Source organism: Micropterus salmoides, unplaced genomic scaffold (assembly GCF_014851395.1).
Source record: "Micropterus salmoides isolate LMB-PRFRI ecotype aquatic unplaced genomic scaffold, ASM1485139v1 Ms_hic_scaffold_1, whole genome shotgun sequence".
NCBI classification, from domain to species: Eukaryota; Metazoa; Chordata; class Actinopteri; order Centrarchiformes; family Centrarchidae; genus Micropterus; species Micropterus salmoides.
In genome coordinates, this window is record NW_024040040.1 from 10,793,391 (window position 1) to 10,937,569 (window position 144,179).

The 144,179-nt window shown below is 39.6% G+C and overlaps 3 protein-coding genes across 6 annotated transcripts; 1 reads left to right on the forward strand and 2 right to left on the reverse strand.

Annotated features, from left to right (window-relative positions):
• Positions 1 to 9,598: 9,598 nt before the first annotated feature.
• Positions 9,599 to 47,633, reverse strand: LOC119915699 (gamma-aminobutyric acid receptor subunit gamma-3-like). Its single transcript, XM_038735379.1, has 4 exons — positions 47,242 to 47,633; positions 46,636 to 46,790; positions 9,829 to 9,896; positions 9,599 to 9,694 (listed from the first exon to the last, which is right to left on the reverse strand). Exons 1-4 carry the CDS (start codon positions 47,430 to 47,432, stop codon positions 9,599 to 9,601), a joined length of 510 nt encoding a protein of 169 aa, XP_038591307.1. The 5' UTR covers positions 47,433 to 47,633.
• A 1,604-nt stretch (positions 47,634 to 49,237) lies between these two features.
• Positions 49,238 to 78,605, reverse strand: LOC119902145 (gamma-aminobutyric acid receptor subunit alpha-5-like). Of its 2 annotated transcripts, none has more exons than XM_038718118.1 (10): positions 78,153 to 78,605; positions 77,531 to 77,612; positions 76,615 to 76,739; positions 74,937 to 75,004; positions 73,397 to 73,617; positions 68,420 to 68,502; positions 61,746 to 61,889; positions 55,636 to 55,788; positions 55,184 to 55,395; positions 49,238 to 53,703 (listed from the first exon to the last, which is right to left on the reverse strand). In XM_038718118.1, exons 2-10 carry the CDS (start codon positions 77,578 to 77,580, stop codon positions 53,404 to 53,406), a joined length of 1,356 nt encoding a protein of 451 aa, XP_038574046.1. In that variant the 5' UTR covers positions 77,581 to 77,612; positions 78,153 to 78,605; the 3' UTR covers positions 49,238 to 53,403. The 2 variants fall into 2 exon arrangements, with proteins under 2 accessions (XP_038574046.1, XP_038574055.1); XM_038718127.1 differs by lacking the exon at positions 78,153 to 78,605 and adding an exon at positions 77,902 to 78,003.
• Positions 78,606 to 79,248: 643 nt separating this feature from the next.
• Positions 79,249 to 117,843, forward strand: LOC119902131 (gamma-aminobutyric acid receptor subunit beta-3-like). 3 transcript variants are annotated; one of them, XM_038718108.1, is made up of 11 exons: positions 79,249 to 79,465; positions 79,815 to 79,862; positions 81,728 to 81,819; positions 81,962 to 82,029; positions 96,031 to 96,251; positions 100,075 to 100,157; positions 101,813 to 101,950; positions 107,071 to 107,223; positions 114,391 to 114,638; positions 115,210 to 115,278; positions 117,321 to 117,843. In XM_038718108.1, exons 3-11 carry the CDS (start codon positions 81,747 to 81,749, stop codon positions 117,690 to 117,692), a joined length of 1,425 nt encoding a protein of 474 aa, XP_038574036.1. In that variant the 5' UTR covers positions 79,249 to 79,465; positions 79,815 to 79,862; positions 81,728 to 81,746; the 3' UTR covers positions 117,693 to 117,843. The 3 variants fall into 3 exon arrangements, with proteins under 3 accessions (XP_038574036.1, XP_038574019.1, XP_038574030.1); XM_038718091.1 differs by lacking the exons at positions 79,249 to 79,465; positions 79,815 to 79,862 and adding an exon at positions 81,179 to 81,618; XM_038718102.1 differs by lacking the exons at positions 79,249 to 79,465; positions 79,815 to 79,862; positions 115,210 to 115,278 and adding an exon at positions 81,180 to 81,618 and having other exon boundaries at positions 117,321 to 117,692.
• Positions 117,844 to 144,179: the final 26,336 nt, after the last annotated feature.

Here is a 144,179-nt window from a genome sequence, read left to right on the forward strand (position 1 = left end):
AGAGGAAAAAGATATACTGTACAGGCTTTGCTACACACAATACTTGTTAGTAGGATCCAGTCATTGTTTTGGTATTTTCATGGGATTTGTTAAAGTTAGGAAAGGATCATCACACAGTGTTGCATCATAGATATTATTTGGTTGCCTTTGTAATATACACTGAAAAGTGTCAAAACCTTCATGGCAGTAGCTACCATTAAGTGCGTTTTCATTTACCTGTTTTCATGGGCATTTGCAATTTTAGCACACAAAAGTCTGAATAATAAAATAATAATAATAAAATAAAAATAATAACAATAAATAAATAATAATAATAAATAATAATAAAAATCTAAATATTGCAAAAATGTTTTCAGGCTAGGCTGAGGTGGAAAAGTTGATTCACGGATAAAAAAATGTGACAAAGTGCAATGGAAACAAACTTAGTGATTAAATCACCAACAGCCAGGCCAAGGATGGGTGAATATGAATCTGAATGCATTTTAAAATAAGATACCAAATACCTTAATTTTAGGTGTATCAAAATAACTACAAAATACGGCAACCACGACATGTACCAAATGAACTACTGTATTTTTCTTTTTCAGATACACTAAATATATTTTTCCATATTTTATTTGTATATTATTATTTTTATTAAATATATTTTATTTTATCTCAACAAGTCCCCACAAATTAGTAAATTAGAGTAGGCACCAATCAGAGGCAGTGTTTGTGTCATCACTTCTCACAAAGTATCTTACAGTATTTTTAAACAGAAAAATGCAAAACACAACTATATTCATGCAAAATACGAAGCCATTTTTATAAACCGTATCAAATACCGTAAAACTTCAAGTGATAGCCGCGTCTCAACTAGCCACCTGCCTCATTTACTGGCCAAGTGTGGGAACACATTTTGACAAATAGACGCAATATCATGTCTGGGGATGTGTGGATTTTAAGACTTAAGGCAGAGTTTACATTTTACAATTACTCATTGAAAATGAGTAGTTAGTTAAAGGTTCAGGATTTTTAGAGTTGGGCTGTATGAGGTATTTATACTTAGTGTAGTAGTCAGTGTTATTACCTGTACTAGATGGCGATCGGCGAGTTTGAAGAAACAGAGAGTTGTACCAGCAAGGAAGCTAAGCAATGTACAGCTGTGGAGTCAGCAGCAATATTTATTTTAGCCACCTAAAAGAAGTCCCACTGAAAAATATCAATGTCGGTTTACCTTTGAAACCACATTTTCTAGACTGTAGAATTTCAGTATTTAAGTGCTTAAGCGCAAAGGAGCAACTTAGCTTCCATGCTGGTACAACTCTCTGCTTCTACAGATGGGGGATACGCCAACAGCCGTCTGATGCAGATAATACACTGACTATGGATGACAACCTCATACAGCCCCCTTCAAAAATCCCGAACTATCCCTTTAATCACTGTCGAATTATTGACCAAAATCTTTGATAATTAATGAATATTTTAAGTAAATTATGAAGCAAACAAAACTTCCAATTATTCTCTAATTCTAGCTTCATTAGTGTTAGGATTTGCTATTTTTCTCTGCGTCACATCATCGTAAACTGTATATCGTTTGGCTTTGAGCTGTTAGCTGGAGAAAAAAAAACATTTGAAGACGTCCTCTTGGGGTCTGAGTGACTGTGATTTTCACTGTTTTCTGACATTATTGACTAAACAAATGAATGATCAAGTAAGTAATCAAGATGAATCGAAATAAGCATTATATGAAGTTCTAGAAATTACACACGGTAGCTTTTAAGGCTGATTCAGGTTCAATTCCTACTGTGACACATCAGACCTATCTGTCCCTGAGCAAGACACTTAACCCCTAGTAGCTGCAGAGGCATGCAACCTCTGACATATATAGCAATTGTAAGTCACTTTGGATGAACATGTCAGCTAAATGAGTAAATGTAATGTAATTTCAATTATATATTAATTTCTTTACATTTTACAGTATTTTGGTAAAAAAGAATACTTTTAGAAATGTTTTGTATTCCTCCACCAGCATTATATATCTGGCAGTGTGCAGAAAGAGTTTTAACAGCATTTAGTGAATCATTTTTTTAGATAGAACTGGATTTCCATGTCATACTTGTCTCAAGGCTTGAACATATATTTTAGCTTCTTCCATTTGGCTTCCACTCGGTTTCATGTCTATTTCATGGACAGAACAGGTGGTCCTAATAATTTCTATGCCTGGTTGATACATGCTGGCAGGCTCAACAGTGGAGCGGCAAATTCAAGACGCCGCCCACTCGCTGGCTCGAGCACAGACGGCAAGAACATAGTGTGTCGATGTCAAAGTGCATCCATCTTTGTCTGTCAATTTACCGTCTGTTATCTGACTCTCCCAGCACCAGCTATAAAAGCCCAGCACTTTCGCTTGACATTAATGCCGCTAATGCTTTTTAATCATTCAACCATTCAACACAGTATGTCCTAAATTACTATCAGCTTCATTTGGTATTGGATCATCCCAGCGAGTGCCCATTACCATTGGAGCAAATGAGGAAAGATAATGTGTTTTGTTCAAAGGCAGATGAGGAGCTTCCTGGAGTTTGGTTGCTGACGTCTGGAGACAGTGGCTGTGTGTGTATGATCGATATGGATCATGCATCTAATACACACTTAGGGATTTGACCTGGTTTTTCAGTTGGAAGTCACACACACACACACACACACACACTGGGATAGGCACCCATGAACTGTGCAGGGAATGAACACGCTAAATGACTGAGGTCTCAGGCCAAATGATGGATTGGATTCAAGCAAAGGGTAGTGCATTACAGAGTGAATGTGGAGCTTTGGAAAAAATAACACTCAGGCGAGACAGAGAGATAAAAGAGTTGTGACTTTGCACTAATTCAAGTCCAGTCAACCCCGGGGATTCACATTCCACTGACCAGCGTCCACCGGCCCTGACAGGGTGAAGCTAATCAGCGCTTACACAGAGGAAAATCACTGGGATGTCACAGTGGGATTCTGTTCTCCACTGAAACAGTTTGAGCTCCCACAGTGAGCCAAGTCAAGTCCAGCCGTGCCTCACTGACCTACTACAGGAGTTTTTAATCCCAACAACTATATTACACCACTGTGCGTGTGTGTACAGTTGTCCTATTTTGTAGAAGCTTCACTCTCTTCCTATCAAATTGTAACTCAATAACAAGCGAGTCCACATGATTTGTATAGATGGACATTTGCAGTACAAAAGTACAATGGAAAATTATGAGATTTTCTCGCTTAAAATAAATGCTAGAATAAACTAATTTGCATAGCTAGTTGAAGTTATAAATATAAACAAGGACATCTTGAAACAGCTCAACTCTATCAACAATTTATGAAGGTTTGAATTTAGAAATGGGGACTATGAAATCAAAGCTGCATTTCATCCCAAACCACATGAATCCAAGAGTTATGTTCCATAGGTGCTTTCCAGTTCTTGTAACGGATGCAGTATCTGTTGTGCCTACTTTTAATTCAGTGTTGCAACAGGCTTAGCACCAAGCAAATTTTATATTATATATTTTATAAATAAAAAGCAGCAATAAAAGTAAAGGTTTGAAAAAAAACTTTTATATCTTAACCTCAGCTAATCTGTGTGTAAAATCACAAAAACCACTGAAATCACTGAAAACTGTGTGTTTATGTAGGACACAAACACACAGCCAGAAGACAAATGAGAAATTTGTTTTCAGGGCTTTTAAACACACCTCATTTACAGATTTTAACTATCACTCCTCGAAATGCCTCCTTGGTGGAAGTCTGAGGGCATTTTCTAGTTAAGTATCTGGTATGTAGTTATCATTATGGATTTACCATGTTTTTCGGAGTCTGTTCACACTGATATAGGCTAAAATAACCATTAATTTTTTTGAAAGTGCAAATATTAAACAATAATATGCCAACTAAGCCTAAATACTTTTTTTTTATTTGAAAGTCTGACCGATGCAGTGTCCGCTTAGAAAAATGCTTGCCCTTGAACAGATGTAGCTGAGGATCCTTGCTTTACACCAAAATTGTGCTGTGGTGTCACAATCTTGGATGTAACAACCAAGAGCTCTGCTGATGTTATTATGACACATCTGCAACCTGGGCATTATTTTTTAATTCCAGCCTTTCATTAGAGCCGCACTTAAAATCAATCACCAAATATGCTTGTAAAGTGTTGTGAGGTGCTTCAAATCAAGTTTATTATTATTATTTATTTTAAAAAGTCAAATTAAAGTGCAAATTATAAATTGGTTTATAATTTGATGCTGCTTAAATTGCTTTCTATGAAAGAGCAATAACATACTTGAGATTCAGCTGTTGCTGAGGTTGTTCTTCTATGAAACTCTGTTTAAATTTGTGTCCTTGTTCCTGCACTACATCTCTGCCAAGTGCAATATACAGTGGCACTGTGGCACATTGCATACTTTTTACACAGCTTTCTGGCCAGTAAAAGGTAATCTGAGGTCTGCTCAGACTTCTCTTTTACATTTAGCCATGGGCGTCTGGTCCGTTTAGTTGATTTCTCTTCAAATAAACTCATGAAAGCTGTTACACTCTGGTGCAGACAGTGCTGCTTTTCGATGTAAGCTTCTCTGTGGCCTTAGTTTGTAATGAAAGCATTTTATCGGTTATATCTGCAGTGTCATTTGATTGATGTCTTTTGTAAGCAGCCATATAATGAACCTGCAGGAAGGAAGTCATCATGGTAAAATAAGCCCCTTTAGTGTTATCAAGAGCCTTTTATTTTCTTGCTGAATCACCCTGCAGGGGCTTCAGTTGGAGTAATGATCAGTTTGCTATGCATTTATCGTTTTATTGTTCAAATCACAACATAAAGGGAGGGATGAAATAAAAGCAACACCTGTGCAATGTATTGCAGTCCAATCCAATAGCACTGCAACCAATTGTCTTTGTCAAGATTATGTTGAGTTTCTTTAGGAAAATATTAGAGGCTGACATTTTTTCCGGGATGGGAGTTAATTTCCCTATTCATCACGGGACTTGAAAAAAGCTTAAACGGGAGCGGTTCTAATATCAATAAATGTAATTTTCTGATTTTTTTATTTATTTATTGGGAATGGGTTGGGATGGGAGTCATTCTTGTTGGATTGGGACTGGACAGGAACTTTCTTTTTAGTCTGTCATGGGATTAGGACTGGGCAGGAGTATTTTTGTGGGGATGGGAGTGAAAATCCACTCCCATGTCACCCTCTAGGATATATGTAGTGTGTGCGTTTCTCTTTTTTCAGACCTTTTTAAACTAGTGTATTGTCTGATGTATGACAAAATAAATTTTGTTTTGTCATTTAGTGTAGTTATAATCCTTAAAGGTTCAGTGTGGAATATTTAGGAGGATCTATTGACAGAAATGCAATATTATATACATAACTATGTTTTCAGTGGTGTATAAAGAAACAACATAACAAATCGTTTTTATTAGCTTAGAATGAGCCATTTCTATCTACATACACCACAGGTCCCCTTACTTAGTGTTTCTCAACAGGGGAGGTACTGCCCCCCAGGGGCGTTCCGAGGACGATGGGGGACGCTGGAAGCAATATTTTGGAAGGGGGGCGTTTGTTGGTTGGAAATTCTAAGATTCACAACAATACGAGTTGCAACTACTTGCAAAAAACTGTGGTCTGCAACATTAAAACCTGCCAGTTTAGTCCACTGCGACTGGGCGAGACTGTGTACTTTTTGTGGTGCAGCTTCGTGCTGCCTTCACGGGAATGAGAAGTCAGAGTATCATCTCTAAAATTTTACCCAGTGTTGTCTGAATCAGTAACATAATGCAGTATAGGGCATGCAGTATAGGGCATGTAGTAAAATATTATGAATTCTCTTTAAATAGGCTAATGACTTTTTTCTTTACATGTCAGAGAACTCAGATATATGGGAGAGATTCTGGATGTGCAGGAAGTTTTGAACATGAGCAGATAAGTGACGGTGTTTCCCATACATTTAATTGTGGCGGACCGCCACAACAGGTGGCGGCAGTTCAGTTTCTTGCACAAGGATACTTTGACATGCAACTTGAAGGAGCCAGGGATTGAACTGCCGACCTTTCTGATTAACGGGCAACCTGCTCTACCTCCTGAGCCACAGCCGCCCATGGCAAGTGTATAAGGAGCCTAGATAATAAGGAGAGCTACATTTATGTTAGACTACAGCTGGGTTTTTGAGGCTAGCATGCTGTATCGGCGCCACAGTTACACTGTCATTCTGTGGGAAACACTGAGTTATGATAAGATAAGTTATTAACAGATGAGCTAATAAAGTCCAGCCAATAACTGAATTAAAACGGATTAATTTATTACTGAGATGAAAAGGGGCCACAAACACATTTAAATAGGTTACTTCCCCACAAAAGAGGTGGTAAGACTTAATCATGTGTGTTGACTCAGCAGGGATGATATTAAATAAGTTGATCTACAGGAGAAAAACATTTAAAAGCAATCAGAATGCCTGAGAGCCTCACTAGATTCTATTATAATTATATATTTTGAAATGTCACATGAATTTTTTGACATTTCCACCATAAATTGGTGCAGAAAAGGCAGAAATTGGAGGAGAAATTTTCACCAGAATGCAGGAAATTAAGTGTTTAATGCTCAAAATATTCTGGGAGAGGACCCCCATACCCCCCAAATATTGAGTGCCCCAACCAAGAAAACAGTATCTGGTTTCACACACAGTTTCTGGGAGGAACATTCACTTATTAGTTAAATATAATTACTTTTCACATGGCTTTTTATTACCTTTTCCATGTTTTGTAATAACAATAGTAACAATAAAAAAAATCAACAATATTCAGGGGAAATAGCAAACATCTTTTTTGATGGGGAGCGTTAAAGGACCTGGATAATGGATAGGGGGCGCTGGCCCAAAAAAGGTTGAGAACCACTGCCTTACATGGAAGTTGCCATCTTGCACCACCAGGTTTTTACAGTAGCCCAAACAGACAAAGTGCTTTACAGAGTGTGTTTCCTCACTACGTTGAATACATACAAGGAAGAAGAAAAAGAAGAAGAAGCAGAAGAAAAAGAAAAAAGAGTAGTAGTTGTTGTCTGGTTTATTAGAAGTAAGAAGAGAAGAGAAATTTGAACAAATGAAGGACCACACGTATTAATTAGCAGAAGAGCCGACAACGGATACCATAGCTTCTCCCACGCACTTGCAAAGGGAGGGTTGAGCGGTACCTTTAAAGGGAGACTTAGTGATTCTGCAGAAGGATTGTTGATGTTTGAACTCAACTGCCAAACAATTATACCCCTCCCTTCAGTGCTCCCTCAGAGGCTCCGTCCCCCAAATTTCAAATCACAGAGGTTTCTCCGGTGTTGAAACGCCTTTGCCCTTGCTTTATTGTTTAAATTTCTTCTCGCTACATGCTCTTCAGACCTTTTCTTCTTTGGTTTACCGGCCATCTCTCCTTCTTCACAGTGTTGAATAGAACTGTCCCTCCCATGGCCCGCTTCCGCCATCACTTCTGTGCATGTGCACTTATGCCACCTGTTGCTGATTGGCTGGAACAATGTTGTGTGGCAATGTCAACACCACTTCTTTGTTCTTCCATTTACAGTGCCAGGGCCGTGTGGAAAAAATGTATTTTTTTTCAGGGCACACACAAAACACAAAAATGCCAGCAAAGTCTGAGGAACTATTTGCTGAACTTAATAAAAGTGTATTGGATTATGATCACTTACTATCCCCTAAGAGTTGTATAGAATTAAACCCCATCTGTGATATTATTTATGGTCTGCATTTTTCCTGCAATAGCCAATAGAGACTGCCTTAACACAAGAATTTCATTGTATGGGTTCCTTTGGTTCCTATACAGGCAAAATATGTGAACTTGTATTTACTTTCACTCATTACCTCTCTATATAGTGGTTTTTCATTAGTGGTGGGGTCTGCTCTTCCCACACTGGAGTCAAGTTTCCATTATATGCACAAGGGATTTAAAGGATTCAGGAAAATTTTAACTTGATTTCACCCTACTGTTCACTTTTGTGAACTTTCACTGTGTCAGAGCTGTATAAAGTTACTGCGAAAGCACAGGTATCCCAAATCACCCAGGACTGATATAATAAGGATTACTTTTAGTGTCAAACCATGGTTGACCATGGTTGGTATTCAGTTCAGTCAAGTAAAGTCTTCTTCATACAGCCCGATATCATATATTACAAATTTATCTCACGGGGTCCATCCTTGGACACTCATTTTGAATAAGAAAAATCTCTCACAAAATGGAAGAAAGCTCAGGAAGAGCAACAAAAGAGAGATCCCTCCAACAGATGTCATGTATGTCCCAGTTTGGTAACCTTCTCTCTCTTACTTTCACTCTCTCCATCATGTAAAGGGATTAATGATAGTTTAGGAAATTACAACCTATCCCAGCGTCTATGGTGACTACAAAGTTCCCCGTGTTTTACAAAGTGACTGTGCATCTTCTGTTGGCTCCTCAGTCAACAACTGCATCACAAATTGAATTTACACAATTGCACTCTGGGAGGAATCCAAAGTGTCCTCTGCTAAACGGCTGCATAGTAATGCTCTGGCATAAAATTAATTGGGTTAATTTGGGGCTACTGTTTCCTGTGGCACTCATTTAAATGTATTCCACTATACCAAACCTAACATGATAAACATGCTTGCTTCCTCACTTGCCAGTAGATATTACCTTGCATAATTTTTACTGATTGAATAAATACATTTCTGGCAAATAAAAGTAATAATAACATCAAATGCCAACGAAGAGCACAGTATAGCACATAAAGTACACAAATGACATTCAGTCCAGCACATTGGACCATGCGGTTATATCATTAGTTGGTAATTTGATTCTGAATGAGCAGATGCAATCTTAACTAATAAAAGTTTCAAGGTAGTGCTGACAGTAAAAAAGGCTAAATTGCTTTTATATCTAGAAATATTTTATGTTGCCAGGCAACAGTCTCAACTCAACATCTGGTGATCTGGTAAGTTCAGAGATAAAACATTTTCATTATCATGTCTAGCTCCTTAAATATTTGCAAGCAATACATTTAACATGTTATGAGATCGAATATTTAGGAAGAAAAATAAGTATCATATTTAAATGTATTGACAACAATTTAAAAAAGGCCTTTTGCATTATACATAATGAAAGGCTGCGTCCATTTAGTCTACTGCATTCCATTCAAGGCCAAACAACAGACTGCTTATGCTTTCAGTTATCTGAAAAGTATAGCTATTTTCTCATTACCGCTCATCAAGCTTTCAGTTTCAGCATTTCTTATGTTTTATGGCATCTGATAAAGCCTTTTATAATGAAATATGCATCGATTCATGTCCTGGTCTTTTTCAAAAAGACATTCTAATCAAACTTTATTCTGGGAAATGCCATGCTGGCGCAAAAAATCGAGTAACTAAATACAGCTAAAAAGCAGAAAAACTGAAAGAAAATAACACTTTTTTATGCCCGAGATTGAGAGGAGCCCCCCCCCACACACACACACACACACACACAGGGAAACTAACTACTGTCTGAATCAATAGCAGAGCGCTTTCATAGCAGAATCTCTATGACTCTACTGGGTTTTAAAACTCACTCATTTGCTTAATCCGAGCTGATCCACGGGATGTGCACAAAGCGTCCACACCTGTTTTTCCTGGCTTTCTTCAGCTCAAAAACAGCTGCGGTGGTCCACATGACCTCCAAATACAGCGTGAGAAATGGCAGCATTCATGTAAGATGATGCTAATGTCCAACGTTAGGCAAATGTGTGTGTGCGACTGGGGGAGAAAGGGAGAGAGAGAGAGAGAGAGAGAGAGAATATTTTAACTCACCATATCGATGGATGACACAGGCCCGATGCTGTTGACATATATGCCCACATTGATGACTGTTGGTTTCACTGCAAGAGGGGAAGAAGAGTGAGTGATGGTGGCTGCACACATTGTAGGTAGGACATGTGAGATTTATACATGCAGTCATTCTATTTGGTTTGTCATTTGTCAGCGTTTTCATCCTGCAGTTATGTGTCCATGCCAACATATCAAATCAATAATCAAGTTTAAAACAAAGGTTATCATCATTCAGTGTCACCATGACAAATAAAACGAGTCTATTTTCTTTTCAAGGAAGGCAGAGCCGGAGTGGAAAGATTTACTTTTGAAATCAGAAAGGCTCCACCCTGCTTCCTGGAGCAGTTAACTGTGTTACCATGACAGTTAATATCATTTTCAGTCAGTATGTAGGATCTTGGCTAATTTTGCTTGGCAATAACATTTGGGTTGGTTCTAAGAAGCAGAAATTGGAGCATCAGAAACGTGGAATGGTACCAGACCTAAATGCTGCAACTAAGTCTTTGTTTGTTTGTTTAATTACTGTAAGACAGAAAAAAAGGCAAATTGCATCTGACATGCAGTAAAGAAAAAGAAAAATGGTTGATGTTAGTGAACAAACTCCCATGAAAAATTTATAACGTGGGGTTTATGGATCATTCTGGCTGCATTTGTTTGTGTAAAGTCTATACAAATATTATGTTTTTCTTCATGAAACTCCATGTCCTTATATATTTCCTGTAAAGAGCACGTTACACAATACATTTTCTCGGAATTACACATGGTTTACCCAACCTACAAATTCACTGCATGTCCTTCATCTGGTGTTGACCAGTTCAATTAAACTTGAGACATTTAAAATATTGTTGCAGTTCCATGATGTTTGGCTGTGTTAGCAAAATTGTTAACTTGCTAGTTTTTGATCATAAGTAATGTAATCATAACAAATGTACAGCTGTCATATTATGCTGCTTTAATTTTTGTTTTTGTCACACAGCAAGCACCTCATCTAAATGTCTAAGTAACACACACAGACTCAAAGATGCACTCTAACCTGTTACGCAGTGTTTAACACGACATGGGGACTCCGTGGCTACATTATGACATTACCCAAGTAGCATAGCTCTTCGGTTGGCAATGTGTTGGTCGGTCTAACACTTTGGTTCAGACTGAAATTTCTCAGCAACTATTGGCTAGATTGCCAACACATTTTGTAGATATTCATTTCCCCCAGAGGATGAATTGTAATCACTTTAGTGATCCCTTAACATTTCCTGTGGCACTATCATCAGGTGAAAATATCAGTTTGTCCAATAGTGTGGTTTATGCCCAAATACCTGCTAAACTAATGACATTCCCATTAGCCTAAGCTTTACTTTGTGTTTACTTAAAAATAAACTAAAAACAGATAAAACAACAGTACATAAAATAGAAAACCATATGGCTAGTTAAAAGCTTGTCTTAAAAGATGTGTCTTTAGGTGTTTAGCATGATCACCTCCTGTCTTAAAATATGTTTTGGGAAATGTTAAAAGGTGAAGACCTCAGAGGGAGCTTGACCATGCAAGGCTCTAAGTAATTATTAAAATTTTAAAATGCACTCTAAAACCAATGGGAGGCCAATGAAGGGCCTTAAGCACATGCAAATGTAAGCAGGCAAAACCAGTGATGGTGACCGCGGTAAACATTGTTCCTGCTAAACATCAGCATAGTCATTTAGCACATATTAGCATGCTGACATTCGCATTTAGCTCAAAAGATCGCTGCTCTGTGAAGTACAGCCTCACAGAGAAGTTAGCGTGGCTGTAGACTCTTGGTCTTTGGTAGAAACAAAAATGTGCCCGTAAGTATGCTACACATGGACGGAGGAATAAGTGACCGGGAGCACTGTACGACATCGTATGTGTTACAATTCCACAAAAGGATGGTGTAAAAAATTTAGAGAAGCTGCTGGCCTGTTACAGCTGACAAAGAAAAGATGTGAACCTAACCTTTTAATGGGTGAAAAGGTGAAAACCAAACAAGGGTTGATCTTTTTCATTATATTAATAGATCCACTGACACAAGCTTTAAAAATATTTCCCACGCACCATATCTCTCTTTCACTCTTCACACCGCAGGACATTACGTGCCAAGCAAAAGTGAAAAGCTGCAGTTAGGCTACAGACAAGACACACATAAACATTCTGTTTCACCCACAAGCACAATGTTCCCCCTTTGGAGTGCTATCAAATACAACAACTGCAGTGTACATCAGTGTAAATGCAGGTTGAGTTGTTCTGGTTACAACACACATTACAAGGTTAAGCACTGTGTGAGAGCTCTTGTACCCTGTGAGATAGTTTAATAGTTGGTTTGTATTATTTTGCAGGACTGTGACCAGCAGATCGGACGTGTATGGAATCTTGCTGGGTTAAACGTTCTGCAGAGTGGTGTGTTGTCAAAAACTTCTGAAGGAGTCTTTTTGAAAAATGCCAAAAATAAGATAAATGAAGGGAGTTGTTTTGTACTCACACAGGAGATTTTACAGATCCATTCACAGCACTTGTGAACCTTTAAAGACTGGGAAAATCTATCTTTGCCTTATTTATCTATACTGTACAATATATAGATATATATATATATTTTTTTTTTTTTATTCTTTATTTTTACAGGCAAGTCATTAAGAACAAGTTCTTATTTACAATGGCGGCCTGACAAGTGGGGTAACCACTTAGGGAAAAGGAAAAGGGGCTGAAATAAATACAGTACATTAGAAATACATTCAGTTTTAGCAATTACATAAAATACAATTAAAAACACAACACAGTAGACAACACAAAAATTATTATGTAGAGAAGCAACTGCAAGTGTCCGTGAACAAAGACGATATAATAGTTTTAAAAGATGAAATTGAAATTAATGTATCCAGTTTAAGAAAACTTTGCAAAGCGTTCCAGTCACGAGCGGCAGCAGATTGGAAAAAAGCAAGACCAAAGGCAGAGTTGGTTTTGGGAATACTTAATTGACGACAAAGTGAGGACCGGGTGTTGTATGTGACAGGCTTTGGCTGCAACAGATGACCCAAGTAAGGAGGTGGGCGGCCGAGAAGGGTCTTGTAAATGAAAGTGAACTAGTGAATTTTACGGCGAGTCTGAAGGGAGGACCAGTTGACAGATAAATATAAAGCACAGTGGTGTGTATTAAAAGAAGCATTTGTGGCAAACCTGATAGCAGCTAACAGCTTTGATATGTGGATGGAGAAAGAAAGTGAAGTTTCCAACCAGATGCCCAAGTATTTATATGCAGTGACTTGTTCTAGAATAGCCCCCTTGCAAGTGGTCATTTTAAGGGCTGGAGGAGGCATAGTACCCTTACATATTATTAATATAATATTACGATTTCCGTGTTACACTGAAGCGTTGATGCTGCCTTGTCCTTTCCAGCACTGCCTCAATGTAGCACAAGATTGCAAAAAGCTTAAAAGCCCACAAAATTATGTTCAACTTTGCATGTTTATACTCCCTTTTTCCTTGAAGAAATGGTGCCTTGGAGCAGTGTGCTTAACCCTTGACCTTACCTAGTCAAGCTGCTCGTTATCCAGCAAGAAGAGTCTGATGTTTTACAGAGCAGCTTTCAGGTGTGAGCAACAGCACCACAGAAAAAAGAAAACAAGTTGCTTAAGGAGTAGACTTCAATTGGAATATACTAGTGTTATTAGTTGGTCATCTACAGGCAGTAGCACTATCAATTAAGAGCACTAAACTAGATGTGCCATCTGTTTTGCATGTAACAGAATCATGTTAGTTGTCACATTGGGGAAAGAGCTATTTAATGAATCCATGACCCATGTTACATTCATTTCAATTGTTCTTAACGGTTCATTGCCATTAAAGACTTTCTATATTGTTAAATCATCAGCATCTTCATAGTCATTTAGTGTGCTCTCGATGTTGATATGAATCACAGAATTGAAATGCACGCGGGTGTGTTTATGTGCGCACATCTGCGTGTTATGTCCCCAGGAACCTGATGTGCTGGGCCAGTGGAGGCCTGCTGGGAGGCGTTGATTCACTTCCAACAGCGTGTTCTGCTCCATCAACTGGACAATGAGGGACAACAATGCGGTCGCACTTCTGAAATTAGTTTCACAATTCTGAACTACAGTCAGAAATGTTCTCTGTGATCTTTAGGTTGAAATCTGCATTTGTTCAAAAATACATCATGTAGCATGAGACAACCTTACGTTAAAATGTTGCTTCTAGCAATTACAGTATCCAACACTTGGCACAATATACCAAACAAAGTGAATTACAAAAGTTCTGAACTGAAGCCACTCTGACAGGCAACACTAGGAAATACAAAACACTCTAAATACTCTGTAGACTAATCACAACATCAAGGCAAACTGATCACTGGTTCACAGCTGCCCTGGACTGTGGACACACAAACTATTTAAGGTGCAGCTGGGCTTAATTGGAGACTGCTGATTGGTAGATTCAGTCAGCTCATAGCCACCCCAATCAGTCAGGCAGTCTCATCTTCAGATGGACCAATCCTCGATGGGGATTCACACAGCTGGATTTGCATAACCAGCAGAATCACTAACAGGAACAGCACAATTAGTGGCAGCCAGTGGCGGCCATAGTATGTTATCTCAACATCTACAAGATGGATTGGTAGAAATATTGTACAGACATTCATGGTCCTTGTAGTAAAAACCTTAATGACATTGGTGATCCCCTCAGTTTTGACATATTTGGTTTTCAGTGAAATATTGTGAAAATTGTCATGAAATTTGAAACAGACATTAATATTCCCATCAATTGATGATTTGTAAACATTTTGCTGATTTATTTAACCTTCATTTTAAAAGGAAAATCCCATTGAGACAAAGTCTCTTTTGCAAGGGAGTCCTCTATATCACAAATATAAACTTTAAAAAAAAAATTCAACCATAAGTTGAAATGCAAAACACAAAATTAGAATACAGGACCATGCAAATTAACACAATTTGTAAAAAGTATTTACATAAGCATATTACAATGAGTTATAAATCTAAAAAACGAAAGTAAATGAAGAGACCAAATGTAGATATCTGACTACAATTGATAAAGAAAATTTATAACAAGTGCATGTGCCTGTACAGTTCAACAGATATAGGAAGGCAAAAGAACAAAAATGGCTTTCTAAGTGATGACCAAATTGTTATTTTGTTTAGCCATGAAACCAATTTGCAGCTCTATGCCTAACACCAATATTAAAAAAAATATATCCATCGGAGGCCTTTGCTATGTTTCCCTTTTTTTTTTACTACTATGTTTTCAATTGAAACGGGCCCTGCCCTCCAACGGACCCTGACTGACTTGCAACAAATTAACCCACTTTTAAAATAAACTATTTCACTCATTGTGCAGAGGACTGGTCACAGTAAGTAGGGGTTGCTCAGGGGGTTGTAGCACTCCCGAAATCCAGGCACTATCAAAAGCATCAATTGGAGAGAGAATGAGTAAGAGAGGGGGGAAGGGAGAGAAGGGAGGGGGATTGATCATGTGGATGAGTGTCGTACACAATTCTGTGATGTATGAGTGAAGTGTATGAACTACACTGAGTCCCTGACTAACAGACAGATTATATAGGCCACGCTCATCTCCTCTAAGAAGCTTTCTTAAAAACTATAATGACCTAGTGTCTCTCCCTCTTCATCTCCATGAAGTTCTCATGCATTAGTTCCTGTTGTTGACCGTAGTTGCTGTAGCTGCTTTGACATACATTAAGATGATGTTCAAGTTTGCTGTCTGCTGTAGGGTAAATTGTTATCGAATTGTTGTAAATTGTTAATAACTATTAGATGTAAGTTATCCTGGCCATTCAAATGAATACAAAAAACACGAATAGCATGAACTATTTAGTATGACATTATATAGACTGACCTTCTCTCTCTGCATCCCTGTGTAGGGGAGAGCAGGGTTGGTTGGCACACGTTTCACTGCATTTCTCTGGCATAAGTTAAGTTAGAATATTATAACCACCAGCAAATGTTAAAGGTTAAGGACTCAGCTATAAATAAATATAAATAAATATTTGACCATATATATTTTTTCAATAATTGACATTAATTTGTAAAAATCCATTTTCACTTTGATATTAAAGATTTTTTTTTTTGTTGCAAATTCTTGTCAAAAAAGCCAAATTATATTGACCATGATTTCATGTATAAAAGAAACAAAAGGGTGAAACATCCAAGTGGTGTGAATACTTTTTATAGGCATTGCATCTTCTCCTCTAGTGTCAAATTATTTATTTGCTTTATGACCAGATACCTGCCAAACGAATGACATTCCCATTAGCCTCATGTTTATCACTAATTGTGATGTAACACTGTAAACATTAAAGCTGGTAAACATTTGCTTGTTATTGTCTTATGAGCGTGTTAGCATGGTGACTTTAGCTTTTCGCTCAAAGCACCTAAATACAGCTACACAGAGCATGGCTGTAGACTCTTGCTGCGGTTCTTGGTTTGTCTTTTCTTCTACTTAGTACAATCAGTTGTTGGTTATTGTCACCCTGCCGGGGAGAGATTGGACTTGCCTACTCATGTTCTGTTGCCAGTCACTTCTTTTCACATGCCATGGAGGTTGGAGTACTTGTAACAACCTTTGATTAATCAGTGGGAGGCAATAATACAGCAACAAGGTGTGATCCCTCACTGGCTTCCCATCCGCAAACACTGCTACCTGGGTACACTGGAGCGCACCACCAAGCAGCTTCATTTTAAAGGGTTTCTTGTTGGCATCATTTTGGTCACTTACTAGCATCTCTAACCCCCTTTTATGTATTGTATGGCACCATTACAGCCCATCAAACCCAAATTTAGGCTCAGAGTCAAATCTTTATTGTCCATTTGGGGAAATTTGGCATTGAAGGCGTACAGGACAATACATAATCACAATGTACAAATTGTAGACTCATTCATTGTTCATTCAGGGTAACCAGAGGCTGGAGTGTATTTTTGCATGCATTGGGAAACCCCAGGACACAATGCCAGTCTATCGCCATCAGACAAAGACAGACAGAGATAAACAATAATCACACTTTTGGGCAATATACATTAGTGCAACGCAACTGCATGTCTTTGGATTATGGTGTACCTGGAGGAAACCTAGGTGACAGTGAGATTCACTGTCCCTCAGACCCATTTACAGTGGAGATGAAGAAAAGACCACACAAGTGGAAGCATGGGATGTAAAGCGGATCTGTTACAGCTTAGTTCTGCAGCGTTTGGAAACTGGGACAACCTGAAGGGAATTGTCCTTAATTTACACCAGCGGATAATCAAGGTAGACGATGACACTCTGACGATATGTTTCAGACAGACATTAGTCAGCGTGGTCTACTGAGTTACAGTAATGACTACTTCTTTTTTTCAGTTAGATTTATTTACCAGAAGGAAAAAACTACAGTCCGGTGTTTCCAGCCTCCCTTCAATCTTTTATTTCTTCCCCCTCTGGAAGTGTGTGTGAGTCTATAAAAGAAACACAACCATCACAAAAGCTGAGCCGACCTGACATATGTCCAAATAACGCATGGCAGATGATGACGCTGCTGTAAAAGAGAATATTCAGGACATATTTCCCCTTCTTCTTTACTGTTTATTTCTTGTTTTATACTTCTGTTTGGGAGCTTGTTTTGCTCTCTTTCATCTCTCAAAGAGAAAAATAAAGTTGAAAGGAAACCAACTTCTAATCAAAATGGGAAGATGCTAAAACAGCTACCTACCTATTTACCTATCGATCTGTCTATCAACCCAATTTTCCACTTTTAATGAAGAAACCATGATCCACAGAGGCCAGATGAATCCTTCTTCCCCCTCTTCATCTTGCTCATCCTACTCCTCCTCCTCGTCTTGCTTTTCAGAAAAGCATGACAGGCCCCATCTGTATTACCACATTACCCTGTGGGCCTCCATTAAGAATAAAGGGCTTTTATGCCTGCTTGGCCTGGCTGCCATGACAAATGCATTACGCATTGTCAGCCTTGGCAAACAGGCACACACACATTTGCAGACATACATATCCCAGCTGACCGTTCAACTCCCATATGTTCAGCGCCAATGGAACGCTCTACTGGGAGTACTGAATGCATCGGGAGGCTGTGTGAGGTTAGCCTCACATCTTTAGCTCACTTTCAAAATAAATGTGCTGTAAAATAGTTAATCACATCCTGTTTACTAAGTCATCATCTACAGTATGTTAGGCCTTCCAAAGTGACTCCACCAGTACAACATTGTTTAACAAGGACTTACAAGTGGACAGTGCTTGAAATATTTTGTGACCTACTCTGTCCCACAAAGCCAAAATGCAGTTTTACTATATAAAGGTATTAGGCCATTGAAATTTACTATTTCCACAAATGTAGCATGTTCAATTGTCAGCAAAACAGAGCTAAAAATGAAACCGTAGTAACTAGGCATAGGCTATACAGAGTTTCTAAATGTTTTTCTTTAAACAATATCCTTAATGTAACTTAACAAAGGATATGTAACTCAGTTGCGCAAATCAGAGTTAATTCATGCTCCATTGTTGAATTGGTGAACAAAACAAAATTGGCTGCTGAATTCATTCAAAATTGACCCAATATGGGGCTGGATTTAAACTGCAGATTGTATTTATTTCTGCGCAATATTTGGCTTCATTCATTTTACGCTATTTCTTCAATTCCCCTTTAAAGTCATAGATAATGGGTAGAGTTTTCAAATACAGTCTGCTAGTAACCACAGCCTCTGTTCAGTTATCCCTTTAAGTCTCAGTTATATGGGTCATATAGTAAAGGTCAGTTATGGATCCACAGAAGTGTAGTGTGCACACACTGTCATGGTTGGTCATTGTAATCCATTGTTTCATACTCTAGTGCACATGCCATCCTCAGCAATTACACATCATGTCATGCATGACATCTCTCTTCCCTTGTTAGTATGTGTAAAAGCCCACATTGCCTTTGGTTTGCTTGGAGAAGCTGTTACTGTTGCTGCCACAGTCCGTCAGTTGTGAGCATACAGTCTGTGTTACACATAGTGTTAGATCATAGAGTGAATGATTAAATTATTTTTTTTACATATACAGATTTTAGGAATCAAAGCTGACTCTTGAGATACTAAATGAAGTACACAACAATTATTCTTATCTAACGAGCTTTGACTACTTCTCTAGTACAGATTAATTAATAATTATTTATTTATTTATTTATTAACAGTATGCCAGCGCTAGTTACTTCCCTTCAAGTGTAAAAACAGTATGTTCCTTACAGAAATGTGAACATGCTGGACATTTGTTTATTTATTATTAGTATTTTAAGTACCCCTTATCATAAAAACAGAACATAGAGGTATTATTGCAAAAAATGTGTTTTGCACACTTTCAGAAAAAATAAGACCCCTCCTAAACTTCCTAAACTTTTGATTGTGTAGCTGCAGCAAGCCTGTAGTCATCAGTTAGTGTTTATTATTTATTTATTATAGTAATTTATAGCCTTGTCCATCATAACTAGGGATGGGGATCGAGACCTCAAAAGGACCCGGTTCCTAAAGTCCTCTCAGGGCTGCAGTAAACACAGCCAGTCGTTTCATTCAGACCGAATGCAATGATTGGCTGGGTGACTGTCACTCTCCCTCGCTGCCATGGCTACCAGCCCTGCTGCTACAGGAGCTGCCCCCGTGCGCGCACCCGGTCAGCTCGCTCAGACCTGACGAGCTTTTTCTGCGTGGCTTTTCAATGATAGTGACAGCTGAGGAACACCAAGGGGCTGACACAGCGTGGTGGCTTTATTTCTGCTGGACAGGTAATCTGGCTTTTATCATCATCGGTTTAGTTATTCACCATACAGGTTTATTGTTATACTATGTTTACACCTAACTTTAGTTATCTTTACCTTGTATCTAATCTGTTTGTGATTATCTTGTGTCTGCAGTTGATGTTTGACTGTATGTTACTTTTACAAATGTGGTGATGTCACATTAGCTTTGTGTTTGTAGTTATGAGAGAGACATTTCAATGTTTCAATGTTAGTAGACATAAACAATGACGGCTAAAGGTCCCCAAGTATCTGTGTTTCTGATAGATAAGCTACCTATAATATAGTTTGACATTGTTTGTAGCTAAACCTACTGTGTGAAAACCTTTTACTGTAATTGCTGCTGTTATGCCATTACTTATTTTACCAGAAGCAAAAATTCCTGTATGTTTTATTTATACTGTGTCCTCAGGTCACCTGCAGATTTGGAGTCTTCCAACACCCTGTACTTCTCACCAGTATACACTGATCGGACCATGCTGGCTGGCCTGGATTACAACCACCGTGTCCACAGTCCAGCCAGGAGAAAAGCTGATGACACAGTTCAGTATGTTGCATTATGAGTACTCTTGTGCATTTTACTCAATACATTTATAAGTGATGAATCAAAAAATATTAAACAGTATGAGGAATACAGATAAATGGTGCTGATTTATTGTTTTGATTGCATTTTATGTGGAAATGCCAACTGCTCTATAAGAGAACAATGTCAGGTATTACAAACTTTTAACTAAGCTGATCCTCCTTTCTGTATTATCAGGTACAGCAAGGTGTACAACAAAAAGTCCAGGAAGTGGATTGAAGGTGGAGAAGGACTACAGTTACATTGCAGACCTCCAGAGTGCCATCCTCCTCCTCCTCCTCCTCTGATGGTTGTCTACTACTGAGGGGAGATGCCTAGAAGCAGAACCAGGAGACCTGATGATCCCCGTCAACATGGGGTTCAGTCAGGTGTCCCTGCCCCAACTGTGTTGCTAGATGTAGCAAAATATAAAACAACAAGGTAATATGGTTGGTTTTGAAATGTGGTAATCATGTCAGAGAGGTGATTGTGATATATTTAATCATCTCCACAGCAGCGATATGATGCTACATGCAAAGTCTGATCTGTCTTCATAATCAGTCAGGACACCTCTGGACACACCTTGTCTTTCTTCCTGTACATACTTATTTTTAATGATGTTTAAAAATGATCTATTTGTGATAAAGGTTGTAGTTTTAGTAGTATTTTAATAACAATAAACAAGTGTTATACCACATTTCGATGTCATTATTGGAGGCATAAGACATAAATGTAGTTGCTTGATTATTTATGCTGCAAGTGTAAAGAAAAGGCATTTATCATGTTCAGTGTTTTATTTAAAAAAGAATGAAAATATTCTCCAGAACAGGGAAAAATATACTTTGTATTTTCTCTACCCTCCTGGGAATAAAACAAAAACAATGTACAGGTATTCGTCCACACATGGATGGAATTATTTGTGTGTCAGTTAGTGACATTACATCTTCCACCCTGCTAGGATTAAACCTCTGTATTGTCCTGGTGGATCAGGAGAACAGTTGTGTATCTTCCATAAACAGCAACTCAGTATCACGACTCTGTGTCTAAGTGCTCCACACTGCCACACTACAAACTGTCTGTATGCTGCCTAACTGAACTGTCTGTTACTCTGTCCTGGGTCTGGAAGATCAGCCATGTGTGGTGCATGGAAACACTGTAGTCTGGATGTTGTCCACAGTCCTCAGATTCTGGCCTGTAAAGGAATATATCGTTGTTAGAACCCCAAATTGGAAAGATCGGTGTAATTGGAAAGAACATTCATCAACATCATCAGATATTTTTATTGAATAGGGGTTTGTTGTTCTCTAACAGGACTTCTGTGTCCACGTTACACACCAGGTCCATGACACAGATGAGCCAATGGCTGAAGCAGAGCTGTAGTTAGTTGTTGTAATCAGTAAACAATAATAAAAAAGTAATAACAATAGTGAAGGATTACATTTATATAGCACTTTATTTTTGACACCAAAAGGGCTTAGGGGGAAACACCAGAGAAACTTTGAGACAAGTACAATGGGTGACAATAGACTAATATTAAAATATATATACCTGTTGATGTGACGTTGTTGGAGTGTGAAGCTCGACGCAGGTATGTGCTGCTCGGCTTGCACCTCATCCTCCCCGTCCTGCCTCTTCTTCCTCGGACCCTGGCAGCCCTCCCTCCTCTGCTTCCGGTCCTGTCCCGGTCCTGTGCTTGGCTCTGGAGCGCAATCCTCATCAGAGACAATAATGCTGTCACAGTGGAAGCTCTAACACGCAAAACAACGTACATGTTATGAGTCTAACACGAAATTCACGTTCGTGTAGTGTAACTGATGGAAACGGGAAAATGTGTATCAGCCTGTTTTTAGCTTTGCCCAATGATACCGCAGCTGTTCGCACAGCTACCTGATGCTAACAGTTAGCTAGCCAACTCGTTACTGAATCAAAGTCAGTCTTTTTAAACCTATCCAATAATAACATGCTAGCTTGATAGTGAGTACTAACAACCGGGTTAGTTATTTATTTTCATAACGATAAAGTTAAATGTTTTCTTACCCCTGATGTGAGCCGCTGCATCGCGCTGCTCTCCGCTCGTCACACTGTGCTCGTCCTCCAGCAGAGTCGGTAAGGCGCGTTCATGTGTTTTGGGGGCGTGGCTTTGAAAGGAGCCCAGAAGGGGAGTTTCTCTGCTGGATACTATCAAAAATCAGCAGTTTCTTGCTAGTTTCTCAAACTTACCTACCCTGCCTTTAATATGTACACTTCAATATATGTTTATTTATCGCAAGTGATATGTCATCTCAATATATAAGGTTATCGCACATTGAATATTTTCCTCATACCGTGCAAGCCTACCTCATGCCTGCATGTTGGGTCTGGTCTTACCAAATAACCATCACTAAATAATAGTAAAGTATCGATAGTGGTATCGATAAAGAATCAGATCGTTAAGCAGTCTCAATAAGGGTATCAATATCAATAAAAATTAACGATCCCCATCCCTAATCATAACAGAACTTAAAATATGAGCTCACAACAGCAATATTTGTGTCAGCCCTCTGGTGTCAGCCCCCTAGCGGTAATCACAAGTAGGCCATGCAGCCCTTTTCTGTAGGCTCCAAAACCTCCCTTTTGGCATTACAGATTGATTGAACGGTGTCAACACAACTGCAGAGTTGGCAGTGAGACGACGTTGGTTTCCTTTTCTCTTCAGTCTTTGAAAGGTAGAAAACATTACTGATTGATTTCAAAATTAATCACAATAAAGAGAAGAGCCCAATAGCTGACCTTAAAACTGTTTGATGTGGGCATCCAAGTTAAACATATGGAAGTTTCCAAATAGCAACAAAATTTCAATGTGTTTCTATGAATATGGCATTAAAGAAAAGGTAATCAGCCCCTGGTACCAAAGCTGAGTTATCATAAATATCACAGGTCTAGATGGGGTGAGGGGTTTTGCAGAGTGCCACCTAATCTTTATGTATGTGACTGCACCAGCTCCACTTAGGAGGAAACCTCCCTCTGCTGTCTTTTCCAGCAGTTCTCAGCCTGCATGGCGCTGCACCACCCATTGGCAAAATAACAAATTTCCTAGACACACACACACACACACACTTGGTAATTACTGAAAAATGTCAAAACTGTTGAGCAGTGCCAGAAAACACAAACAGAGAATAGGACTTGACTGATTTTGATAAGATGCTCTCAAAAACAAAGGTATAATAAAATCGATCCAATGAATTTGTTAGATTCTGGATATATTTACTTAACATTCGAGAAAAATGTCAGGGCACACCTCAGCTCACTCCATTTCACAAAGGTTTGATCATAACGGATGAAAACCACGACACAATTAAATAGATACAGAGATACAGACACTGAAAAATGAGGTGGGAAGACGCATTCCTCGGTTTTATATTTCCATCCAAAAACAGTTCATTTGTAGATTTGCAGTTAATAAAATCTACACCTCTATATTTAATATTTTTTAGCATGCTGGCATGGCATGAACAGCCAAGTTAAAACTTACATCAACAAGATATCAGGGGTTCAACACAAAGCTACTGTTTCTTTTATTTCCCAAAAATATCTGTATACTGATTTTAATAGTGTATGCCATGTTTTAACAAAGTATCTAAATTAATCAATTAGTAAAGCATCCATAGTGCAATTATTATTACTATTAAAATGCAACTAAGATAGAAAAATTAATACAAATATAAATAACAATGACTTTCTCCTCTATCATTTTCACTTGGCTCCAGTCTAATGACAAAAAATTTAGTTCTTTGGTTCATCCCACTGGGGTTTAATTCAACCAATGAAACTATTTCTGCCTCCAAGAAATGTTTAAATAACTAAAACTGCATACTGAATGTGGGGGGCAGAAGCCATCTGGTTCTCCCTAGCAGGAAGAAGCAAAGGCTAAAAATTATTTGCAAATGCTATTTGACCCATATCTTTACATTTCAGCAGCTACTCACTCCAAGGACAAGCTGCAGCAAGCCATCTGCACCGCTGAGAGGGACATTAGCTGCAATCACCCAACAACTGGGAAACTGTATTCCTTTGTACACAGGTGATGTTTATTGCTGAACTCTTCTGCCCAGAAAAGCTATATCATTTGACACCCTTTCTAAGAATAAGTTCATTTCTGAAAAGATGAAATGTGATGCTGCACAGCAAAAAGAAACCAGGAAATATTGTGATAGAGGGGCTCTGTTGTCTGTGCCTTAACCTGAACATACTAATACGTGTCATAACACTTTAATTAGGTAATAGTGCACAAACACAGCTTGACACATAATAGCAAAATCCCATGTATTTCAAAATGAAATCCTTAAGTGCTTTAAGGTGTGTGAACTTGTGATGAACATAGTTTGAAACAGTCAGAAAAACTTAAAGGAATAATTGTACATTTTGTAGTTTGCTTATTCGCTTTCTTGTTAGCTGAGAAGATTGATACCTCTCTCATATCTATACTCTAAATATGTAGCCAGCAGCTAGTTAGCTTAGCAGCTGGTTAGAATCAGAATCAGAATCAGCTTTATTGCCAGGTATGTGTACACATGCGAGCAATTTGATTCTGGATTGTACATTGCTCACGATGTGCTTGCTCATACAAAAATACAAAATTACAATAATTAGAATTAAATAAAGTCAGACACAGACTTCAGTGTAGACAAAATAAATATACACACTATGAACAGAAACAATATAGACATTGACAATTAGTGCAGTGAGCAGAGTGCAAAGGATGTTGGAATAAATAAGTATAAATATTTTGTTTAGGAGTAATGACTTGATGCAGGTGGATTTGGTATACAGTATCTACAATATGACAATATAACAGTATGAACAGCACTGAAATAGAGAATGGTGAATAAATAAATAATAACTGTTAGCCAGTAAACAGGTGGCTGATTAGAGGCAGAGTTACTGGGTTATAGCACAAGAATTGTTCCAGACACCGTGAGTCAAAAAGCTTAGCATAAGGACTGGAAACAGCTACACCAACACATGTTAGCAACAGTTGCTTATTTACACATCCAGCAGTTAAGGAGCAACTTGTGTTTTCGGCCACCTGATTAATATAAGTCCAAGTCTTTCTGCTCTGTTTTGGTCTCTACCAACTCCTCCAGGGTCTTTGAGTGCTTAATGCACCACTAACATTGAATGCTGTTTGCTGCTCAACAGGTAGTATACAGTAGGCTTTTAGAGCTTGTTTGCTAAAAGCAGCTGTCTGCTCTATGGGATTATTTTCCTATCTTTATTTCAAGAGCGTGGTCTTTTGGGAGCATTATTTTATTCTACATTCAGATTTTGTAATGCTTTTCCTCAAAAGTGCTTAGGTTGGTTCTTCTGCTCAAACCGTATGCTTCCAGCTTGTTCCAGCTTCAGCCGTTCTCCTTGCGCTCAGGCTTTCTGTGCACTTGTGAAATGTTTTCTTCCGATTTTTTGTGTCTGTCAAAATCCCCCAACCAATACAATGCCAGGTGTAGTGTTGACCAATGAAGTGATCCCTGCCTTAATGTGGGCAGGTTCGCTTTGCTTCTTAGACCGGGTTCATCCACTCCTGCCCTCCATGGCCTTGCATTCTTTACAACATTTGGAATAAAAGGACATTTATTACATAAACCAGTGCCTATACTTTTTAATATAATAGCTACATACTGTGTAAAAGTAGCTGTATAGCACAAAGGCCTTTCATCAAGGTGCTAGAGGAGAAAAGATAAAGAAAAGAAATGTAAGTCTTAATGAAAAGACTTCCCCACTAGACAGATATTGACCAGTTGCGTAGGTGTGTATACAGTGCTTGTGTATTTGTGGTCTGTGCATGTAGGTGTGTGGAAGACTGAGCAAGCACATACTGTACTGTACCAGATTGTATTCAGCTCCCTGATCCAAATATAATAGATCTGGGAAGGGGCCTCTTCCCTCAGAGCTTTAATGAGAACCAGGGAAAGGGAAAGGTCTCACTGCTTATGAATCGCCACCAGGCAATCACTCAGCTAACACCAAGCAATAACTCGCAAAATAAGGGGATGGGGCCGGTGCTGCATGTTACACACACACACACACACACACACATTTATGCACATTTTTAGGTAGGTGTTTTATAAATTATATCTCAATTCAATTTTGTTTATACTTGTATTACATGAAATAATCACAACATGCTCATATGCCTGGTTTCATTGGTAGCACATCACCCATTTATTATATGATTTAATTTGCGAATTGAGTGAATTAAAAGTGCATGTGACTCACAAACTGCTACGTCGACATTAAAATCAACTTTAAGACTCACACTGTTGAAGATTATGGTGCAAATGGAAAGCTTTTTGGCTCAGCTTAGGCTTATCCCTGGATATTGTGTTAAGAATCATGACAGAATCTATTTATAATAATGCTAATAGGCGTTGGACGTCTGCTACAACAGAGGTTAAGCTATAATCTCTTTGATGGGGAAGAGAAAGAATATTAGATGACTTATTTACACATACACCTTATTGTTAGACTGACATAAGATTGATAGAAGAGTCCTTGGTGACTAGCATTGCCAGTTTTCCACAAGCAACTTTGTCACTTTAAAACAAGGAAACAAAAATCAGAGACACCCGTCACAGCTGGAGACATTCTGGAGATTTAATTAGACTTCGTGTCCATCAGGTAAACAATGAATTATGCATTATTTTGCTCCCCTGGTACAGTCACAACAATGGAAACTGTCTAATACCAAGCAAGCTAATGCAGGGGATGATATTTTAGCAGTTTCAGACAAAAAAGGTGCCACATCTGTCTTCAGTGAAGTTAGGTGTCCCCAAAAGCATGAGGGTAATACCCATTTATTCTGATTGCATGATGTAAACTCAAATCTTATGTAGGATTTAAAATGCCTAAATTAAAAAATCAACCCAAGAAATAGAGTATCAAATATTTATTGCTAAATGTATTCATTCAAATTTTGTTTGTTAAAACGGAAAATAATTTAACAATTTGTCACCTAAATGCATTCTAAATGCAAAGCACTCATTTGTTTTCATTGAGGGGGTGAAAACAATCAGTTGTCTAATTACAGCTTGGGGCATGGCCACGGCCAAATTAAAACAGCGTCCTGTGGGGTAGCTGGCTGCAGAAACATTTAGTGATAGTCATCTCAATCAATCACAAATGTAACTAGATGTACAGTTTTTGTGTGAATAGCTGTCTTTCATCAGCTCCAGTCAGCAATGACATGAGCCCCATGGTCGCCCCATGGTCGCGCCCCAAAGCTGACCGTGCATCTCTATCTAAAAAAACAAAATCCTTTGCACTTGAAAACAAATGAGTGCTTAAATATTGGCAGGCCTAACTGCCCTCTGCTGGACTACATGCAAGGGATAGTAAAATTATTGTAATGGATGACGAGGTGGTTATAGAACCTGTTATCTGCCTCCGTGGAAAGATTTTGACGTCCAAAATCATACACATTAAATGTGTGTTTCTCACTGAGATGCTATTCATGCTCTAATTATTTTTCAGTTGTTGATGATAGTGATTACATAAAAACACTACCACCAAGCTCTTCAGATGAAGCTCACTGTTGCATTAATCTAAAATTGCAAACAAACACCTATGTCCCAGGTGTCCAGTTAAACTGCCCGTTTACAAAAAGCTTCCAAAAACCTTCCAGCTAATCAGAATCCAGAATCTTTGGTGGTCATAACACATGTCCTCACTTTGTTGTCTCTCTTATGATTTGATTTTAATGTGGCATGGAATATTCACCTTGTCACAATGAATTTTTCATTGTGACAAGGACAAAAAGCAAAAAAAAATAATTTTGCCATATATTTTTAATTTAATTATGAAACAGTACATGCATACATAAAAAAAAGAAATGTAACCAGGGGTAATGTATTTCACTGTATTTCATTGTTTGATTTGGTTTTATTTAGGCATTTTATATCTTCCATAAATCTGGTGCAATCAGAAAGAAATATTATAGCCAGAGAATCAAGAGACACACACAAAAAAAATAATCTCTCTGAATTGTTCTCCACAGCAGCTCCAGTAAATTATAAAGTCTATCCACCCCCAACCCAAAAGAAAAGTCCTTGGCTAACCACTGGTGATTTCGCTGGAGTGGAGTGGACATGGGAGACACAGATCGATTAAATGGTTAGAGCTCACAGGGATGGGAAATGTGTCAGCAATGATCCAGACCCAGCTTGGTCTTATTACCACCCAATGCTCTTCACTTTGGTATCAGCCCACCGCTTTAAAGCTCTACATGATTGCTTGGCCGTTCCTTTGTGGTTTCTCATTAACTCATGAATGCTGAAGGAATGAAAGCTCCACAACCTCTCTTTGGAAATGAATTAAACATTTTTGAAAAGCTACATTTCTGGTCAAGTCCTGCTGTTTGCCTCCTCAGACTGTGTGTGTGTGTGTGTGTGTGTTGGCACAGGAAACTGCATTAATTTGCAAATATTTCTGTCAGCATACTTGTGTGCACTTGGCAGGTAGCTCCATAGTTTCAGGCATTAAGGATGTATAGAAGTATGAAAAAAAATCTAAACCTAATTAATTTCTGCGGTAAGTCTTTCCAAACTATAATGAGATCATCTTATCTGTAAGTACAAGTTATTAGGATCACAATGCCTGTCAACACACAGGCAGACATCACCATAGCAACATAATGTCCCACATGCAACATACCATGCTGACAGATGACAATACATAACACAATATGGCTATCAACATGAAAAATGTGAGTTTTTTTGCAGCTTTTTAAAAAAAAATTATGCACAATCATTGGCTGAGGAAGTCGGTGGCATTTGATTGGCCGAAAATTGGATAGGTCCATATACAGTTCTAGTATCAACCAAAAAAGGTGTTCCCAAAAGGCTTATGGCTTAAGGGAATATTTTGTTGAAAATCCACTTTAAAGTGGAACCACACTGATTTTACACATCAAAGTCTGTTTACAGGTCCTGGAGAGGACTATTTCATATGAGTGAGAAAGCCTTTTGTGGCCATGTGAAATCTGATAAATTGTTTAATGTCACTTGCATACCCTAACTACCCTAACCCCTGAACCCCAGCAGGAGCTTTCCCTCTACAAAACCGTAACAAACCATAATTTGGAGCGTCCCATAACCTTAAACTGTAAGAATTCTTTAGGTTCTGCTTTGTTTCTTTGACATTTACATGTAAGGACTTTTGAGCATCAGTACTGTTAAATTAATAATAAGAGCAAGCTGTGTCCTGAGTCCTGCTTGACTTACTTCCTGTCTCTTCCTCTTCTAGTAGAAGAGGAAGAAACTAGGGGATTGAGTTGTATTGTGGGTAGCTCATGCACCATGTTTTGACAATATCTTTGATAGTATCTCTGCATTAATGTTGATCATTTGTTTAACTGTCCATTGTGAGCCTGAAACTGTTCTACATTGGAGAAAGTTTTTTTGTAAACAACCTAGAGTGTAAAACTCTAGAAAAAACTTGTTAATCCTGAGACATTAAGCCCTTCCAACAATCACACACACACAAACACACACACACACACAGAGCTGAAGAGACATTTGCATCACAGCGCTCATAAAAGGTTACTCCATCCGCCAGCTTGTGTGTGTGCGTCTGCAAGTGTGTATCCATTCATGTCTGCATCCTCTATGCATGTGCACGTTGTGTGTGAGGAGCTCCTGCACCGCCTTCCCGCAGGTGATTGTCAGCTCTGCTAACCTGGCTAGCTAAGATGTAAGAAGAAGCATTTGCCAGGATCTAAACTCCTCTTCATATAATGAAATGTCAGTGGACTTGAAATATTGAGGAGGCTCATCTGAGAATTGTCCTTTCAGCTGGTGAGGTGTCACCCCTGCGCCAAATGTCAGCTCTGTGAGGATCAAGGAGAAGAGGCCTGCCAGGACCGAGTCAGCCCCAAAGCCACCTAAATCTGAGCCAGAGGTGGAAAGAGCAGCTATTTTACTCCAGCAGAATGCTGTATTAATAGGTGGTTCCATCTTTAAGCTGCACCAAAAAGTTGTTACGTAAGATAATGTCTCACTGGATCACAGAGCGTCCAGTATCGCTCTATTTGCTTAAATAAATAAATAATTCAATTTGTTTAGTTTAATTGGTTTCAAGGTAGATTTATTTATTATTTCACAACACAGGGTATTATAACGAGATTAGGTTGTAGTTGCCTTTATGTTTTCCTTACCAGCGTGGAGATGTGAGATGACCATGTCAGGAACTCTGTGATGCTGATTTCCAGTGACCTGAAACTATTCACCTGCTCCAACTCAGCTCTATTGATGACGTTAAGCAGTACATTCATCATTGTTTGAAATCCGGCCGATGATGGTGGTGTCATCTGCAAACTTCACAACAAAGTTCTGTCCATGTCGGGGGTTGCAGTTGTGGGCGTACAGCGTAAACAGGAGGCGGCTGAGCAAACAGCCCTGGGGGGCTCTGGTGTTGAGAACTAGAGTGGAGGAGGTATGGCCAGGGATGTCATCAGGCCCAGCTGATTGACTCATATTCACTCCCAGCGGGACTCTTCTCACATCTGCTGTGAATACTGTGGATACTGTGGCTGGTCTTCTGGAGGTGGAAGAGACTATACTACTGAGTATTTGTTGAGGAGATCCAAGAAAGCATAAAAGGTCTTTAAGTTCATCTGGTAATGTGGCCTCACACATGATGAGCTCCCGCTTTTGTAGCCTATGATGTCACAAATCTTTGGTGTTGTTGTTATTGAGGTCTCCTGTCTCCGCTTCGCCTCTTTGGAGCCAGCTTTCAGTCTTGCACTGGTATTGCAGTGGCAATGGCAGCTTTTTTGGCTCGGGATAGGGCCCTCACCTCATGCTTTCTGGTTGGGGAATGATTTTAATGTCTCAGTGGTCACCACATATCATAAACAATACATTTGCTGTTGTGTGATGACACTGGTTCCTCAAGGTTGACGTGGTTGTTTCTGAACACCTTCTGCCTGTCAAGTGCAATGTTTTATTTTATGGTACAGCCAGGTCTCAGTAAAAATAAGTCTCTGATTTGTTGCTGAGTTAGCCTGAGTCTTATTTCATCCGTTTTATTTTCCTGCTACTGGACATTAGCCAGAAGCAGGCCTCGGTAGTGGTATAGCCTTAGGTCGAACCTGGGTTAGCTTAGCTCTTATGCCAACTCGCTTTCTCTCTTCCTGGTTTGATCACACCTTTTGCAATGACGTTTGTCTGGATGGGAGCTGCACTGAATCCGATCCCTGCACTTCCTTTAAGGGATGTTGATAAGTGTATTTCTGTCATAGGTAATGTGTGGTAACGGTGTTAGTCATTTTCAAGTTAATATGCGAAAATTCACTAGTTCTAGTTCCTCAGATGTTTAGATTTGCTGCTTTTCTTTTTCTTTGTCAGATATGACAGTAAACTGAATGTATTTGGTTGTCTTTTGCTTTCGATCTGTTGGACCAATAAAAAACAATTTGAATACAACTCCTTGAGCTGAGGGAAATTAACAGGCATTTTCACTAATTTATGACATATTACAGCCAAAAAAATAATTGACAGGTTAATCAATGATGAGAATAATTATTTGCAGCAGCCCTTATTTGATTTAAACATCTCACTAACTCTGTTGATTTAACAATCTGTGAACAAAACATTGGTGTTTAAAACAGTGTCCGAGTTGTTTTCCGAAAAATTACTTCTGACAGTGTCACAGATTTTTTAACTCTAACCTGGATGTGACACCACGTTTGTTAAAGGTGCATTCGAGCGATTTAGTATTTCACTTTCATAAAATTGGGGGACACGAGAGAGCATAAGCAGCATGGGTGGTTAAGGCACATGCTATATAACCGCAACGCTGCTGGTTTGACTCCAGCTCAGACCTTTGTTGCCTCTCATCCCTTTTGCTTCCTGAATTCTGTGTGTTTATCTATCAAAAAAATGCCAAAAGAAACACTGCAAAAGCGTCTTTCATCAGACGGCCCTCTGTATGAAGTATAATCCAGACAGATCCAAATATGGTCATTTTAAACTTCAGAACTCTCCTCCAGAGCCGCAGAAGATGTTATCACGGTTTTCACAGAGCAATACACGTAGTGACAAGCAATCAGTGAAGGGGCCCCTTTAATTGGTTAACTCCGCCCCTTACAATGGAAGAAAACCTCATCAAATGCGACCACAGAGGAACACACTTCTCCTTAGACCTCAGTTTCTTTTTATTACTTTGGTAGGTGAAACAAGGTGACCTCTGAGTATTGTTACACACATAAAGGCATTGTTGTGAACATACAGTGTGGATTTGTGCATTTTATATTAAATAAATTTGGACTATTGAAATTCTTTCTCTCTCCCTGGGAGAAAGAAAAGGAGGAGGTGAGATATCAACTTCCCTAAGTGCTGTTTCTGGGCAGTCTGATCGTAAAACTTGCCACCTCTGATGCCGCAGCGAGATAACGCTCGGTGCCTGACTGTTAAAATGACAAAGAAACACTAAACAGAGATTAGCTTCTCCTGAACAGCCTATCGGAACTCTTCTTAAGAGAGGGCAGGAAACCCTAAACTGCCCCCCCACATATGTAACCATGGCAACTGACCTTTCTCTTTGTTTAATTACCTCACATCAAAGTATATTCTCCTCTTCACGCCCAGGCGTGAGAAACTCCAGGACACCAGAGACACTGCCCTGAACTCCTTTGTGTAAACAACAGCATGTCTCCTCAAACCTCAAAGCATTACCTTGTTTAATTAAATAATCTTTTAGTTACTTCATTAGGTCTCTCCACTCCATTTGAGTAGTTATGTTACCATGTTGGTGTTATTTGTTGTTGAAAAGAATCTAAACAAGTTAATTTTGTGTTTAATTTTCAGCAAGGATCCCTGACCTTTATTCAGTTTTTGTTGTAATCAATGCTTTGTTCACAACACTTTCTGACACTTCCTTTAGAAATGATGATAAAGAAATGTCATCCTATACCCAATTAATTTTCCAGATTGAATTTAAGGTCAAATAACTAAATTCATCAGCTCCTGGGCAGAAGGTTGTTTTAGGGTGAAACAAAGCTATCGTCATGTAACCCGAGCTCCCCCAAGTGGACAAAATAAGTATTACATGCCATCGTCTGAAATGCCGTTTAATGTATAAATGTCACTCTGTATTTATCTTGTCCATAATCTGATGCCATTTGTGTATCTTGCTAATATTCTCTAAGAACGTGTAACAGCCAATATATCCAGAAAGCTAGTTACGTTCCTCTCATCTGATGTGATTCCTATGAAATGCTAACCTTTTAAGGTCTAACTACTGACAATTGTTTTCCTTTTTATCAAGTGCTTAAAACTAAGAATGGTACAACCGTTTGACAATTAAGGTTTGGTTGTGGGAAGATATTTGATCACAATAGGCGCAAATAGATTTTTGATTAACTTAATATGATAATATAATATGTCGAAAGAAAGACTGTCTCTCCGGAAACCGGAGACAAGCCCTCCCTCAGGGGAACAAAGGACTGCCTTCTGGGAACCACGCCCCAACAGACAAAAAGCTGCGACCCATGTTGTCTCGCTCTCTCTTGTCTTCTCTTGTCCTCGCTTGTTCCTGGCTCTCCAATGGAGCTTCGGCACGCGGCCAGTGTGCCCCCTCTCCTGGCAATGCCCTAAGGACCCGGCGCAGCGAAGGCTTGTTCGTTTCAAGCCACACATGCGAAGTGCTGCGACTTCAGTTTTCCCTCGTTTCCAGCAACTTTACTTGCGTTTTATTTTCTTTGGTTTTGTTAAAAGTTATCAGTCCGTTAAGTTACACTAGTTTAATTGAAGAACGACCAAGTTGTATTCTCAAGCTAATCCCACAGAGGTCGGCCCCCGTCACGTGGTCCTGCCAGCAGTAACAAAGGACGACCAAACCTCTGACCCGAGCCAGGGTTGGAAAGGCCCCCACTGCGAGTTTCTTCAGTAAGCCGTCAAAAGACGGACCTCCGGAGCAATTCCCTGGCAGAGAAAGCGACTGGCCGGCGGATCAGTGATGTCCCATAGTTGTTAATAGATTATCTTTAACTTAACTAAACTCATAACTTGCGTTCATTAGCTGCCCGTATGAGTCAAATGCTCCCTACAATAGAAACCCACATTCTCATTGTTTAGCCGTTGTTTATTTCTTGGATGTATATTTTAACTGCATTTTTATATTCACCTTAATTAGTTAATAAATTTCACTGTAACTAAAGGAATTGTGTGTGTATTGCCTATTTCCAAGTCCCTGCCACGAGAATTTACCCCTTCTTTATGAGACTGACTGATTGATTTAGGATAATTGAGCGATTATTAACTAACTGATCACTAGTGAATAATTGTCTAGTTATTAACCATTCCCAGAGAATCCCGAGACCCTGGGCAAACGGAATCTCGGGTGGTGCCCCGCAAAACGAGAAGCTTTGTGAATTAATATTTTCTGAATATTAAAATTCATAATTAATTCTCATAAATTTATTAGATCAAATGTAGTCATGCTACAGCATAATGCTTCATTAACTTCAGAGGTGACTACTGAGTTTGGTGCATCACTTTTTCTATTCACACATTTTCCAACCTTTCAAACTAATGCATACAAATATAAAGTGGTATCCCTCTACCCGAAAGACACACATTTATTTATATTAAATGACTAAGCCCACATAACTGATTTTGATCCAGATGGGTGGCTACAATGATGAGAATGAAGAAACTATTAAGCCAATTCATTAAGTGTATCTAATGATTTGAATGCTGTGCAGTTAAAACGCATTTCAATCGGAAAATTGACAATTAATGAAGGAGTCCACACAGTTTATCAGAAAGAGCCTGCATGCGTGTTCTGGTTATCCGAATGTGTCTTTTCTGGGTTGTTTATCAGTCAGTGTTTGAAAAATCCTAATGCATACCAAAAAACCAAATAAAAGCACAGTGAGTAAATGAAGAGGGTGCTTGCATGTTCTGATGCAGTAACCTTGTGATTTTTTGAAGAAGCTTCTGTTCATTAATGAATTTAAAAACATCCACCTGTGTTTGTGATTGAGTTGACCACCTTTTCAGGCAGACAGACATCTTTAAATTCAAAGATCAAAGAGTCTAAAATGTAGCATCAACTGATGGAAGTTATTTAAGGATATGAAGTTTCATGTGAAAATATACTTACTTTAGCACAAAGTGATTTTGTTTTCACCCTTTCCAGTCTCAGTTACAAAAAAAACAATCAATTACAGAGTTTGTTGGGCGCCAAGATGAATGGGATGTCATACTGACCCAAAGCTTGGAGAAACACCATTAACAAAGGCCCAGAAATATCACCATATCACAGGTTTCAATTATTTCTGAGATGAAAGTGAAAAATAACACACTGACAGGCTTACAGGAAGATTCTGCACTTCTGTTGAATTAAGAGTGTACTGTTTCAGCACATGGCCTCCATTGGGGTGTTTTCCAGAAGAGACTGAAAGAAAACTTCCAACTATTTTTCCAGGTCCAATAGAAAACCCAGAACAGCACAGGCGCGGGCTTCAGTGAACTAAAATCTTACAAAGCTTACAATATCCTTGCTTATTTAACCAGTGTCATCAGTCTGTAGATGATGATAAATCAAATTCATTACACCAGTTCACGGGTGCCCCATACCACACAACAACTTTTTTAGTCAGAGGTCACCAAGTATTCTCGAGAAAAACTGCCAGCAGACCATCATGACCACTCAAAACAAACCCACACAGTGTTGATAAAGAATTAAAGACACATAAAATACAGTCTGCATTATTATAATGACTAATTCCTAATTATTATCATTCTCGTCAAGTTTCAACTTACTCTTTTTTAGCAAATATCTCCTTTCCTCTTGCTCATGTTGACTGTTAATGATGTAATCTGTGTCCAATAAAGCAGTAGTCAGACGCTGTTGTTGGGGAATTGTGAATTTTTGGGAATTCCAGAGTTAAAACAAATGCCATGTTTATTGTGAAAGGACTCACAAAAGAAAAAACTCTATATTGATATAAAAAAGTATCTCTACAATAACTAATCCCCAATTTCACTGCTCATGCCTAAACACCAGTGTTAGCTGACAATTACATAAAATATGAAATGACATAGTTATAATGAAATGATAGGGTGGTCTCTCAGCTAGCTAACATCAGATAGCTCATTTCAAGTAAAAGAAATGCTAATTAAAAATCTCTGAAGGTAGGAAAGTTAAGTGTATTAAAGCAGCTAGATAGTTAACTACTGACACTAAGCTGCTGCGTCTCCATTAGCGTGTGAGGCACCGGACTGGAGCAGCTGTGCTGCGAGTGATGCAGACAGACAGGATGTTCAACTAACGTCAATGTTTTCAACATCATTTTAGGGGTGTCTGAAATAGTATTTCGAGATTCTTGAATATAAAACATGAGTGTGGGAAATATATTGTTTACAAATACAGGTCAGAAAGACCCCCCTGAACTGTTGGTTTTGCCTCTTTTCGGGGGGTCCAAGCCTTAACTAGGGGAGTCAGACCCCCCCAATCCCCCCCGTAATTCAAACCATGGCACTACATCACTTTGTTGTTGCTCTGATTGGTTGTAGGTCTATCCAATTGTGTCAAGAGGCATTGTGGTATGCGCCCAGTGATAATGGTGCATTCCATTTTACAGGGGAAGTTGGGATTTCCCAGTTCAAAGTCGGAAATTGAAAGGGAACGCCCCCGTAAGTTGGAATTCCGACTCGGAAAATAGGGAGAACCACACTACCCCAGCTTCGAGATCCAAGATGGCTGCTCTGTGTGACATTAGTGAAAGCTGTAGTTTATACTGTTTATTAGCACTTCTGAGTACTTGTGTTTCATAGAAATTTTCATAGACAAAGTGCTGTCCAACTGCTGTCTGTGGACGTGTTTAGTATGAGTAAATACTGCACAATGTGTTTGTTTTTTTTAATCAACCAGCGTAACAATGGCTGGCCAAGCGAGGTTTTCAGACTTTTATCTGGAACGCCTTCAACTCGCGTGATTTCATTCCCAGCTCTGACCTCCGATTTACGAGGTAAATGGAACGCACCATAATGTCCCTTGGAAATCAAAAATGAACTGAGAGGTTCCAGCATAATGCACATTTCTTTCCCTAAAAGATATGATCAGAGAATACAGGAGCTATTTTATTGGTTCTGATAGGATCAATCCTGGACTGACCAGAGGTGATATTAACTTTCTTAGGAAACAGAAAGGATTCATAATCTCAGAAATCTGCAGCTGACATTAATGAATGAGGATTTTTTTTGAAGGTATTGCATCCTTAAAAAAAATCTGATCATCTGTGTCATGCCCTGATGCATGTGCAGAATGATGCTAAAATAGAGTCTACATCCAGTCTAGCGGCTCTGGGCGCTGAATTTAAGCTAAATGCTCACAGTGATAATGTTGACCTACACACGTTTAATGGATATGATTACCATGGTCTCCATCTTAGTTTAGCTTGCTGACATCTACTCAGTCATTGTTGGTATAAGAAGAAAATAACAACAAAAGGTTTGCACACTATAAAGACCTGATACCAAGTAATAAAAGTAATGTTTAAATAATTATCATTATTCAAAGACACCACATGGCCACTCACATGAAATGTGACATAAACATAAAGGCAAAATGCCTGAGCCCACATTGAACACAGGGCCTCTTTGACATATAAACACCTACTTTATTGTACACCTACTTTTATTATTAAGAAATCACTGTGCTTGCTGAGTCCAATGCCTTCTCATCTTTTTGTTCACCACAGACATAAAGAAAGGCCAGAAGCTTGGCATATCACCACAAATTAGCACTGAACACAGATTATGAAAGAGGCTGATGGGAATGTGTGTAGTTTTGCAGGTATTTGGACAAATTCAATTTTGAACTGATGATCAAGATAAATGTGGTGGCATCGCCTTCCATCCTCTCCCATCCATTTTCAGTTAAAGCTGCATGTCAGTGTGCCATCACAGCACTTGAGTGCAAGACAAACACTTCCATGTTATTTCTGGCATTGGCATACAGACAATAATAGAAACTCAGACTGAATTTTCTAAATAAGTAAGTAGTAAAGTAAATAATTCTAAGTTTCCTTAATTCTCATTTCCACTGGTTTTATGCTTCAATAAAACAAAGAATACATCTAAATCTTTTATCAAACAAAGGGAAAATGTAGAACTGCTGACGAATGATGTACAAGGACGAGTAGAATTCAGCAAATGCTGCAGTGCCTACATCCCATCGTCCGCTCTCATGTTCTCCCTGGAGTGATTGGATCTGACATGACTTCTGAATCGGATCTATGACATTTTAATATAGGATGCAAAGTGGGTCAAACTCTCACTTGGATTCCAAAAAAGCCTCAGATCTGGCCCACAAATACTGACGTGAATTATGTAGCGATGTACAGTAATTGATCGTAAGTAGGGGGAGGTTTAAAGGGGGAAACAAAGGGGGGATCATGAAGGTTTGGAGGGAGAAAGGGAGGGTGATTGAGTGAGAGCGATATAAAGAGAAACAGATGGAGAGAGACAGGAAGCAGCTGCAAACCAATGATGTCTGAGCAGCTTTGGTTTCTATTTCTGACACACACCTGGCTTTTATCTGAGGTCCTTCTCTTTAGCGACATACACATTTAGATTACGCACACATCAAATGTGTGTAAAAGTGTGTAGGGAAAGCCAAACCAGTGACCACAACTTTTATGGTTAAACAAAAGCAAATGAGTAAGTATAGAAAGATAAAAAATAGTTTAGTCCATCTACAATAGTACACAACAGTAGCTGCTTCTTGGTTACAGCTGCACACACACAGAAACTCACACCTCCTATTAAAAGGCACACGCAGTCTTTCCTTTTCACTCCCACCTGCAGACTTAATTGTAAGCGCCAGACATACTGTATTCAGAGGCAATAATGGCAGATATGATTGCAGCGATCTGGTCAATCAGTGCAGATCAATAGACTGTTAGCTATAGCCGCCGTCTGCGATCACACACAAGCTGAAACCGGATTAGCTTCCTAGATATATTGAAAAGCTGTCAGGTTGACTGTATTTGTATGCAGGCTGACACTGAACCGTGTGCCTAATCAGAATGGAAAAACAGCAGCCTGGCAGCTTGTTTAGAATTAACCTTTTATGAAAGAAAATTTGGTTTAAATCTGATAGGGTTCACTTGTTTTACTCTGGTATGTTTCTGAAAAGCTGGTGGATTTGAAATGGGGGCAGTTTCTTAAAGTGGTAATAGCTTAATCAGATGTCTTGTCTTCATGATCTGGGCTACTAAGCAGTGACTTCTTTTTTTCTTGTTTTTTCTGTAGATGAGGCTAATTTTCTTGTCTTCCTTATCTGAACACGTAGACAGGATGCACATATCCATAGATTCAGTGTGACTCATAAATCCAAATAGAAATCATAGAAAAAAAGATGCTCCTTGTCATTTCGACACTGAAAATGTGTTTGTCACTTCATCAAAGTAATCCAGTGTCTACATCCAGAAACAGAACGTGCTAATAGGTAATTTGGCATACTTTTATGTGGGATTGAGTCAAAATAAACTACTGTGTGTGTGTGTGTGTGTGTGTGTGTTTATGCTAATGAAGGAACATATGAGATGTGTTTTTAAAAGTTTTTGAACAGATCTCTGTGGCACAGTGGAATAAGATACTGTATATCAGGCTTTGGATATACACACTATACTTGTTAGTTAAGATCAATTCACTTCAGCCAGAAGGTATGTGTTACTCTGGGTCACTCTGTGTAGCCACATGCCTTTGAAGCCTCCCTGAGTTGGTTGTTAGTGGGCTCAATTCTCATGGGCACAAAGACTTGAACCTTTCTTAAATGTACTTTTTAATTTGTTGGGAGGCCTGGCGTATTTTTAGAATGCAGCTCAGACCTAACTTTAATCGAACTCCTCGAATCATCCCTGGCTCCCAAAACTCTAAATGTGCCTGGCTGCAGAGTCCTCGCAGCATACAAAGCCCTCTACTCCAGCCCGTTTTGTCCTGGATTCCCTAGTGAGCACACACGCAAACGCTGACACCCCAGCAAATTCTCCGTCACACACACACGCACATATTCACACAGTACACGAGGATTGCACAGATCGCACACAGTGATCACGCTCTGTATCCAAAAGGAAAGTGACACAATAGGGACACAAAAGCATCTCATCTTCATCTAAGGCGAACTGCTTCTTATCGGTTAAGGTGAGGCTCAACACTTGTTCTGCTCGGGGGAAATGTGGGTCGCTCTTTCACAAGTGGACCAGTCACCCACTTTATATGAAGATTAGGCTCGCTGCCGACTTTACGAGACCGGAAGAGACAGGAGGAAAACAAACAAGGGGAACTAAGATAATAACCCTGTTATGTTGTACCTCGGATTTCTGTTATTTTCTTCAGTTTAACTTCACTGCTGTGGAACTGAAATGTAGTTCTGACAGACGCCCCTGAGGCCTCTTATTGCCAGAGTAAATGGACAGACAATTGATCACAGAACATTTAAAGAATGTTTTGGAACATGGGCTCATTGTAACATGGCTAGCTGTGAACTAACTTTGCAACTTTACAACAGTTCAACATTTTGGAATATATGGTTATTTCTTTTCTTGATTGATCAATCTCATTTTGATATGCTAAAAATGAAGAGCTTAGCTTAGCATACAGAATGGAAGCAGGGGGAAACAACTAGCCTGGTTCTGTCCAAATAAGAAAAAAATAACTCCATGAACCACAATTAGTCATTTCCTCCTACTTCTCGCAGCCTTTATGCTAACCGACTGCTTGCTCTAGCAGTCTGAGAGTGGTGTCTATCTTCCTCATCTAACTCTCGGCAAGAAGTTATTTCTCCAAAAAGTCAAAATATATAACTAGTTGTGTTGATTTCAATGTTTAACTCTTAGACTCTTTATTTCAAATAGCATAATATATATATGATGGTTTCCCCTAAGAATAACATTCCTCTGTTCTAGCGTGTCTGTGTATGTGGCTATTGTGTAAAAGGGTCCAATATGCAAAAGGGAATATAAATATAGCACCAGTGGTACAACCATCCTCAGCCTTCCTTACTTTATTTAAGAGGTTGTTTTCACCAAGGAAGTGAGCTTCACTGTGAGATATAAATTGTAATATTGAATTAATGGCCAATTAATACAGAAATCTCAAATATGCTTAAAACAGTGTGTACTCTGGTTCCACAGCCAGCAGCATATAAACAAGCAGAACTACAAAGAGAAGTTGCTTATATTTTAAAAAAGAGGCAAACGGAAAAGCATTGTTTGATACTGTGTGTGTGTGTGTGTGTGTGTGTGTGTGTGTGTAAAGAGGGTGACTTTGATTTAGACAAAAATCCAGGTGTGTCTCAGAAATGAGCCATGTTGTTCTGACTTCAGTAGCAGTGAGTGTGTGTGTGTGTGTGTGTGTGTATGTGTGTGTGTTTAAAGAGATTCATTGCAGCAGTTCTCAGCTGAACCCACTCTTTTTTACAATGACTTAAATGTCCCAGATCTGTCTTTGACTCAGCGTCATCTTCGAGTATGCTTCTTTGTGTGTGTATGTTTTTTGAGTGTGAGTGTGTGTGTGTGTGTTTCTTTCCCCATACACACATGCCCGTGTGTTTCCGCTGCCTCACATTATCCTGCAAAAGCATTAACATTTCATGGACGATAGTGAGGTTTGTCAACTGGAGCTCATCAAAATTTCATCCTTAATTATGGATGCAGAGCTGGAGGGAGTTTCCCCTCTGCGAGGTGAGCTGAACCGAGCCCAGCGAGCCGCCGGCGCAGGCGAAAAAATCAATTCCCACCAGGTTATTGCCTGTGAAAACTGGGTGCTTGGTCATTTTAAATAACCTAAGAACACAAATAAACACTCTTAATGATCTGGAGATAAGTGTTCCCACCAGAGTCTTTCCACAAAGTCTTTTGAAACTTCACCTCGAGCGTAACACTGCTAAAAACACCCAGCTGAAACCATTACAAATGAGAGCCTTTTGGGCTCGGCTGTGGCAACTTCAAGGTACAGAGTGTAGTCTCAGACTGAGTCTCAATAAACCTTAAAATGACTTCAAACCTGTGAGTCCTGCAGATGAAAACACGCAGTTTAAAAAAGATGAAAACACGCAGTTTAAAAAAGCACACTCGTGATTAGAAGAGTACAGGTGATGGACACAATATCATTCATATGTGGACAGATTGTTCTTTTCTTGTCTACTACAGTCCTCCAGCAGCTGAAGTTTATAATTACTTTTACATAAAAAACATCATAAGATTATAAAATACAATGGATTGTTAAAAATGAAACTAGTGGTTTGGGTTTGTATCCTCTTACAAAAAGCAGTGTTGTTAGCAAAAAAAGGAGATTTCACCTCTAAACTTCTCAGATGGTTTCAACAACGGTTGGAGAGGTAAATGAATCCAAAAAAGTCCCCCCAAAAATTTGATGAATACAGATTTGTGAACAGATTTGTGAAGCAGAACTGTCTTGTTTCCTCCAATCAGTCATCTCACAACCCGTCAGATTTATGCCAACAAAATAGCTTACTGTACACAAAGTAGTTACAGCTGCCTCCACCTCGATGCATCCTTATTCACAATCCAGTAATGTGATATAAAACAATTTCAGTTACAGGGGTCATTTGCAGTCCTTTTACTTTTGATACCTTCAAAACAAATAAATACTCTGTTTTTGTAAGATTCTGAATGCAAGACTTTTATTTTAAATAAAGTATTTTTGCACTGGTTTATTGGTACCAGAGTCTAAGAAATTCTGTGTGCTGCTGTTAATTTTCAAGGCCAAACTTTTGGTGGTGTTGTGTTTTTGGCGCAAGCAATCAATTAAAGGAGCCATATAATTTTTTATTTTTTTTGGGGGGGGGGGTTACTTACCTTGAGTGTGTTATGTAGCTTTTTTTGTAAAAGTTCTGCAAAGTCCACGCCTTAGGGACTTATAGTCCCATTTGAAATGCCTTGTAAGTATGTTCTCCCGTGATAAGGGGTAATGCAGCTATGTACAGTATGAGAAAAAGAGAATGTGTTTTGGAACATTCAAGCATGTAAATCTATTCTAGTATGACCCGCAAATAAAAGTATGAACCTGAAAATGAGCCTAAGAGGGCCTCTTTAAATATCTGATAGGAATTTGAAAATAGAGAGTAGTGACCCACACTACCTACACCACATGAAAACCTTTAGCATGAATACAGTCAAATGTTTTCATTCGATTCTTCACATTATTCACTTGTATATGTATGATATTAGCTAAGCTGTGAATCAATAATTAGGTGAAAAACACAACCTGTTTCATTTTTTGGATGCGTTCTCTATTTTGGAAAAACTAAAATAATTCATCATGTACTTGAATAAGAGGAAACATTTTATAGGACCTCCACAGACGGTTGTCACTATATACTACTTTATCCAATTTAAGAGTATATGTTAACATAACTGTACATAACTGTCAACATAACTGTAGGGTAAATTACTTATTTAAGTCTTCCTCTTGCATATTAATATTAATGAATATATATAGTACGTCTGTTAAATGTTGTATGTGGCGGCTGTGGCCCCGGAGGTATGTGTATGAATCTAAGTCCCATTCTGATATGCACTTGGCACCTTGTATGGCAATGCCTTAAGTGTATGAGTGAGTGAATGCGACATGTATAGTAATGCGCTTTGAGTGGTCGGAAAACTAGAAAGGCGCAAATACAAGTACAAACCATTTACTGCAGTGAAGTGTTGCCAGATCTTGCGAGCATCTGTATTACTAAATTAGACTGTGTCAAGTGTCTACAGACAAACGCTAACGTTAGGAAGTTTCTAACTTTAGTCTTAACTTACACTTTAGTTAACTAGGGTTAGTTAGCTAAAGCTAATGTTTGCGCTGTCTTGTGTTCCGTTGACCCCCGCTCTGTATCTTCTTCAGCATGGATAGATGTGTGTATCAGCATGCATGCAAAGATTCAAGTGTTAAGTGTGAATAGAAAATGCCACCGTGAGCTGCAGGAAACAAAGCAGCAACTACAGCATCTAAAAAGTGTTTATTCCAAAATGTAGAGTAGAGCAATTCCTAAATGATTTCCACATATCAGATCAACTATTCTTCTGATTTTTGTCAGGGCACTGCTGATTGTAAATGCAACATCCTAATCCAGGGAAAGCAGGCCTTAACTGGAAATATACAAAAAATAAAAACCAAACATCCTATAGGGCCACAAGATCTATAGACTGTCTAAACACTACACAATACATTTACAACAAGGTCAACATTCAGAGCTTTACTTATGAGCACAGAGTCTGTATAATAAATACCTCCCACCACCATCATACTAAACCCAAGTGATTATCACTTCACTAGTAAGTTCCCCTCACACTCGTACATGTTCAGACTGGCTTGATTTCTCCAAATGACTCCTGAAATGCAGCAGGAACAATAATTGGTTCCTTGGTAATGACTGCACACTTGTCATAGGGAAATTTTCCCAGCCACCACCAGCCCGTCCAGTGAGAACACTCCTGGGATCAAACCAGTAACCATGTGATCAGCGGCCAGCCCTCCCTGCCTCTCTGAAGGGGAATATTCCCTCCAAGAAGCTTGGACGTTTTGATTGCACCATGAGCATAGCAGAAATAATGTGGGTGCAATCAGAGAATGATTTGTTCTCAAGCTACCACCCCCAATCTTACACACAAGCCCACACACACACACACACACACACGCACACACACACATACATGCATCTTCTTATATGTACAGTATGTCCACACTACAGTCTCCTGCAGCTGTAAGACAGAGAAAGACACATATGTAACTCAGCCTTTGCTCAACACATGACAGTTAAGTTATTGTCTATTGTATTACATGCAGCAACTTATTTGTTTCTCTTTAGGAGTTCCGCACAACAACAGGTTCTGTTCTTTTCTGTTTTCCACCATTTGAGGTTTCTTTTAATTGCGTCCTCTCTTCTTCTGCAGCAGTTTTAATGGCAGCCGACTGGAGAATAAGCGCCACCAACTGTTTATCTTGATGAACTCCTAATATTCATGCAACAGTAGTGGATGGAATTTTGGCAAATGTCCTGTAGATTCTGCCAAAACATTTATATAAACTTAATATTAAACATTTTGGTAAACCGATAAGGAGACTCATGAGGGGAACTCTTCATACGTTTGGAAAACTAATAAAGGCAAAAATGGGGGGATGTTCATGTTCTCGGAAAGATGCCTCATTTCCCCCCACCCCTTTATTTTTCTATGTGGTGTGATTTTTGTTCATGTGTAAAACTGAATAAAAGACATATGTCACTGTCCTATGAAAACCATGTATCTCCCTAATGTCGGCAGTTATAACTTTTAGTTAATCTAATGGGTTTATTTAGCTTAAGAACGAAGAGCCTTTTCTCAACCCATGGAGGAGGATGTAATCATTAATTGTTAAAAATTAAAAACGTTAAATTTGGAGAGAACCATAGTTTTCTTTCGACAGCGGTGACATCATGTTTCGATTAAAGGACAGGGAAAGTCCTACACCAAAAGGGCTGCTAGCTTGCTTGCTTAGAGAAAATTCTAACTGCAGGTAACATTCAGATAGAAATGTGGGTGTTTTTTAGTCTTTCTGTAACTGTGAAGAACTTTGCAGTGCTGGTTTTGAAAAGTCATCCATAAATAATGTTTTACTGACTTACTCACAAAAAAGCAAAACATCTTTGGTGTCAGTTTTAAATGGAAGGTATTTGCTTGTCATGTAAGTTAGTTAGTAATGGGAATATGTGTGTTATACTATCAGTTAAATAGGACAATGAATTTATAACTATAATTTTTCGTTTTTTTCTGATAATTTTGTCAAAACAAGCATTCAGAAGATGAATATATTGAAAACAGATAATAGTCAGTTGACACTGAAACCACATTCAGTAATTCAGTATTTTCATTTCAGTAAATAGACAAATGTTTTTAGGAAGCCATGGCCTGCATGGGATCATGGAAACAAACTCCTGCTGTGCAGCCAAACATTGTTCAAAAATACAGAACTTTATTCTGAATTCTAGTGTCCAAAGAAATCATATGTTCATCATATGTGTTTTAAGGAAATGTGAATAAAATGATGGTTGTAGAATAGTTTATGGTGCAGCCATAAAACAAAACAAAAAAACATTGAGTCTTGGGTGTGTGAATCGCTCACTGTGTAAACAAGCTTCACTGAAGATCTGGAACGAGCTGATACGTAACATAAGACACAAGAGACTTTTAATAGCCTTAAAGCTCCCAAGGGGGACAACAACCCCCATCCAGTGCTGCAGCGTCACTAGTTTCAGAACCATGGACAGCTCCACCCCCAACCAATAACAATCAGCACCTCCGACAGCCCCAGTGACACTGAACTCCACTAAGTTTTTTGGGGCTATTACTCAATCTTAAAACGAATGAATATAATCCAATCTTACTTCCAATATCCGGCCGTAGCGTCTTGTCATATTCCTTGAGCAAATTGTTCAGTATAAGTGTGGCATCCTCCTGGTGCGACCTGGGAACCAGCATTTGATTGACAGTGGTATCGTGGTGATCTTCGTCGTCGTCGCCATATTTCAGTAGATCAGAACTGGGTGGTGGGGAGGGTGGAGTGGAAAAAAAAAAACACGGGGATGGGGTCGTTAATCATGTTATGTGTGTCACCTTTGCTCCCCTTTTAATAAACACTATTGTCGTGAAAAACTTTGCCATTTGCAATTAATCATGTGTGCTGTTTCAGTGCCTTGAGGTTAAACACATCTTGTCTTGTCTGTATTTGGGCACAGCAATAAATGGTTGCTGTCCTTTTTGTCTGCGTGAGTCTGTGTTTGTGTGTATGTGCGGGGAAAGCCCTTAGAAAGGAAGAGGGAAAAACACCACATTGTATGCGTTGTCAGCCAGACTCATTCACGTGAAGTGCGCACTTGCCATCAAACCCTACAATAGACACATCTGAACTTTTGAAGCTTCAAAAGAAACACCTCTCAGCTGTTGATCATGCAAAAAAAAAAAAAAAAAAAAAAGACGCAAATGAGACTCACCGAGCACCTTGAGCGAGCAGAAGTGTGAAGAAGATGACCACAAACTTGATTGTCATTTTCCCATGCGCGGATCCCATCTGATCACAGAAATTGGTGGATGGAGATCCAGGTGTTATGCCGCTGCCGTTGCTGCGATAAAGTGCCAGTACAGTAGGTGTGTGACCATCAATCCCTGCTCTGAACTTCCTCATCCGCCCACACACTTTCTTCTGTGTGTCATCAGGGACCACACAGCGGTCTCCCCCTCTCCTATCCTCCAAGATCCTCGCAAGGGTTCCTCCGGGACGCACCCGACGATCAATCAGTGTGATCAGTCCAGCCGAGGGGAGTCGAATCGACTTGATCCAGCAGCGCCCACCTCCCTCTTTAACGCCTGTGTGGGCAACAGAGTGGTTGGGTGACGCTGTCTGCTGCTGCTGTTGCTGGTGGTGGTGGTGCTGCTGCTGCTGGTGGTGATGGTGGTGAACCTTATAGATGAGCATCTTGTGTGACTCATACACCATTGCACAGGCTACACACAGTACCTTTACCACAATTGAAATGCACGTTAACCACATGAAAAATCAAATGCTTTTTTTTTTTTTTTTTTGCAGCTTACGTCATGATAAAATATTTATTTATTTATTTACCTTTTCTGTATAGTTAAACATTTATAGAAATGAGGATATGTTTTTGGAAGTATTCCAGTGAATTATACAATTAGCTAAGGATTTAATAGTGCTGAACCAGGAGGTGGATTTTTTTATTATAAAGCAGACCACCCTAAAATCAATCCAGTATAGTGATTTTCTTTGATACCTTATTCATGTTTTTAATTTTACAGTATGCTGCGCCATGGTATGATCAAATATGAATCCCAGCAGGATTTGAGTTTACTGGATGTGAACTTTATTTTTGTTTATATTTGATGATGATTGGTGATTTGCCACTGGAAGTCACATTCAGGCTTCACACACCCGTTTACGTGCCACAGAGTCACAACCAGGCTCCCCTCGACAACTCAAAATAAGTAATTTGTGAATAGGCGCACAACACAGCAGGGCAGCCTACAAACTTGCGAGGCTTTCGAAATCCACACAGCAGCACACTGCGTGCAAGCCGAGAGGCTTCGGTGACCCCTGGTGGCTGATGCGTGGGGAAAAAAACGGGGAGCAATGTTTGATCTGCACCGACCTCCATAAATGACCCACAGTTCCGGAGTATTAAAGCTAATATTTAACTAAAGTCCCATGCAACTGCAATTTGTTTAGTTACACTATATGGACAAAAGTACTGGGACACCTACACATTACTTTTATAACACTTTTATAATTTTTTCATACACTCTTATTTGAAAAGTGAATAGAAAAGTACATTATTTCTCTTTAAAATGTAGTGGTGTAGAAGTATAAAGCAGCATACAATGGAAATACTAAATTAAAGTACAAGTATCTCAATATTGTACATTATTGCAGTATTGGAGTATGTACTTATAGTTGCATTCCAACACTGCCTATAAACCCATAAAATGGATGACTTACCTTCAGAAGTGAGTGTATTAATGATTTCCCTCTCTTGTGACCGGCGAGATGTCTAATGTTCTTGTTATGTTTGCTCAAAAACAAAAAAAATAAATATAAGAAGCGAAAGTACTTCCATCTATAAAAAACTGCTCACTTACTGTTCATCAAACACGGCGATGAAAATACCTAGAGAGACAATGCCACTCTAAATGACACAAGGCAGCACTGTAACTACGAAGTTGATTTGTCACATTAGTCTTCACTGGAGAATGTAACAAGAGCAGTGCTTTCACAGAGGCAGATGTGTGATCCCTGGAATTGGAGCACACAGACGCTATATGCATCAAACGATTGCCATAAAGCATTAAATATCAATGTGTACTCAAATCAATACAACTAAGAACTGCAGTCAGTTTCCCCTCTTGTGCAGAGGGATTTTACAATATACAGCAGCTTTGCTCCATGTTTAATAATAATTTCTGAATTCCATCTTTGTTCATCCTTTTTATTTGATCATTTGAAGTATAGTACATAAAACAAATACAGTACATAAAACAAAGAATGAATAACACAAATACTTTAAGCCCAGCTATAGCTACAATGGCTTTGCAGCATTTTTGCTAAATCCAAGCAAAGGTCCTCCAAAATAATCAAAGTTCTTTATTGAGGCTTAAAAACAAGAGGAACTTCATGCATGTGTAATGGCTGTCCCTTCCTGGGATGGACAACTGTTGCTATCGCAGCCCTGCATTAGTCTCCTTAAGCTGAGTGCTGCATGTGCATTACATTCTCCAGTTGAGAGACCCAAGTTCAAAACTCAGTCTGCTTCACAGCCCGTGAGCTAGCTTTGGATAAAGTACATATAATCAATCCAAAATTTGTCCCCAACACGCACCAGCCACAGCTGTCCAGACACTGCAGAGAGAAAAACAAGCATTTGTCATCGTCTGGGCCAGTTGAGGCTTAAATTGGAATGAAGCGCTTTGCTGTAAGGGCCCCCCCTGAATGGGTGAAAGTAACTTAAGCGGAACTAAATCCCTTTTCTAACAGATGTATGGCAGATGAGTCTGTCACAGTGGCTGAAGGAAGGAGGGAGGGGCAATAGAAAAGAGAGTAATGGTTACATGGATGGATGGATGGATGGACGGGTGGATAGACAGGGGCACTTGTTTCTTGGACGGCAAGAAAGATGTAGTCTACAGAAGGGGTCAGCAATTAGGGTCAGTTTTATCAGTACTGTTCATTAGGAGGCAATGTTTTACAGGTGCGGTGGAGAGGCCTGTAGGTTTCCATTATGTTTTGTTTGCTTCTTTTAAATTAAGCTAACAGAGCTAGCACAGCCTGGTGCAGAATGTAGCACAGTAACCTCGGTCTGTAATTATAATTAGATGTTATGAGGCTAGGCTATATATATAGGCATTCACATTATTCTTGTATATACATTATCATTATTTCAGAAAGCTTTTTTATGCTAGACCTACCATGTGCAGGTATAACTTTGAACAAACTAAACTTTTGACCTGATGATTGTGCTGGAACAGCCAGCCGGCAGACCGACATTTCCATCCATAGTGAAAATAATGGAGGCTAAATACACTTACATGATTAGGGATCAAAATGCCTATTACATTTTCTTTTCCTTTGGGAGCAAACAAATAAGACTTTACCAGCTCACATAAAACACCGCTGAAGAAGTTCAGAACAAACAAATGATCCCAACGCAGGAATAATCAGAAACAAAAGCTGATTCTTGATGAAGAACAGATTCAGAGGTTGGCGGTTGGTCCCGGGGAAAGAGGCATCTGTTTATCTGGACTTTTACTTTTACACTGCTACTGTGGTTTAACAAGCACTTAAACACATTCTTTGCTTTGCTGATAGACACCCACCGAGTATTTGACAGACAGCAACACGTTAGATTTACATAAAATGCAGATAAAACATCAACAACCCAAACCAGCACGAAAACACTACAGGCTATCCTGGTGGAAAAAATTTCAAAATAAAAGCGCTTTGGAAAGAATTTTGAGAGCGATCATGAAGATATTTACTGTAGGTCCCAATTTCACAAACTAAAGCAGGTACAGTACAGGAGCATCTTTATTTATATGGTTTTTCACCAAACCATTGTATCTACATCTGTTCAGCGGCAAAAAGTTGACAACGCTCCTAGCAGCAAGTGACAGGAGGGAACTACACTGTTTAAAATCCGTCAGATTGAAGAAACAGTGGGGGTATGAGTCCTTTTGTTCCTGAGTATGTCTCACCACTATAGTCCAACAACTCACACGTGCCGAAATGCCACAACGTATGCTCATTGCTTTCAGTTTAATTACGTCAGTGTAGCTGAAATTAAGAAATGAAAGTCTGATTCGATTCAAAGATGTAAGCTCTTCTACAAGCAACAAGAGGAAACGAATCTTACTCCTGTACACACAAGCATTAAGAAAAAGTTATCAGACAAAAACTCTTAATAAGTTGAAAGTCAACATAAGATTTAGGCGGATTTTTTCTTCTAAGGGCTTCAGACTCAAACGTGAGAATGTCTTTATTTACATGATGCTCTTATGAGACTCGGCATAACTTCCCAAAATCTTTGTAGCTTAAAGGCCTTGTCATACCATCATTTTAAAAATCTGCAGGGAAATCACTTCATCCCGCTGAAAGGGTATTTGCTTGCGGAGCGAAAAAAATCAGCGCTAATCTCTTGTACCGCTGACCAAGAAATAATCGTCTTGAAAATGCTGAACTTTGAAAGAACACCGAGATGGAGAGGCCAAAATGGAGGAAGCTATTAGTGGCTTATTAGCTATGGTACGCCTTTAACTTTTATGCACTTCTCCACAAAAGAGACATGGTCAGCAGACTGTTCCGATATGGTCCAAATATCTCTTTTGAATAAAATGTGTGAACTTATTGCCTGTTAGCAACCAAGCTAACACGCTTGCTAGTTACAGCACAGTGGTCATGTCTGGTTGGAAATTTCCAGAGCTTTTCTTCCCTCTTCAATAAAGCTAAATCATGAGAATAAAAATTCCACTGGCGAGTAAACGGCCTAAGAAATAAAAGAAAATCAGCTATTGAGTGAAAGACAAGTGCTAGCATGTGAGCATTTAGCTCTCTCCAACTAGCAGTAGCTCACCAACCTTCTAGAGCTACATATTTTGTGCACAGATCGATTGTGCTGTGTCACTTTCCAGGTGAGACCAAGCATTTACAGTAAGTTTGCTGACGTGTGTTCACCTCTCTCTTGTGGAATTTTTGTCTGTTTTTACTGACGTATAAGCAGTTTATCTGATACAGTTGTACTAGAATGCAGTAAAATAATGGGGATAATGATACTTCATTGACTGCTGTTTTCTTTCTTTTTCAGAGGTCAGAGGTCAGGATCAGCAGACCTGGGGCAGATTTCACAAAGATATTCATTAAGAGTGCTCTGTTAGTTTTAGGTCACTCTTCATTTTGCTCTTAGATTAAAGTTAGACAGCTACACATAAATAATGACAAATGGCAAATTAGTCCTACTCAAGTTAGTAAAGACTTTAATTTAGATGTCTATATGAAGCCACAGTCAAAGTTTGTCTTTGTGAAAGCGGCCCCTGCAGCCTAGCAGTGTTGTTGCCTAAATAAGGGTTGGCACCCTGGTCATCTCGCTGAATGACAGTCTCCAAACTCTCAGCATCACTCTGCTGATTTGTATGTGACACGCTGTGCGTTTCGAGCACTGGTCTCTCAAGTGTGAATATTAGTTTCCTAGCTGAGTGACCTGGGCTCAAAATTCTGTAAAAGCACATATATCCACTCCTAAATTTGTCCTCAACACATCATCCACAGCTGTCCAGTTACCCGGTGCAAGTGGGCCAAATACTCTTGTTGGCAAGCTTCCTCAAAATGATGACTTTTTAATTTAATATAAATTCACAAACGACTGCAATGATAATCTTCCAAATAGATGTTTTTGTCACCTTCGGGTAGCATTCAATTTTTTTTTCTTTGTCATTTTCCACTGAGACTCTGACTGCCAATGCTTATGGGAAACCAGGCCTGCAGCAGAGGGTAAAAGATTTACAAAGAGTCACACGAGCACCCTCTGCAATTGGAGAAAAAAATGGCAAATGCATTTTTCTAATTCAAATACATACAATATATCGCAGGTTTTCTTACCATAGCATAAGCTCAGTACATTTCAGTCCTCCATGACACGCGTAAGTGTAGGCAAAATTGCTCAAAATGCCTATGTTAGTTCAATTTGTTGTAGCAATGAAGTGTGCTCCCCTATTTAAGCAGTGATTGACATATACATGGTCGGTATTCAAGACAGACTTCATGGTTTCCTTTGAGGAGAGCTTCATGCAAACTGCAGCAAAATAGATGAGAAAGAAGCAAAGCGTCAGCTCTCTCATCAGTTTCTTTGTGATCAAGCAGCCATGAAAAACAGGAAAGGGGTTCTGTTGCAGCCTTGCATCCATTCAAAGTGCTTGAATTAGATAGTTGAGTAAAGTTTGTTTTTGTTCTTCAAGCGCAGATTATTTTTATGTTTTTTTATGTCTAGGGCAGAGACCTCACAACAACCCCTTTCCTTTTAGTCCACCCACCCTCAGACTTCCGTCCTCACACAAACTCTCCGTCTCAGAAAAACAGGGGGGAAAAAAGAGAAAGATTACGTGGAGGTGACCACTCCTTTCACCACCGGTTCTCTGTTAATGTACGTGGCCCAGTAGACGAGGTTGAATGTTCCAAAGAGGACGGGAAACACTATCCGCGACATCTTGTCGATCTTGCTGACGCTGTTGTAGGTCTTCTTAGGGTCCACCACCTTGGTCTCAGAGGCCCGGAGCTGCACTGACGTCGTGTTGGAGATTGTGGAGATGGACATGTCCTTGGTGAGGTTGGGGGTATAGTTGACTCCCGCCGAGCAAACGTTGTTGGGCTTTTTCGACAGCACCATGGGGTCTCGTTTCTACAGTGGGACAGATTACACAGAGCAGTGAATTAGTTTGAAGCCCTGTACAGGTGCCATTTGCTCTGCTATGCAGCATGAGATGGCCCGGGGGAAAGATTAGTGATTTTACAGGAAAGTGAAACTTTTCTGGCAAAACATTTCGGTAAAAAGCAGGGGTGCTGTGTAATTGAAGTTCACTCAGGTGGCAGTTAGATTTTTATTTATGATGATTGCAATGTGCAGGTATATGTTTTATCGCAGCTGCTAACAGATGCATGACCACTTTCACCAGGCATCTCTGGTAATATTAAAGCAAGCAACATGTATAATAATCAATGCTGTGAAGTGATATCAATATCCTGATGACGCATGATACAATTTGTGTGGTGTAGTATAAAAATCCTTAGTTTTCAGAGTAATTCATAGCCTACATCTAAAACTGGTGATAACTTATTTGTCTTTTTGGAATATCACTTTAATGCTATATATGGATCCTAAAGTGGTTGTTTAAAGAAACAATTTTGAGTTTTTGGAAATATATTTATGCGCCAACTTCTTAGCTAGAGCCAGGAGACAGTTAGCTTAGCTTAGCATAAAGAATGGAAACAGGTAAACAGCTAGCCTGGCTTTGTTTAATGGCAACCAAATCTGCTCATCTACTGTTAATTAGCAAAGCTTTAAGTGCTGGCATATTTTCTTCTACCTTTGAACAGAGCTCGGCTAGCCTCTGCCTTTAGTCTTTATGCAAAGCTAAGGTGCAGATAGGTGTATGATATTTTTTCTTATACCTTTGGACAAAGGCTAATTGTTTCCCTTCCAGTCTATATGCTAAGTTAAGCTAACTCCTGGCTCAAGATGCATAACAGACACCCAAAATATCAAACCATTTCTTATTTGGTGTTAGGACCATACTAGTGCTTTGCTTTTAGCCCATTTTCTACACCATGTTGGTCTGTACATGGATTTAGAGAACATTTTATACCCACCAGCCAAACACAAACTTATTGAATACAATAAATTACTAAATTCACAATATCCCTTTAACAGCCTTCACACTTGCTTTGTGTTTTTTTCAAGGTGTGATGTTCTGATAACATACTGTAGCTCATGAATACAGTGCTTTTTGGCAATCTCAAATCAACAATGCACCAAGGAAAGCTTTAAAAATGATCCCTGCAAACAATTGCAGTGATTATGTAACTGACAAAAAAAAGGTGCCGATGAAGTTATTCACTGTAAACGATGACCTATTTCACACAGGTTTAACATCTGATTTTCATATGTTATGAAACCAGGCTGTCTGGATGGTGGAAAATCTGTCTGAAAAGTTACTGTATGCTTTGGAAAATGGTTGAAGGTGATTTCTAGTTTATGGGCTAGAACAGGTGAAACCAGTGATATAGTCTTTTAAAGTACAGACAGACACCACCAAGTTCACATGTGTAGTATCATAAGACGCGCCTAAATATGTAATGGGTTTAGTGCCCACAAGCTGTACCTTAGGGTGCTGTGCTTCCAGAGCCTTCTTGCCATCCCAGGCCCAGCTCCTCTTGGTGAAGTAGTTCACAGTGGCGAACTCGATGAGGGCAGAAAAGACGAAAGCGTAGCAGACGGCAATAAACCAATCCATGGCTGTAGCGTAGGCCACCTTAGGGAGCGAGTTCCTGGCGCTGATGCTGAGGGTCGTCATGGTCAGCACAGTGGTCACCCCTGGGTGCATACAAAGGCCGTGACAAGTTTAAATTGAGTTTTCACAGGCTGACTTGAAATGAGTAACACTCTCCCCTCACTCAAGAAAGGTGGGCGCTTTAATAACTCTTAACTGCAAGCCATCACAGTGCTGCTGCACAGTGGGCAACTGTTGTTATTCTCCCTTGTGTGAATGTGCATGTCAGGAATATTACCCAGATAAAAAAAAAAGGAAATGAGTAAACAAGTGGCTTCACTCACCAAAAACAGTCCTTGCAGGAACTGATTCTCTGTTTAGCCAAAATGACACCTGGGACAGGATTACAGTCATGAAACAGGGCATATACGTCTGGATGACAAAATATCCAATCTTCCTCTTCAGGTAAAAGTGGGCCATCATCACTGTGTACTCTCCTGGAGGGATATAAAGAAATAAAAAGGATATAAGGTTACATAGGGACAATAAACAAGGTGAGTGGTTGGATGTCTGGTAATGATTGAGAGATCTGCTTCAAGCTGAACCAAACCAGGGTAAATAGTGTTCGCACATAGTGGAATTATTACATCAGATGTTACCACATAGGACAACATAATCATTACTGGCTAAATTATTTTTTATGACCCAAAACTTGACGGTATCTAAAATTAGCCTGATGGTGCTTAATCACTAGATAAAACGACCATAAACTCTTCTCATGCTTCTCCCCTTACAAATGTATCTCTCCTCCTTCCTGCTATTGCAGTAATGAAATAATTATAGGTGGTGGAAACTGCACAATGGAAAGCGGCGGAGGTGGAACAGTTAAAAAATGAAGCTGGGATAAAGGGAACATTTCATTTAACAGGAAAATGAGAGCAAGAGGTGTTAATTATTGCGAGGACATGACAATAGATTATTTTGCAGTTAATGTCTGGGATTCGACAATGGGGGCTATGGCAGTTGGAGGTAAATCCAGGGACAGAGAAAGTGTTGCGAGTGAAAAAGAGAGGGGACACAGTATTCAGTTAAACAACTGAAGATTGCATTTGAGGCTTTAAAAAATCCTCTCGCCAGCAGCAGTTTGTGACTGCAGGCGCTGGTAAACTATGAAAAACCCAATGACTATATTCCACACACTAGGGCACATGTACGCAAGCAAGCTCTCTCTATCCCACACACACACACACACACACACACAGAGTAATACATGAGGCTTTCTCCAGGCAAAATCGGATTTTTGAACCTCCCTAATCCCTGGTTACAATCCGCATCCTGCCATCAGCGAGAGAAAGAGAGGGAGTGTGTGTGTGTGTGTGTGTGTGTGTGTGTGTGTGTATGGGGGGTGGATAGGCTTCCTGTCCTGGGATCCTCAGAGTTTTAAGACCCGCCCACTGCCAGCCCTGCCAATCCCGGCACCGACACGCACACATACACACACTCTGAAACACACATGAAGCATGATTTCTGACTGCTGACAGCCACCACACACACGCAGACACACACCTCGGCACCCACTGTAAGCCACGGAGAGGGACACTCAGTGCTGCTAATCACTGGTGGGATGGAGGGGGGCTAACCGGGTGGACATTTTCTATCTTTTATGTTGTTTTTTTTTGTTTTTTTTGTTGGTTGGCAGCTCTTTGTGGAATAATGATCAAACATTCTTGACATGATTGGCTGGCGTGCGAAGGGAAGAAAAAGCAATTCAGAAAGTGCTTCGTTGGCATCCCAGCATCAACTGACACTGGCCTGCAAGTGAGGTAAATTTGTTTATTTTGCAGGCACCTCGTACTGACGGCAAACAACTGCCACATATCACACTTATCAACAACACTGCCTCAGCCATGCCTCGATCAGGAGATCCCCAACCCAGTTAGTTCTTACTGCGACCCCATCACCTGGGCCCTCTGACGCCCTCATGACTCCAGGCCATCTGGCTCACAACTACCCCATCAACTTCTACTGCTGTCGGAAGCATCCGGACACATCAGGGCGCTGCCGACCTGGGACACCCCAGGGTCACCTTTGTCATTGATGCATGGATCCCGACAGGACTGGGGGCAGAGGAATGAGGAGGAACATGTTCCTCTGGTGGATCTTATTGCTTTCGTCCCAAGGATTTGTATTTCGCAACGTCCGAGGGGAACTTCCTTTTATTGCGGGGAACAATGCTGCCATGCTGGTCAACTGGTGAGTAGGAAAATTACGGCTTTTGCCTTTAACTGTCTCGCACATTTGACTGACCAGTGATTATATTGTGGAAAGTTGCTAAAATATTTATAAGCATACTATTCTTTAGCCCTACAAGTCTCTATAGACTATAGATAGAACTCTTGCTATAATACATCTAATCTACTTTTAGAGTCGGGGAGTTATTTTAGGAAAGGTATTGCTCTCTGAGACGGAAGAAGCCATACAGATTTCCTCAGAAGTCCTCAAAAAACCTCATGTCCTCAAATGTCTGTCTTAAGATTAGATGTGTTAATCAAAGTCTCACAACATCACATACATGCTGTGTTTTGAGCTATGGACATCCATACATGAGGTTTCAAGATCTATGCTCATTATCAACCAAGATCAAATGCTAAAGATCATTTCAACATCTCCTAGAAATTGAAGCATTTGAATCATTGGAAAACCCAAGATTAAAGTATAAAAAGCACAAAACAATTATGGCAAATTATGTTGATGTAAGGCCAAGTTTTAGTAAGATTTTATATCTGGAAGGAGGCAAGGATGCCCATTCAGATTTCCCATACAGATGCATACATTCCTCGAACTTTGACTGACTTTTAAAAGTGAGAAGTCTCAATTTTGTTTTTTATTGAGGCCATGGAGCCTGAGCAAGTGGAGGAACTGTTACTGCTGAGAGTAACAACACGAGAAAGGCCAGACAAACATTAATTGACTGCTGTTTTGAATTTCAAGGTGTACGAGTGCTTCATTACTTTGTCTAGACCAAATAAAAACAGCAGGCGGCTGTCAGACTTCTTTTAATCAAGCAGGGAAACGATGGTTAACGGCAGGTGACAGCTCGCCTCTGTCTTACATTTTCAAAACAAAGAGAAATCTACTGGCCTTCACAGCAAATACATTTTTGAACTTATTTATTCCCCTTAATATACAACTTTTCCATCACCATTTTGATGATGCGCTACCATGTTGGACCAAGGCAGTCCAGCCATGGTTAACTTTAAAGGAACATACCTTCTAATTGTCAGGTATCTTGAAACTCAACTAAAATATCAAATATAGTCATGTTGCAAAGAAACTGAAAAGTTGTTGCTAAAGTTGTAAAAATGTAAAAAAGGCTGTGAATTACATTTAGGCACGAAAAGACAAAAGTGGAATCTATTTTCACATCCGTGAGTACACCTCCAGTAACAGCTGTCAACCGCGCCCAAGGTGGTGATATTCCATTTAAAGCATGTTAATATGTAAGACAATAAGATCAAAATACATAGCACTGTTCTGCTACATCTGAAAGTGTCCGTGTTTGCTCTGGGAAAGTTATTAGCAAGAGAGTCAAACACATGCAGAAAATAAATTAACCTGCTGGTCTGAATGTGACCCCTAAACTCAAACTCATCAGCAATCTCCACCACTGATTTGGACGTCTTCCAGACAGAAGCTTTGAGCTGCATGAATGATGATTTCCTGCCTTTAGTCCTTCGGCTAAATGGAATTCACAGATAATGTTTAGCATTTTCTTGTAATAGTCAGAACACCAGATGGCGGTTTGATGATTTTGGGACAAACAAGGTAATGTCAAGTAAACTGTCAGACATATAAATGACCTTCACTGTTGATTAAATGTGAAAACTAATCAAAGTAAATTTCTTAACAGAAATAGGATTTTAAAAAAGTGTTTTTATGCCTGGTCTTACCTTGTGTGTCATTAAACAAAATGTAGGGAAGCCAGAACTGGTAGAATGATGCTGAAAATGTGGCATAATGTGACGGCTTAATTTGACGATATTAGCTATCTAGCAAACATGGCTAGCTAGTATGCACAATTTAAAATACACAAGAAAATTTGCTTTGCAGGTGCTTTACAAGGAAGAGGTTTGTCAGGCCTTAAGAATTCACACAGTGTTTTATATGCACACTGAATGTAAAAATAACTAACTGCTTGTTTCCTTTAATGCACATTATAGTCTGGAGGAATTTCCAACAACACTACTTGATTAAAAAAAAAGTCATTCTACAGTTTGCATCCTAAAGGATGAATCATTTTGTTCAACATTTTTCATATTTTTAATGTATTGCGATCTTTAAGTCAGTGTTGTAAGGGCACACTTTTCAAATAATCAGCAATTATTGCTCATATAAATGGTTTTCAGAAAACACGTCAGACTCGTTATACTTGTCTTGTGGGATGTTGAATATATAGATATTCAGTATTCCTAGTATTGTTAATTGCATTCATAGTTACCAGGGACTGCAGCAACCAATAGTTGTTAGATGTAAAAATATAGTATGTCAGCACCGAAGAAGACATTTGCTAGCCAGACAACCACCAAACCACAATCAACAGGAATTCGTCCCTCCAACCAGGCAGCAATGCAGTCCCTCAACCAACGGACATTTAAGCCTTTTTCTTAAACCATTGAGTCAGCCAGCAAGAGAGAGGTTTCAGTTGTGGCGCGCATATAAAAAAAAAGGGGAAATCCACACTTTTAATAATGATTCTACTAGAAACTGGAGGGAAGTGTATTACAGTTCCGTTTTACATAAGAGTATTAAGCAGATGCCTTTAAACACGCCGCCCCCCCGCCCCTGTGTCAGAGAGCGGCTGTCCAATCCCAACATACAGACACACACAGATTATTTTTTCTCTCTTTGTGAGGTCCTTACTTAAATCTCAAGTCAAACTATGTCCATTATGCTCAACTTAAAAATGAAACACCTCTAATCATAACCAATAAAGTCGAACTTATGTAATGTGTTACCTTAAACCTAGCCCATAGCTCAGAAATAACCTAGTATTAACCAGCTCAGTGTGCATGCCATCAAAATGTCTTCGATTTGTGAGTTTTATTTACCATTATTGTGAGGACATTTGGGACTCACGCAGATAAATGCACAAGAGCACATACCCACAAACACACAAACACACTCAGAGACAGCCAACCAACCAATCCCTGACTGATCTGTGATGTCATCTTCTTATGCAAAAGCTGATGGGTGGTTGGATGGGGGGATTAACCCTAGGCCTCAGGTCTAGCTCTAGCTCTATGTGTGTGTGTTTGCGTGGGTGTTTGCGCGCGCATGGGCTCATGTGGGGATAAGTGTTGTTTGACAGGGCTGTCCGGGCCTGTAGACAGCTGGTTGTGTGAGGGATAGGCTACTCTCCTCTACTAGCCTCCACTCATTGACTCTGATCTCCTGATAATGTTTCCCACATTTACTCTCTGCCTCGCACGTCCATCTCTCCTCGCACCGTTTATCTTTTCTAATCTAGAATTAGTTACATTACGTTATTTGGCATTACATTTATCATGCATCAGATACAGTATGAATGTACTCACAGAAAAGGTGCACACAAAAGGTGAAGAAAAAGTGTGATTGTATGAGAGAGATAAAGTGAGGATAAAACTGTTGCACTATGGACATGGTAGAAGATCTTTTTGGCAGCGTCTGGATCTGTTAGTGAGATGACTGGGGGATGGTACGCTGAAAGTGATCTGGTGAGTGAGTCAGAGCAAAAACAAACTTCTTAAAAATGCAATGTGGTCCCAATGCTTTAGAATTATTTTATAACATTGTACATATCTGTCTTGATGTCAACATCCCCATAACAGGCCAAAACCAACAATTCCATTATCCTCTCATTCATTTCCTACTTCTCTGCCTTCTCCGTGACAGCCCCAATTAGTTCCTGGTGAAAATGTAAAAGCAACTTTAACACAAAAACAAACTCTCAAATTGGATCATAAATATATTTCCACAGTTTCATGTTTAAAAGAAATAATTTCCTAAAACAGGTGTGCACTCAAACAGGATTTCAACAGTGTATTTCTTGGGGACTGAAGAAACATGTCACCCAGTGCACTACTAGTTTTTTGACAACAATGGATGTCTATGGCACAGGAGCCGATAGCACCAAGTCTTCGCAAGTTCGAACTTAGCCCAGTAATACCTTAGTGTTTACTATAGTATTATAAGTGTAGGAGGATTAGAAGAATAAGTTGTAGCACTAATACAAGTAGCATAGGGGAGTGCGGTACACAGTACTGATTAACTACTACACCGTACAATTCCAACACCATTTTTTATAGTAACATTTAGCTACATTAGCTATAAATTTGCATTTGTATATGTGCATTTCTGTGATCTTTTTTGTAAATTCAAGTATATTCTTTATCTACAGACACATTCACACACACACCTCTGCTTGTGCGTATGTCCTCTTTGCCTGCAGTTTGCCCAATAAGATGGTACTGGTTGAGTCTGGAGCCATCCTCTGCCACCACCACAGACTTAGCAGCTCCCTGAGTCCAAGTGTAGACCACCTCTGACACCGGATAGGCATCTGAGAAACAGACAGACAAAGATGACTTGACATTAGCTTGTGAATTTAGAATTGAAAGTGTTCATTTTAAATATACCAACATCCAAAACCCCACGTTTTGTTCTAACCAGTTATAACATATAACAGTTTCAGTTACAGTTTCAACCCGGTTATCGCTCATATTACGTCCCCATGTGCTTGTGTGTGTATTTGAGTGAGTGCTGGTGCAGAGTCTGTCTAGCACTTTTTGATTAGACTGCAGGCTTAAGGCCAAAAACAGAATTTGCTTGCATGCCTGTGTGTGTGTGTGTGTGTGTGTGTGTGTGTGTGTGTGTGTGAGAGAGAGTTTGTGTATGTGGGTGGGTGGGCGGATATTTGAGTGTATTTTTGTTGAAACCACACTTGTGGGTCAGAGGTGAGTTCCCCTGTCAGCAGGAACCAGACCGAGTCAGATTAACCAAAATGTGTTGCATCAACACATTACACAACAGCACAAACTCTGAAGCCTCTTCTGCTATTTCATTTATTCATCTTGAATCCTGCACAAATACTAGATATTGATCCATCTTCTGCCTAGTGAGGGCTGAAATATGGAAACGATTGAATGTGAGATTTAAGAAAATTGTAACTCTCGTGGAGAGAAGGATTCAGATTGATTAGATTTGGAATGGCACATTGGTTGTCTTTATCTGAAACAGTTCAGCTTGACATTCAATACCAGTGCACTATTTATTAGAAAATATAATTATTTATGTAATTTATTTGCTGTTGATTGTGATTATTGTCACCTGTTTCTAGACCAGCTCTATATCAAGGTTTTGACACAATTACCAAAGCAAATGTCACATTCGTGATCATGTCAACTTAAATAAGATAGGAAAAATACTGAGGACGATCTTAAAATATGTAAGAATTTGAAGGGCAAAACTGGGAAAATAGTTGTGATGTTTTATTATGCACAATTATTTACATTTAATATCTATGAATAGAACACAGAACAAACCCAACCTGCATTTAAACATTTTAACAAGTTAACAACTGTTTTTGGCATTGTTTATTTCTGTTCCGTAGGAAATATCTTGAACTTCAGTATTTCTACTCATGGTGCTCATTTGGCAGCAGGCTACTGGTGTAAAATATATGTACTGTTAAAATTTGGGCATTGTTAGGCCAAAGGCCAGGACCTTAATTGAAGTGTTGTTAGATTGAAATAAAGGATTATTTGTGAATTTCATTACACAGACGAAGAGCTAGACGAAGACAGGCAGGCAAGATGGTGCACCTGTGCCAACAGTTCACGCTTAATGATTTGCTGCTCCCACCTTGCGTATAAGGCAAGGAGAGCTACAACTCAGCCAAACTCATCACCTACTATACAGTAGCACTACACACTCTGAGTGACTCTGTCTGAAATATTAAAGGAAATAAATGCAAAGGATTTTAAAAACCAAAATGTGTTTTTCCTAAACAACAAAAGTTTCCAACATTCAGTCATGTCAATAGCAGTCCGGCATCAGGAGAGAGCCTGGATGATTGAAACACTTTTTGGATAAAAGTCATTTAAAAAGATAACGTTGCAGGCAGAATTTTTTTGTTGTAGTGATCAACATCTCATGTGTGTTCTATCAATACCAGTTTCAACTTTTTACAAACGAGGAACGACTTAAGTATAATTTGACTAAGAATGGAGACCCGACCAGTTGGGACAAAAGAAACACTACGGCATATGTTTAAATGGTTTGTCATTATGGTATTATTTAAAATGTCTGACATTGTCCTTTAGATGTAATTGCAAAAATATTATATCCTTCAACTTAATAACAAATATATCACATTTAATTTTTAGAACATATGACTTAACAATAAATGCATATTTGGATTTTCTTTCAGACCTATGTAGATTATCCTTAAATTCTTTCTTCTAATTATATTGTGTGATTTACAGTTAAATATAATTTTACATGAAAGACGAGGTCAACTATTCAATTCTTGTCTCACTTTTTATATTCACGGATGCCCCTTTCTGTGGTTCTGCTGACTCTTGGCATATTCTGTTGGTGCAATTTGACATACACAAGTTTCAATAAACTCAACAATGTATTAGCGGCAGGATGAAAAAAATGGTCATCCTTACTGTAGAATGACAAGAGAAACAAGTGTTTCAATCGTCCAGACAATGACTCCTGACTTGACTCGCTTCTGTACTGAAAAACGTTGACATTGTAAAATTAAGGATGTGGTAAAGTACTAACTGATCTGTCATATGATCATGACACCTTAAACAATAGACACAACTTGTTAATAATCAGATTATATCAATATGTAATCAGAGCTGGACAATCTAATGTAAAGGATATCATTCAAAGTCAAACAAAAAACACAATACTGAAATAGAAATCAACCAAATCCTCAAATCTAAATAACAAAATAGGTTGCTGTCAACTCTGTGGCTGGGGTTTGGTTAAATTTAGGCAATACTACTTGTTAAGTTTAGGAAAGTGAAAAAGATAGTTGTGTTGGTGTTTCTTTAATTCCATGTCTTCTACATGGATCACCGACTGGAATGGATGCTAACTTTTTACCTTGGACATTTAGCTTTAGCCTCAGCTTTTTAGCATGATATGCAGTTGTGGAAATGGGGGTAGTACAGAGGAACGCCGCTCCGGGAGTAAAAGGCAGGAGGGAACTTTTTGTAAAACCTGTTCATGAAACAAATATGTTGTGCTTGAACGCACCACAAATCCAGCAACTGTCCATACGCCCAATGGGAAGGCGTGACATTGCAGGGTCAGTAGTAGTTAACAACTACGCTTGTTACTGTAAGTAAGTTCAATAAAACCTTTGAGATTAAAAAGCCAGTACTTAATCAATACACTTGTTCAACAAGCATAAACTTATTTATTTATACTGGTGAGTTTGCTGTTGTAAACATTACTGTTGCTGTTCTAAAGACAACAATTAGTTATATTTAAAATATACATTTCTAATCCTGTCCTGAATGTATTCTTTCTTTAAAAGCACTTTCAGTAATGATAAAGAACCCATAAGAGGAGTTAGTATCAATAAAATCCTAACAAAACCCATCCCTAAGCATGAGTTTAACCTATGATTTGTAAAAATAAAATAACTCATTTTTGAAGGAGACAGCATAAGAGCAGCATGAATAAGAAAATAATCATTAGATCATTTACGTAACTATAGTAAGATTTTTTTATGTAGTTCTCATGATAGTGAGTGAAATAAATAACAGTTTGTTTATAAACGCATCTTTACTGATTATCCTAATTTTCCTGGTTGTAAAGTCTTGAGAGCCAACCAACTTTATCTGCATGTGGGAGACAAATTCAGAGTTTGTGTACATTAAGTATCTAACAAGGATTTGGGCCATCCTTTGGCATTAGAACAGCTCCTGCCCTCTTTTTGATCCTCTTAAGTCCTGAACTGACTGTCGTTAAAGAGGAAATCCTTATCCTGAAGATTCATTGATGTTCAGATCTGCTGACTGGGGTCGCAGGAGGAGTCCGATTACTTTCTGCTGTTCATGAAAGTTAATTCATAAGTTATTCAGATATTCACATTTTAGAATATGAAAGTCAAAATCCTAAAATGACTCACTACTACATTATGTTCAGCAGGATCATTGTGTGTTGAAGGCAAGACTTGCAGAGGGATGACTCGTTAGAACACACAGTATTTTACTGTTTTCCCACTGTTCAGGTGTGTCCAGGTTTTGTGTACCTCAAACAAGTTTCTAAACCTCCGCCTCGCCATAAACACCAGCTTTGCAAAGTTCCAAATGACTAGTCTTTTTTTGTCAGCTGTCTATTATGTTTATCATGTGGTATTTTTGGAGAAAGTAGTATTCTTTAGCAACTGTTTTTCTGTCTGAATAAGTTGGCGTCAACCTGTGGCCTTTACTGATACAGATTTGATTATCTTAGTTGTCATGGTTTTCTAGACTGATGCACCAACAATTCCAAAGCTCACTACTGTGGCTCTGCAAATGTTGTTAGACACTTCAGTTCAGCTCAACTCAACCGCTTTCTATACGTTTCTAATGGGTAAATAAGATCAGCTTGATTAATTTTAAGAAAAATAATTGCGTGTTGTTTTAAATAACACATATCACCAGGCTCACCATTAACTGAATACCACAGACTATTACTCTAGTACTATTTGATAGCTGTAAGGCTGAAGGCCAGTAGCTAAATAAGGATACAGGTTCTGTGGCCCAAAATAAAGGATTAGTTGCCCGTCACCTGAACCAACCTTACAGCAGGCTCTCATGCGTTAATGACAGGATACTGTATATCACTACTCTATTTCACCAGAGAGTGCACACATGAAGCTACGGAAGACAGTGCATGAACACACGAATGCAAACGAGCTATCAAGTGAAAGTTAGTCACAGTTAACCTTAGCTAAAGCTTCTGATTTTTCTCGTAGTTGTGAAATTGGAAATCTCTGTTTTGAAAAGTAGGACGTAAAACCAACAAGGGAAATTCCTGCTAAAGTTAGCTAACATTAGCCTAGCAAGGTAGCAGGAACTGCAATCTCAGCTTCCAACTCTAATGGATATTGCACGATGTGGTGTGGTTAAGCAACCTATAAAAACATTAAATATATTAAATTTTACCTTAATTCATTCTATTAATTTCAATATAAATAGTAATTGTAAGTGGACACACAGACATCTAGCAAAACAGAGATATATTTAGTTGTGAGTTATGAACTATGAAGTTATGAAAATTTAATTATTAAAAAAAAAAACTTGTTAAAATGGACAGGAAAACTGGAAAAAACGCATTTCATTGGTGCAAATAGTCAACCTGAAAAGCCATAAAATGACCCTTTACCTCTCTGAACCCTTTTTTCTCAGCATCACTGCTTCCCGTAAAGAGCAAGTTTTCCTTGCCATTGTCACCAAGTGCTTGCTCATGGTAGGAATTGTTGTGTCTAGACCTAGTCTATATGAAAAGTACAATGAGACATGTTTTGAATTGGCACTATATAAATAAACTTTATTCGAATTTAATTGAACTGTAGCCACTGCTCTCTGCCTTTGTAGGGCTTCCCTGAATTATCAAAGGAGGGCGTGGAGAGATTTAATGACAATTTGTTTTTACTGTTTAATTTAGTCTATTTTTCATTACACCGGTAGTAAACAGTGGATCCAGTCGAAATACTGTTTAGTGTGATTAATGTCTGTGTTATGCATTTCAGCCATTTTGTTAATTTTGGGGAAAGGGAGTGTAATCTTTTTTATTTCTTTTTGTTATACAGGTTTAACTATATTATCATGTTTGAGTCCAGAATACTTGCTGCAGTGTAATTTGTAGGTTTAGTACAGTATGTACAGCATTGTGCCACTTGAGGATGAAGGCTAAATCAGCAGGTGGTCAGGTCAGACAGAGGTCACAGTTAGTCTCAATGCTACAACAAATGACAATGAAAGGAACTATTTTCTCCTTACTACGACCCTTCACCTTGTAAAAATGCAGTTTTGCTATCAGCACATTATTCCTATTACAAACTTACACTACTCACCTGCAGGGCACTGCACCCAGGGCGATTAGGTTAGAGTTTGCCTTGGGAGACTCAGCAGCTCCTTCCACAGTAATTGGATTGTGGTTAAATGTGCTTCTCTTAATTAGTGAGTGTGCAGACTGCACCTCATAGAAATCTGCAGATAAGAGCCTCGTGCTTTAAGCCCAAGAGGCTCCCACGGTATGGCATTTGGCCAGATCTGTCTTTAAATACTCCCAGGGCCACTCAAGGTTCTATACATTTCCTCATTGGGAGGCCAGCCATCCCGTTAAGAAGGCATTGGGGAAAACCCTTCATTGGCCTAATTAAGTGTTGGGGAACATGCGGTAATCTTCTCTTCTCTTCTGGCAGTGACCTCTTCCAAAGTTTTTAAATAGTAGTTAAAAGGGAAGACCAAAAATATCTATTAAAATCTTAGCTCAAATCAGCAGCATCAGAGGTCCATTAGGCTAACAGTAGAGAAACAGTGTCTACATATTTGTACATGTCCATAAATTGAATTCATAAGCCATAAAATGCACCATTGCTCACTCAGGGATTTTGCTGCTAGATGATTACTTAGTCTGGTATAACCATTAGCTTATGGTGGCTAACGTTAGTACACTTTAAATGTTGTTCTATGATGCACATTACTGAATCACTTCGCAGACTTTGCTTGTGCTGCTATTAAATGGCTTAGCTAAATGATAAACCGTTGTTTAGCATTAAACTATAATTGTCACTTGTGGCCACTTTTCAGTAAAAGTTACAGCCTCACTTTAAAAGTGAATTTAATGCAAGGAAAGCAAACTCAGCTCCAGCAGATAATGACCAACTCTCTGCAGCAGCATTCTTTCAATTATCCAACATTGTCTAAAATTATTCCTTATTGTTCTCTAAATCTAGATTAAACTTTTTACATTGGACTGAATATCACCATTGTACATCATAATAGCTGACATTAGTATACAGCCAAGAACAAGAGGAATATGAAAGTAGACATTCACAGCCGGGATTTTACTCACAGCTGCCGAACTTGAGAGGGCAGGCGTGGGCATCCATGGGGAAGTCCTCCAGCTGCATGGGGCATTCTGCTGAGATGGTCAGTCTAAGGCGACGCATGCAATATATATCCATTAACACTGACACACTGTGAAATTCAGTAGATAAACAACATGGAAAAGCACAATTTATGTTAGCTAGTAATTTATTTTTAATTTATATTACTTTCTTTTACGCTCTCTATTTAACCTTTAAACATTTAAACCGGCATGTACACTATCAGAAAATAAAGTTCATAATTGTACCTTTAGGGGTACAATGGCTTGTCACGGGGGCTGTACCCTCAAGGGTACAGCTTTTGTACCCTTGGCACACACTTGGAACATATATGTTCCTTTTTGACCCTCAAAAAGGTACATATATGTACCTTGACATCCAATAATAAGCCCAATGGGGCCAGAAATGGACTCCTACTGTACCCCTATTTCTGACAGTGTAGGTCTCCTACCAGAACACTCTACAATTACAGGAACAGCTACAGCTGTTGATTCACTAAAATTACAGGGTACCAAAACAATTCGAAGGAAGGTCGCAGCTTTACTATCTTTGCAATTATAGCCATTAAACATTCTAAAAAGGGGGCATAATCTAAGAAGAGAGCGACATAGGGGGTCATTTAAAAAATATTCAGAAAACATACATTATTATTGTTTTTTAGACTGATTTGAGATACATTTCATGTATTGTTAGCATCAAAAGGATTATAAGGAACAGTAAAATGGCACAGGACAATTTCATGTCTGACACTTGTGCCATATTTCCCTCTCAGGAACTCTATTATTACAGTGGCAATACTACCACCTAGTGGTCACAGAGTATCTGTGTTGTTTTTCTTTCCATTAAAGAAAGAGAAGCTTTAATGTTTTTTCTAAATGACTGTTGGGACAAACTGTTCTGCCAACAGCCAATCAACCGTCAGTCCAGATGATTCAAATATGAATCTTAGCTCTCGTTCCTAATGAACATCATTTGAATTGCTGTGGACTTGAGGTGAAGTCTATCTCCTGCTTCATTTAGATGTATTCATTCGCTCTATTTGAATCAATCACATGCACACAACAACAGCTTTTCAAATCTAATTTTCTCAGAGTCATTCACAATCATCAAGACGTGGTGTTATAATTTTAGCTGCCGTGATGGTACCTCAACGTGTCCTGAAAGAACAGCAAGATGAAGTAAAACAAGCATACAAATTGAGCATACACACATAATTATTCGTTTTTTGTTGTTGTTTTTTTTAGCTGTCTGCCCTAGATTGAATCAAGTCCCTCTGGGTATTCTTGCTCCTTGCATGATGATAAACAGTAATACAATGATATGATGATGATGAATTTAATGGGCTTGATGAAAGAAAGTGAAGTGGTTAGAACCAGTGGAAACCAGTGCACAAAATCAAACATTGATTACATTAAAGTTTTCTCTGGCATAGGCTTTTGTTTTCTGCTTTAACCATTCAGGCATGTGAGCAACATTACAGAATAAGGTCCATCATTTTTCTGTTTTCCTTCACTGAATGTGTTATGAACTTAATGATAACTGTGTCGCCAAGATGTAGCATAATCCTCTTGGGTCATGTTTTTTATGCTTCAGCCTCCTGCACATTATGTATCTACTTACAGGAGGTTTCTCAATTATATCATTAAAGCGAACGAAGCAAAGCAATGTGGGATAAGAGGCCACCTCCGGTCCCTATAGCGTTGACTGTTTTGGGGCTCAGCTTGCTTTCCACATCAGTGCAGGATTATCCAATTGCATTATTGTGTCTAAAACAGCTGAAGGATTTTGTATGGAGGAGGAGAAAGAGTGTCTTTGGGATAAATAAATGAGAACATGGCTGTTGGCTATTATACCATGTTCTAATTATTCATGTGGCCTTGCCCCATTAGCAGGGATGCCTGTAGTTGCTTTTAACTATGGGTGTGATTTGTGCCGGAGAAAAGTCCAAATCTATGCATCCCATTGCAGTTATTATTGAAATAATGGGGGTAAGATATCTTATTAGAATAATTCACATCACACACATGCATCACAGCACCTTGCAGAAAAGTCAAGAACTTGGACAATAAAGTCAAAACAGAAAGAGCTGAGTTTCGGGTCCAGGAACTTTATGCTGTATTAACCATTGCCACCATGCTTGTGCCACCATGTCTTTTCACACTTACAAGTACATTTTTAACAATCCCCCAACTTGTGTCACATACAGTTGGTCTCATTGTAGTTGGGGTTATATAACATATCCAATGTGTGGGAGGTAAAAAGAACAGTTAGAAGTGTTAAAATACAAGAAAATCAAATAAGGAACAATGTCATTATACTTGACACTTATGCAAATTGTCAGTATGCATTTTGAAATGATCAGATAGAGGGCTATAAGTCTAAAGGCAACACTAGGAGCATGAATGAGAACAGCAACTCAACTGTACCTAATGATAATGGTGTGCAGTGCACTCACTCCGCGGTTTTGTAGAGGTTTCAACCAGCTGATAAAGCTGTATATGTTTTAACTTTTCTGGTATCCGGCTATTATGGGCTGCCATCAAGTCCATGTGCATTAAGCTCGCGGAGGGTAGAGAAAAGGGGCACTTTATGAATTATCCATGGAGACAAATGCATAAAAATTTGCTCTGCAAAACCAACTGCTCCTCCACAGAGTAATGGTTTTCAAATGAGACGGCGCCACAATCACATTTAGTCGGTTGAGAGAGGGGAGGTTTCATTGACACCCATACGTAATGTGGAAATGTGTGTGTGATAAAGGATGTAATGTTTGTAACATGCACTTACTATTAAGCATTGTCACAGACATAGTCATGTGTGTATGTTTTAAGAGTAGCATCTGTGTTGGATGAGTGCACTTGTCTGGGTGAATCCTATGGGGATGAGCACATGTGGCGTTTGAACTCCATATACTGGATGCTGTATGCTATGAAAAAAAGTGTATGTGCTTTGTGCTTGGATTTGTATATAATGTGTGTGTGTGTGTGTGTGTGTGTGTGTGTGTGTATATGTTCTGTTTGGGGTACTGAATGCCCCAGGGCCCTCTTTAACAGCTTATACAACATACTTTTAAATAAAATCATGACCCTTCCTAATTTCATGAGAATGGCTTATAAGCATGTTTCATGAGTCTGCTACAAAAAATGACACATTAGTTCTGTCTGGGGTCTCAGAAACTCATGTGAAATGCTCCTGTGCTATGCTCTAATGTTTTTAGTTTTGCTTAGTTTTATTACGGTCAGAAGAAAAGAAAGAAACCTTTAAAGGAAAATGTTGCACTGGAGTTTGTAGGACCCCAAACAATGAGGAGGTAAAGCCAATGTCAACATACTACATTGATACTGACGTTAATCACATCATTGTGTATAGATTGACAAAAGGCTGATTGTCACCACACACATATTTGCCTTATTCTAACAAAAACAAAGTGGATAACATATAGTGCAAACAGGCATAAAGAGAAAGAAAGCTGTAACCTGCAAGTACCCAGATGGCCGTGTGTTTGTGTTTATGCAGGGAATAAAACCAGGGCTGCTTGTGGTTAAGCTCAGCTTGTAATGACAAGCACAGTACTGTAACAATTAGACGCATTAAAAGCAACCTACTGCTACTTCATTTCAACTGTGGCATTCTGATGCCATTTATAGCTTATGGGGGCTCTCTCGCTCATGTATACGTTTGTGCATACAATACATGTATGCATAGATTTCCATAAAATGGCAAATATGGAAATGAACACGTGCACATTCACGCAATCCTTTACTTGTTAAGCCTGGAGGTTAAAGTTCAGCATCAACATAACCAATTAGTGCGGAGAACATGCTTGACAGTCGCAGCAGGTGTATTTGTGTTTCACTGTGTGCGTTCGGTGCGTGTAACAAAGACGTGACTATAAATACGCACTTCTTTGGATATGTATGTATGTCAGGATGGTTGCATATGGATAATCTGTCCTCCATCCAGCATTATTCTCCCTGTGGGTGGCACTGATATCAGATAGAGTGCTCTCATCCATGATACAGTCACTCTTAAGTCCTGTAGCTACAGGAGCACAGCGTTATATTAATTCTGTGGTCCAAAGGTCACCTTGTGGTTGCCGTTCCACTGAACAAAAACTATTTGTCAGTCAGAAAGTTATTTTTAGGGCTCATTTCTCAATATTTTAAAGCTGATATTCTGTCCCTGTGCACAGTAAATACGGGTGGTTTAGTTAATACTCATCACCATCTGGTTATTGGCCTATTTCTTCTCTTCTTTTTTTCTTATCTACATCACTGCCAAAAACTATAGTTCACAATGAGGCTGCTTTTCATAATACATGATGTCCCTCTGCAATTTTTCTTCTCACACCCCTACATTTAAAGAGAGACTTCACTCTGGTTTTTATATTTTTTATAATGTCAGCAATGTGAGTTTGAAATAAAAAAATAAAAGAATTAGAATTAGAAGAACATTTAAAGAAATACGCTCTCTATATTTGCTATTTTATTTGCTCTTACTGTTAAATGGACTTGTTCAGGACAAATTGTATGCCTCCGGTTGGCCACTGGGTGACACTATTCTCCTACAATCTGGGTTTCTATCACTTTATTTTCTCTCCGAGTTCAAAGTTAATTTTATATTTTAAACCTTCCCTTCACTAACCCTCTCCCCCTAATTAAAGTTGCAGGGCACATAAATGGGAAGTGTCCTCAATTCACTTAAGAATGTTGAGACTCAATACTGGATCCTCGGCCCTTGTGTACCTCTCCGTGAGTAGCGACATATTTGAAATTCCTGAAATTTCTAAATCTAACAAGTGCCACTAACCTCGGATACCAAAAGGGTTTATAATTAGGTTTATTGCGAAGCAAACCCACTCGTAGTTTTCATAGTTTATGTAGTGTGTGTAAGGCAAACAAATACACCTGTTACACATGAATAAACAGGGAAAAAACACCTACCGCATAGTGTAAAGCAAAGTGCCGTCATCCTTCAGCCTCAGCAGCTTGTTGGGCGTGGTCATGTTATGAGCAATAGACTTCTTGCCATTAAGGAAGAAGGTGTCGGGGGTCCAGATGTTGCTGGCCAGCAGGTTGTTTAACGGCAGCATCTCCATGGGCCCTTTGAAGCACAGACGCTCGTCCTTCCAGCTCTGGCGGAAGAACACGTCTATGGTATATTCCTGAGAGGGAAGCAAAAAAAAAAAAAAGAGAGTTCACTTTCAGAGAGCTGCTCTGGAAAAAAGGCCAGACATATGAGCAACAAAATAGTAGTGAGAGGTAACTGTTTGGACCCAGAGGCCACGCAAAGTGATGTCAGTAAACTGCACACTGCTCTCATGTTTACCAGTCTGTCTGCTCTGTGATCATTTTTATTCCAAAAGATGCTGAAGGGATGCCAAAGGCAAAAGATCTTTCTATGGATGAAGAGATGGTTGTCTATGTTTCAGAACATCCCGTTCGGTGGTGTTTATTTACCAAAAACAAGAATTTGAAAAAAAGTCATCTCTACTTTAAAGGGTCTTCATTTCTGTTTCTTGACTCTGTCAGCATCATTTTCTTATTTAGACTCATAAGATTGGAGTAGTTTTACATAGAATTCTTCCCTAATGGAGCTTTAAATGTTTTTTGGGGGGTGCATTTTCTTGTCAAATTTGTGACAAAAAAAGCTAATTTAACTACTTCTGTACACTTAATCATCAATCAGCACAAAATGGTCAAACACTGCTCTCACTCTAACAGTCGTTCGTCCTTTATGCCTTCATTAATCCACCAAGATTCTGCGGTGTAGAAATCCATCATTTGCTCGTGAGTGAAATACAGACACGCTTCAAGCTAAAAAACAAACAAATGAACAAGAAACAAATACAACACTCCATCCCACAGAATAATGACACTGTTAGCAGACTGACATATAAGCTTTAATGGATGGCAAAACCCATTCAAGTCTCTTGCCACATTTCATTAATCTGTCGTGCGTCCCTGTCAATACTTTTGTCAAGTCAATTATAGCAAAGTGGCAAGTTTGATCACTGCTGTGTCAAAGTGTGGCAGGGATATGGCAGGGTGTAATAGGCGATTTAATGAAAGATGAGATTTAATGCATTTTGCTATCCAGGTGGAACTTAGTACTAGTTCATAAGAGAACTAATAAATAAAGGGATGAATCATGTGGAACAAGTTGGAAAGTTTAAGTCATCCACATTTATTTCCTCTCATTTACAAGTAACCAAAAAAAAAGAGAGCCAATCTTCAGAAGACACAGCTAGGACCCGAGTGTAGTAGCAGGGAACAGCAGGGGCACTGGTGCCAGTCTCATGAAATGTAAATATATGCTTCGATCTAAAAATACCTACAGTCGTCTGGATGGGATTCGGAGACCTGCGTGCGTGTGTATGTGTGTGTGTGTGTGTGTGTGTGTGTGTGTGTGTGTGTGTGTGTGTGTGTGTTTGTCCAGCTCTGTACTCTGCGTTTCTATGGTGTTTGCTGCAGATGAACTCACCATCTCCGTGTCAGACACCGGGCCAAAGCTGGTGACAAAAATATTCGTCTTGATCTCTGTGACATTCTCTGTTGAGAGAGCACAGAGAATGTTTGAGGTGTGGAGAGGTCAGGACAAGACAAACAGATTTTTAATTCCACCAATATAGGACCAATTTTGGGGTTTTATTATCCATCCGCAAGTCAAAGTCATTACCCTCATATTTATCATATTTGGGACTGTCTTCAGACACCACAGCTGCATAACACTTCTGTTACAACTGAAAGAAAATGACATTTTCTGTATAGATTTTCTATTTAAAGTGCTCTGTGCTTTTCCCAGGGCTGTAACTAACAATTAGTTTCAACATCGATTAATCCGCAGATTATTTACTAGATTAATCGAATAATCTTTGAGTCTATAAAATGTGAAAATCATGAAAAATAACCACTGCAGAGTCATGTGACGTCTTCAAATGTCTTGTTTTGTCACCAGCGCTCCTAAACGGTCAGTTTAAAATGATATAAAAAAAGAACATTGGAGATGCTGGAACCAGAGGATGTTTTAGGGTTTTTTTCTTGAGTGATGATCAAAATATTCAGCATCATAAATGGCATTTCAAAACCCCTGTGAATTGCAGATACAGAAGAACCCACTGTTCACATGAATCCACACATTTCCATGATTTCTCCCACAGTGCATTTCTTCTGAGGATGATGTGAAAAAGGTAGAACATTATTATATTTCTGTCATTTGTACCATCAAAGCCAACAAAATCTCCTCTATGCATGTAAATTTGGTGCTGGCGAGCTGGGATTGGTTGTGCTGTGTGAAGCAGCTTGTTGAATGCTGAATGAAGGTCTGAATGTTTTTTTTTTTTCTGGTATGTATTTATAGGCCCTCTTGTCAAGGGTAGCAACCGTTACCAGGATGTGAGAGAAGGCTTTTGCCACGACACATCAGGCATTCGGCATGTAAAAGCTTTGTTTCTTCTTCTTGTGGGACTGTGCGTACGTGGGGGACAAAGTGAAACAAAGACCTAATGTTATGAGGACAAAAAACAGATGGTGGAAATCAGCAGAATAAATGCAGCAAGTGCCATGCCGTTACAGAACAAGGGAGTCAGGGATGGCATTAAATGAAAAAAAGGAACAGATTTCATTTCAGTAGTCCATTTGAAAAGAGGAAAAAAATCCACCTTTGAATGGCAATTTGTAGGCTCACAAGGTTATTGCTGTTGCCAGGGTGAAAAGCGTGAATAAAACACAACACCAGCACACTGAATTCAGGCTGTGCTGGAGACTGCTTGACTGATTTACTCTTTCTACCATGTACTACGTACAGGAGAAGAACGTATGCATTCACGATCCTCGCCACGGCATCTGACAATGCGTGTGTGAGTTCACCTTAGCTGACATGGGAGCAAAATTTACCATCTGCTCACACGGTTTCTATCCCTGTGTCTACCAGTGTTCCAACGTTTTCCCATGAATCAGTGCGTGAAATGGCAGCTGGAAACTGAGCCTCCCACAGTTTAGAGTCCAGGTTAGCAGGTGAGGTTAGCAATCTGGGAGAATGGACTGTGGCAATGTGACATTAGAATGTGAGATTGCTGTCTTGTTTTCAAAGAAGGCGGCGCTGAATGTTGCTTAAAAAAATGAAAGAAGAGGAACAAGAATAAAAGGGGTCCCCAGCAAACCTCCAAGCCCCGGCCGGAGCCTGTTGTCATAACCGTCAAGCAGCCCATCCAGGATCCTGGTGAAAACTGTGCTGTTGTCGTTGCCGGCCGTCTCCTTCTGAGCCTCTGAGGAGGACAGGCTGAGACTAGGAGAGGAGAGGAAACAACGAGACGAGTAAAGAGAAAGCAATGTCCTGGCGTTAGTTAAAACTGCACGGCAGCAACCGTGACATGGTTATTGTGATTAATAAGCTTGTGGTATTAAGGACAGGCTTGTTGTGATTAATTATTGAACATAAGCACTGCTTACAACTACCAGTAGAGATAATTAAGGCTTTGACATGTGATCCAAATACAAACAAATGAGCTCCCTCTCTAAATATGGCAAGAAGCAAGGCATTATCTCTTGAGGATGAGCCCATTTTCTGTGGTGAGAAAATGAGGAAAGTACACTCCTGATTATATTTAAAGTGTTTTTTTTTTTTATAAAGAACACTGTGTTCACAGACAGGAATTACCAGGGAGGGACACAGAGGACAAGGTTCCAAGCTGGACTGAACATGTGATCTAAAAGCCATTCATCTACTCAGATGAGAGTGGAGTCAGTGGACAATTCCAGTGATTTACTGACAGTATTGCCAGAAGATCTTTTTTTTTTGCTTGTCTTGAGTGCAGGACAGCCACTTAAGCAGTGCTGCAGCAGAGTGCAGCTGGGATATGCAATCAATCAGAGGGGAGGGCAGAGCTGCCAGGAATCCTCAGCAAGAGTTTGCTTTTATAATAAGAGTAGCAAAGTTATATTGTTTAAATATCTTTATTTAGTGGGTAAATGGCATTCCACTTTAAAGCTTCACAATTTGTTAACAACTGGACTTTTTTTCTAAATGTTCAAAAGGCTTTCAGCAAGTGTCCCACATATGTTCAGCTCTTAGTTTACCTATTTTGGCATCCACACAGGAGCAGGAGGGTAAGCGCGAGCCTGGCCATGCCTGAAATTCTGCTCACTTTGTTGTTTAGAGCTGTAACGCACATCCACATACAGGTTACAAAGAGAGAGAGAAAAAAGAACAGAATTGCATCAAAAAATCGCCAGATATCACAGCCGCTATATAAAGAATGATTTTTCAGTTTCCTCTTAATATAATACTATTAGGTCTAGCAATCCGGATAAGGCGCCCCAACTCGCACAAAGAAACTCTTCACACCGCTGCATACAGAGGCAGAACATTACAGGAATCACTCAATCAAGCGGGACACTCTGCCTAAGGAGGCTGCGATCTGCAACTCATCAACAAACAAAGCATCTACCTCACAATCTCCACGCTCATGAAGAAAAGACGTATGATCCCCATTGTGTAAAGCTTCCATTGCGTTTGAATCCAGCGCATCAGAATTCATACACCCCCCACCCCCACTTTCCTTCTCTTCTCCCTTCACTCCTGTCCTCGACCATCACCTTTTTCCTCCACTCTTCATCACCAAAAACATGAATTCCTATTCCTATTTGCCATGCTGTGCCTAAAAAGACAGAGGGGTTTGGAGGAATAGGGGGGCTCTACCTGAATGCAGATCCACCAAGGTTTAATTCTTTGGCGTTTTCCCCAAACAGCGGCTGAAGGCTTGGGGGGTGGGGGGGGGGGGTGGGGGGGTCTCCGTCGGCGTTGTTGAAACTGGACGATCACGGGTTCAATCACCTAATCCCCGTGCCTGTCGGTTGGCTCCCTTCCTTCCTATCCTCAGTTTCTCCACCATGGGCTGTTTTTGCGCGCTCTCTCTCTCTCTCTCTCTCTCTCTCTCTCTCTCTCAGCGGTTCCCCATCAGGCGCTGTTGTAGTAGTCTGTCTGGTGCTTTCCTCATAGGCTACACTGCCTCCCTCCTTCGGTGCCTGCTGCACCGCGTCTCCTGGATCGCCCCCAGAGGTGTTGCAGCGGCAGCAGCAGCATCACACGAGCTGGCCCCTAGGAGACTGAATTCACTCCACATTTCCCCCCGTCTCTTTTGCTTTACCGCCTACTGCCGGTGCGAGAGAATGAAGAGCTGCAACAGAGGCTAATCATTTTATAATAGGTGCTCCCCATTGGTGGGCTGGGAGGAGGAGGCACTGGCAGTGTAACTTGGGAGTTGGGTGGGGTCAGATGTTAACACAATCAAGGTTTTCAAGTAAAGAACGCTTTCCACTAGTCATCCGTTACTTTGAGCTACTTTCAGCTGTGCATCGATTAGGCTACAGGCCGACTATTTCAACAAGTTACTCATTACTTAACTATTTCATATATTTATCGATTACTTTTAGCTGTTTCAGTCACTTGTTTAATAGCCTACTTTTAGCCAGATGTTTAGAGTTCACACAAATATTCGCTCTCTTCTGCTGTTAAGGAGGTTGCTGACCCGTTTTGGTGCGTGTGTGACAAGAAACTTATCCTTAGCCTATCTTGTCATGAATTTGCCTACTGTAGGCGCCGTCAGAGCAACTATTCCCATTCAAGTCCTCCTCCACAAAGTCTCAAACCGAAGTTGTTATCATCCTGACGGTTGCCATAAGAGGGTAGCCGAGTACCATGTTTCATAGGAGGTAATTGGTGTCTGATGTTTAACCTCCCTCCACTTTTTAAAACCAGTCTGGAGATGCAGTACGCGAACGAGAGCTGCAGCCAGGAAATGTAAGAAACAGCAGCCAGTCCCCCTCGGGAGGCAGATTTCAGCATCAGGCCTGGTGCGGACAGCTCCTGCAGAGTGATGACCGATTTGATACGTGTGAAAAAACAGATTTGCGTGTGTGTGTGGCTGCAACCCGTTCTCATTCCCAGGTCAAATACCGGGGTGAGGGGCTCTCACGAAGGAAATCGACTGCCTTTCAATATTTGCCCTGCAGGTATTTAAATCCCTGCTTTACTGTTGGCTACAGACCTGGGTAGACCCTGAAGCTACACAGATAAATCCAGTCGCACAAAAAACAGGGAGGGTCAAACCAACAACAACAACAAAAAAAAAACCCTCTGAGGGCTAATCTGAAAAATAAATTCAAAAGTGAGAAAATTTGAAGCTCAGAAAGGGTGTCTTATAAACAAAACTAAATCTTTCCTGATAATATGTGTTTTTTTTATGTTATGTATGTAATGGCTGTGATAGAATGGCCATGAATAATCACATGCCTTTTCATGTTTTCATTGGCTCAAAGCTTCTTTATCATTAATGATGTCATCAACCCCTTTTTCTTTCAGGAATGCTGTTGACGGAAACAAGAAGTTGTTCGCCATCTATGACACGAGGTAGGAAATGTCACAACAACACATTCATCGTTTTTATTAATGAGGAACTCCAACTGTGTTTTGTCACGCGGGCACGCACGCACGCACACGGTCCCTAATTAGGCACGGAATTTCTCAACCTAAATAATTTATGGTGGAGCCCTAGATATTAGATAAGGAAAAAGAGACCAGGATAGGCGTTTAACAGGCTGATCAATAACAACAATCGATTAATAGGTTGATAAATGCGGTCTGTCCCTCCTATACCGTTATGGTCCCGCCATTTTTATGGGAAACACGGGGGAAGGGGATTGGCGTGGATGGTGTGAAGAGCACTGTAAAAAATGTCTATTTCAACGAGGCAATTTGGTGTAGCCTAATATTGAGTCCTAAAATATTTAATGTGTTTAGTTTAAAAATCTATTCTGATTTTTTTATGCCTGTTTCAGTATCTTTCAAGCCCAAAAAATTCCATGGCAAACTGGGGATATTCAAATTACCTACACTAATGATTTAGCCTAAATGGAAACAAATTAATTAACATCTTTAAATAATATGTGTCCCATACAGAAGTAAACTTTTCTCACCTTTAGTAGTTTTACTCATAAAGCTGTCATGGGGAGTACCACTCAGCCTGTGAAACAGTTGTGTAACGTTCTCTTGGGCTCCAAAGGGGTGCTCCTTAAAGTCTGAGAAAATAACCCAGATGATGTCATCAAAAATAACCCTGATGATGTCATCGGGGTCATCTTTAACTGGGCTTGAGACTTTGTGTTTCAAATGTGAAATGTGGAGACATGGGCATTTACTATTCAGTGAGAGTCTAATGAGAAGATGCTCTGAGTTGCATTATTGGAATTGTAGGATCCAGTATTTTCAGAGCTTGACAGGACTAAAAGACAGGATATCTGCCTCTGCTGCTTTGATTTCCCTTCTTTTTTTAAAGCCTCTTGTGAGTCCCACAACTTAATGAAAAGTGCATTGCTAGATCGCTGGAGTGGCCCTTCAAACACACTCACACACACATACACACACACACACACACACACACACACACACACACACATCCTTAAAATAAAACAGAGGACTTCAATGGCAGTTTAATTTTAAAAATGATCAGGTAGGAACAGTTCAAGGATTATAAAGAAGTTGATTTGCATTATAAAGAAAAGGAAACTGAGCTTGACACTTATCTAAGTTTAGACATATCCAAAAAAAAATAAAAAAATTAGACTAAAAATAAAAACCCAGAATACCTAGACTATACTGCAGCTACTGGTGGGTATTTTTTTTTACAGTGTGTAAGTGTTGGGCTTCGTCTCTCATTTGAACAAGCCGAGTGCCTTCACCGCCACCAGCAGCAGCAGCAGCATCCCTGTACACCCTCCTCATCAATATGCGCTTCAGCTCCTGAATGTAAGAGCCTCTTATTGCACAGTCAGAGACGGCAAAGAAGAGCGGAGCCAGTATTCACGCCGGGGAGGCGATGTCAGCGCATATTTCATATCTGACTCCCTCCACAGCAAGCTGCTGACTTTTACCCCCCTCCTCAAGCGACTTTCTCCTTTTGGGCAATCAATGGATGTACTCTGATTTGGAGAGCGTCCGGAACCGTCTCGACTGTTGATTGGGGGGCTCTTTGCTGTTGCTGTGGTTGTAAACAACGAGAGAAGAGGGGGGGAAAAGAGGAAAGGGTGATGTTTGCCTTGCACAGGGTTCGTCAATTTCGCGTCTTGTCCGCGCTGGTTGTCGGTTCGATTGTGTGTTGCGCGAAAAGGTGAGTGGCTTTTGTCATTTGGTGAAGTCAAGGTTATTGCCCCGTCTGATTGATACAGGAGTCAAGGTGGTGGTTTTTTCTCTTGTTTTTTTTTTTGCTGTCATTTTAGCGTCAACGAACCGGGCAACATGTCTTTCGTGAAGGAGACGGTGGATAAACTACTGAAGGGATATGATATCCGACTGAGGCCGGACTTTGGAGGTATGTGTCGTATTTATACCCCCCCTTTAATTTCCCTTCACGCTGTAGGCAGGCAGCTTTATTTTTGGCGCCATTCACAGTGTTGTGGTCAGGTGTGGAGGAGTAGGCCTATATCCATATTCTGCTGTTTAACCTCTTCCAGGGGCCCCTGTTGCAGTGGGGATGAGCATAGACGTGGCCAGCATAGACATGGTGTCAGAAGTCAACATGGTGAGTGAATCTTCATCACATAAACAATGTTTCTCTGTTTTTACTGGGCCCCATAATGCATGCAGCCTTGCCTCTGTCTACAGAAATGTATATCGGCCCTCATACAACATGATTCCCTTGCTTACTTGCTGTTGTAAGAAGTGCTGATATAAATCCAGTTTTTCCTTTCAGGCCATTATTGTGATGCTGAGATGGATGGGCTGGGTTTCCTGTAAGCAATAAAACGTCTTTGTCTGCGCTGCCAGTGCAGTGTTACCTTACATACTCAGAATGCGTAGCCTATGGGTGTTAAAAAATTAAATGAATAAAAATAATACAGCTTTCTGCTCCTGTTTTCCAACAATGGTGATGCTCTGCTGCAGCATTGGTTTTACAATCAATACAGTCCACATACAATGCACATGCAAAACAAAGAGTAAGGGCAACATGCGCTGGTAATGTTGGAGTATCCTTTGAAACTGACAGCCTCTCTAGCTCTCACTTTGCTCTGCTTGTTAACCTCTCAAGCCGTAGTTAACAGAGTTTCAGGAGCGCCCTCCCAGGAGGCCCTGAGCAGCCAGCTATCAGGGAACTCTGATTGGATTTGCTAATTTGCGAGCTGGATGCTGTTTGGCCCGTGTTGCCCACATGCGGGAAAGTAACTTCAGGCTATTGTGTCCTAAAATACCAGCCGACGGTGACCCACATTGGCGAGCGACGCTGTCTGGCCACGTTTTCAATTCTTTTCACAGAAAGAATTGGATTTTAGGACTCCAGCACCAGACTTAACGACCTGCTCAGGTGGAAGTTGTTGGTAATTTGGTTTGGAGCCAGAAAACCTTTTGAAAACCTGCGAGAAGCAATCACTGATTCCAGATCAACACCTCTGCTCTGACACGTTCCATGTGCCATATCCTGTGTAGGTGTAACTGTTATGCCTTTTATTAGAGATGGCGGCTGGTGGACCTATGTGCTTTTACAACTATACAGTCACTAAAGCACTGTGGTCACGAGGAGTCAAATTCAGGTCAGTCAGGGATGCAGCAGTTTACACCTCAACCTGTATATGTGTACACCATCAAGTCAATCATTTATATCAGTATCTGTTCCTTACTGACCAGATCTACTGCACCATATTTGGTAAATGATCATTATTTTTCGGGTGGGAGGTGTATCTGTGTGTGGGGGCGAGTGTTGTCCAATACTAGTGAATCAATCATTTCTTCATCTGGCTTTGACTTTCTAGCCCGTGCTCTGCCCTGTGATTGATATTTCAAGACATCACCAAAGCAATCGTGTCTCCTAGAAATTAAATTTATACACTACTCATTTCTTTTGACGAATATCTTTTGTGAGAAGAGTAATTTCTGCCCAGGTTGTATTTAGTGACGAGGGTTTTTTTTTCCAGCGAAGGAAGTGCCCTCGTCATGTTACCACCGTAAGTCGCACAGAGGTGGTGGGGACAGATGGCGGACATACAGAGAGCAGGAATTGGATGTGGTTTCAGTTATATGTTAGTAAACATGTTAAGTCTTGTGTTTCAGTTCACTTTTACTGTTAGTCGATTAATCGATAACATACGATCGAAAAATATACTTAAAGCCTCTTGTTTATCTCAGAACATTGTTGCAGTTGAAAATGAGTAAATTAGAATAGAGCTTCCTAAAGTTACATTATTACAGGTGAAATCTTAGTCGTGAATGTCTTTAAATTAAAATAAAACCCACTAAATGTCACCTGCTGGCCAGCTTTACATGGAATGCTTTCACGCAGTAACAAAAGTGAAAAAGTGAAGCAAAAGCCCACATATGTAACATTTTACAGTACATCCTATTGTTTCAGCTGAATCGTTATGATCCGTGCTATAAGTTTTGCTTGCCAACAGTTCACTTGCTAACATTATCCAGCAAGCCAACTAGGCTATTCTCCGCAGAGCACATGAAGGCAACCTGGGAATCAGACAGTGGAGATCACACTTAAACTGATAATTAATCAGGTTCTATTTCTCATTGCCACTGGTGCACCTGGGGGCTGCACACAGTGCATCTGCTGTTGTTAGATGGACTATTGCTGGCTGATTGTTGAAGCCAGAACAAAACTGTTTTGTTATTTTTGCACCAGCGTTTGACATTTGGTGGATTCTTTCCATCCAATGTTGGGACCGTCTGCGGTTTTAGCATGTGGGGATTTCTCCAGCGGGAAATGGATAATGAGTGCTTTTGTTCTGCCAGTGCCAGTGCCATGTGTTTATCCATTGAGCAACACTAAACAACCCAGCCCAGATAAGTGCTTCTCTCTCTGTCTTGTGTAAAAAAAAGAAAGGCTATTTCCAAGTTGCATTAATTTCAGTTCATCTTCAGTTTCTAAATCCACTTCACCAGCCTAGTGGAACGACCCAAAGGCATAATTGGGAAACTAGTTTTGAAAGATGATAGTTTATTGAGAATACTGCTGCTTGCTATGCAGAAATGAGGCCTGGATCCTACTCAGCGTGTTCTACAAGGAGCACAGATTTGCAGAACAATACTGCCAAACATTAAGCTTGACGTGCATGCAAAAGAGAACGGTAGAATGGTACAACAATGTATAATGAAGCACAAGCAGGTAAAGAGCCTAAGGTTTCTGCAGTTGGTGAGTTAAAGTCCCTGTCCTGCAGCTTTAGCGTGGGGATGTGAAATTCCAAATCTTCTCATCATCGTAGAAAACCAAGAAAAAATTGTTAAGAAAAGGGTCATTTTCATTTGAGGTGTTATGTTGTGGACAAAGAACATTAGAGGTTAACAAAGTTGCAGATGAATCAGTGCAAAGGGCTAGGGTTAGGTATCGAATGTGGAGGTTAATGGGAAAAAAATCTGGCAAGTTTTATCTGGATATCCAATCAGTGTTGATGGTAAATGCAGTCAATTGAAGCAATTAATTCCTTAGTGTTGGCTGTATGGACCGAAAAAGTAGTTCTTCCAGCATCCGGCTCTGTCATTTGATGTGACAGTGACATATTTCAGGCACTGAAGAACCACAGGCTACTTCTCTTTGCTTGTATTGTAAACTAGCTACATTTTCGGCTGCAAAAATGGCATCCCAACATGAGTGCAGTTATGGTCGAAAATACACTAGACAATTTTTTTGTCTGACTCTGATATGTTTAGCCGTATTTATCTGAGTCACAGTATACGCCCGAAGAAATGTAGCAGAGTCAGCCGTGTAAGAGGATATGGCCAGTGGGGACCCTCCAGGACCCGAGTTGCTGAGAGCGAACACGGGCCCCCATTGCTCAAATTGCTCTCCGATGCCAACAGAAAATGTGTGTTTTGCGTCTATATGTAAATTTACTTGATAGACATACCAAGATGGTAACTGTATAGCTATGTGTGAAAGAGAAATGGACAAATGCAGAAATTGATTTGTTCGACAACGTTGTGTAGCTTTGATTAGCACCCAGCAGCTAGCTTGGTAAGAGCTGTAGTGGCACGCTGGGGTGGGCGTGGGCGTCAGAAGCTCGCATACAATGCGCCCCGGTACATGTAGGCGCTGCCTGCATGTCTCCACGGTCAGGAGAACGTGTGGAATTTATTGCTTCAATTTACTACATTTACTGTCACCTTGTCTGATCATCCACATAAAAGGTGCCAAATTTTGCTTTAAAGGTTGAGGTGAAGGGGTAGCAAATGAGTGTATAGATAGAATGTTCTTACAGGTATAAATCTGTGTCAAAGAGACGATTGACTGATACTTGTAATGGATTGGACAAAAACATCATCAAATGCTTAGTCTATGTATGTGGAAACGGTAAAGTAATATATTAGGGTCTGCACAAAAGTTATTAGGGGAGAGGGGAGGTTAGAAATACTGAAGGAATGGTTTAGCAGTTAAGGGCTTTAATTAATAAATTTTATCTCACTCCTAATGTATATTTTAGCCATCCCATGCCTTTCCATTCCCCTGCGTGATTCTGTCTTTGTATGTTCTGTCTTTATTTTTCCAATTACAGTCAGGTAACAGGACCAATATGTGAGTTTAGAGAAGCAAAAGAATACCCCTGGATCTCTATGGATATTAGTGATTAAATGTTATCTCTACTCTAATAGTCATTCCCTTTTAGTAAAGGTACATGTGTCATATTAGGTAATTAAAGGTAAAATCAGTGGAGTTCCCATTAAATATACTATGAGTTATATTGGATTACATCTTCAATTCTTTATGCTTTGCCTCTTTGAGTTATGAATAATGTTAAAACTAGTTGTACCAATTAACACCCCATTAGTTTGTGTACACTCGCTTAATCTTAATATTGATGATTACTTCCAAAATGGTGTTTGCTGCCCCACACTATATTTATATTATATATATATATATATATATATCCTGGCTCCTATACCGTACATACCACCACACTGGTTTTATTTGATGTGCTGTGGGAGTTAAAATCATCAGTTCTTGCCAGAGTCAAAGGTGGTGTTTGCAGCTCTGTTAGCCCTGGGAATTTTACTGGACATAACACTCGGGCAAACAGCAGATCAACAGACCTGAGACATGAAGAGGAGTGGAGAACTATAAGATGTAAAGATTTATTGAGTGAACGGGCAAAAGAGTGGAGCAAGCCAGGGATGGAAGACATGAGAAATCCAGTTAAATGACAGAGGCAGAGAGAGGAGGTGGTAGCTGATCAAAATACTATGCGAGCTCGCAAGACAGCAAGTGAATAAAGCATCTGGCTCGTCGAATGAGTCCACCTGGCAGGGCAGGTCGACCAAGTCAGTTACTTCAACGCCTTCGCAGAGTGCAAGCTCCTCCACTAGCAGATGCTAAAGCATCTGAGAAAGTCGTACTAATTACCTCTGAGGTTTGTTTGTGGTGTGCCAGGGGCCTCTGCTGATGAGAAACACATACTAGGACAAGATCAGAGCAAGGCAAAATAGATTATGTGTGCACTGAGGCAGTGCTTGCTGGGAAACTAGTTATACACTTCTGATGGGGTCACTTTAACAAAAAATGTGTCACTTAGTGCTGTTTTCAATCCTACTCAGAGAGGGGAGCTTTAAAAGTTTTTTTTTTTTAATTTGTTGTATTGGACAATTGGTTTAATGTAAAGTGTGGAGGTGGAAATGAAAGCATCATGTTTGCCTGAATTTAAAATGTTTTGAAATACCGTTATTAAGAAAGTTTAAGAGCAAAAAAAGGCCACCATGTGTAGGTGTGTTTTCATTATCATGACCTTCTCTCGCAGAAATGGACAAAACAGGCGAGTTTCTCTGTTGCATTAAGAGCTGTCAAGGCCTTTATCCTATCCCATTATCTGTACTCTTGTGAAAGTCATCACAATATCAGGAAATTAAATTACTGCACAATGAAGGTAGAGCTCCGTACACAGGGAACTGGTCAGAGACTGCACTGTGAATGTAGTTGCAGGAACAGGCTGAACAAGCTAGTCATCCATACACCCACGGCTGTGTGTGGGTGTCAAAAAGAAGAAAAAAATCTGTCATTATGGAGAGGTGAAAATATCTCTCTTTCTCCAAATGTTCCTCCTGCCTGGTTTGTTTTTTGGAATTTTACTTTTTTTTTTACAGAAATATACTAGTGCACCAGTAACACAACAAGCCCATGAACTAGCTTCCCTTTGGTTTGTTTGTTTAATTATATGATTTGTTATTGAATTACTAGTGTTATTGGAAAATACTGTTAAGAATGTGTTTCAGTCAAAGTGATTTGTCTTTTATTGGGGCAGTTTGAGGTTTGTGGACTTTATAGACTCCTTTTCTTAATGAGACAATGACTTACTAGTTCAATTTTGGGTTTATTCACCTGCTTGAACTGCGTAATGAAATTCTTTGGAGAATACTAATCTGTTTTACAACACAGTTCCCTTACTTTTACAGTCTCACACCTCAGTGTATGTCTAGTCAGTCTTTGTCTGAATTGTTCCCAGTCTCACAGTGTATTTCAGATTAAAACTATGTGTGCACTGAGGCATGTGTTTTTACATGAACGTATGCATCTAGATTTCTGCTGAATTACATCAGGATGACTTCATTAGGTGTTGAGGTAAATTAACACACCAACACATCCATGTACTGTACACTCTCCCACATCCAGATACATCTTGGAATGAGATGTTGCCAATGCATAAACTATGTCACCCTAATTATTTTATATAAGGTTTTACAGCTATGCAAAAAGAGCATATCTTTTCTCTGTGCTCTGAGTGTGGCTTAATATACTCCCATGTCTTTTATCCGGCATCCGGCTTCCTGCCTGATGGAATGTAATTGGCCTCAGGAGAGAGCACGCTGTAGGATGAAGTGATGATCAGTAAGATTTAGAATAAGCAGAGAGGGCACTTCCTAGTTTGCAGTGCCAACCCACTGAAAGGACGCATGATTTGATGGAGGATTGCCTGTTCTACTGATTCTAACTCTACAGTCCTGATAATAGCCGCACGCTGAGTTGCACACACCCTTAAGACACAGCGTGTATTGGTCTAGGGAATCTAAAATTGACAGGCGCCAGCCTCATTTCCTTTCTCGGTGCCACAGGCACACAAGCAGCCGTTATGTTGTAGCAAATAAGAAGAGGCAGGTAAACTATCAACTGGATTTATGATGGGGGTTATTGAAAAGGTCATCAGTCAACAGTCTGATTCTACTTACTGTAATGGATATGGCAGATATAAGAGGTTTAGGAAGGAGAGCGTCTTGCTTGCACAACCTTAACAAATTTAGCAGTGCCAGTAGTGGTATTACAGAACCTGAAAGAATTAGAAAATATTACAGGTGCCAACAACGTGTCATCAAAGCAGCGCTGTACAGACCAAAATAAAGATGGAATGACTTCACCTAAAGTTAGACGCTAATAAGTGTCTTCATAAAACAAATGGTTGGATGGTGATTGGAGACAGTCAAGGGATATGACAGTCAAGCAGATACTAGATGAGAGAATTATTCTTATTCTGTTGGTAGTGTTACATTGTAAGGTGCAATGGAGGGTGTTCCCTCTGACACCAACCTGCATACGGACCCTTTAACAACTACTATGATTGCATTAAATGCCATGCCAAAATGTGCCAATAAAATCATAACATCTCAGTAAAATGGCAAGCCACGGTGGTAATAATATGTTGAACAGAATCTTAATTTTGTATCAGGTTTATTTGAGTTATTTTTGTTTACTTTAGTTGAACCTGCCATCGTACACTCCACTGTGGAGGACAGACTAACTGCTCATGGATCATATGTCAAGTTTGAACCACCACTCACGAATTCCGTTCGTACCTAATAGAAAATTCTAAATACAAGAAAGTTTGTTAAATACCACAAGTTGTCTTAAAGGATTCGTATGTGCTGCTTAAGCTAACAGATCTGTTCATATGAATGTCTGTTTCTTGTTTTGGTTAGGCATTACAGTGTGTCGCTGTTTGAACCAGCACATGATCAGCTACTGTTTTTTATTTTGAGGCCTGGGTCGGGTCATATCTAATCTTTGGCTACTTTCCAAACAAAAGACTTCTGAAACCCCTTCACGCTGTGCCTTCCCTAACTGCATGTGTTATTTAAGCATATGACACACTTTTGGGACCATTCAGTGGAATAAAAAAAGCAGCTTACATTCACACTCTCAAATGTAACAGCCAACCCAAAAATGGTGCAAATTATGTCCAAAGTCGCAGGTTACGTTAAAGAATGCATTCTTTGAGAGAATGAGAAAGAGAAAACCATAAAAAATAATTTTCAATTGTGTAAATGAAACAAAATCTTCAAGGGAAAGGATATGATATAAGCCAATACTAAAAACAAAGTGTGTACAGTTTTGAGGACTGTAGTGCCACAGTGGCTAAGAAATGTTTTATTTGTTGGTTTCCTTTCTTTCATTTCCCTCTTTCTCGCTCCCTCTTTCCTTGTTATGAGGCAATACATCATAAGATATTAGACAGTAAGGAAATTATCCCATATATTGTAAGCCAACACTGTCATTTGGAGAAGAAAGCCCAATTCATTCACCTCCCTTTGTTTGCTCTCAATAAGGGACAGTGCTATTTTTACCATTCTATAGCAGGAGAAGGAGGGGGATAGGAACCCGCTGAGGGGATTCCCCCGCACTGCGGTGATATACCGCCTCAGGGCCATCCCGAGGGAGTGCTCCGAAATTATATTGAAGTGACTGAAATTGCTTGACTTGAACGGGGGGTCATATTGAGTACACGGTTATTACATATCATATCATCATTTTCCCTCTCCCTCAACAAAATGTGAAGTTTGCAGAGCTGCGGTCATTTATTTTTCATGATGCTATTGAGCGGCTTGGATATGTGTCAGATGTAATGATGAGGATTCTTTCTTTTTCAGTTTATTAACGCATTTTCAATTCAGTCCCATTGTGCTGCGGTCAATGCCGATGAGCTAGCTGCAGCATATGCTGGGGACGGATAACATATGCCCTGTGACAAACAATGTTAGCAGGATATTTCCTAGATAGTGGTGGTATCACGGCATAGCAGTCAGTATGCTAGCACTGCAGAGAGAGCGAGAGAGAGATTAAATTGAATATGGGTCAGTTCAGAGCCAAAACTCTGCTTATCTGAATTCTCACACACCCTGAATAAAAGTGATTATCCAGTTGAGTTAATTGAATAATTGAGGCTTCCTGGGAATCATTTCGACTGGTCACTGGTCATTATCTCAGCTGAAAACATATTCTAAAAACCAAACAGCGGTGGTAAAGCTGTGTGTATTGGGAATTCATGCATTGTGGGAAATGGGAGAGTTGTTAATAATTCATAATCCATAGTTCTAGTTCATAGAAAATCTGAGCCCACCTCCCTAAAAGAAAAAAAGAAAAAAGTTCCAAGGCAGGTGATGCAAAGCTGCACTCGTCCTCATCTGAAATTCAATTTGATTGTCTCCATGTAAGATTGATGAGGATTCCTTGGCCAAGTGTTTGTACAGGCTACACGGTTAATTTAAATCATTTATGTCTTACGAGAAGGAGTGTGGGCACTGCAGACGCTCGCTGGGCTGCCCACTTGCTGATACTCTGGCGGAAGATGGAAATCCATACCTAACGCGTGGGCAGAGGCTGGCGGTAGGAGGGAGAGAAGTGATGTGATAAGGGTCAAAACAAGCCAGTGTAGGAGACACATTAGTAATTTGTCAGGATTGATGAAGGGTAAAGTTACAGTGGTAATGGAGGAGAGGGGGAATCCAAGTCTACAGTGCGTATTCTTAGAGCAAATTACGTTTTCACAGCATGCTGTGATCAATCCACATTGACCACTTTAATGGGACTATGACTGATAACACTTATTCCCCTTTATGACATCCCAGGAGCAGATTTCTTTTCTTATCACTTAAAGGAACAGAAGAACAGTTAACTGCGTACTCCATGTGCAGTTTATCACTTTCAATAACCTATTAAATACAGTTATTATTATTATTACACAACATACTACACCAGCAGCACAATTATATTTTGCCTACACCACCAGAATTTTATTAATCATTACACAGCTGTTTTCACAGGCTGAGTTAAATTAGGCTGAGGGACTCACTGAAGCCAGGTTAAAGAAAGGAAGAAAGTCAAAATTAAAGCATATTTTCCTGACTTTTATTTCAGAGTATGGTTCAAGCTTGCTACAGCTCGTTCAAACGCTACAATTCCCATAATGCAACTCAATTGCAAAATATATGGTGTGCCCCTTTAAGTCTCCTATAGTTTCAGTTGGTATGAGCTTTTGGTGTCGTTTCCAAACAAATGTGCAGTTAATAGTTTTACCATAAACCAACAGAGATCATGAACTGCTTTTAAGGTAATAGTGTAAACTGATGTGTTAACATGGAACATCACAACATGGTCTACTGATTATTCTGACGTGTGTGTACTTCATCATTAATGGGTCAAATGACCGGTGGCACCTGTTATTTTAAGGAAAGACGTTTTCTGCCACACATACCTCCAGGGCTGTATCTATCTAACAATCATTTCCATTATTGATGAATCTATTGATTAAACCTTTAGTTCAGCAACAGCAGCGCAGTGAAAAATGGCCATGGCATGGTGACATCTTAAGATTGCTTGTTTTGTCCAGGCAACAGTCCAAAATCCAAAGAGATTCAATTTACAATTATATAAAACAGAGAAAAGCAGCAAATCATCACATTTGAGAAGCGGGAAATGGAGAATGTTTGGTATTTATGCTTGATAAATGAGTCAATCAACTATAAAAGATGTTGGTTCTACATACCTTTCAGACCAACTATTAACTCCTAACAAAATCCCTGAATAATGTGGTTTAGTACAGGTTAAAGGAGCGTGGAAAGATGATTTGTGCTGACAAATTTTAGTAGAACCATGAAAGGTAATTGCTATCTTAATACCAGATTTTAAAAATATGTTTATTTCTTCCCACATGGTTGATACATGATTGGTGCTACGATGGAGCCATTCTGTGGGAAGAATGGCTCCATCATAAGTGACACACGGGGCTGCGGATACCAAACATGCCATCGTTCGATTCCACCACTATACAGTACATTTATGGCTCAGTGCCAATGCACTTTCCTTCTCATGCTGTGTGACCAATCTGGATCCTGTGCTGACTAAGATCTTCCCTGTTCAGATCTCTGCGTGCTCACCAAACCTGGAAAACATTTTCATTAATCGTATTAATAAATATAAAGGAATGAGTAATTAAGATGCAGCCAATTGCCTGAAATTGCATACTTTTATTTAATTCTGTCGTCATTATTGTATGAAAATGCAAAACCGAGAGTGTTTTCTAAGCATTGGTAACACAGCGCTGAGGGGCGTGCAAAAAGACAAATAATTACTTTAGTTATGTAACATTTTTGGGAAGCCATGCTCATTGCAGTGGCCGTTTTAATCTGCATTTTTGTTTGTGTTTTGGTGCGAGCCCGAATAGCTGCAGCACCAACAGACATGTGTGCTCTGCCATTGCCAGCTTGGTGCGGGCTGGTTTCATTTCAGTGCCACAGCGGGCAGAGGGGAGAACATGGCATTGCCCCGAGAGAAAGAGAGAGAGAGAGAGGAAGAGAGAGGGGGGAGAGAGGTACAGACAGACGGAGATAAAAACAGAAATAGAGAAGAGAGACTGTTAGCTTGGGTAAGTGGATTATGTGACGTGGAAGGGGGGAGGGAGGGGCTCTGTCCTCTATCTCCGCTGCTGGTCTGGTCAAATACTTCTTGAATCAAGGCAAAACACAAACATGTATTTGCTTACCGTCCTTTTTTCTTTTTTTTTTAAACTTACACAACCGTCTTAAAAATGTTTGATTTCACAGGACTAATGGTGTCCTCATGGCTGGACTTGAAGAACTTCTTGCCAATGCATATTTGCCAGATGGCAAGGGTTTGTTACACAGCCAGATACAAAGAATATCAGAATCTCACTTGAACACTTAAATGTTTGCAAACACTTCAGTGATTTTAAAAGAAAACCGTAATTAACTCAGTCATGAAGAACATTTGTAGAATGTAATAGCTGGTGCCTATCATTATCAACTAATTATCTTAGAGATTTCAGACTGTTGTTTAGACAAAATAATCTTGCCAATCTTTATTTTTTGACAGTTTTCTTTTCTTCTTGATTTTATAGACTAAATGGTAACATTTAACACCATGCTAGAGGTTCTGAGAGGCTGTACTTCTGTTCTGTGAGGCGCAGCAGTGCCACGCTAACATGCTGACAGTCACAATGCTAACATACTGATGCTTAGCAAGTAATATTTACCAGTTTCACCTTATTTTAGCCCATTTGCTAATTAGAACACAAAGTACTGCTGAGGTTGACGGGAATGTCATTTTTTTTTCACGACCAACAGGCCAGAACTCACAACCTGGAACATGAGGTTTCCTTAGCAAATCAGAAACTGCCATAAAAAGTAAATCAAAGAAACATTGAAAATATACACAAAGGTTCATCAGTGGTTAGCAGTACAGCCTTTAGCCTCTTTTATACAGAGATCCCACAATAAACACAGAAAGAATATCCGCCAATATGCCGCATTCGTTCATTCATACTGAACAAAAACTTGTGACATAATCCTGCATCCGTCTTCACATAGCGATCCGGCTTTCCCGAATCACGGTTACGTGTAATGCAACAGTGGTGGCGTCTTGTATGACGTAGAACATGTGCGTTGGAAGTAGGCCTTGCTTTCAAAACAACAATGGCAAGTGAACATAGTAGGGCTGACCACGAAAAGATTCAGTGATTCGATGGGCGGAGCCTGATTTGACTGTCAATCTCACAGTGCTTCGCTGCGAAACGAGGATCATGTTATTTTGGCGATATGGGGGTGCTCAACATCTGATTTCACATAGAACTACCAGTTTTCTCCCAATAAGTTCATATACTGCCTATTACAATATACATTTAAATATGTAATGCTGTAAATAAAAAATGAGAAAAGGGGGAAAAAAGCTTTTAATAAATGTTTTTGTGTGAATAAATCCAGAATTGTAAGCCTAACCCTCAAAGTAGGGGGCATCAGTGCGCATGTGTAGGCGTAGCGTGTATGTGTGTGAGTGTGTGGTGGCAGACGAGGAACTTTCGGTAGAGACGGAGCCTTAACTTCACCGTTGTTGTGCCGAGTTGTCCGCACCTCGCGGGATGTTCGGATCATTTATCTCCATTGATGAATCACACAAAGAATATTACACCATTTTTAAATAGTACTTGAAATAGACCCGTAAGGAACCGCCACGTGCATACAGCTGTCGGACGCAAGGATCATGCCATTTTGGCAATATGGGGAAGCTCAACTCTGATTTTACATAGAACTACCAGTTTTATCCCCAAATGTTAATATACAGCCTATTACAATATACATTTCAACGTTTAATGCTGTAAATAAACATATAAAAAGAAATAAAAAAAACTTCCAATAAATGTTTTTAAATTGCATAAATAAATCCAAAATTGTAACCCTAACCCTGGGTCGTCAGTGGGCATGTGTAGGGGTAGCGTGAATGTGTGTAGTGGCAGGAGGAAGACTTGCTGAAGAGATGGAGCCACAGCTTTACCAGTGTTGAGCAGAGTTGTCCACACCTTGCGGGACTTTTGAATAATTTATCACCGTTGATGAACCACACAAAGAATAATATATAATTTTTAAACAGCCACTACTTGAAATAGACATGCATGCAGTTGTGCAGCACGAAAGAAACTCTGCCAGTGAATGGCAGGGGCAAGAGAGAGAGAGAGAGAGAAAATGGTCAACAATAAGCCTCAGTTTAGCTTCGGCTTTCAATCGCCGTGCACAAAAAAACACATGATTCTATCAGTCGACTATAGGTAGGACTTGACGATCCTGGTTCGACTATGTAAATTCTTAGTTCGGGACAGCCCTAGAGCATAGCATTGAGTTGTTTTTGCTAGCCATACACACTTAAACCAGTCTTTAAACCCAAGTGAAGTTGCTGCGCATCATAAACAGCATTGCAGAGTTGTCTTCAGAGATTTTGCAATATCCCGGTGGCGGGTCACACATACAATGTCATACTTTTTTTTCATTTGTATGCCTGGATACATACATGTCATCAAAACGTCACATCTGTTCCAGCATGCCGGCTCTGGCTTTTCACACAGACATCATTCCGGCTGTTATTACCAACTTTTTTAAAAAGCTTTTGGGTGCCGTTGTAGTTCAACTCTGAGGCTTTGTGAATCACTTACCTTGCCTACACTGGGAATACACTACTGTTGATATATTAGAACATTTCTATGAAATATTCCACTATAGCTGCAACTACGTGAGTCAGCCTGCCCACACGCTTGTTGTACAAAGGCACATACTGTATGGCCCAACATGAAACAGTTTTCCTGCACTCCTTCCAGCTAGTAAGATGCTGTGTAGTGTCATGTCATATAAATATTAGGAGCACTAACAGTGGGGAGTGGGCAGAGCAAATATGTCAGAGACGTTAATGTTTGCTTGTGAAGTCTGCAGCAGTTTGTTCAATACAGGAGCACTTCTTATTATCTTTTTGTCCCTCTGTTTGTATCCATAGGACTATACGCTGACCATGTATTTCCAACAGTACTGGAGGGACAAGCGTCTAGCCTACATAGGAATTCCTCTCAACTTGACCTTGGATAACAGGGTTGCCGACCAGCTGTGGGTCCCTGACACCTACTTCCTCAACGACAAGAAGTCTTTCGTCCACGGAGTCACAGTCAAAAACCGTATGATCCGCCTGCATCCAGACGGAACCGTTCTGTATGGCCTCAGGTGGGTTCTGCTTCGCACTTCAAACAAATTGTCATTTTTCCATATGTTTGTTTAGTTGTGCTTCTGGGTAGGAATAGCGTGCTGAATGGTTAGCCTTCCTTGATAAATTTTTGCTACCATATCGGGTGAGTTTATTGTTCTTTAGCCAAACGGCAATGACCAAGTGTAAATGCTGAATTCTTCTTTGGCTCTGAGAGAAAAAATCTGTTGTTAAGTTTTCATAGCTTATGTCACTTCTTCTGTCGTATGTTTTGGTCATGTTCCACCCAGGCCTCCCCCTATTTGCTTAAATTTAGATTTGGAAAATATCTCTAATTTATTTTAATTGTCAACAAATTCTAAACCAACAATGAATTGATCCTGCCACTGAGTATTGTCTTAAAGTAAAAGAAAAGTCTTACTTCTATATTTTATTCCTCTGTGTCATAGAGCTCCATTGTCGCCCAAAATTATTAAAAATACATCAATGAGTCAAACCATTGCACTGGGGGATATATTACTCAATTACCATTAACTGGCCACTGCATTATATTTTGAATTCCACATGTAGCGTTCTATTGCCATGAAATACTGTCTGAAGAACTGCACTACATCGTCCTTTTTGAGTAACGTTTGCTGAAACTGCAGTGCCCAACTGTAAATAACTGAGCCTTTTTCAAAACTGAAACTATGTATTTGCAACCGCTTATAAATTTGTGAAGTCTGAAAGTCTTGTGAGACGGACTAACATTGTTAGTTTTGGTCTTTTCCAAATCCACATCCTTGATTCTACCTGTAATTATATACTGTGTTTCCCAGTATAGTGTAGAACGTGAGTTTATTTATGTTGTTAGAGTGGTAAAGTGCACTTTCTGGGCCTTGAGAATGAGCAACTCTCCCCACAACAGGCAACAAAATGAATCTCAGAGTCAAAAATGTTCTCAGATGTTTCCCCGTGTCAAGTTAATTATCTGTGTTTAAAGCCCTATTACGGCACCATAGTTGCCCAAGCTGAGAACTTGGCAGTTTTCCGCTGCCGGTCGCTGAGCAGCCAGAGGATTATGGGTCGTGCTCAAGGGCACCCCTGCATTTGATTTTTAAGGGGAGGGAGGGGTGCAGTTGGAGATGACTCATGAAAAGAAGTATGAACAGGTTAGAAGGTGCATTAATGCAATGTTAAGCTTGCAGCTGTTGTTTGATATATGTTTCATAAAGCCCTTGTTTTGAATTTCCATTGATCCTTTCGATGGGCAGGTTCAGAAGAGTTAGCGTGACCTATGAATATGGATTCATGCTTTGAATTATTAGCATGCAAAGCGAAAAGTGTGTGCGCACTTGCACGAGCACTTGCCTGCTTGGGTTTGTATCTGTCAGTGTTCATACTTTACAGTCATACATGCTTGATTATGCAAGTGGAGTTCATAGCACTTTGCCTTGTGGGCTACTTATAGACCTCTCAATGCTTTCAAGAGATCAAAGGGAGAGGGAGATATGTGATGTGGTGTTTGTGATATGAGCTGTTAGATAAATGTATGTCAGGTAAGGTTGAGTAACATGCTGAATATTACAGATTCCTATCAAGGTGTTAAAGAATGCACTTTCTATATTTAATGTGAGCTAAGGCTGCAACTAATGATTATTTTCTCAGTCGATTCATCATTTATTCTTTAAAGTGGCAGAAAATAGAGAAACATGCCTATTATAAGTTCCCAGAGCCAAGATTTTCATATACAGTACATTAGTTTGTATTTCACTACCAAAATGTATATACCAAAATGCTCCAAAGTAATTTTTAATAAAATTTTTTGCAATGACACTTTTCTTTCACATCATATTTTAGAAGAAAGATGTGCACCTAGCTAGGTGGCTAACTGCCAGCTAGGTCTTGTTGGCTAGAGCGACCATGGAGTTGTTTGTCTTTGTGGCAACCTCCAGGGCTGAAAAATGAAGCCTACGCAGAAGTGCCAAAAAGTGAATGGCCAGTTGAGGCTGGCTCCAAAAGTGAGTCAGTCTCTATAGACCCCCATGTTAAAATGCCCAACTTTACAGCTGAAAAAAAGCCTGGTACAAAAAATGGTTTAGCTAATTTCCCCATTCATGAAAACTGTACGGGGATAACTTTTTATATAAACCACCTATTTATATGAGCCTAAAGTTATGCATAATTAAGGGTGTGTCTCGTTGTGCGACAGGCGCAGTCAGGCCAGGGACTGCCAAGATGGCGACAGCCAGAGCCACCCACATTTACTTCACAATTAAAACTACTTCAGAAACCTACGGGTGATATCACAGAGACCAGCTAGTTAGCTGGTTAAGGTGGGAGCATGTGCAGCCTTGTAAAGCTAAATAAATGGAGAGGTTAGTCACATTAGCTTTATCCTGTGTTTATTTACAGTAATGGCCTCTAGTTGTTGTTGTATTTTCAGTTGTTTCAACATTGTTGTTGCTGTAGCTAACAAGCGCTAACTGGCTTCGCGCTTGCTAGCTCAAGAGAGGCTTGGACCACTGTAATGAAAAATTAATAGAAGTATCAAAAAATCAAACCTAAATGATCATGACATCTAATGAAGATCACTAATTTCAAATGAAATTATAAAAACTGACTTCTGAAAAAAAAAAAAAAACTCAATAAAGCTTTCGTATTTTGGAAATGAGAATGAGCACCGAGCATCATCGATGTAAAACACAGAGTCCGCCTCCTCTCATCTTGCCAGAGCCTTGCGCTGACAGCTCAGAACACAAACCACCTGCAGATCCGGGATGTTGAAAAGCAGGTCTCTGTAAAGACGTGGGCACAACAGTCTCTTGATTTCCGTTGCTTTGTCAACATGACTCTCTGACCGATCACCTCCAGCAACCTCCAATGTGCCTGGTCCATTTGATTGTGCCGGGTGGATCGTGGTCAGCTGCTCTTCTATACAAAATCCCCATCTTCCTTTTCCAATGACTGAATTTCTGTCATATGTTTTTGTGTATTTTCAAGAAATGTGTCAGTTATGACAATACATCTACATTTTGCAGACCTAATGTTATGTTGTTGTAAATTTAGCTGTATAATAATATCACCTAATGGGTTTCCACAGCCTCATCTGAGTCTTTACTGAATGAAGACATGCAGTGGCTAACTGCCAAGCAGTCGGCTTTTAATCAGGGCAGACTTAGCCTAAATCATTTTGGATTTGCATTTCACTTTGGTGCTTATTTTAACTGTCTGATCATCACCCGTTTGAGCTCATACATCTGATAAACAAAGGGATACCTCCTCATGACCCAGTTCAGATGAGCAGGCACTAAAGTCTGCCAAAATGTGTTACCTCAATATGATTTTTATTTGCACAAATTTTCACTTAATTACTGGTTGGAGGGCAGCCAGTTTTGTTGAAGGAGACATGTACTGGTTTTAAATACAAGAATGAGGACTGCTTGCCTGTCTGATCAATAGTATAATAATGTATACAGTTACATAGTCAGCGTTTTACCTTGGAGAGGGTGCCATAATCTTATTTTAGGATGACAATGCCAATAGTCTCCTGTAATATGAAGCCAAATGAGGAACTTGGTGTAAAGACAAATGGACTTTTAGTTTCCTTTTAAAGATGATGGGACAAAGTCAAGTGCTATCACCTTATTGCAGTAATCTAATTGTATTCCCCCAGTCCCTTAACATGAATTGCTGTTTTTATAATAATTCCAATTTGCCAGAAAATATATTAAGTAAGGGAAGAAGTCACCCTTCCTCCCTTACTTACTTCATTACTATATTCCTTTCAATACAATTTGTGTAAATCACAAACAGTATCTATAATATTATCTCATGCACCCTCTCTGTGTCTTCTTTTTTCAGGATAACTACAACAGCAGCGTGTATGATGGATCTCAGGAGGTATCCCCTGGACGAACAGAACTGCACTCTGGAGATAGAGAGCTGTGAGTAGAAATGCTTAATGCCGTCAGGACCGTCTGTCAGCACTCTATGCAGGCTGAGAAGAAAACCAACACAGTCTCATGTGAATTTTTACAGTTTGAGTGAATCAATATCTGATTCATTCAAAACCTGGTTCATTTTTTTTCTTTGGAGGTCTGTAGCATTTGTTTTAAATCCATCTCATGTACTGGAAGTATGGGATTTACCTGTTTTATATGACAGTTACGACTAATTCTTCAGATCACCGTATTCTACAGATTTAATATCACATGTTTTTAGAAGAAATGTTAAAAAAATTGGAGCAGCACAGGTCTTTATTATCAAGTCCAAAAGCACTGCTATACTTTTCATAACTCAGTAGTATAATTATGTATAATTAATTAACCAATTAATTAATTATAGTATGATTATAACATTGTGGTCTTACGTCCAAATGAAATTAGCCTATTAACATCCCATGGTTGTTTTTTTTTTTTTTTTTTTTTTTTTTTTTCAGACATATCTCCCTCCTCCAAGAATGGAGCACATTCAAAATCCGATTTTTACTTTGTAAAAAAAATCTTAATAGTAGCACTTTACATTACAGATCAGTAGTAACATGGTAATTGTGGAAAAATTGTTTTATAATAAAGAAGTAATTAATTTATACCAATTAATTACCAAAGCAATAGACTGGGATTAACAATGGGTATATAGGGGTAATATAAGGCTGAAATTTATGTAGGATAATAACGGGCCAAAAACAAAGGGTCATAATGGGGAAACACATTTAAAGAGAGCAACAAGGCTAATGTCACTGTAGAGTTGATAAGAAGTAAAGAGACGTGCAGCTCCTCAAACGGATATACGTCACACATCTGTCTACATTGTGCAAGTAGAGAATACTACCATGAAAAAAATAGTTTAGCATTCTTCAGCCCTGATTCATGGTCATTACACAGAAACTACCACAGGTGTGTCCAGGTAATCATTGTGCCTCTTCACCGTGAAATTCAATAGAAACAGGTAGTTTTTTGAAGTATTTCCAGGTAACACAGTACAGCATTAAACACATTATTTACCTTATTTTTATCAGGTTCTGTCACCATATAACCATGTTTTAATCCAAATATTGCACTGATATGACCGTTTTATTGTTAGGTTACCATATTGCTACCAAAATATTACTTTAATATTACAAAGAGTATTGGCTCGTTGCTATCTTGTGTTTCCTTGCTATTAACCTTTGTTTTTCACCCTATTACATAGATGTCTTTTATTATCCAGATATACCCATTCTTAAAACCAAGCTATTACCTGGTTATTACTTTCATAATGGCATGTATTACTTTTTTTTTTTCTCTTTATTATCAAACTATACTACCCAGTAAGAGCTACCAAGGACAGAGGAAATATATTTTTGATTTTCTTTTGACATTTTTGTGAACTCAAGTGAACCTATTAACTGACTTGCTTTTCAAAGCAACGTCTGGTTCTTGGAAACAACTTCAAACACGTCCGTCCCCCCCCCCTTCCCAAATGACAGCCCAGTTGGATGATCAGCAACACTGCATATCTTGGTCTCCTGCGATGGTTAGACAGATGGTTACACCTTGGTGTGTGTGTGTCTGTGTCTGTGTCTGTGTCTGTGTCTGTGTGTGTGTTTCTTCTTGTGCAGATGGCTACACCACAGATGACATCGAGTTTTACTGGAAAGGAGGCGAGTCGGCTGTAACGGGGGTGACAAGGATTGAGTTGCCTCAGTTCTCCATTGTCGATTACAAGTTGGTGTCCAGAAACGTAGTCTTTTCCACAGGTAAATGCTGTGATGTAATGCGTTGTGTATGGGCTTTGGCCTCCACAAACTGAATTTCCTTTGGGAATAATACATAACATGCTGACAAGTGGATGTTACATTTTAGATGATATTGTTCATATCAAGCGTTGGCCTATTTTCAAGCTGATTATTTAATCAATTCCTGTAGCAAACAAATCTGTGTCAAAGCTTGATCTGTTGATCTTAAATCCTCAGAGCCAAAGTTGTGTTTGTCAGTGCTTCTAATTGGGTTGAAGTGAGGAAATGCACTGCCTTTGAAGTATCCCTTAAGCAACAGCGGGTGATGCAAGGATGTTGGAATGGTACTTAAGCAAAACATGCTGTAAACGCTTCAGTTTACAGAGCAAATTGTGTCCGTGTCAGGTGGTCCTTGACCCTGAGAGGTGATAGTTTGTTTTTCATGCTGACATTAATAAAACGTAACTGAAGACCTGCTGAAGTCTTTGTATCAAGGCTCAGCTGGTACATTTCATGGTAAAGTAAATAAACCTAATGTCATAAACTGCTTGTAAACAAAGCTAACAGTAGTGTAACTGAGTTTCAGTGGCCTCCAGGAAACCTAAATGATCCTCCAAACCCCTAATGAATATTTACTGGTCAAATGAAACATGGATGCTAACCGAAGAAAGAGGTGCCCATGGCTTATAAATATTTTGCCGTTGGTGTCGTCATTAAATGGTGTTGTGAAACACACCAATCAAGTGTTGTTTATTGGTTCACAATTGACATTTTCCGTAGCACTTTAAATCCCTCAGGGCAATTAATTAGTTTGTCAAGTTACTGTACATGAAAACATTTGCAGTATTGTATTTCATGTAAGTAATTTGTGTTTCCAACTTGGAGAAGTGTAGAAGGATAATTCAACAATACTCATTGCTCGCAGGGGTATTCTGCTACATGCCGTGACCTTTAGTTTTTATGTGTCGTACGCAAAGGTCCTAAATTAATAAGATTTTTATGTGTTTATTTATGCCTAGATACAGAACTTTATTGACGCTCCCTAATCAACTGCCATATAATCTGGTCAGTGGAGACGCATTCAAAGAAGCAGCTTCTCCACAGCTGTAGCAGGGTAATAAATGCTGTGTGACATTTAGTAATAACATCATTTTTCCCAGACGTTATGCTCATGAGGAGGAGCCACACTGAAAAGGACATGAACAGTAAATCATTCTTTTGTTTGCTGTTTGGGGTATTTGTTATATTTCTGTTGAGGCCCCACAGATTTTTTTTCCCCCATCTCAGTCTTCCCACAAGTGCCTCACTCTCGAAGTCACTGCTCAAGCTACCAAATCCTTTGCTGTCACCCTCATTTTAACTGTGTGTACAGTATGTCTTTATCTCACTGTGTTGCACATGTGCTGCATTGCGTTTACAGTCATAACTGGCTGTGCACAGTACATGCGTGTCTCTGCCTTCATGTGTGAATCCCATGTGAATGTGCCGAGGTGAGCGCACCAGAGTGCACATGTTTGTGAATCGGCATGTCCCCTGTGGGTGGCTGACTATTAAAGTTTAGTGACCAGTGGTCTGCTCCTGTGCTCTTGGCAGGATGTGTGAAGCACATCAAAGGCTCCCCACAAGACTGGCTAATGACCAGGTTTCCTCCATTACATGTGTCACTAGCCAGCCTTTAATGCCGTCCCTCTTTTTCTCACTTTATATCCCTCCTTTCTATCCTGTATCCTGTCACTTCTATACCTTTTTACTCTCTCAATTGTAAGGGTTGTGGTTGGATGCCAATTACCCTGCTCTCTGCCAGAAAAACAGCCCAGGATTCAGAACATCATATATTTATGTGGAATGAGGCCCACAACATCAATTATTCTCGTCTAAGCACACATACAAACACTGCCTGTTTGTGTGAACAGTATGCATGTACATATGCAAATGCATAAGTGACCAGACAGCGTCGCTGTGTTACGAGACATTGTGTTGTTTGCACATGGTGCGCATTCATCAGTGACATTGCTATCGTACCCTTTATTGTCCTCATCCTCTTTCCTCTTTGTTACGTCAAGACTGCTGCAATAATAACAGCTTAACATATTCCATAACATCTATATTTCAAGTTTTTGCTGTAATTTACCAGTAAAGCCCTTGAATGTTCCTTCAAGTTTGTGGGTTTTAGAAAACATGAAATGCTTTGTTAGCAGCTTTTGAAAACAGATCTGAAAGTTAAATTTTTTTAATTAATATTGCACTGAAATTCATTAGTATGCCCAAGCACTCTTTTTCTCTCTGCATACAAGGATGACTACTTTAGTTTCTAAAGGAATCCCAGTTTTATAAGGATGGCAGTGATACAGCAAGCATTTTTGAAATCTCGATTATGATGGGACAAAATCAACAAAACTACATGAACAAATATGGTTATACAATAGATTTAATACTGTAATTTTATATTTTGTAACAGTATGTTTTAATTTTAACGCTGCAAGAGATAAGGCTTTTAGGAAGAGGACTAACCAGTGCTAATGCAGAACATAAATTTGGCAGGGAACATAGTGGGGAAATATCGGTGGATGTGCTATCGTGAACAGGGCTTTTTAACCTGTAACCCCAAAAAGTACAGTTAGCTAATAGGCCTACTACTTTGCCTTAGACATAAGCCTCAGTTAGGTTACTACTGTAGGTAGTAAAATCTTTAGAAATTAAAACAAGAAACCCTAATTGTAGCTAAATACCTTGGAATCTAAAAGCTGACTGCAACAGCCCTGCCATGAGGGTGACTCTATTGTTGTACTGTCATCCACTCAACTTTGATAATCATCTCTGCATCCCGTCTCCTCTTCTTCCTCCCTCTCCTCTTCGGCCTCACACATGGTGTTCCTCCCACTCGCGCATGTTGTTTGGTATCGCAGTTACAGCCAGTACAGTTCTACACCCACACGAAACTGAACCTCAGCCTCCTCTTTTCTTAAACCACTTCCGCATCTGCTAGTGCGAAGATACTCTGTTCCGATTTAGGCTGGAGGAGCTACCATTAAGGATGCATCAAAAGAAGTGAATGGGATATTTTAAGCCCTGTGACAGTCTGTTCTCACACTTACACAGTAATCAAGTGCATGTTGAGTGTGTGTTGACTTTGTTCACAACTGCCAGACTGTTCCTCATGGGTTAAGGAGGATTCAAGAGATAAAAAAACTTACGAAACTGTACAAAACAACATAACAGGTACCACTTAATTTGTACCTTTGGTCAGTTTAAAAGCCCAGGTGTGTAATATTTAGGAGGATCTATGGACAGAAATCAATAGGCTATACAAAACAGCGGTGTATAAAGACATTACATAATGAACCGTTATGTTTTTATTACCTTAGAATGAGCCATTTCTCTCTACATACACCGCAGGTCCTCTTACATGGACGTTGCCATGTTGGGCTGCCATGTTTCTACAGTAGCCCAAACGGACAAAGTGCTCTACAGAGGTTGTTTCGTCACTACGTGAAATACGTACAAGAAGAAGAAGTAGTAGTATTAGCAGTAGTAGTAGTAGTCGTCTGGTTTATTAGAATTAAGAAGAAAAGTGAAATATGGATAAAATGAGGCCCACACGTATAATTTAGCACAAGAGCCTGCAGAGTGTGTCGGCCACCGTAGATTCTCATACACTACTGCACAGGGAGGGGGTGAGCGGAATTCACAACCCTTACCACTAGATGCCACTAAAACTTACACACTGAACCTTTAAGTGATTTTTGCCACCTAAAAAAAAACTTTAACCATCGAGCTAATCTATTAAAAATGGATTGTATAATATTACAATGATTTCAGTCCGAAAGTCATACTCATGGCGTCACAAGAATCATCTGGGAACCGCGGATGTCTGCACAAAATTGTGTGCCAATGCATAAAGTAGATGTTGAGAAATGTCATGGGATAAGGGAAAACCGTGACCTGCTGGTGGCCCTGGAGAAAAGTGAGAGGATCACCAACTTCATCTTCTGGGCACCATGAATGTCCAAAGTACAACAGTACATTTCAGTGCAACCCTTGACACATTTTTTTTGACCACTACAAAAATATTTTTGGTGTCTTATAAGTCCAAGTGGAACTGTGTGTGCATGACATAATACATAACATAACTAACAAAATTCCAATTTAAACCCATATTTGCTCAGGTTAAATGTCAATTATATCAGTCAGTAATCATACTAGATAATAACATTTGATGAACAGGCCTGCCCTTTGGAATAACTGTTGGGATTTTATTGCAATACAGTAGGCACAGAATCTTAATGAGATTGTGTGTTTAATCAGAGTGACTATCCACTCAACTCTGCATGCAAGTGGGCAGTCGACCCACGCTCGCCACAAGTAGCTTTGGCTGAAACCCACAGATTGTAAAATTAAAGTATAATGGCTCCCCCTACTCCTCCAATATAAAACAAAAATGGAAAAATAGCTAAGAATAGTGGGAGCAACGAGCCATAGATTCAATCCATAAAGAGGCATACGCTGGGAGATTGATGAGAAATCATGCATCACCCTTATATCAGAATGTCATGCACACGCACGCACGTGTACTGTTTATATTCCAGGTCATGGAAAAGTAATGACAGATGTGCTCTCCTCGCAGTAGCGAGAAAGCTATTATTCCTGTGGCAATGCTGAATCCCTCAGAAGCGTCATATGAATTATGCAGGTGGATGAGACGTGGGGAACTGATAAATCAAAACGTTTCAAGTTCAGATTTTCAGCACCATCCAGAATGTTGTCACATCATCACGTAACAGGGCTACGGTTCTGTGTGTGTGTGAGCTGGTGTGTGTGTGTGTGTGTGTTTGTGCTAGTGAAGGGGGTACTAGTTACCATGGCAATAACTCTAACCAATGCTGTCGGGGTTGCCATGGCAACTGAAACAAAAACACAAGGTGTCTCTGTGTGCTCCCGTTTTTATGGTCAACATTTTAATGTTTTAAATTAACTTTGTATTTATTTTTATGTACCATACCATAAGGAATTTTGAAAAAAATAAAATAAAATAACACAATCAGGAACTTTGCTTTAATGGGTATCTGACCATGAAAAAAAAAAAAATTCTAAACTAAAAGACTTAAATGCACTGCTTCTATCTCTGTCTCCTCTTCCCTTAGGTGCCTACCCTCGACTGTCTCTGAGCTTTAAGCTGAAGAGGAACATTGGCTACTTCATCCTGCAGACGTACATGCCATCGATCCTGATTACCATCCTCTCCTGGGTCTCCTTCTGGATAAACTATGATGCGTCAGCAGCCAGAGTGGCTCTAGGTAAGAAGCAGTGGCTCTTAAGGGGCATATATTTGGCTTTCTCTGATGAGACCAGGGACCAAAGTGAGCCACTACCTCCCCGATGGATTCTCAAAATTGACGAACACGGTGAGAGACCAAACTCATACTGTCGTGGTATTAGTGGAAGCTTTAGGGAACAGCTTGGAAATTTGAGGGCCAAATGGAAATAGATTTGAAGAACATTTCTGTTATGTCTGCGGTAGTGGGGGGGTATTAGGTAATATTGCGACCAGTATGTAAACATGTTTTTGTCCGCTGTGCCTTTCCGTAGGGCAAACATGAATACACAACCTTGACTCGGACCAAAGTAGGTCAGACCTTGTGTCTGCAGCTGTTGTGGTCACTGAGAGGCCTCCAGGAGCTATAAAAACATCACCTCTCTAATGATCATAATTTCACTTCTTATTGAAGAGTGCTTGTGTGGGTGCAAAGGGCCCACTCACTGTGGGGCTCCTGTGTGCTGTAAACAAGTGGCAGTGATGAGAAGCAGCAGGTCGCTGGTTTGTAATCACTGATTCCTCACAGGACTCTGCTGCACAGTTTTGTCAAGATGACATATGAGGAGTCAGGCAGGGAAAATGTAATATAAATATAATATGGAGGTTGTCAAGACAAGAGCTAAAAATACAATTCGGACAATAGTCTTCGGCAGTCAACAATAAACTGGCAATTGATTGTTCACTAAACGCCTCCCCTCAACAGCAGTTTCCTAATAAGGGGGTGTGGGATTTATCAAGTGGTGAAATATAGGATTTTCAGAAGTTACGTATCTAGTTGTTTTCAGTGCTGCGCTCCACTCACAGGCGTTTTAGGAGCAACATGTTTGTGTTTCTGCACCCGAAGTGAGCTTTGTTTTCAGTAATATTTCTCAATATGTCGTCATTGCTGAAGATGCTGTAGAAGTATAGGAACTTACATAATGAGCTACGCCAAATTCCATCAAATAGATTTTTTTAAAATTTAATTTTTATTTCTTTTATTATACCCTCTGTGTGTGGACAAAAAAACTAAGCTGGTCATCTCACATGCCCAGTAGGGCTGCAACAAACAATTATTTTCATTATCAAATAATCTGCCGATTATTTTCTGGATTAATCATTCTATAAAATGTCTAGTGACGTCTTCAAATTGCTTCTTTTGTCCAACCAACAGTCCAAAACCCAAAGACTCTTCATTTAGTGTTATAAATGACAAAGAATAGCAGCAAATCCTCACATTAAAGAAGATGAAACTAACTAGAAATGTTTGACATTTTTATACAATTCATTCATTTTTCGATCGACTAATCGATTAATCAACTAATCGTTGCAGCTCTAATGCCCTGATTTCTTTGAGAGTTTGACCATCAAAGCAAAAGGGGCCCTGGAAGCCCCAGATTCAAAGTGTTTCCGCTGGTTTGTGTTCATTTGAATGTGGGTATTTAATGAATAGTCTGCTGTATGGACATGATACATGGTTCAGACTGTCGCCAATATGGGCCGAGCAGCAAATCTTTACCCCGGGGCCGCCCTAAGAGTGCCAATTGATTGCTGCTTTGGTTTTTAGATCATCTTTATATGGATAGATAATGGAACAGTGATGACCTTAGCGCGTCATGATGCTTTTTGGAAAACACGCTTCGATCCATTACCTGTTATACAGCTGGTTAGAGACTGGAATGGATATCTGAAGAGTGTGTGTTTGTGCATGTGTGTGCACAGATCTGTTTGATTGCCTACTTGAACTGGCTTTCTTTCGTTAAAGCATGTATGCAATATCCGGTCATTACTGTACGCCTGTGAGTGTATGTCTACTTCAGGTTTGTGTGTGTGTGAGGAAATGTGTATGTGTTAAATCCTGCTAGCTGCAATATCCGGCGTGTGTCTCCTCAGCTGAGAGAGGCAACCGGAGGTCCATTCACTTCTATCCTGATGGATCATTACAAGCTTTCAGCAGGTATCTTGATGCGTGCGTGTGTGTGTGTATGTGGGCATTTGTGTGTGCGCCAACCTGCCAGTAAGAGCAGTGTAACGATCAGGGAGAAATCAATTCAAGGAGGCAGCAGGCAAACAATTGAATTGTTTGAAGGAGAATCTCATTTTCCTGAGCAATTCCAAAGGATTGCAAAGTTACAAATGACCCGCTCGCACCCTAATCTGGTTGCAACCCTTTTCCCACAGTCCTGCCCTTCATTCATAATCATATTATATGAACAGTGAAGGTGTGGGCATTAGCTGTAATTGTTCTGGAAACACTTTTAGTGTAATGGTAGACACACAAGTTAAGTTCACTGTATATTCTTCCAGATCTTGGCAACCTCATTTTTTCTCTTGAAACACATGCTAACTCGATAGCTGACAATTTGCGCTGTCGGCAAGTGACGTGTGAAGTGTTCTACACTGCTTTGATTTACCACCCATGCCTCTATTCTCGCGGTTAACATTAATTGCTGCTTCTAGCGCTTTGTTGCATCCTACATGATACCTTTTCCTTTTTAAAATGTTGAGCTGTGTTGCTAATGGCCTATTGGCTTGTGATTAGAGGAGGCTTGATTGCGGTGCGCCTTTGTTCCAGCTGTTAGGGTGGAAAAGAGACTCGGGGACATGTAACAAAGGAAAAGGGCAGCAAAGAGGAAGACCATGGCTAAACGATGGTGAGATCTGGGGGAGGGCGGCGGGATAAGGAATAAATGAAGAGGGAGAGGGGGAGAGATTGAGGCAAGGGGAGTGACAAGGGGAAGAAACAGAGAAAAATGGGAGAGGGGTTGACAGAGATAGAAAGAGACAGAGAGTGAGAGAAACCCTATAAAACTATATTTCTCCCAGGAGAGTGTAACAGCGTGATGAAAAAGAAAGGGAGGGCCATGGGCGCGTGGCCCCTTGATTAAATTGTCCAAGCACCGGGAGGGAGCTAAAGGGGAGGGAAAGGCGGCGGAATGGAGGGAGGAAGTGAAGGACAGAGAGTAATGGCGCAGTGGAGAGAACACCTATAAAGAACAAGGCTGTCGTTAAGCAAAAAAAAAAAAAAACACAGAAAGATTGCACCATCCAGTAGGGGCAGAGACACGGAGCATGTGCAGGCGAGCTCACTTACATTCACACCTGCTTTTCACACAGCGTCTTTGATGACACACATACACACGCACGTGCATACACACACACACACACACACACACACACTAGTGGTGTTAGCCTTGTAATGTGCCAATAAATCACACTAAGGGCTAGATTGACCTTAGCTATTCTGCTCCCTCCTCCCAACCCCCTGACTGTTCCTTGTCTCTTCACTGTAGTTTATGACACACACACACACACACACACACAAACACACACTCCAAAAGCCTTGTTCGTGTGCATTATACTACTGATAGGCTCCATTTATTACAGGTGGATAAAGTAGTAAAGATATATCTGCCATATATCTCTAATTAGATAAGATATAGCGTTATTGCCTTGCAGGTCAGAGTTTGCATGATTACGATTGAGAGTTATGTTTATTTGCTGCAACTTGCGTGACATGTTTGGCGGCTTACATGATAGGATAGCTGCAAAACACAACTGAATACAGAAGCACACTGCAAAAACACATGACTGAATACAGACATGCTGCTTGCCACACCGAGGACTATGGAAAAAAAGTTACAAAACACTGTAACTCAATTTTGATTGCGTTTTCTGTTTTTGCAGCACTTTTCTGTGTTTTTCAGCTCCGAAGCCCATCATTGAGATGTATCAAACCTCCGAGCCAATTAACTTCCCACTCATCCATTTGTTTATAATCTTACAAGAGTCTCAATCCGTGTCTGTCTCTTTCCATTGTGCTGAAATACACAAAGTGCAAATGTGCCTTTACTGTGAGATGGTAAATAACCAGCCCACTTGCTACCCTTCGTGGTTAAGGTTACTAAAAGCTTGGGGCAAGATACATGTAGCACTATTCTAATGAGTTATTTCTGCTTGATGACCAAGGGGGAAGTTGAAGGTTTCAAGGTAGACCTTTGAATTTCAATGAAGCACAGGTTGTGCGCTCGACTACCAGTATGCGCATGTTCATGCAAGTGAAATAAGATCGCACATGAAAATGATCAGGAAGTTGCTCAGACAAAATAGCTTTTTTTTCTCCCCTCACTGTCTCTTCAACAAGGCAAGAGCATCATAATATTTTTCCCCACTCGGTCCATCCTGCTTCTAAGTAGCGGTGGAAATCGCCACAGAATAAACATGTTTTCTATAAAAATATCCTTGTTTCTATAGTAACACGAAAGGCAGTTGGAGTTTTCTCCAGCGTGACCTTCATGTTAGTGAGGAGATAGCAGCACCTACTTAGAATGGTTGGGTGCTCCTTTAAGACAGGCTCATGCTCTAACAGGTCTAGACTAATTAAGCATAACATTTACCATCCCAGATAGATTGGTAATGAGGAAGCCTTGGAGAAAAATGTTAGATTCACATTTTATCTTTTAAATGATGCTGTTAGAATTTGCTGTACGTTTGTTTAAAAGCCTCAGTTGGTTAGAGGATGCAAGAGTTAGATAGGATATGTAACACAATGTAAGTATATCATACTAATATTTATCACAGTTGTAATGCCATCACGACTGGTGCAGATCCTCATCCTAACTAAGGCATCAACTAACGATTATTTTCCTTATCAATAAATCTCTAAAAGATAAATTTTTTTCCCCGATTAGTTGTTAGGCCAGAAAATTGTGAAAAATGTCCATCAGTGTTTCCCAAAGCCCAGGGTGAAGCTGGAATCAGAGAATTTGCACGTTTTTTTCTTTCAAAATAGACTCAGAGGGATTATTTGATTATCAAAACAGATGTTAGATTAATGTAATAGTTGACAACGAATCAATAAATCGACTAATCGTTGCCATAGCTGTCAACATTGGGATTTGAAAATAAGGGAAATTCTTAGGCGATTTCAGGTGATTACAATGTTGCTCATCATTGAGTACGGGTAACCTCCATCCATTTGGTGAGATACTTGCACAGAATTTTTGCCTTTTTGGGAGGTACTCCTTTCCTTCAACATTTGTCCATCCTTGAATCCTACTGTTCTTATTCTTAGACTCTCTCCTTCCTCTTCTTCTTGTTTAATTGGCAGGTACCGTTTGAGTAAATGACTTCCTTCCTGTCACTAGATGTTACAGCTAATGTTCTACATACAGGCACCTGCTATACCAGAGGGAGGGGGTGAGGGTGGGGGGTGACAGCGGGAGAGAATGGTCAAATATGGGAGAATCCTGGAAAAATGGGAGAATTGACAGCTGCAGCTCTAATCCTAACTTTAAAAGCCCAGAAAACCTATTTTCACAAACACAACTTTTTACTGTGAGTGATGTGGATCTACATGAATTCAAAATTACAACAGTTTTGTTTATTTCCATTGTACATTCGACTGTACATTGAGGGGAGTTGCACTTGAATATTGTTGAATTACATTCAATGACAATAAAGCTTTCGGATTCAGATTGACACAGAGCAATGTTAACATTCATTTGGAGTCATGTTTAAAGAAGTCCACCCGACTTTTTGTCTAATATTGACTCCCCTCCTCGCTCCAGTCTCCAACTCTTAAGAGCGCTGCACCTTGTTCACCAGCTAGTCGCTAACTTAGTCTTGCTGCCATCCATTTGGTTCTAGTTAAGGAGTGTCGCAATACTGTTTGATGAAAACAGCTGGAGGATGAATCAAAACCGTGGAGTTGTGGGCCATAAAACCAAAAGAATGTCCTTAAAGAGGTGGTATTATGGTTTTTGGCTCCTTTATTGAGTTATATATCTTTTTTGTGCATGTGCTAGGTTTGCAAAGTGAAAAAGCCCAAAGTCCACCCCAAAGGGAGTTCTCATCTTCAACAGAAAACACTGCTCTGAACTGCCTGAAAACAGCTCATTTGTATTCCAGCCTTTACTTCCCTTTCTTGTGATGTCACAATGAAAATACGTGTCATAATGCTTGCTGAGCGACTAGTCCAACACGCCCTGAAAAACACCGGTAGAAAAACACTCTGCAGCGTATCTCTTCTCTCACTTCCAAACACTAGCTACCCTCCAGGCAGTCTTTAACTGCCTTTTTGTTGTTGGAGCCAGAAATCAGATTAATTTAATGTACAACTTCATGGATAAAAGTACAAAATCAGTTTGGTTTTTTTTGCGCTGAATTTACATTTATGAATGTGAAATCTTGCCAAAAGAATTAATACATTTTTAATGAAGAAAATTTTTTCTTTACTTTGACTTCTATAAAAGCAAAATACAACATTCTTCCACAATAAGGCTAAGTCTTTATAAAGATGGTCAATGATGAATCTGCTGAGGTTTTGCCAAAATGTTCTGGTGTGTGAGCAATACCAAAAGAGGTGCAAAACAGTTTCTGGGTGGTCTTCTACCCTCCAAGCGGTCAATGGACATGAAGTTGTTACTGTGATGTAGAGACGGAGCTCAGTTAAAACTTTATGGATGAAAGATACTTTTGTTACAGATTAATAACTCACCACTCGGAAACTCTTGCTCCAGTCCAAATTGCCAACCTGATCGGCGACATGTAGCCTACATCTGAATCAAAGCTGTTTACCGTCTTTTCGCTGACCCGCCTTTCTCTGCTTCTGATTGGCTAGTAGTCCTTAACTAGGAACTGTGCATGTGCAACTCCCAACAAAGATCATTTAGAGATAAGTGCAGTATGACAAAAAATATGGTGTTTTTTGAAAATTAAACCATGTAAACCTGTTCTGGTACAACCCCTAAATAGGATTTTGAACCTGAAAATGAACATAATACCACCTCTTAAAAAACACTAAAACGCTTTGTCGAGCTGATGGGAATTGCAGAGTCAGGTGATAATTCTCCAGGGGAGTGTTATTGATTATTAGTGCAGCTTTAAACTAATTACTTAACCCTATATTAATTGATTAATTTCCTGTTGATTGATGTTACGTATTTTATAGACTGAGCACTTCCTGACTTCTAAATATGTTTTGAAATGACTAATTTGGATGCTTTATATGCCTAATAATAGTGTACATATTTTCATTGTAATCCTCGTTAAACCCTCATAAAAGAAAGTCCTTTTGACTCATGACGGCTTCAGCTCCTGTGGTTATTTTATGCTCTATGGTAGTAATGACGCTTATAAGGCTAAACATAATTTTTCCTTATCAAAGGGATCACCACGGTGCTGACAATGACCACTATCAACACCCACCTGAGAGAGACGCTACCCAAGATCCCCTACGTCAAGGCCATCGACATGTACCTGATGGGCTGCTTCGTCATGGTCTTCCTGGCCCTGCTAGAGTACGCCTTTGTCAATTACATCTTCTTTGGAAGGGGCCCTCAAATGCAAAAGAAGCTAGCGGAGAAGGCAGAGAAGGCCAACAATGAGAAGGCAGCCAAGTACGACGCTGCGAGGGTGAGTTGGGCATTGTTGACTGGACGTTTTTGACATCACATCTGGACTGACGGAAATGATCAGTGGTTAAATGGGTTGAAGATTGAATTAAAAAGTACATCAATAAATGAATTGCGCAGTACGTGTAGGATCAAGGTGAACCTACACATACATTCTGTATACATGCATACATACAGTTGTTGTTCCTTTTTTACCCAACTGGTAGAAGTCAGTGGTCTGTGTGACCAGATAGGTGTGCTATACCGTAATCTGGTGTGAATATTTGCTTATTTCCACAGAAAATGCTGCAGGACAGTATGTAGAAAAGACAGTCTGAGTGGACAGTCTCAAATTTTTCAACATGAAAACAGCCTCGACACTGCAGTAATTCTAAAACTTTTTTGTCAGCTTTTGACAAAAAAGCAGCAAAAGGAAAATATTCTGCATAATCGAACTGTATTACATTGTCACATTATTCACAGGCATCTGTATCCCCGGTGGAGGCTTTAGTAGCCCAAATATGAATTTAAAAAAACAAACAATTTTCAGGTATTTGTTCCCCACATGTGGCTGAATATTTTCATCTTCTCAGGAGGCAGGTAGTAGGACCGCATCCCTAAAACGGTCCAATCAGGTTAAAGGTCTTCGCCACTCACGCTCGGTGAGTTGTTTGTTCAGTGAGACTCTTCAATATCCTTGAGTCAACTCTGCCATTGCCATCAGCTGACATGGATGTTTTTATTTATTTTCTTTTGCCTTAATGCAAAATATCTCCACATCCATGGAATGAATCAAGTGACAACAGACATCTTCATGACACTTCGACTTTTTCATTGCAGTCTTTTCTACATCGAAACGATGCTCATGCTCGATCTTACATTGTAAAATTGGTGTTTCAGATATGAACGCGTTTCTCTTTCAGAGGTCATCCTGAATGCATGCCGTCTGTGTATCTTTACTCATTGGAATCATCATGGAAAGTCACATTTCTCGCAGCAAGTGACATTGCGCATGTCAGGGTGCAGTGAAGCAGTGTGACATTCAGTGTGTAGTCACTGCTGAGGTCCCCCATCTTGCATATTCGCTGCATTAGTGGTGCAGTCAGGATTATTTTAGTTTGAAAAGTGTAAGAAAGTATGAAAATGTATGCGTTGTTGATTAGTACTTCATAGCCAGCCACTTTGAAAACGGCTAAATTTTAGGCAAGTTTATCATGTGTGAGTGACATTTCTCCAGAAATGTGGATATATTGTAGTATTTTGAAATGAAACGCATTTCAGTGACATGGTTGAAAAAGCATGTCTAAAACTTACCTTACTTAAGTTAGGGGATCTTCCTTCTAAAGTTGTGTTTAGACGGAACAGAAAGCATAATTTAGAAAATGTTTCAGCTTAACCCATGGATTATTTCAATTCTGAGAGGAAAAGAGAGAGAGAGACTAGAAAGAACAGAAAGAACTCGAGTTTCTGGTGAGTTCTGAGACCAGAACTGAACGGTGACCACACACGGTTGGTTACAAGCTAGCTTACAGCTATTATCTCTACATTGGCATTTTGGGGTGCCTAAACACTGACACAAAGACTGTGCAAACAATCCAGCTGTCAAATTTGCACAAATAAGAATAAAATGATTTGTTTCTGTCTGAACACACCTTAGTTAAGAACCTTTTGACCTATGCAAACACTGAAACTTGAAATGCGGGACTTCCACAGTTACTACATTTGCATGAATGATCGCCATCGCCCATTATTGTTGATTTGTTTTGTGGTGCACACACCATAGGCATGGAGTTTCTAAGTATTTCATTAAATTGTTGAAAGTGATGATGTGGACTTGTATTGCTTCAGTTGCGGAAAAACACATTCTTCATGTGCTTCAGCAGGAAGGTCAACAGGTTCACAAGTCCAATCAGCAGACATTTTGATTGGTTTGCTATTACCTTCTCTTTGCTCTTTCTCCCTGCCCCTTCCATTTCAGATAGTTTTAATCAATCATAATTTAAAAAAAAGTATTTCTCTGACATTTCTTTGATTATTTGTATCAGTGGAAACTCTGATGACCATCTTGAACGGTCATCTGGATGCTAAGAATGGCTGCCATTGTAAAATGCCATTGACGCAATGACAGCATGAAACCCAAGCTGTGCCTGAAACTGCTCCCTACTCCACTCCCTTCATGTTCCACGGAGACGACAGTTTTCATTGCATTGTATGAATTTTTTTGAGGTAATTACAAAGGGCATCAATTTCACATTTCAAATTGAACACCCACAAAGGGGAAGTTTTAGTTAGAGTTGCAATTTGTAGTGCCGACTTGTTGCCATGGCAAAAACATGACATGACATTCATGGACAGAGTATGAGACAATGGGCCCCTGACACCCCCACCCCTCCTAAATAGGAGCAAGACACCCAGACTGAGATACAAAATGGCTACCAACAACACTGATGTGGTTGTTTGAGTCTCTTTGTAGTCATTTTCTGTCTGTTGTTGTTTGCATCTCTTTGTAGTCACTTTGGGTCTCTTTGTGTCACTTTGTAATCATTTTGCACCTCTTTGCAAACGGTTTGCAGTTGTTATGTATCTTTTGAATGCACTGTGCACCAAGGGAGAGTGCCTTAAAATCTCATGGAGTGTGCTCTCTAGCTGTTCCATTTATCTGCACATGTTAGTAATTAGTTTTCAAATTTTTTTATGCATTCAGGCGGAACCGCAAAGCCACGGGAACATCCTGCTAACCACCCTGGAGATCCATAACGAAGTGGCGGGAGGCGAGATCACCACCAGCGTGGCGGACATTAGGAACTCTCAGTCCATGGTGCAGTTGGACAGCACGGCCTCGACGCACATCCAGTACCGCAAACAGAGCGGCGGGGTCGGCCCTCGCTCCGCCAGCCGCCACTCCCTGGACCGGTCCACCCAGATAAAACGCAGCCGTCTGCGGAGGCGGTCCTCGCAGCTCAAAATCAAAATCCCCGACCTGACGGATGTGAACGCCATCGACCGTTGGTCACGGATCATCTTTCCCTCCGTTTTCTCACTGTTCAACCTCATCTACTGGCTCTACTATGTCTGATTGGACTGTTTTGTTAAGATGTTAGTTGTTGTTTGTTTGATTCTTTTCCCATTTTGTTCTCTTTCTTCCTTTTTTCTGTTGCTTTTATACATGATGGAATATGTCGAGTTAAAGACTGCAACACTACAAGACAAAAAAAAAAAAAAAAACAGACTGAGAAAAGACTACTGAGTTTTGGACCAAGTTCTCGTCAAAATTGTTTTTATATTTGCAGTCTTTGAATCCTTAGTACCAAGTTCTTTTTATTTTCTAAAGTATGTACTGTAATTGGGACTTGTGATAGTCATTTCCCAACATTTGCCCTCTCAGTAATGTGTAAATAGAGAGATACGAAGCCAGCAATTGAATAACTAATACAGTATTTGCAAAAAAACAAACACAATAGCAGTTAACGCAAGATTTTTTCTAATTAACAAAATAATTAAGAAAACTTTATACTACACAGGTGGTCAGATAAATGCAGGCAATTCCTAAAAGTCCATTAAACAAAATAATGTATGTTTGAGTGGTACCCTATGCACTATTAATGCATGTAATGATCAGCCATAGTAGAAAAATAATGACTCCTTTTTTGCCTTGGGTTATTTCACAACTTTACAGAAGAAAATACTCTGATTATGTGTTTGTTTATAGTGTTGATAATTTACAGTATACTTGCTATTAACTATATCATGGCATTGATCTGGTAAACCTTTACCCAAACAATAATTTAAAGTTGAGGATTCTCTCCTCTGTTCAGGATGATTGTGACTCAGGTTCAGAGTTTTTTGCTATTTAGCATCTTTTTCTTGACAAAGAAAAGTGTCACTGAAATATCCTTTGTGGTCATTTGATAAGTGGAGGTGGGGGGAAAGCACAAATATGAATGAAACTGCCATTTTACCTACCTATTCTACCTTCTGGCAACATCGCTTCAAGTGATAGCATGACAGAATTGCACTCAAATTTATCAAACTTCTTCTAAAAACTGTCTTACTTTAATTTAAAACAACTGCCAAGGGCCTTTTGGGCAACATGGTTACTCAACCCATGAAATATTATGATATTTTTGTACTCTGTGTCTTCAGGTATTCATTTGATTTCCTAACCCATCTTGTTGAATTATTATTATTTTATTTTTTCGCTCACACTAACTCTGTTGTGGTGATAGAGCCGAGGTATGAAATACATTTTTTGTACATAAGTATGTACATATACATATGTGTGTGTGTGTGTGTGTGTGTGTATATATATATATATATATATATATATATATATACTGTGTGTACAGCCCAAAATGAAAATGATCAATTGTTGAGAATTTTGTGATTGTCATACTGGCTATTAACTGTCAGGCTATTTCGTGCAAAAAAAAAAGAAAAAAGGACAAGGATTAAACAAATTAACCAACGGGTCAGTTTCAAGGATCAGTTTAGTTTTTGAGCGTGGGGCACACTGAATGCATCTTCTCAAACATCCGATCCTGTTGAAGTTCCACACTGTATGTATGTTCACTCTGCATTTTAGAGTTACTGTATGCCCCGCCATACAGCAGCAGATGATGCAAATGGATTTCATTAATTCCGCAGACGGACTACAATAATCGGTCTGTCGACCTATAAGCACATACTAGCGCTGAATGTATCGGATCCATTCTTCAGGGAGAGGATAATGAGCCATGGTCATCATTTCTCTATCAGAATGTAACGCCCGTTCTGACGTTGCAAGTGTCGAAGAATGAGGGGGAAGGGATGGTGTTTTAAGAGTGTGTGCATGTGCATGCGTTTGAGAAAGATGGGGAATGGATAAGGAGAGCTTGAGAGAGGAGGGGCGTGGGTAGACCATTTATTTTCTGTGCTGCTTGCTTGATTATGGACAAATGTCAACGTATAATAGTTTTGTGGATAAAAATAGCTCTCCTGTCCAACTCTTTTGATAAACTGTGTGCCATTTCACCTAAGGTTGCAGAGCAGTCCACCAGTTACAACTCACAGGCAATTATGTAACTTTGAAGCATTCTTGTTCAGTCATAGATATGTGATATACATACGCTGGTTGTGCATGTATAAGAATACATGTAGAAAAAAAAATGCTACTTAATAACATTGAGTTCTATTGTGATTGAGAAGCTCGGTCTGTCCAAGAGTTGGGAACAATGTCACTTTGAAGCATAAAAAAGTTTATTTGTACAGTCTGATCAGTTTATATATGACTAAGAACTGAATGTATTGTACTTGGATTGTTGCTGCACAAATGCCATTTTCTCTCTGGAAACGGGATTGTCCTCAACCCTGATTAATTAGGGCTCTAGCTGATTCCACATTCAAGGACCCAAAGTCTCTTGCTGGTTTCTTGTCCTGTTTTCTACTGTGTAGACTGGGGGCACAGTGCACATATGACCTGGATCCACATCCTGTTCTCATTCCCAGAACGTCAAATAGCTATGCTTTGTCGCGTCTTTTGCGTCTGGTATGGCTTTTACCCCAAAGTTCAATGCACTGGGGGAAGCCATTTAGTGCCATTGTTCAATGCTAGAAGTACTACAAATAACAGAAAAGTCAGAGTACGGAGGGAGTTGGGGTGGACCAAAACTGGATTTCCACCCAGGAAACCGGTGTTCGTTTCCCGCTTGAAACAAAAAGTCAACATTGATTTCTTTTAGTGATGTTACTTACGTAGTGTAATTCACGTCATGTGAGTAGCGTAGTTATTATTCAGGCCAAACCATGATCTTTTCCAAATCATAACTTTTTCCTAAACCCAACCAAGTAGTTTTGGGTGCCTAAACCTAAACAAGCTGTGACGTTTCACAACCGTAACCACATGCTTTTTTCACGCTAAAGGGTAACTAGGGCTTTAAAAAGAGACACCAAGGGGTCTTGACAAAGCATCCATATGTGACGCCCTGGGATGAGAACAGGTTGGGATTCAATGTAAGAGGAAAGCTCTAGTTGTAGATGAAATAACATCTGTATATAATAAGCCAAAACATCTTGCTGAAGGTGTGTTCAGAAAGAAAGCAAAGCAAATTTTCACCTTGCGTTATTTGAGCAAACTTGACGGCTTGTGTTTGCCCCGAAAAAGCCAATATACCAACTACATGCCAGCAGTAAGTTCGCTAGCAACGCACTGACCCACACTGCCATATGGGAATGAGCGTCACTGAACACCAGAAACTCCAGTTTGTTTGTTCATCCGTACTTCCCTCCAGCCTCTGTGCGTTTATGAAGTTAATTCACAAAGCCACTGGATTCACTTAATTTTTTTGGAAGTTGTGTTTTCAACTCCTGCAGATATGTCTGTGTTAAGTCGCATCTCTCCATTGACTCTATATGCAATTGCACAACCACTTAAAGTCACTTGCCATTCTGTCTGAACACACAGTACAAGAGGATGTCTTGACTTCGGTCTTGGGTACAAATCAATGTTTTGTGATCTCATGCATTCAAGGTACAGCAATGTTGGAACCAGTTTGTCCAAAGATGTTTCAAGCTGCTTTGCGTAGTTTGGAGGAAATTTGTACCTATGAAATTCTGAAACGGTTGATAAAGCTTCAGTGTTGTGTAAATAAGATATAATAAGACAGATTTCTTGAACACTGAAACTTGAAAATAACCATTTTACAGTACAAGACAAAAAATCTTCATGACTTAGTAGTTTACTTTGATTTAAATGATTATTTTCGAGTCATGTGGTGAGATTTTTTGCAGTTGGTCATTGTACGAGTCATTTCTTAAATTACCAAAACTCATTAGTGCAGTTGAAAGGTGAAAGAGACAGTAGCTGTTACAAACTCCAGATACTTGTTCATCATGCATGCAACTACAATTCGTAACATGGGAAGATAAAAAAAGGAAAAAAAAAATATATTTTGCAAACTCACATATGAGAGCTGCCATTTTAGAGATGACATTATGCCATGTGAGCCTACATTAAAAAGAAAAAAGTAACAAAAAAAGAAGTCATCAAAGACTTCAGGTGTTGTATGGCCTTGGTCCCATAATGGAATGTGAAATGTTCTGTGCTGCCACAAAATGTATTTAGGCTTAGATTTATACTATATATCTCTGTATGTTTCTCTTCCTTTTTCAATAGATTATCATGTTAAACCATCAAATAAATGATATACATTGTACCTGTGTATTTGGTATCACAAGCATGCATAACACTCCGTAAAGAATCAGCAAAGTACATGTATTTTAAGCTAATACAATGAACAGTCATTTCAAACAGCCAATAAATCATAAAAAAAACATTTTAATAAAGCTTGAGAATTTTGAAATCATAAAAAAGATTGCCTGTACATACTTAGCACTAACAAAGAATATCTCTTCAACTATTCAGGTGCCCTTGAGCAAGGCATGTAATCCCTATCTGTTCTGGTGCGGCTACTTACTTAACTAGACTTTTTATTGTACTTGGCAACCCCTCCACCCCCATTGGGCATTTTTTTTGTGTCTGAAGTTAACTATTAACAATGAATGTGTGTCAGCGTGTTGGTGAATAAGAGTACAGTAGTTCCCTGGATAAATAAAGATGAAAAAAAAAACACTCTGTGGAGGTTATTATTGAGCATTGTAACCTGTCAAATTGACATCCCACTCAATTTCTACAAAGTTTGCGACTCAACAAAAGTTGTTTGAAATTATGAAAAAGTTTTGCTCAAGGAATTTTTTTGTTAATATCAGGAGTTTAAGTCTTTGCATTATCAATTTACATTTTTCAGCAGATAAAACTGAGACTGACTGTTGAGGTTACCTTCACCCAATCGGATTTTTGCTGCCTCCAGAAGAGTGCCATGTATCAGTGATCATTTTGGCACCTGATTCTTAGTTATTTGATTGTGAGTTCCAGTCTAGATTTTATTCTTGATATTTACAGGTACTATTGTTAGAGATATTATAGTGTTTTGTGAGGTTAGCAGAAAATACACAATTTACCCATTTATAGCCTATTTAGAGACTGATAGTTTACACGCACACAGTGCTTGTGTCATATAGCAGGCAGGTAGGCCAAATAACGCAGAGAAAGAACAATGTGGCAGATATTGACATGTGCATTAGCTTTAATAATGCTACAAATGCTATATCAATTAATTGTATATGGCACTGATTCCGTGGGTGCCTCAGCAATTGTTAGCACCCATGTGAATCATACTGTATGCAAGAATAGTAACGTCTGTGTATATAAATACAGGTATGAACACAATCTCAAACCAAGGTTTTAACTTTTTTAATTCTGAGCTAGTCCATTCCTATATTGCACTTTCTTGGTGTTGTCCACTAGTTCTATGTGCAATTTGATCAGTTGTTTCTTACAGTAATGTAAGTTAAAAGATAAAAAATATGTAAATTGCGTTATTTTTTGGTAAATTTAATGTTAATGGTAACCTCCCAGTTAGTCAAGTAATTGTGCTATTGAATGCCAGGTGTCTTCCAACTAGTCACTGTGAGACGTGATTTCACAGAATGATTACTCCCTTTTTATGGTTGTGCAGTATCAGTATTTTTATCAGTGTGACAGCTGAGACAGAAAACCTGTATAGTCCCGATCCTGTATTGCAAATCTTTGAAAATTCCGACTGGAAGAATCTGTGAAATACGACCCAAGAAATCACCTTTTTTTCAAACAGTAGATCAATTAGAGGAAGCTACACCAGAACCCCACAACTATAGCATGTAGAGAGTATCCTGCTTTAAAGCAACAAAATCATAGGTTGTTTTAACCAACCTCCAAATACAAGTCATTTGAGCATATCCTAAAATAGAGTCCCCACCGCCGGCGTTTAACCAACCTCCAAATATGACTCATATGAGCGTATCCTCCAATAGTGCAGTAGCACCTCTACCGGTGCCGTTTGTCCATGCCAATTTTGAACTCCATTTCCTGACTGGACCTACGTTACATAAATCACGTGACCTACGTCGCATGACACATGCAGACCTAAGTGACACAAACCCAAGGAGATGTTGGGTTCACCGTTCAACATGCATGCAATCACTGACCTAGGTTTAGGCACACACCCCTGTGAAGGTTAGGATTAGTGGCAACAGGGGGGCTGTCAATGTCTTTAAGACTAATATAGTTAGCTAGCTAGCTAACTCTAATGCTATGAAGCTAACGTAGCTAATGCTACTTCACTTTATTAAAAAAACAAACCCATCTTGTTTCACACAGTAATCAAGCGTTGGTCTCTCTGGTGAAAAACGGCTAATTTCCGTCTTTGATATGTGTTTGCGTTGTACGGTCACTAAGGGTCGCTGCCACAATAAACATAAACATGAGTCGTAATTTTGTGTGGCTGAAACGACCGATATGGTAATTTTTCTGTTGAGGACAGGCTCCTTCAAAGCTAATGGTCATAATTAGGCTATTAGAAGGAGGTCAGAGCCACCAAAGGGATACACACAGAACTATTTTTGATTTTATCAACACACAACAACACATTTACACAGGGGGAAAATATGTTCTAATGTAAAGAAAGAAAGAAAGATAAACCTAAATCTATATCTATATCTCAGCACTCACTAAAGCACTTGTTAATGGTAAAGCCAACCCTACTGATACATCTACACAGACACGAAACCAGGGTTAACTAGTAAGTATAAATAATACATTGCATTTCATTCATTTTAATAACCAGCTGGATAATCCGAGCAATGCAATTCATTAAGGATGAGCCTGTCTCAAATAATGTACTGTACTCTCTATGGGACCGCTTGTAAAGAGAGCCAACTGGGAACAACTGTGTTGGGTTTTACTGTAATTGTGGGTGTCAACAGTGAAACAGTAAAACATGTTTGTAATTTCTAAACAAATTCATCACCTACTAAACAGGGAGCTCAAAGCAGAGGCGATAAATCAAACTTTAAATTGCAATGGTGTTATTGTCAGCAAAGTCCCACTGACAAGAAGCCAGAGCTGACAGAAGGTCAATGGTTGTGACCAACTAGCATGAAAGGGGTGTTAGCAAAAAACAATTTTTCAATGGAAAGAAAAACATTTAAGCAAGGTTTGGGATTCAATCCTTGGTCGTCCCAGGCCTTTCTTTGTGCAGTTGGTGTGTTCTCCCCGTGTCTGCGTGGGTTCTCTCCAAGTGCTCCGTGTTCCTCCTACAGTCCAAAGGTATGCAGGTTAATTGGTGATTCTAAATTGTTCTTAGGTGTGAGGGTGGATGTTTTTTAATCTATGTGTTGGCCCCTGTGAAGGAATAGCACAGGGTGTACCCCGCCCTCTTGCCCAATGCCAGCAGGGATTGGCTCCAGGCCCCCGCGAATCTGTACACAGGATAAGCGGTTGGCGATGAGTAAGTGAGTGAGTGAGTGAGAAAAACATTTCTTAAACCAGACTTCACTTTAGTGCTAGCAGATGTTATTTTGTCGTAGTTATCAGAAATTTCTATTTCTCTGACTTTACTGTTTTATTTACTTATTTAATGAAATGTATAAAACTAATTGTTCTTATGTAATTTATATGTAGCTTTGGCAATACTGTTGTTATACATTCATGCCAATAAAGCTGATTTGAATTTGAATTTGACTCAGAAATTACAAGTCGAAGGCTGACGTGAATGGCACAATGAAACACTTCAACAAGTTGCATTATAGGATATGTAGGACCCAGGGTTTTTGGAGCTTGAGTAACAAAAAGTCAGGATTGACCCCTTTTTAAAGACATCTGTCTGTTTCATATCTCCAAACTTTGTGGAAAACAAGTACTAAATCGCCGGAGGGACCCTTTAAAAGCGCACTTACTCGAAACTCCAGTTATGGAAGGAAAGCCTGTAACATCTGAATTACTCAATAATTGAATCCGGATCCAAGAAAAGTATTTGCATATGTATGCTTTGTTCTTGTTTGTTTTACACCAACGGGAAGATAATCATCCCCATTCCATAATAGCTAGTTCCATCAAATTTCACATCCCATTTGACATGTGAACAGTACTTTAAGATATTTTGTCACTTTTGGAAAATGAATGGATGTGTTTCAATTAAAAAAGACTTGATGACAAAATGTCTTTAGTACTGCCTCTGTGAGGAAACCCCTTAATAGCGTAATCACCTCCCCTCCATCTCAGGTAGAGAAAATATAGATTGGCTATATCACACGCTATTTATGCATAATTGCCCAAGAAATGCTGAGCTTAGCTTTCTAATGCCCCCTGCCTCTCCACAGTATATGAGTCCCCTGGGGTATGTGTGATAGATTTTTAATCTTTTTCCTCTGGAGCCTTTATAATGTATATAGGGGTTCTAACCCCAAGATATATTGCACAGTTTATCATTAAAATAATCATTGTTCAGCAGTTTGAGGGGGTGGCATGTAAGTGGAGCTGTTGTTGATAATAAGGCACATATTTTGTCTCTTGGACAGGCTCAAGCCCACATAATGAAACAACTCATAATCTTTTGCCCCAGTTGATCATGAGGCTTGGCCAATCATGAGGGCAAAAGGGGAACACAAGGCCAAATATTGGATAATCATTATAGTTGGAGGGTTAGATCATGACTTTCTAGGCAAAAAAAAGGCAAAAAAGCTTTTTAACTATGTGTTGCAAGTTTGGATAAGGTTTAATATAGCATATCCAGTCGATATGTTTGTTTCTCCAGCCGTACCTACCGGCCCAACTTCCTACTCACAGGACACACAGTTCTTGCCTCTACACTATCACATTCAAAGAAACCAAAGTACACATTTCATGTCAAACAGTTTCTAGCACATCAGGTCCCCAGATCATCTCTGCAACATATTTCTACTAAAACATATTCCTACTCTTCAAGTCTGTCAGTTTCTTTTGCTGTGTTGGAAACAACTGTCCTTCATTCCGTATTTTAAAGCATCCAAACAGATAAATAAAGGATTTTAGTACATATCAGAGCGTACAGTGCTGGTGTTTGTCAGGAGAGAGGTGGTCGTTGAGGGCCTGACACTGATATTGATGGATGACCTCAGCCAAACAAGATGCCAAGTCGCTCACAAAAAGCACTCAAGAGCGGCATAAACCAAAAGTCAACCAAAGGTTAATGGTACAAAAGAAAACAGTTGTATTGTTTTTTTTACAAGCAGCATTCTCTCTCTCTCTGCCTTGCTGTCACTCATTTATGTTATTTTGTCGTATCGAGTCAGTGTGGATCCTGATGCTGAAGCTTTAAAAAGAAACAAGCTATTCACAGATGGAAAAACTATGGGAAGTGATAACTACATGGATAAAGGTGTAGCCTCTGGGTTTGACATCATTAACGAGCGGTGGAAAAGATCTTGGGCTGTGTAAGTGCTCAAAGAATTAGGATGAAGCTCAGATATTCAGGGGATGTGTTGATGAATTATGTCAAAACTATACATAAACCAGTTCTTTATTTACAGGCAATGATGTGTGGGGTTCAGAGCCATTATTGGGAATGATCCGAAGCAGAGCTGAGTGAGCTGCCCTCAAGCACTGTGGTGAGTGACTTAGTGCTTTCATAAACGAGCAGTGAAAAGAATAGAAAGGTTTAATTAATTTTTAGATTATATTTTTTATTGTCAAGAATTATCATGTTAAATAAATGTTCTTTTTACTCAGAGGGGAAATCAGGTCGCAATAGCAGCAAATAAAATAATAGCTACAAGAAAGAAAAGTGCAATGACAACACCTGAAGAGCCTATAGCATGCTGGTGGCTCTGTGAAGTTTAAAAAACAGTAACTTTGTAAGCACACAAAAAAAACTGCAGCTCCCATAAAACGTACCAGAACTGCAGCTTGGTCATTGACTTTATTTGTTGGTAACTTGGTAACACTCTCTTCTCAAATTAGTTCCCCAACTTTTTAGCTGTAATCTCGGCATTCTTAAATGTCCACACCTTTCAGTCCTCCCTGTCCTTTATCACAGTTTTCCAAGATAACTGCGACCCCTGACTCACCCATTGAATTGCCCCATCTGTTGAGACATGGCATTTAGCCTGTGACAGTGGAAAAAAAGGTTTTTAAATTAGGCCCACTGCACTTATCTACACTTACGGAATGAACCACATGACATCCATGACATCCAATTCTCTATGTGCAATATAACCAAAATCTCATTTCCCGATATAGGTTGTTTCATAACGATACATATCCCGATATAGAACATTTTCTGTAAATTCAGTGAAATAAAAGTTACGTTCTCATTTGTTGCAAGAAATAAATATGGAAGATTTTTCATCAATAAACTGAAATATTCTGTCATATTGATGGTTAAAAAGTATGATATGTCAACATTAACTATCCTAGATGTATAACACGAATAACACACTTCTTGCTCACACTACTACTACATTGTGTTTTAGCTTTTACCGTTGTCCCGCAACTGTCACTTGTGTGGCTGTTCAGCAAAAGTGACAAAGTCTCACTTTAAAACTAAAGTTATTCTGTTAAAAGTTTCGCAGGTGTTTTATGAAGAACTTTTGGGACCAGAAAGTGTTATATAATCCAAAGACAGGCCGCATTCATGCTGGGAACATTAACCTAGTTCACAACATCCACTTCATTCCTCCTTCCTTTTGAATGGGAATTTAACATGCCTGCTCATATAACGCATTGCGGAGAGTTTGCCATGTTGAAGCACTCATTGAATCAGTCGCTGCCACGTAAAAACATTTCTTCTTTCTGCAGTGCTAAACAGTACTCCAAACAAGACCTCAACAGTTGCTTTGCAACAGCAGCAGCTGCCTACATACAGTAGATGTGTTTAGTGCTGCTTGTTAAAAAAACGAGGCACCCCGTGGACACTGAGGCCAAGTTGTTCAGATGAGAATACGAAGCAGCTTGTCAATACATGTGTCCCATTTTTTGTTGTGACCCAAGTTAAAAGTGCTGAGTGGCCAGATCGAGGTGGATTCTCAACCCATAAAAGCTGACCCAAATAACCGCCTTCGAGCCCTGACAACTCATGAGGGCTGCGAAGATTCAGCCTGTGTCTCTTGTTGAGAAACTCACTGAATGAATTCTTTCTGATGTCTTCTTTCTTTCTCTCCCCCCCCCTCCCTGCCTGCCAACTGACATACTTTCTTTTAATTCACCAGCAGCATGGCTAGCAATGGAGGGAGCGTGGGAGAGAGTAGGAGGGAGAAGGAGAGGACGGAGAGAGAAAGAAAGTGTGTTTCAGCATCAAAAGACTGTCTTGGAGACCAGGGGGAATACATTGACTCTTCGATGTGCTTTTTGATGATGCCTTTCTGTTTTATGGACTCAATGATACACAACAGCAACGTATTAGCCTACTTCTCCCTTTTCTGTTCTCGCATTCTGTCTCGCTCTCTCTATCTCCCTCATCTCAACACTCATTAATACCTCTCTTGCATATTCACCTTCTCTCTTGACTTTCATTATAACTTTTATTTTGTAAGACACCTGCTGACATCAGCTGGTAAGCATGGACAACACAGAGACATTTTCATATGTATATACTTCCCACAATAAAATCTTTCATTCCTTAGGCGATAAACTTTTCTGCAAGAGGTATCTGCATATCCCTAAATCATTAAACATTTAAAGGCCTATTCCCAAAGTGTTAAATGCTACAGAGAATAACATGTCCTGACCCAGAAACAACTCACTCATATCTTGAGTCACATCTGCTCACTGCAATAATTATTAGGAGAAAAAAAAACCAGGCTCTTTGGAGCTACATTAAAGAGAATACTGACCACTGTTTTGCTTTGTCAAACTGGAGAGGAAGGAAGGGTTTTGTACAGGGTAGCTTCACATTTGTGGCAATAACATAAACACCTGATTGATGTTATATGATTAATTGAATGTGATTGCGTCTCTGCATGTGTAGTTGTTCAGCTGTCATCATCTCTTTGTAGAATACATTAGTGTTAGGCTATTTGTTTTTACTAGAAGACGTCATCCGACGACTCATTAAAATAACACATACAAACAGCTGTCTTTCAGGAATGATTTACATAAATGTGACAAATTGTTATCATCAGGGGGGCTAGACACTAAACCACTTATCTCATAGAGACCATCTGAAGGTTTAAATGTCAGTGGGCCCAATCTGATCATCGTGTTTGTATTTTGGTTTGCATTCTGCATTAAGAATTTCAATATAGCCCATGTCAAAGTACTAACTGTTGTATTTAGCCATACTTTTTACTGTTAATGCACAGGTACTTTCAATTCTGCAAATCTATATTGTACATAACCCCACCTGTATGATGGCTGGTTTTACTAGTTACTTCCAAAGTTAACTTTAAAGCTGCCATACTTTTTATATTAAAGGGGCTATATGTAAGTTTTTGATTTTAATAAATCAAATTGTCATTGCCTTATTGTCAATGGGTGCAAAACTCACTCAGAAATGACGCCTGTTTTCTCCGTTGCTTGCATCAGCCACTATTCTGCTTTTAATGTGAGGACTCCAGGTCGGATTCAGCCCTGTGCGCGCTCCCGAGCCTCTCTCAGACTACAGCGACAACATGTCAGCTAACGACATGCAGTCCACTAAATGTAAATGTAAAGGTTTATGTGCTATCAGACCAAACAGGTTCAGATGATGTCGAGTAAGAACAAAGTGGAGCATTAGTAAAGCTGGAGAAACACAGAAAGTCACGTTAGCTCGCAGGATAACGCCAAGCAGTTGCTAATGTTATCTGGTGCAAAGTTATATAACGTTAGCTTTCCACATTACTTCACCAACTAACGCCACCCATGTTACTATTACGTGTACCACTGTTGATTTAGTCTGCAAGAAAGTATGTAACGGCAAAAAGCAAATGTGGAGCGATTTGTTTACTAACGTTAGCCTATAGTGATGCAGCCAGGAGCAGTCAGCTAACGCTACAATAGCTCAGACCTGCCACTGTTTTCTACGTAACATTCAGTTCGTTTATTGTGGTTTTACCAATACTCAGATACACGTCTTCTCCACCTCTCCGTCGCTGTAACTAACGTGACCCACATAACAAAACACTGCAACAAAACGGTCACAACAACCCAGAGGAAGGAAGAGCCATCCACCAACAATAGTTACAGTAAAGTTCCTGACTGCGGTCTAACTGTTATAAAGTGTGACACAATCTCATTATAATATTCAGTCCAGCTCACTAACCGTTTCATTATCATCCAGTACATGTACTGTAACTGTGCTGACATTGCTGAGCCTCCGGTGAAAGAGACACAGATAGTAAAGATAGTTACTGAAAGCAGCAGGTGAGCTAACGCTGTAGCACGTTGGCTAAATGCAGTAAATGTACCGTGATCATGTAACGAGCGTGGATTAGTTCAACCTGCAGCTGATAAAAATATTGCTGTAACGTTGCAGTGGGAGTTCACCTGAGTTTCCAGCTCTGTCTGTTCTCCCTGTCTGTTCTATAGCTACTGTCACTCTGCCTTTTTTCGGGAGGATTGTGCGGATATATGGCTCGCTGCGCTGAATTAAGTAACGTTAGGGAGCCGGTGTTGATCTACCTCTGAGACGGGAACGTTGAAATAACAGAGCCTGAACATGTCTGAGTGAAAAGCCACAGCCTGCATGCTGGTGTTTCTGCGTTTATTGCAGGATTTCTGTATGACAGTGGTTGTGTTTTGGATTATGCTCGCTCATGACTTCAATCGAGCACACGTACGAGCACATGCCTGGTTGCAATTTTAGAACAGCATCGCTAGTGGCCACTGGAAACTACATAATGCCCCTTTAGCAATAGATCAATGATTATGTGTAATGTGAAAGGGGTCACTGGTATTGAAAACCCCTGAGAATTATCACCAAACTCTTCAGATTACCCTCAGCTATAGGCTACAGGGTGTTTTGCCTTTTAGCTCTTTGTTTTGGTTAAATGGCCTGCAGCTTTAATGTTTTGGTTCACAATCACTACTCTTATTGGCTTTATTTTCAGCTGCAGTGTGCTCTGGAAACCCACTGTACACTACCCAGCACCAAAATGGCTATGGTTAAAAGTTAGCAACTAGCTAGTGAATGTAGTAGAGCATTAGCAGCTAAAGAGCAGCCAGCTAAGAGGGTGGCTAAAGCGCAACTCCAAAATTAATTCTAATGTTGCTCCGTGGATCCAGTTTGCTTACAAGCCATATCAAACATTATTAGGCAATGTCAATGTTGTTTACAGCTTGCTGCACTGTCCCCAAGTGCACAAAAAATATTTAATTCAGTTATTCATTTAAGCTTTAATAAGTGATGGGAAGATTGTAAAATGACTGAAACCTTAATTGTAAAGATTTAGGAGCAAAGATTCAAATGCAGACTTGCAAAGCAGGGGTTTGGGCAAAAACAGTCACGTTACACTCCATTTCCATTTTAGATTTTCTCTAACCAATCATAGTATACACCTGAAAGGCCAACTATACGCTCACAAATCTAGGGCGAATGCTGGCTTGGGCTGCTGAGTAATGAGGAACAGGTGTGTAGGCATCTAACTGGTCAGGCGACATTATGGGCGGGAAACACAACTAGGAAAACTTGTGGGCAGGTGAGGAATCCCATGCTCTCAAAGGTTTTTCTGCAGGTTTTTAAATTGACTAAATTTGAATCCAGGTAGATTTTGTCTACTAATACATTTTGTAACTTCTGAAAGGGTACAGCTTTGTAGGTGGTCAAACAGTATCTGAGAACACGGTGCACAAGTACCCAGAGAAAATCCGGATGTAGTCAAGCAACATGTAACTGCGTGATGGCCTGTAGTTTGGATTCTTGGTGAAAATCCCTTAATTTTGGGTATAAAAACACTTCATCTCTTATGATTCAGAAAGCTTAATTTATTCCAAATATTCAAGTCTAACTGAAGTTCTCTGTAATTAGTGCCCTTTAACACAGTTTCCTGAGTTTCATCTACTTGCACTCAGTCATTATAGAAACTTCTCAAACTGCCAAAAAAATGACCATCTTATGACGATCTTACATTCAGCTGGACCAGATGCGGTGGAATAATTTAAATCCTCCCACTGCACTTTCTCTTGATTTATCAGCATCTCATGGCAGATCTTGTTCCAAAATAATGTTTCATTAATTATTTTAGAAAGGATGACATTTTCAGATGAAATGACATGTTACATGGCCAGTTCTTGCCCCCCCACCCCGTGTTCATTATGATCAGAACAAAGTGAGCGGTGGCGGCCAGGAAGAGGGTGAGAATAGACACAAAAGTATGCTTTGTTTCAAATGTCGCCATTTCACACAAAAACTCATAAAAAATCGTTTCAACGTACTATGTTACTGAGAACAACATGGGAACAAATAAAAAACACAGTAAAGCTAAGAACTAGCATACAAACAGCACTCTGAACAAACATTCTGAACAAATGCATGTGCATATTTGGATTTCATGAGTGTGACTGACAACATTATTTTAAAGTTGTGACATTATGTGTCTTTTCGCAGCATGGTGAGATTAAAATAAAATGGAGCTCCTCATAGAATAACCTTGTGTTTTCTGCCCTCTGCTGGACGCTTCAAGTACATACAGAATTCAGGCAGGCTGACCCCCCTCCACCCCGCCAAAAGACAGATTCATACGCCCACACACTCATCTGCAGACACAGAGAGGCGTGTAGGTGTGATTAATGCTGTCCTTTTCACATTTCTTGCTAATTAGCAGCTGCTTGTAGCTCATACTGACAGGTCTTTAAAAGACATTTTATATAGTGTCAATAGAGCCATAGACACCATAATTACACGTTCAATTACTCCATGTCTGTAGTTTGTAATGTACACGGGCCAATTTCATAGGCAAAGTTGCTGCTTATTTGTACTTTTCAATTACTGCTCTATTCTTAAATACAGCCAGTGTTAGGGAGGTGGGCTAAACAGTATTCTTTAACAGTGTAAAGTTTATTATAATGAAACAATTGCATGCATATATCAATAATTCATTCAAAGTCCTTATTGTAGTGGATGTCACAGTTTTGTAATAGATTTTTTTACACATTGCATAAATGTATAAACAATTGCTAACACTTTCTTTTACAGGTGATTTCTGAATAATCCTAAATTTCCTTGAATGTAGTACATAATTTGGTGCTATTTATAGTAGCTGAACACGCTGACATGCTGTGCACTGCTTGAAAGTTGAAATGCGTCTACAGGCAAGCATACAAGCGCAGGACTGTGCTGTGAGTGCCTTAACATAAAAGACGCTAATTGTGTGTTAGTTGCTACAAGCGAATTTTGTGTTGCAAGAGTGGACAGAGCAGAGATAACAAATGAAATGCGTTGTCAGACGTGTTCAGCATGTTTTATTGCAGCAGCTCTGTTTGTATTCAGAGTTGTGACGTTGCAGAAACACTGGTAAAAGCTGATGTTCATTTATGCAACCGCCCAAATGTTTTACAGCTTGTTTCTCCGCCACAAAACAGCACTTGGCGCGCCTCACCCTGTGTTGTGACACTTTTCTGTTCTTAAGGGAAGATTTGAGCAGATTATTGTGTGTTTTGCCTGCTAAAAATATTTAGATCTTCAATTATAGTTTAGGTCTCCAATAAATCCACACAACGTGGTGCAAACCATGTTCCATGGTCCATGTTCCAAAGTGAGATATACACAGTAATTACCATACGCTATTTAGAAAAAACGAATACAAAAATTCTTGAGGTTGGGGAGGGGGCCTGAACCTTTTGCAAGGCCCTTTAAAATGTAAGGCCCTTTCCAGAGTTATTAACCTTTTCCTTGGATCTTCTTCTTTTGGAATTGAATTGACATTTCAACACATTTCATCATTAGCTAAGAGGCAAATCACAAAGAATTTAAGACTGCGTGCTCCAAACCATGATTTTCACATAGCCACCAATTGTACCTTAAGAAGTGAATAAACAATTGTCAAATTTAGGCAAACATCACAAATAGTGAATATAATAATGCATTTAATGAAGAACTGCTAAACAAACAGTTACAGCTAAATGAGTGATCTCAGCCCAACTTGTCATGCTGAACTCAAATTACATTATGGGTTAACTTGCCAAGTGTTTTGCCCACATTCTGTATTCCCATTTCAGTTACTTCACATAGAAACATGGGACGTGTAACGACCCCATTAGTTTATGTTAAGGCCATCTGTTTTAATCATCTCACCCTTTTGTTTCTGAGAAATTATGTTTTGTTTGTCATTTTGGCAGGGCGGACAGGTCTAAACACCCATGAGCCTCAACCAAAGTTGCCATGGAGAAGAAGCCTATAAATTGCAGTTTATTTAAAAAGCTGCAGAGTGTGTGTCTGTAATTTAGTGGGGCACATCATAGAAATTCAAGGTCAGTGATTAACTTCTTCTGTTGTCTCCCCCGAAGTTGTAGACTGGTACCTTTTGTTGTTTTAGTCAAAGAACCAGATGTTTCCTGGTGCAGTTGTTCATCTTTTATACTTTTGTACTATTGTCTATGGGAAAAATAAAAGGGATTTTTACATCTGGAACCAGGTGCACGCAAAATAGCTCCTCCCATTTCACAAATCTATATAACGCTTTTAACTTTCTTTTCTTTTTGTGAAGGTTAGAATGACTATTGGTAGAAATACTGATAATACTAATATCCATAAAGATCCAGTGTAGTCCTCTGCAAAAAACACTCACCTTACTTATTTTCATACAGTCCCTTAAAACAAAATGATTATCCTTTTGTTAGAGAATTTTTAGATAGCATTTTGGAAATGTATTCAAGTCTACATTTCCCTGATCTAATGTAATTTCCCACACATAAAATGCAAATGCACTCAAATACGTGGCAGCAAGGCAATTAAATTGCTGCTTGTATCCTTGCAAAAACTAACAGATGTCTTCGCCTGTAATACACGATCCCATCAGCCTCCCACAAAACACTCACCGCCTGTCAAATAGCAAAGCTTTCACAGCATACGAATGAGTTTGCCTCGCTGAAAAGCTGCGGCATCTGACAGAGACACCCACTGTTTCTTTATATAACACCTTTTTACAGCACCTATTTACCTTGAAATGATGTTGCCAAGTAACAACATCCTGATTGTGTTGCGTTGTGTGGTGTGTGTGGGTGGGTGGGTGTGTGGGTGAGTGAGTGTGTGCACAAGTGGGTGTGCATATGTCTGCTTGCAGGTGTGTGTCAGTGATGGATGTTCTAAAGTGCCATTATGGGCTCTAAAAGTGGGATTCTAACAATGGCTGGGCAAATGACTCCAAGTCCTCTTTACTCTCATGCAGGTCTGCTGCTGAAATAAGGCGCAGACAGGAACTCATATATCACTGCTATGCATTAATCCTTAATGTTGCTAATGCCAGCTGCCTCGCAAAGGGCAAAACACTTTACGATGCAGTGATGCAGGATATTGCACCTGCTTTCTTTCTTTCTCTTCTTTTTTTGTACCCCACCTCATGTCTGTTTCACATATTTTCTAACCTCTTCCACTCTCTCCTTCCCTCTCTCAGTATGAGCTGCTTAACTGATACATGTACTATAGTAATCCCCTTCTTAGCGAATGGGATTAATACTTAATTCGAGAAGAGCCTTTTATCAATACCTCTCTGTGCGTTCATTGTTCACTCTGTTTAGGGTGGCTTTACCCAGCTTTTGGCAAACTGAAGGAATGGCAAGTGTATTGACGCCATAGATTGGGCAGATAGGAGTGTAAGAACGGCACTGGATCTCTTTCAAAAAAGTACCCGTACTACTTGCTGCTGATAAAGGAGCTTTTATCAGCATCTTGTTAGAAATGCAGTAATGAAAGTCAGTGGGGTTAAAAATGATGCTTGTGAATAATCGCACCAAAAATTTCTATTAGCAGTGCATCACAGCAACATTTGCCTTCAAAATATCCTATATGCACTACATTCCTATTATTCTGAAGCGGGGTGAAGGTAATTTCTGACTGAATTATATGGGTTTCTAAAAACCCCAAACTATTCCTTTAAAGTCAGTCTGTAATGGTTTCCGAACCTCTTTGTGCTTGATCCTTAAAACGCCAGTACTTGCATTCATAAAGGTACCAAGAGCCTATTATGCGCTGATCCACTGCAATGCTGATCCAGGATTAGCCTAGAGGCAAGAACACATGACAGAGTGAACTTCCGAATAAGGTAGATACAAACCTGCCCCTCACTTTGCTATATATATAAAGAACAAATGGCATGCTGGTTGTAGGCAAGGATGAAAGTGAATATTGGATTCATAAGCAGTTTATCAAATCATTGCTGCATGATGAAACAAATTCCTCAGTGTGTACTGCAACTTTGAAAACCCTCCAAACTTGAACCTTTTTTTTTTCAGTGACTCACTTTGAACTTGATTTTGGGTCAGCTTTGTTGCCTAAGGACATGACTGCTTTATCAAACAAGTTGAGAAATTTGATGTAATCACCAGATCTTTGGCACCAGGAAATAAACACACACACACACACACACACACACACACACACAAACTAAACTAAACAGATCCTGAAGGTGAAAGACAGTAAAAACACAGCAAAACTTGAATTTGTGCACTGACTAAGGTCAAAAAACACTACCTTTAAATCTGCAATGCTAAAGTTCAGAAAGTTTGCAGTAGAAACATGAGTATTAATCTACAACATATGTTTGATTTCTAAAGATTGTTGCGTAAAAAGTGCGTGCTTCTCGCACATTCTGATCATTTGTTTTCAAAATCAATAAAAAGAGCGGATAAAAAGGTGATTTGTAGGGCAACAAGTGGCACAGACTTCACAGCACTTCACACGACAAGTAGTTTAACCTAACCAACCTTGTGCTTTGATTGCAAAATGAGCCTGTGCTTATTCCAATAACGTAAAAAGTCATTTTAAATGTAAACATCTTATCTCCTTTTTTTTTATAAACACAGTTCAGGTTCTTTACTTATTCTAAATACAACTGAATAGACAACGTGGTCAATGTAATACAAAATGAGGACTTTAACTTATGTATAGCTGATGATAATACTACTGTACTTTTTTGAATGCAGGACTTTTACTTGGTATCCAGTTAATACTTATCCTTAAGTTTGTGAATACTTCTACCACTCTTTGCTTGTACACCTATGAGGCCTAAATTTGATCCACAAAATCATGCATAGCTGTTACTGTGTTTTTTTTTTCTCAGGCTGTTTTATCACTGATCCCAGACCACCAGAACACTCCCAACAACTGCTAAAAATTACACGCCAGGTTAGTCAGAGGAAGTATTTGAACATTAAGATAAGACAAGGACACACTTTGAGTTACTTCAGTATGAGGAAGTAGTTGAGCCTTCCTTCACTTCACTGAAAGTTCTTAGTACGTCAATCATTTCAAGGCAGCGCCAAATGTAGGTGTGTTACAAAATAGCCAAAATGATATTCACATGCGTGCATAAATGACTGACTGGTGATTTTCTTTTGGAAAAGGAACGGCTCGCAGGACGACAACAAGTCGGTGCATAAATTTACATCTGCAAACCTGAAGCCTTTGCCAGTGACATGAGTCCTCATCTGTCGGGCCCTCCAGCACCAGTAAACACAATAGTTATGAATAATTCCCCCACCCACCTCTCCTGAAAATGGCCACATTACCTCACAACAAATGCAACATCCAGCTCTGCAGGGACAAGGGGCTCCAACCGCTGAAATAAAGTTTATTTTATTTCACTGGCAAATGCAGCAAGAGGCACAGAGACATGGAGGAGTTTCTGATGATATGCTGAACATGCAAGACTCGGATGGTTACATGTATGTATAGATGAAGAAAGTCACTAATTCCCAACCAGGGGCTTTTAGTAAAGTGGATAAACAGTTTAAATAGTTACCTTGATGGATAAACAGTTGAGTGCCAGTGGTAGTGTAATAAGTGAGCACCTAGAGAGTGTGTGTGTGTGTGTGTGTGTGTGTGTGTGTGTGTTTGGTGGGTGTGGTCTTCCCATCGGTTGATTGCATGGGGATGGGCTGATGGTAGACAGGTGTGCATGGGCGTGACCTCCAGTCTGCAGTTGTTTGACCAGCCACACAGTTCAATGAGTCTTCTGCTTGTCTCCTGTGTATAGGTACAGATTTGTTGCATGTGATAAGGTTGAATGTCTTTTTCCCTGGGTATATGTTATGTGGGTTGGTGGCAGTGTCTTACATGTGGAATGCGGGTTGGGTATGTTTATAAGCTGCTATTGTGTGTGAGTTTTCTTGTTTACAGTGTGCGGAGGCTGCTGCTGGTATTCAAAATAGTGTGGCACACGACTGGAGAGTCTGAAGAATTGCATGGTGCAGTGCAACAGCAACTCAGTGGAGTTACCAGAAGCCCCAGGCAGTGAGGAGGCCACAACCGACCAGCCCGTGACCAACGGCAGCAGATCAGTCCTTGGCTTGTTGTTTGGCTTCACCACAGGCAGGGAAAGGAAGTTAAGCACACCCAGCCACAAATGGCATGATTCCATTCTATTTAATTGACCCTGAGCTTCCCCCATTGAACTGACTTTAAGCTTTCTTAGCTTTTGGTCTTTTTTTTTTTTTTTAAACCTCATATTTCATTAAATGAATAAATAAAATTGGAGGTTATATTTTGCACAGCTTGAGCTAAAGAGAGGTGTTCCAAATGGATAAACAGTTGAAATGGATGAAATGACAAAGGATAAAAGGTGAAATATCAGCTTCTACCACTCCAAGTAGCACAAGCACAACTCAAACCTGGCTAAAAATGTTGATGAATGGCCATAATTAGCTATTTTCTTTTCCAACTCAGAGTTCTTCATATAGCAGTGGCACAAGGTAGACTGGCTCTGGCTTATGTGATTGCTGCGAAAATGGCTACATGTGGCTCTGGACATGAAAGAACACAATAAACTGGTACAAACACTTCACAAGGTATCTGTCAATAGAATAAAAAATAAAGTATTATCTAATTACTCAAGTACTTAGCAACTGCTACCAATCTGCACTTGATTGTCCAAGACCTGCTGGCACATGGAGCTCAAATAAACACTTGAGACCTCTGGGGCCGCTGTCCTTTGCACGTGTGTGCTGAGAAAGGCCACAGTTTACAGGTGGCGTAAGACAGGTCTAACTTAGAGACTTTAGCTGACCCCACAAGTGTTCACTGACCTTCAAGCTCTAGTTATTTCCCACATGTAACGGTCCTTGTTAGGGAAACAACAGTTAGACTGATAAGGTAGAGACAGTAGCTCAGGCGTCAGGCTAGCAGATATCAGTGTTCTCTGGGAATCTTACAAGGTTGAATCTTTACAAGAACTCACTGGCTCCACAGATTAGAGTACAACTCACGGGTAGTGATAGATTCCAATATGACGAAGCGTTGGAGTCTAAACATCAGCTAGATTAGTTGTTCTAGGTTAAGGTCAGTTAAAGATGACCTAATAGGGAAACCTACAGGCACTAGGGGGAAGACATAAACATAAAAGGGACCAAAATATGTTATCCTTCAGATTTGGTGTTTGCATTTGACATGTTCACATGCTGGCACTGTATCTCCTCGGCCGGGCTCAATAAACCATGCTATGTTAAGTCTTTATCGGTCTCTGAAACTTCTTCACACCTGAACCTGGCTCACAATATTTCTTCAACACTGTAGGCTATAAAATGAAATATTGTCAACATATTAATCCTTCTACAGTCCTGCGTTTTAACATAAATAGCCATATCAACCTCCTCGTGGCATGTGTTTATATTTATAGCTCCACCTGATTAAAATGGAGGCTCTGCCTTTATTTACACGTTGCCATGGTGAATCGTAATATCGGAGCTACATTGATAATGGCTTTTTTTCATCCCCTCGCAGCGGTTGGAGCCCCCTTGTCCCTGCAGAGCTGGATGTTGCATTTGTTGTGAGGTAATGTGGCCATTTTCAGGAGAGGTGGGTGGGGGAATTATTCATAACTATTGTGTTTACTGGTGCTGGAGAAGCCCGACAGATGAGGACTCATGTCACTGGCAAAGGCTTCAGGTTTGCAGATGTAAACTTATGCACCGAGTGCTTCCATCAAGTTCAACATACTTGCTGACTGAACTTATTCAGTTATTATTTCACATCTCAGGCTCAGTCAACGCAGAGCTCAGGGTTAAGCTCAGAGGTTGTTAAACCTGCTTTCTGAAAAAGGCACAAGGTAAAGGGCACCCGCGCACATGCAAGTGTGTTGTAGTTGCGAAGCTTTTGCAACAACTTAATCTTTCAGTGAAATTTCAGCCGATCTTGGTTTTCCGTCCCTTATCTCTCCTGAACACTGGGAGGGGAAACGGGCCCCTCCCATAAACATATAGTGGTGTAATCTACAAGCCAATGAAAGAACTACACAAACACATTAAATCTTATTCATTTAGACATTGAAATAATTGATATCCAATCTCAGTGACCCAAATGTTTGAAGCGTGTGCCCATCCAACAACCAAACACTCACTGTACTCTACCCCACTTAGTACAGTCTGGGTTCCCAAAGTGGACTCTTCCACTTTCTGTTTTGGCCCTTTTACCTGGTGGTAACGTAGATGGGAGCACATGCTGCAAACAACTACAATTGGAGAACAATGGATTTAAATGTATAAATAAGTAAGATTGAAAGTGTTTGTGAAGTTCTTTCATTGGTTTGTAGATTACATGCACTGGACTATTATTTCAACTATTAGCTAAATTAGCGTATTGTAATCCCCTTTGTTCAGCTAAAGCTAACATACTTAGCCTTGAGTCCCTGGGCCTGTTGACTGAGGCCAGTTAATCATCCTGAACTGTCTCTCGGTACGAACATTGGTTTGTTTGTCTTTCCTTTTCAACAAATGAGATGTCTGCTTTCAAAATTTACCTAACTTTGAAATCGAAATCGAACGCTACTGACTCAGGACGGTTCTAAGGGTTTCATACTTAGCCCTGGGCTGGTTGACTGACATATTCTGCAGACTTACAAACTTGAGTAAAACAAATCTTGCCTTTGAGCTGGTCTGAGTCAGTAGCCATAGACTAAGGATTTTAAAGATGAGTTTCACTGTGAACTTTTTAAAGAATGACCAACAAGCCAATGTTCGTACTGAGAGACAGCTCAGTAAGCCCAGGACTGCATTAGCTTTAGCGGAACAAGTGCGATTAAAACATGCTAATTTAGCTAATAGTTGAATGTAATTTCTGGTTAGTTCAGTATGCATGTAATCTTCAAGGCAATGAAAGAACTATAAACACATTCAATCTTGCTCATTTATACATTTAAATCAATTCTTCTCCAATTGCAGTTACCCAAATGTTTGAACTCATCCTCAGACCTTCAGATCAGTCCTCTAACCCCCATGGTTATTTGATCTGAGACAATTCAACTACCTTTCATAGAGCATTTCACTTTTCCTTTGGACATCCAACTTCAATATTGATTGATCGGATTGAACTCACGTACTCCAAACACCTGTAGAGGTATCTAACTCACCAAACCAGTGGGTCAAAGGCACTGAACTCTTCATTTTGTAAGCTTTTCAGTCCTCGGAGTGTTAGACCATCATAAAGTTAGTCAAGAATTTAACCCACAACCTCAAACTTTCTGGAGAACCCCTCTAACACACCAAGCCACTGAACTTGAGACAACAATAGCATTATTTCTTAAAGCCTTTTAGTCTTCGTGTTTTGTACTTTAAACGCTTATTGGGGCGTTGAACCACAGTCTCCAAACTACTGCTGAGTCTTCTAACACAATATGTGTTAGAAAAAACAATATGTCAGCCTGCTACTGAAATTTTCTAGAACCGCTTTTCAGGCCACAGTTTGGGTGTTGGACTTCCTCAAAACACACATACAAAAAAAAAGCCTTCTAACACACTGAGCCACTGGGCCTACAACAATAGTAGCATAATTTAATTCACCTGCACAGCTAGGACACCCACAACACTTAACACATTCATTTTACTTCTACTTAGGAAACAGTGAGGTTAAACCTGAACTAAATGCAGAAGTCAAGATGCAGTAATTTGCAGATATTTGCTAATTAGTGCTAAACATCATCCTGGCCAGGTGTTTTTGTCTGAGCTTTTTAATCTTCAAACGAGGTGTCTGAATTTAAAATTCAACGACTGAGGATTGTACTCACAGGTTCAGCACTATTAAACATCCAACAACAACAGTTTGAGCAACTTGACAACACTAGCTGAAACTGATTTTGAAGCATTTTAATCTTGACTAAACAGAGACAAAGCACAAACTGGCTCTGGTTCGACCCTACAACCTTACAACTTGTCAGAAGCAATCTAACGCACTGTGCCACAGGCTTTGACAATACTTTTTGTTCTTCTGACTGACTCAGGGTTGAACCAACAACCATACAATTTCAATACAGCTATCTAACATACTGAGCCATTCTTTACACTGTAGACACAAGGTTTTCTTCAAAAAGGACCAACTATGTTAAACATCTGTTTTACACAATCTCATTTAAGTGTAGCTGTTCAACACAGTGGGCCACTAGTACAAAATTCTGCAGAGATCACGAGGTTGACAAGACAGTTGTCCATTTTTAGCCTGACAACAGCTTTGAACTCACAACATAAGAACCCTAATTTAGACCCTAGAGATAACACTTAAAATTTTAGAGGCTTTCAGACTTTATTTTAAAACTACCCACACCTGATGTGTAACTGTATATTAGTGTTGTTCATGCAACACCAAGCCTGTAATGTTTATCAGAGGTCTTTGTGCTACTAATATTTTACTTATTACGTGTGGGAAATTAGTCTTGCTCACATCTCTGTGCACTCATCCAGTTAAGACAAAAAGTTACAGTTTGTCTAAGCAGTCATATTTCTCTGTTAATATATACCTATGTATGTATGATATGCTGAGTTACAAGATTGTTTATTGTATTAATATTTTATTATTGTATTACATACTTATTTCCACAAAGCATCTGGAGGACCCTATTAGCGAGTGAGCAGCTGATCGATATTGAAATGTTCAATTATGATGCTGAGTATGTTTTATTTAACTGAAAACCTTGTATTTGTAATGCTTACATAAAATGTCTTTGTGTTGAAATCCTAACAGCAAACCCAAGTAATACTGTCAACAGTGCTCTTCTTCTGATTAGCTGAAAACTGTTCAGAGTTTTCTTCAGAGATTTTCAAATCTGCTGGTGGCGGGTGGCACATCCAATACATCATCAAAATGTCACACCTCTTCCAGCATGTGGCCATTCAGACATCGTTGCAGCGTTGCTGGCTCAGATATGAATCAAATCTGGCCTTTGATACAGCGCAGCAAGCTGGCATATTGGTGCAATACTCCTGGAAAATAATGCAGTATGAAAGCACCTATAGTGTAGAGAAAATTCATTAGAGAACTGACTCAGTCAGGTACACAGCAAAGTCTACCTAAACTTTGCTAACATTTGCTGCCACTAGTTATAAGTCATAAGTCACTAATAATACTACACCAAGTAAGGCTGTAGCAGCAAAACATCTGAACGAAGAAAGTCTTCTAGAAGCTAGAACCAACATTAAACAGAATGTCAAAGAGTATATAGAGGGCACAGATGTTTCAGAGCATTTGTCTTTCAACCAATGTGATGTGGAAGTATTGGTGGAGCTGATAGGCCTACTGCCAAACCCTTCTCCTTGGCCTATTTCGGCTGCTACCTTTAA

Excerpts from the sequence above, each read along its gene's own strand:
- LOC119915699 (XM_038735379.1), bottom strand. The coding sequence starts at position 47,432 with ATGAGGAAGTTCAGAGCAGGGATTGATGGTCACACACCTACTGTACTG. Across the intron at positions 9,897-46,635 it reads GCTACGGCCGGATATTGGAA|TGAAACCAACAGTCATCAAT; the intron begins GTAAGATTGGAT and ends CCCCTCTTGCAG. Across the intron at positions 9,695-9,828 it reads CTGTGTCATCCATCGATATG|GTCATGTGGACCACCGCAGC; the intron begins GTGAGTTAAAAT and ends CTGTATTTGGAG.
- LOC119902145 (XM_038718118.1), bottom strand. The coding sequence starts at position 77,580 with ATGGCCAGGCTCGCGCTTACCCTCCTGCTCCTGTGTGGATGCCAAAAT. Across the intron at positions 76,740-77,530 it reads CTGTGTGGATGCCAAAATAG|TCTCAGCCTGTCCTCCTCAG; the intron begins GTAAACTAAGAG and ends CTCCTCTCCTAG. Across the intron at positions 55,396-55,635 it reads TCCTGCAAGGACTGTTTTTG|GGGTGACCACTGTGCTGACC; the intron begins GTGAGTGAAGCC and ends GTATGCACCCAG.
- LOC119902131 (XM_038718091.1), top strand. The coding sequence starts at position 81,539 with ATGTTTGCCTTGCACAGGGTTCGTCAATTTCGCGTCTTGTCCGCGCTG. Across the intron at positions 81,820-81,961 it reads ACTGAGGCCGGACTTTGGAG|GGGCCCCTGTTGCAGTGGGG; the intron begins GTATGTGTCGTA and ends AACCTCTTCCAG. Across the intron at positions 101,951-107,070 it reads AAACGTAGTCTTTTCCACAG|GTGCCTACCCTCGACTGTCT; the intron begins GTAAATGCTGTG and ends CTCTTCCCTTAG.